This window comes from Notechis scutatus, chromosome 11, assembly GCF_049901735.1.
Source record: "Notechis scutatus isolate UNSWTSFEM ecotype Mainland chromosome 11, rNotScu1.2, whole genome shotgun sequence".
Taxonomy (NCBI): domain Eukaryota; kingdom Metazoa; phylum Chordata; class Lepidosauria; order Squamata; family Elapidae; genus Notechis; species Notechis scutatus.
Window position 1 is genome coordinate 12,613,998 of NC_142019.1, and position 128,854 is coordinate 12,742,851.

Below are 128,854 nucleotides of genomic sequence, written 5' to 3' on the forward strand. Positions count from 1 at the left end.
CACAAGAAGAGTTCTCCACTCCTCTACTCGTTGTAGAATACCTTATGCCACCAGACTTGAAGTTCTAGAACTAGAAAACCTTGAATTACGCCGTCTTCGGTCTGACTTAAGCATGGTATATAAAATCATACATTGCAATGTCCTACCTGTCAATGAATACTTCAGCTTCAACCATAACAACACAAGAGCACACAATAGATACAAACTCAAAGTAAACCGCACCAAACTTGATTGCAGGAAATACGACTTCAGCAATAGAGTGGTCAATGTCTGGAATACTCTACCCGACTCTGTAGTTTCTTCCCCAAACCCCAAAAACTTTAACCTTAGACTGTCTACTATTGACCTCACCCCTTTCCTAAGAGGTCTGTAGGGGGCGTGCATAAGCGCACCAATGTGCCTACCGTCCCTGTCCTATTGTTTCTCTTATTCTTCTTTTATTTTTCTTATATGTACCCATTTCATGTATTCACAACTATGTATACATTTATACTTATTATCTTGTAAACAATTGGCAAATCAAATAAATAAATAAATAAATAAAACTTCTTGCAGCCATTCAACCACAGTAGAAATCGGTGTCTTTCCATTTTTGTGCATGCAATAGTCTTGCTGCTATCAACATACATAATAACAAAGTTCCAAATTTTGAAAAAGCCGTGCTCTTTTGAAAGAAATTTGGAAGCCTGTCCTGTCACTAGGGAAGAGGAAGGAAATGTAGGGACCAGCACAAAGCAAATGTGCTAACATGCTGTATGAATTATGGAGGCTTTCACAGCTATTCGATTAAAGGTCACTCAGAATCTTTTTTTTAATGGACAGGTAGAATGTCCAGAAAAATGCAGTAACATGGAGAAGCTTGAGAATGAGAAGTTATGCGAGGCGTCTGTTGTCGTGGCACTGACGGATTTATTGCGAGAGCTTACGGTTTTTGTGTTTTTTTCCCCCGAAGACAGATTTATCACTCTTTAAGGCAAGAAAAATGGAAGCAGAGACGCCGGGGCACTGCTCCATCGAGAAGTTCCCCTCGGCTAAACAACTACGTGATAACAAAAGTGGTCAGATCCTTTAAGGCATAGTCCGTCACAGTTTGTGAAAGGGATGCCCCAGCGAGACATAAATATGTTTGAAACTCTCAGATGACGCCCAATCATTTCCTTTGATGAAAGATCTAGGGCAGATGGGTCCATCTGAAAGCATTCAAAACTTTCTCGGATTTGGCACATACGCCTTTTCATATGGGATGTTTCAAAACTAGATTTGGAAATATGCACTTCATGATTAGAGACATGAACACCTACAGCATCTATTGCAAGCGCTCAAGATTTCTCAGTGTCATTTCATTCTTTGACAATAGCGGGAAATGGTTAGATTGTACTTACCACTAATACAAGGGTCAAATCGTGCAATCTCCATCATAATCGCTATTGTATAAACCTACATGGATGGAAGCTGCCAAGGATGGGAAATGATGGCTCTCTGGCCAGACAGAACCATGGTGTAGACAAGGAAGAAACTTGGCTCTAACTTTCAAGGCTGAGAAGACAAGGATCGAATATATATTGATCTGAAAAGATGGGTGGAAAGGCCTTAGAATTTAATCCTAGGTTTGATAGTTATCTATAAGACCTTTTCTGTTTATTATTTTCTAGTATGGACCCCATAGGAGGCCGGGTGGCCTTGTTGGATTCTTGGAATCATTCAGTGATTGAGTTTACTCAGCCTGGTAAGTCATAATTTGCTAAGTAAAAGATTAAATATGCCACAGTTGTCAAGATTCACCTTTTGTAAAAATCAAAAACTAGATTTTGAAAAGCACCAAATGGCTAAATTCATATATCACAGTGGGTTAGGCTCATACCACACCCAAATAAACTACATTATGGTTTAGTATGCTATAAGATTTAATATGCTGGAGAAGACTCCTGCGAGTCCCTTGGACTGCAAGGTGATCAAATTGGTCAGTCCTAGAGGAGATCAACCCTGACTGCTCTTTAGAAGGCCAGATCCTGAAGATGAAACTCAAAGACTTTGGCCACCTAGTGAGAAGGAAGGACTCACTGGAGAAGAGCCTAACGCTGGGAAAGATTGAGGGCAAAAGAAGAAGAAGAGGACGGCAGAGAAGGAGGGGGCTGGATGGAGTCACTGAAACAGTAGGTGTGAGCTTAAATGGACTCCGGAAGATGGTAGAGGACAGGAAGGCCTGGAGAAATGTTGTCTATGGGGTTGTGATGGGTCAGACACGACTTCACAACTAACAACAATAACAAAATGCTATAAGAACCCAAACAATTTTAAACCATTCTTCAACTTTTGAAGCAGTTTGGATTCATCCATGTGTATCTCTAAATATCTCACCAGCCCACAGCTAGTCCTGCCTGCAACCTTCCAGCATTTTTCATAAATAAATACAGGCAGTCCTTGACTTACGACCACAATTGAGGCCTCAAAATTATGCTACTTACTAAGTGAGACAGTTGTTAAGGGAGCTTTCCCTATCTTACAATCTTTCTTGACACCATTGTTAAGTGAATCACCAAAGTGGTTAAGTGAGCAACCCGGCTGTTAAATGAATCTGGCTTCCCCACTGACTTTGCTTGTCAGAAGGTCACAAAAAGATCGCACGACCTTGGGACACTGTGACCATCATAAATATGAGTCAGTTGCTAAGTGTCCTAATTTTGATCACGTGACCCTGTGGGGATGCTGCAAGGGTCGTATGTGTGAAAAATGGTCATAAGTCACCTTTTAAAGTGCCATTGCAACTTTGGTCACTAAATGAACCGTTTTAAATTGAGGACTACCTGTAGCAGGGTTAAACCGACTACACTACCTTTCCAATACAGTTTGGGCCCAATTCTGCAGAGAGCACTCTGGGTTCATGTTTAGACCAGTGGTGGGATTCAAATTTTTTACTACCAGTTGTGTAGGCGTGGCTTGGTGGGCATGGCTTGGTGGGCGTGGCAGGGGAAGGATACTACAAAATCCCCATTCCCTCCCCACCCCACTAACCTGCTTTCCAGCTTCGTTCTCCTGTGCAGAGCAACCACCCAGCCAATCAGCTGGGACTCAGAAGGCAGAGAATAGATGGGGTTGGTGGGGCCAGTCAGAGGTGGGATTTCCAGTTCTCCAAACTACTCAAAATTTCCACTACCGGTTCTCCAGAACTGGTCAGAACCTGCTGAATACCACCTCTGGTTTAGATCCCAAGTAACTTTCCCAACACAAACATCCGTAGAAAAAAGAAGCAAGGAAAATAAAGTCATGGACAAAGACTTCATGCTGGAAAAATTTAAATCAAATACTCCAAGAGATTATGAAGATTTTTTAAAAAGAAAGGAAGGAAGGAAGGAAGGAAGGAAGGAAGGAAGGAAGGAAGGAAGGAAGAAAGAAAGAAAGAAAGAAAGAAAGAAAGAAAGAAAGAAAGAAAGAAAGAAAGAAAGAAAGAAAGAAAGAAAGAAAGAAAGAAAGAAAGAAAGAAAGAAAGAACACCCAGCTTGCTAACCTTTGGTTTTACATGGTCATTCCTGTTCATCTGAATAATCAGCATTTCTTTTGCATTGATGTAGAAAAACAATGTTGTGTTGGAATGCCCTGGTTTAAAACCAGGGGTGGGATTCTACAGGTTCGCACCTATTCACTAGAACCAGTTGTTAACATTCTAAGCAGTTCGGAGAACCGGTTGTTAGAAGAAATTACTGGGCTAATCCTGTAAGGAAGGCAGGAAGGAAAAATTCTGGTGTTGCTTACAGAAACTGCCTCTCCGTTAACCCTTATTACATTCTTGGCAGGACTAGACTTCCTGTCTCAGGAACTTCTCTGGAGTTTTTCCCCCCCTCCTTTGCTGGTACTTTGCTTGTCTGGAGTGACCATTCAAAGTTACAATGGCACTGAAGAAAGTGACTTATGACCATTTTTCACACTTACGACTGTTGCAGCATCCCCACAGTCATGAGAGGCCAGGCAAGGAGATGCATACCTTAATGTGAGTGATATTGAGTTGGCCATGCCCAGCCAGTCACATGACCACAAAGCCACACCCACCAACTAAGCCACGCCCACAGAACCGGTTGTTAAAAAATTTGAATCCCACCCCTGCTTAAAACCCAGTTAAGAATAATACAATGGACACATTTTTGCCCAATCAAAGTGCGATTCCTGACAAAGTTGTTGACCAGCATTGTTTAACTTATGTCAGCACTGAATCTTTACAAGCTAATAAATGAAGTGCTGAGGAAGAAATATGGCATGGAACATGGAAGTAGTTGCCCAGGTTATGTCATTTGGGAATTATGAGACGTTTTAGCCTGACATATCTGGAGAACATCAAATTGGAGAAAGCAAAGGCAGAAACATGTACTGAAGCAGAACTTGAAGAAGTCATATCAGAGTAAAGTCAACATCAGATTGCAAATTAAGTTACCGAAGATAACCCTGGCTATCAGGCATCCTTCCAAGAACTCTAAACTAGCCTACTGCCCTCAGAAGATAACCCTGGCTGCCAGGCCTCCACCCAAAACCTCTAAACTAGCCTACTTCCCTCAATTGTACTGGGCGATTTTGCCTTTTGCCAGCATTGGTTAATATCACCCCGTCAGCTGTTGTACACTGTGGGGAACATCATTCTGTCTTCTGTTTCAAGCAACAAAATGGTTTAGTTGGAGCTGAAATCTTGAAACCATGATAGAGTTTCAACTTGGAATTCTAGGAGCAGAAATGACCATCTTTTACTCACTCCATGTTTAAGCATCTTTTTTCTACAATGCTTCTCTCTAGGATTTCTAAAGCAAATTTCTTCTAGCAATAGTGTAATGTTTCAAGTTTGCCATTTCATCTATTTCCAGCTTCTTTCTATGGATTCATCAATGGTTACAGTCATGTGTATGCCACCTAGCTATCTAACTTTAGGCAGCTTACATTATTTAAAAAAACCGATAGCAACCGCAGATTCTTTATTCAATATATAAACACAAAGCCTTCCTTCATTCTTCAGATTAATTAACTGAGGTTTCTTTTATAGGAAGAAAGTCCTACAATTACCCTTTCAAATGAAAAGACCATCATTGTGATTGTAAAAAAAAAAAAAAAAACAGACTGATCTCCGACACCCAAAACTATATCCTAATTCCATCCAGATGGAAAGGACTGAAGAGCTACCTGAAAAGATGGAAGGAAATTTAAAACATGGGTGAGCCACTTTGTTCTTTCCTTCATTATGAGTCTTTTTTTTTTTACAGATAAGCGGGTTGTCTGAACCAAGTCTTTTATCATTTATTCAGCCAAGAATGGCTTACACTGATCAATTAATCAAGTGTGTATATGAATGGAATATCTGGATCCATAAATAGGTGTCTGGGAGAAGCTATGATGACATTAGGTGTATCGACATCACCGTATAAATGATGCAAATTTTATAGTTCACGTAAAGATGCCATGACACAGAGGTCCAAAGCACCGAAAAACAAAACAACGAACAATGGATGGAAAACTAAGGAGAGAAGCAACCTACAATTAAGGAGAAATTTCGTAATGGTGAGAACAATCAGCTAATGGAATAGCTTGCCTTCGCGAGTTGAAAGACTAGAGGCTTTCAAAAGAGACATTTGTCTGAAATGGTATAGGGTCTCCTGCTTGAGCAGGGGGTTGGACTAGAAAAGTGGTCACCAACCAGTGGGCCAGGGACCACTGGTGGTCCGTGAGAAAATTTTGGTGGTCCACAGAGAAATGTCACCCCAAAGCACCCCCCAAAGCAATTAATCCAGGCTGCGTAGGAACACACAAGGCTGCACCACCCACATGGCCCACGGGAACACAAGGCTTGCATCACTTGCATTGCGCACAACATGAGGTAGTTAGGGCAGGGGGGAAAGGGACGAGGGAAGGAACTTGCCCCACATGCCTCACCTGGCCACCGGGCTGCTTCTATGTGTTTCTTTCTTCTTCTGCTTTTGGCTGCACGCAAGGAAAACAGCAAAAGTCTTTCTTTCTCTCCCCCAAACTCCACCAGAAATGAATCTTTGGCACCCTGCAAGGCATCCTGCTCCAAGAGGCTGCAGCAGCGCGACAAGTCTCACAAAGACTCATTTCTGGCAGAGTTTGGGGGAGAGAAAGAAAGACTTTTGCTGCTTCTGCTGCTTTCCTTGCATGAAGCCAAAAGTCAGTCAGTCTGTCTGTCTGTCTGTCTGTCTCTGTCTCTCTCTCTCTCTCTCTCTCTCCTCCCCTCTGAGAACGGAGCTGGAGATGGTATCCTGCTATCCCAAATAAAGAATGATTGATCGGTAGGAAAATGGGGTGGGGAATTTTCCTGCAGACTTTTTGGGGGATTTTCCCAGGGTCTCTGGTCCGCAGGATTTAAAATTATGAGTTTGGTGGTCCCTGAGATTCAAAAGGTTGGCGACCCCTGGACTTGAAGACTTCCAAGGTGCCTTCCAAGTCTATTATTCTATGATCTAGATGTCATCTGACCTCCTGGCCATGCCTGAACCTTTTCATGTATACACATATATGCCAAGAAAGCATCCAAGCACCAAGTTCTGTTCCAGAAGGTGTGACACACAAGAAAACAGAACTATAGAAAAGAAGGGGAAGAGGAAACATGAGAAATTAATTCTAGGTTCTAACATTATTGTGAGCATTTTTAATTCTGGGAGAAAAATCAGCTTCTGTCCTTCCTTTGCCTGATAACAAAGTAATCTTTCAATGAGTTTAGAAAAGAGCAACAAAGATGATGAGGGGTCTGGATGCCAAACCTTAGGATGAAGAGCTAATTATGTGCGGCCCAATGAAGGGGAATCTTAGAGAAGACATGATAGCATCTTCAAATAACTACTAATTTATAGTAGGGGATCAATTTATTCTCCAAAGCAGGAGAAGAAGGGCAGGACAAGAAGCAGTGGGTACAAGCTTCTTCAAAGAGAGATCCAACATGGAAATAAGGAGAAACTTCCTGACACTGAGAACAATTAACCAATGGAACAGCTTGGCTCCTGGAGATGGGATGTCAACTAGTGCACCCAAAACAAGAACACACTCTCAGGAGCTTTGAATTCCCAAAAGTAAAACTTTATTTTGGTACTGAAAAATCAAAACCAGCTCTGGTTTTCCTGCACAAATGTTTGCTTACTTAAACAATAGTTTCCCTTTCTCCCCATCCCTGGGGGATTACATTGTCCAATTATGAAATGTCCTTTTGTTATGGGAACCGTCCATCTCTTTCTCAAAAGCATCTGCAGTGCTGACCTTGATAGTTGCCAGGCTCTCACGGTCTATGCACACATTCTCAGCATTCTATTTCACCCTTCCCTCCCCCCAGTTGAAAAGTGTTAAGGTTTGAAAGAGGCAAAGCAGTTCAATCTTGACAGTGGATGCTTCATCACTGGAGCTTTTCAAGAAAGGATTGGGCAGCTTTAATGGCTGCCTCTCTGCCGCCGGCAAGAAGAGCTTCTCCTGGATCAACCAGGGACTTTGCGGTATCCCTGGGATCTACAGGATGCGCTCTTCACTATCGCTGTCTCTTCGGGATGGTTTAGGTCCGTTTGGACCGTCCAGAGGCAAAGATATCGGCTGCGATCTCAGACCTCCGAGATTGCAAGCCATACCATCGCGACGTCAGCTCCGCCCCCCAAGGCCCTTCCAGCCCTTTTGTTGTTAGTTGTGAAGTCATGTCCAACCCATTGCAACCCCATGGACAATGTTCCTCTAGGTCTTTCTGTCCTCTACCATCTTCTGGAGTCCATTTAAGCTCACACCTACTGCTTCAGTGACTCCATCCAGCCATCTCATTCTCTGCCTTCCCCTTCTTCTTCTATTGCCCCCAATCTTCCCCAGCATTAGGCTCTTCTCCAGCGAGTCCTTCCTTCTCACTAGGTGGCCAAAGTCTTTGAGTTTCAGGATCTGGCCTTCTAAAGAGTAATCAGGGTTGATCTCCTGTATGATACTTTTCCAGAACAGCAGGAGCAACAGGTCCAACTGACTCCACAGTTTTGCCATTGGTGATCAAAGTCAGGGCCGTCCTCCTCTGTAGTCCACCATCTTCTTTCTGAAGGTCCTTCTTTCTGATTGTATGGAAGGAAGTCAGAATGTTGGGAGGAAATATGTGTGTACCTGGGTGGGTGGGTGTCTGTATATTATCCATGGCTTTGTTCTGTGTAGGACTGTTTAACCCACTGTTTCATAACTATCGTTCCTCTGGATAATTTGGATGGTAATGAGGACAATCCCTGTTTTCCAGCTGCCAAGACCAGATGTTTGTTTCCCACTGAGATTAAGTATTGAAGAGGAGCCTACATGTTAAATGGCATTCATAGTATGCTGGAACCACATTTGAAGAGCTGAGAAGGACAAGGGAATGCTTTGGGACCCAGTCATAATGTGCAAATTGCCCACAACCAGGGAGGGTTGTATGTCAATAAATAGTTTCCCTTCTGATGTCACTTTAATATAAAATGTGCAATGGCATGGGTGATTTTTGCCTTGTTTCACTTATTCCATTCCCACCCGCAACCGATTTAAAATTAAATGAACCGAAATTGCTGGGAAAGCTGAGAGCCAATTAGGGAGAAAGAAAATTAAAGATGTCCTGTCCCTTTTGTCAGAGAGGATGTTAAAAAGGGAAACTGGTGGTGGCGGGGAGTACACATCTGGATGTGTGAGTGTGAGTGTAAGGAAGGAAAACACAACTAAAAGAAAAATGCTTCTTAATTCTCAAAGGAAAGCATTTCCCCAGCCTTGAAGATGGTATCAATTCCATTGCTGACTGAGTTATAATCTTCACACAACAATCTGATCTTCTAGTCCAGCTAAATCTGTGCCACGCAAACACAATAACTGACTATCAGTTCTTAGCATATAGGTAGTCCTCAACACACTGTAACATAGAACACAGAACATCAGAGTTGGAAGGAACCTTGGAGGTCTTCTAGTCCAGCCCTCTGCTCAAGCAGGAGACACTGTACCATTTCAAACAAATGGCTGTCCAGTCCCCTCTTAAAAACCTCCAGTGATGAAGCACCCACAACTTCTGGAGGCAAGTCGTTCTACTGGTTAATTGTTCTCACTGTTGGGAAATTTCTCCTTAGTTAGTTCTAAGTTGCTTCTCTCCTTGATTAGTTTCCACCCATTGATTCTTGTCCTGCCCTCAGGTGCTTTGGAGAATAGCTTGACTCCTTCTTCTTTGTGGCAGCCCCTGAGATATTGGAACACTGCTATCATGTTATTCCAAGTCCTTCTTTTCATCAGACTAGACATACCCAGTTCCTGCAACCATTCTTCATGTGTATTAGCCTCCAGTCCCCTAATCACTTGTTGTCCCCTAATAATTTGTTGCTCTTCTCTGTACTCTTTCTAGAGTCTTAACTCTCTAGAGCAGGGGTTGGCAACCTTAAACACTCGAAGAGCCACAAAGGTCCTAGCCGGAAGCCCCCCATTTAATTCTGGAGCCAACTGGAAGTCCTGTTCCCCCACCATAGAGTCTCCTCCTAGCTCAGCATCCTTTTTCCTTTACCTGTTCTAACCAAAAGCCCTATCAATTGTGGAGCTGAAACCCACCCCTTGTCCTATAGTCTCCTCCTGGAGTGCCTTGTTCCCCCCAAACAGAAGCTCCTCTCAAAATTATGGTGCCAACTGGTGACAGGGAGCCACAACAGAGAGATGAAAGAGCCACATGTGGCTCCAGAGACACAGGTTGTTGACCCCTGCTCTAGAGTTTTAACTGACTGGTCATAAACTAAGGACTACCTTTATCAAATTTTGTTTGGCTTTTTCTATTTCATTTCTTCCAAACACTGTTTAGTAGCATCTCAAAACGCCCTTAAGAGTAGACAATCTGCCGTGAAGCTCTTCAGTAAATCCTTGTTGAAATGTGAGGTTAGCATCAGATTCAAACTCAGCTATCACCAGCTATATCTTTAGTTTAATTGCCAAAATAAAACCCAGCAATTCATGAGTGGCTGGGTAGAGAAAATCTCTTGATTCCCCTGTGGGTAAAGGTCCACAGCACAGCCCCACTCCCGGACTGAGGTTTCCACCGATGACATTGTTCAGAGACCTGGCTAAAATCCACAGTTAGTTAATTGTTAAGAGCAAAACCAAGTCAGCCAGATTGTGTGTCTTCAGGAAAGGATATCGGTGTCTAATCTCAGTGAAAACGGAACGCAGGAGTACTCAGAGCCTTGTTTGGGCTCAATGCCCTTATGTACAAGACTGAATAGGAGAACAATGTTTACATCCCCCACCTCCTGATGCCTTTTAGAGGCTGGAAGCTGTGCAGTCGCAAAGCATGAGTGGTTTTCAAAAGACTGCCATTCCTGGCTCTCAGTTACCAAGGTCTTGACTGGCAGGCACTGTTGGTTGTAAATATACCTCAGTTACAGGCAAGCAAGGGAGAGAAAAAAATGGACTTCTTTCTGATGCCGAGTAGGGATTTCTCAAATTCCTGAAAAGCAGCTGTGTTTGTCCAGTCGAGCAAATAAATAATATAACATAAAAGCTGTGGGTTGCCTTAAGCTTGAAGCAGAAGGCCAAGGAAAGGGCTGTGGCCATGCTGAAAGGAATAGATTTCTTGGAATAATAGGAGGCATGCACTTAATTTTGTTTCACTTATTCATCAAATTTGCATGCCGCCCAACTCCCCTATAAGGTGACTTATAGAGCAGGTTACAGGTGATCATATTAAAGGGTTGTTTTCTCCTTTTTGTTCTTTCAAAATAGTGAAGCCAGAATCACCCTGAAGGTGATTGAGAGCTCTGCATGGACATTGCTGGGCAACTAGATGGGCAGACAACCTGCAGGTGGATAGGCTGAAAGGTCTTCCTGAATCAAAGAAAGATCATCTGATCCAACTTTCTATTGCCCCAGTGAACAAGGAGAAAACTCTTGGACTTCATAGATAAATAGATCGATTGATAGATTGATAGATTGATAGATTGATAGATCGATAGAGATAGATAGATAGATAGATAGATAGATAGATAGATAGATAGATAGATAGATAGATGATAGATAGATAGATAGATAGATAGATAGATAGATAGATAGATAGATAGATAATACATGGATGGATGGATGGATGGATGGATGGATGGATGGATGGATGGGTGGGTGAATAAATAGACACATAGACAGATGATAGATAGAAATGGATAGATGATGATAGATAGATAGATAGATAGATAGATAGATAGATAGATAGATAGATAGATAATACATGGATGGATGGATGGATGGATGGATGGATGGGTGGGTGGATAAATAGACACATAGACAGATGATAGATAGAAATGGATAGATGATGATAGATAGATAGATAGATAGATAGATAGATAGATAGATAGATAGATAGATAGATAGATAGATAGAGATGGGTGGATGGGTGGATGGGTGGATGGGTGGATGGATGGATGGATGGATGGATGGATGGATGGATGGACAATGTCTGGAATACTCTACCTGTCTCTGTGGTTTCTTCCCCAAACCCCAAAAACTTTAACCTTAAATTACTATTGACCTCACCCCTTTCCTAAGAGGTCTGCAGGGGTTGTGCATAAGCACACAAATGTGCCTACTGTCCCTGTCCTATTGTTTCTTTTATTTTTCTTATATGTATCCATTTCATGTATTCATAACTATGTTTATACTTATACCTATTATCTTGTAAGCAATTGACAAATTGAAATAAATAAATAAAATAAAATAAATAGACAGACAGACAGATGATAGATAGAGATGGACAGATGAGAGATAGATAGATAGATAGATAGATAGATAGATAGATAGATAGATAGATAGATAGATAGATATGATAGAGATAAATATATGAGAAATGAGAGAATAAGCTAGATGGATAGAGATGATAGATGGATGGTTGGATGGGTGGGTGGGTGGGTGGATAGATAGATGGATAAATAGACAGAGATAGACAAATGATAGATAAATAAATAGAGATGGATAGATGATAGATAGATTAGATAGATTAGATAGATTAGATAGATTAGATAGATAGATAGATAGATAGATAGATAGATAGATAGATAGATAGATAGATAGATGATAGACAGACAGACAGATAGATGATTGATTGGTGGGTGGGTGGATGGATGGATAGATACAGAGAGGTAGAAACCAGTGGAGCTGCAGCCTCTGAAGGTGGTAAAATGCTGACCTGGGAGAACCTTCTCAATCTTCATGAAAGCAGAAAAAAGACTCTCCTATCCTGAATATGTAGGTCTGAGAAGGTCTCCCTCTATGGCAAGGATTTGCAATGTATCCCTGCATGGGATTCCAGAGCCATATTCCCAAAGTAGTGGGTGAGTCCAGGAGAATAAACACAATTTTGCTGACAGCTAGATTTAGAATGAATTCAAATGAAATTCAATTAACATGCGCACTTCCCGGGCGTCTCTTTCATATTATTTACTTTTGCAACATTACACATCAATTTGGTCGCAATGATGGCTGAAGATCATATTCAAATCTTTTAGAGCAGAATAGAATAACAGCAGAGTTGGAAGGGACCTTGGAGGTCTTCTAGTCCAACCCCCTAGTCCAACCTTGTACCACTTCAGACAAATGGTTATCCAATCTCTTCTTAAAAACTTCCAGTGTTGGAGCACCCTCAGGTTCTAGAAGCAAGTCGTTCCACTGATTAATTGTTCTCAATATCAGAAAACCTCTCCTTAGTTCCAGGTTGCTGATTATAAGCGATGCACTTTTTGCAAACTAGAAGTGGTACGCCTTGGTTCTAAGGACTGGATTTCATAATCAGAGATCCTAGCAACAAAGATCTGCTTGGGGTGCTTCTTCTGAGATTTTTGCCAGGGTTCCAAGTAACAGACCCATAGCAAACAAAACTCTGAGGCCAGTAGACTCCTCAAACAATAGTTTTATGGGCTATATCATATTGGCACAGTTCTGCTGGAAACCGACTCTGAAGGTTCCTGCAGTTTTCACCTAATTAAAAGTAAAAGTTTTTCCCCTTCCCCAAACAATCAGTCATGTAGTCCAATCAGGGTTCCGTCTGGTTGCCTGGTAACGTCACTCCTCCTCTCTCTGACCAGGTGTGAGAATGTCCTTGGTTCCCAGGCGAAAGTATTTTGTTTTGGCTACAAAACCCCAGCTATCTCTATTCCCCCCTTCCCTATCCTTCAGCTCCAGTGTGGCAACACTGAAGCTCCAAAATGGCTTCGGCCAGGTCAGAGTTGACAATCTTCTTCCAAAGAGTTTTTTTTTTTTTTTCCAGGATGGGATGGAGAAGAATGACATTCAGAGCTGCTGCTATTGCCACTGACCTGTCTGGGCCTTAAGGGACAAAGGAGAACTTTGCTGCACAGAGATGTAAAATTGGATGGAGGCCAGATTATCCATCCACGACTTCTAACCTTCTTTGGAGCTGATTCTGTTTCTCTTTCCTTCTATTGCCAAAAACACATTAATCTATTTCAAAAATTCTCCATGCACACCAGCAGTATCATGTCCACAGTTAACAGCTATCCAGCTGTAAGAGCTGAGATACACATGGAGAAAATATTTCCTTATTCACTGGAGAACAATAAATGCTATCCAGGAAATGACATAATAAATGTAACAACATTACTGTGAGCACAGGGATGGGAGTAAACTATTTAAAGCATTAATCAAAAAGACTGGATTCTGTTTATGTTTTTCTATGCATCCAATGGAAAGGCAATCCTCCCACCCTATAAATTTTAGATCCCTGAATATCTGTGTATGTGGAGTTAATCAAAGGTGACACCCTCATCTTCAAGAAAACTTGATGCGTTTATCATGTTGAATTGCAATGCGGTTTCCTTTTCCCTTTTTCTTTTGGTACATTGTACGAGGTTGGTCACTGTGGTATGTACACTATAGTTTATGGCCTAGCACAATATGTGAGGATCAGGAAAAATGACTTGCTGGGTAAAACCATGGGTAAAGCAATTCATGGCTTAGACGAATGGGTCTCCTTGCACGTTTTGCTAATTAACAAACTCAAATAAACAAGAACTGTCATATATTTCAAATCCCAGTCTCTGTAAAGCCGAAATGGCAGCCATTCTTGGCTTAGGCAACATAGCAATTTTGCTGCTGCAGTTGAACGTTGCATGGCATGGGGATAGGTTGATGGCATGGGGCAGGGCGGGGCTTCAAAAAATTTAACAACTGGTTCTCTGCCTGGTTGCTGGGTGGGTGTGGCCATGGTGGGCACGGCCTAGTTGGCTGCCTGCACTATGGTGGGTGGGGTTCACCCTCCCCACTCCAGAGGCTTTCCTCGAGCCTCCAGGGGGGCAAAAATGGCCTCCCCAGGCTCCGAAGGCCCTCTGGAGGCTGGGCCTGTTTCCAGCCTTCCAACTTCTGGAAGGCCAATTTCCCCCCTTCCCAGGCTCCGAAGGCTCTCTGGAGACCGGAAACTGACCTGTTCTGGAGCCTCAGAGGTCCATTTTTCACCCTCCCCGAGCCTCCGTGCAGTTATCTGGGATCCAAAATGGGCTGCATGGAGACTCCTGGGAGGGAAGGGCGGGGCCAGCCAGTCATTGCAACTACCGGCTCAGCGAACCAGTTGTAAAATTAACATCCAGTTCGCCCAAACCAGTGCAAACCGGTAGCAGCCTACCCCTGGCATGGGGATGATTTTTAACCATCCTTTTTTCCCCTCAGCAAACATATAAACCCAAATATCCTGGTATAACCACTCTAAGATAATATCTAAAACTTGTGGATTTATTTCCATCTTTTTCTTCGGCCCAAGACCCCAAACACCCAAACATGCTGAAGAAATGAATAAACGTTGTTCTGAATAAAAAACAGAACAACTGAATTGGAAGGGACCTTGGAGGTCTTCTAGTCCAACCCTCCCCCGCCTCAAGCACGAAACCCCATTCCAGATAAATCGTTGTCCAATCTCTTCTTAAAAACCTCCAGCGATGAAGCACCTAGAACATTGAAGGCAAGTCCTTCCACGGATTACACTGAGGGAACATATATCACTAAGAAAGTAGATACAGTATGAAAGAAGGAATACCAATGGCCTTTGAAGCAAATTTGGCTATACTTTGAGAAATCAGAGAAGATCTATTGCTAAAAGCAGGAGGATATTCTCCTCTTCTGAACAATTGTGGCTTAAAAGGGGTAATACTGGAGCATCCCATCAGTAGAAATAATAATAATAAAGAAAGAACACAGGAACAGGTGTGAAACAGTCTCTATTTCTCCTTGTAAATAAGGGATCTCCAATCTTGGCAACTTTAAGACTTGTGGACTTCAGCTCCTAGAATTCCTCAACCACCATGCTGGATGCAGAATTCTGGGAGCTGAAGCCCACAAGTCTTAAAGTTACCAAGTTTGGAGAGAAACCTGCTGTAAACAAAAGTATTACTCCATCTTTCTTCTGGAGAACAGATCATTGTGTCCAGCAAGTGTGAAAGCTTTCCTTTGAGATAAGACTTCAATCCTCAGCTAAAAAACAGGAGTGGTAGATGAAGAACCTTATGAGATTCTCAATGTCTTCTTGAGGTTTGGGGGACAATGCTCCCCAAATAGTAGCATCTGAAATGTATGGGTCAGCAGTTCTGAGGATGGACATAGGCTAATATCAATTGTTTCCTGCAAGTCTGCTTCTTCGCAGGAAGAAGTGTCAGTCCTAAATTAGATGGATCAATGATGTCTTTCAGCATTAAGCAGCTTCACCAGGCAGCACGATTTGTTATGCAATCTGTTTAAGTTTTGCATGGTTATTTTCACTTTAGTACTAGAGAACACAGCCAAAAAAACACATGCTTACAGCTATAATCAGGATTAGCTTTAAAACACATACATACATGCAAACACACACACACGTACAAACCCCAACAGAAAATTGAACTGTAGTCAAAATGCAGACACCATATGAATATTTGCCAATGGTATTAAACAAAAAAAAAGCAAAGTATGAAGTTTCTGGCAGGAGCAGAAAATGGACTGGCGTTTCTTTCTGGCAATACTTAAAAGATACCAATTCCTCACTTATGTTGTTGTTATTATTATTTATCCAAACAACACTGAACCATTGCTTTGTGCCTATCATCTGACGGTCTGGTTCTTCATTATACAAGGGAGGTTGCTCTCCAGAAATTCATCAGCCAAACTTAACATTCACTAGGAACATGCTGGAGGAAAAGAAAGGGAGTGAGGGGGTGAGGAAAGATGTAGTAATTGAATCCAGAACCTGAATTATTTGAAAAGAAAATATCTTCAGGAGGTAATTGATTGTTATATGGTGTAACATCCACAAATATTAAAAGAGGAAAAAGAAAATATGAATAAACTTTGTGTTGGTTAAGAAAACAGATCATTCTTGAGATAGTCCCCTTATGTGTATTGTATCTCAGCTTCACATTAACAAAAAAAAAAAAAAAAACAGTATAATCTTATGGCATATGTGGTCCTGTTTTCTCTCTCTCTGCATCCACTTTTTGTCATCACAATATAAAAAAGATGTTGAGACTCTGGAAAGAGTCCAGAAAAGTGAGACAAAAATTATTAGGGGACTGGAGGATAAAACATATGAAGAATGGTTGCAGGAATTGGGTATGTCTGATGAAATGAAGGACCGGGGTAACATGATAGCAGTGTTTTAATATTTGAGGAGCTGCCACAAAGAAGAGGGGGACAATCTGTTCTCCAAATCACCAGAAGAAAAGACAAGAAACAATGGATAGAAACTAATCAAGGAGAGAAGCAACCTAGAACTAAGGAGAAACTTCCTAACAGTGAAAATAATAAACCAGTGGAATGGCTTGCCTTCAGAAGTTATGGGTGCTCCAACATTGGAGGTTTTGAAGAAGAGCCTGGATAGCCATTTGTCTAAAATGGTATAGGGTCTCCTGCTTGAGCAGATAGTTGGACTAGAAGACTTCCAAGGTCCCTCCAACTCTGTTATTCTTTTATTCTCCAGATTATTCCAAAGCAGTTTGAAACTGTTCCACAATTGTTTTCACTGCTGCCAGTCTCAATATTGAGGGAACACATGGAGATGGCAATCTATCAGCTAGGTCCTCTTCACTTACTAACAGGAGAATATTATTGTCAGTCTGTGCTCCCTCTAAATCCCAAGAAAGAAATACTCAGACTCCATGGTGTAGAGCAAAGTTATCCTTTTACTGGGAAATAAAATGGAAACGACAGAGCCAATTCCGAAACTGAGAAATTGGCGGGTAGAACACATATACAAAGGAATAGAATTGCTCCCACCCCCCAAAGTTCAAATGATTCTTCCAATTAAAACTTCTGAATAGGATCATGTGGCCATCTCCAGGTGGTGATGAGGCTACTGTCAGTTGACCTTGACATATTTTGATAAAAGTTCGCAGTTGCGCAAAAAGGGACAGAAGCTAGCGAAGAAATGGAAAGTTAAAGAAAGGAATCCCCCCTCCCCTTGCTAACCCAGCAAAGGAATGCAAAACACCTCCTGCCTTCTTCCCCTCCAAGATTCCCCCCTCCCACCGTTTCATGACAGCCGAAAGAAGTAAATTGGCATAGCAGCAGAGATGCAATAGTTAGAAGACAGAATATACTTATTAGGAAGATATCTTGAGGCTGACAATTATGGAAAATATAATTTGCTCACTGCCCTACCCAACTGAGCTAATGCAGAAGACAACAAACATCTCCACCCCTATTCAATACAAAAAGGAAGAAAATAATAATTATAATAAATTGCCAGGGGCCCCTCACAATTCTATTTTGATCCATCTTGGGTGAGTTCATGTGCAGCTGGCATAAAAGAACACTTTCCTGGCTGTTGAAACTATTGTTTGTTTATGAATCTGTCATTCTGCTTCAATTTGAATGCCCATTGAAAGCTTTGAAGACAGAATTACATAACCTTGTTCCTTAACATATGAGATTCTGTTCCTGGCTTCCCCAAACCAACTGCTAGAACAATCAGGAAGGGATACTGAAGGGTAGCGGACCATTATTATTGAAGTGACAGAGTTGCAGTAGTGTGAAGAGGGATGATTAGTATTTGCCCCCCAAATAAGCAAAAATAAAAATATTGCCCAATAGTTAATGCATCAAATCTTCCTTCATCCTTTCAGGGAGCCCTCAATAGGCAACTCTAATGAAGAAGAAGAAAGAGTGACAATGGTGGGAAATCTGGTGCCAATTGCGATCGTACGTTGAGGATATTGAACTCGTGCAATGTCTTCAAGTAAAAGGGACCTTCAGTTGCTCAAAATTGCTTTCCGTTTCATGCATAGACTGTAGGCAGTCATCAAAGTGCCTTCTGTGACCAATGACAGAGAGGCATTCTCAGATCCTTCGAGCCATTTCTGCTTGTTGCTGATGTTCTTTGCTCCAGAGCTGAGTTTTGGCATTGCTGGGAAGGATAATTCCTCTTGTTGTTTCCTTTAACAATGTCTTTTACTGTGTGTGGATTGTTGTCTTTGTAGTTGTAGACAGCACTGACCACATGCACTTCAGTATGTCCAAGCTTTGCAATTTAAGCAATTCATATAAAAATTGGCACGGACAAGGAAGAACAATAGGCCACATTGTTTCCCTATTCGGTGGTTGCTGTAGATTATTTTCTAAATCTAATCTCTTTCCCGATGCCAACATATAGGCCAGAAGCAAAATTATCTAATCATTTGCATGGATTCCAGCCATGCCAACTTCCCCCTGGCTGGAGCCAAAAGAAATTCTTCTCCAGGTAGTAGATAGGCAAATGGTACCAGCAAATATTGTTGTTTGGTCCGTGAGTTTTCAGAAAATGTCATCACTTTTATTTATCATGCTCTTTATCCAGGAAAGGCAGTGACATTGAACTATCACGTTACATTTGCTGTTAAGTGGTCTGTGCCTTGAGGAATTACAGTCTAGCATTTGATAAAGGGGTGATGACAGAGGAAGGAGAAGGCACATTGGAAGTGTGGTTTGGGAGGTAATTCAGGTGCCCTCTCTGAATATTCCTATGCCTTCTGTCAATGAAGTCGCTATCAGCTCTCTCTACCTCTTGAAAGCTCATCTGGCCTGAAAGCCAACAGATTTGGAAGGTTAACTCTGTTGCCTTTTTGGGGGGTAGACTTTGAAAAAACACAACATTCCTTGTATAGACCATGATGGGAAGGTAAAAAAAAAAAAAAGAGGGAGAAATTTGATTCAGGTACACTCCACAAAAGTTCTCCCTTTAAACTTAGCTTAGTTCTAAGAGCCATAGGATCACCTCTAAAATACAGCAATTATGTTTTAAATATGTTCCTTGAGGAAATAGATCTGCTGCTTTTTCATAGAGAATACAATACAGGACAATCAAACAAAATGAAACGAAATGAAAACATATATTTCCACCCTCACAACAACAAAAAAAGTGTACGTACAAAAAAAAGAAAGAAAAAGTGGTCAGTTAAACTCTGTTGACTTTTAATGGACAATTATGCAATTTGGTATGTCAAGGGACTCTCCGAATTATAACTTTTAAAAGGATTTAAAAAAAAACAAATAAGGGGAAATTTTCTGACACTGAGGACAATCAACCCATGAAACAGAAGTGGCCTTCAGAAGTTGTGGGAGCTTCATCCCTGGAGGCTTTCAAGAAGAGACTGGACTGCCATCTGTCAGAAATGGTGTAGGGTCTCCTGCTTAGGTGGGTTGGACTAGATGACCTACAACATCTCTTCCAACTCTGTTAATCTGTACATATCTGTACTTTCTTTCTAAGGTAGTGGCCCCCAAACTTTTGGGCACTAGGGTCCAGCTCCGTGGAGAGAGGTTTTTCCATGGACCAGAGGGAGTATGGTTTCATATGATGCCTGCATCCCATGGAAGGGGCTTCACTTGTTGTGTGGCCTGGTTTGTGGCATGCTGTGGACCGATGCCGGTCCGTGAACCCAGGATTGGGGACACCTGTTCTAAGGTGTTACCACAGCAGCCTGGTTTCAGTTTGGCCCATGGACCCCTTTATAAATTAAGACACTCTTTGATGTCCTCAGTTACAATCACAGCCTGGTGATAACAACAGATGACATCAGAAGCAGGAGAACATGCCTAACTAATTTATTTTGCTTGACTTTATTCATTGTACAGGAAAGAGAGCAGAACTGATAGATCTTTCTAAGGCAACTTTTTTTTTTTAAGGACAAGAACTTTTAATAGGGAAAAAAGACAGTGCGGATAAATGAAGAGCAGCAGGATCTTTTTTTTTTTTTTTGTAAGTTTTATTTGAGTTTTCACAAAAAGAAAAGAAATACAAGTAAAACATCTTTTTTGAAAGCGGCATAATCCCGGGTTACATCTCTTCGTACAGACACAAATTCAAGTTCATGCTCATTTTTATATTCCATTCCATATCTTATTACTATTCTACATTTTCTACATAGCTTCTCCCCTCTTTTAACTTTCTTAATTTTATTTTATTTATTTCATCTCAATTCAAATCATTGTACTTATATTCTTTGTCTGTCCTGTTTCAACTGTCTACTATCTTTTCTCATTAAACAGAATTTCTCCTGTAATCACTGATTGGAGTATGACGCCTTTATATCATTCCCCTAAAATTATAACACTTAATATAATACATAACTTTCATTCGGATTCTGCTTGGCACATTCTAAAACTACACATTGTATTCTTAAAAAAAGAAAAAAAGATTATACATGTATAATATAATTAAAACAACAATCCGTTCCAATTCAATTCTATCATTAATATTAATATTCATTTAGATCTTAACATTTTGCACATTACTTTTCAAATAAATATCATACTTCTATGGGAACAATTATAAACTTTCCATAGTTAATTTCCCCCCCCTTCACTTATATTTTATAAAACATTGACTAATTAAAATGTTCCCATTCCTTCCTAATTCAATTTTCTCATTTATTTTATTTCATTTATTTTATTCACAAACATTTCCCCAAACCACACCAACTACTTTATCCCTTTTTTAATCATATGTTGTTTTCATTTTTCTAAAATTATTTCTATTACAAATATAACAATACAATCTTATGTACCTTCACACAATCCCTTTTTCAGTTAGATTTTCACCCATTATCTCTAAATAGGTCCTGTTTCTTTACATCTTGCCCCAAACCTTTATAACTTCTCTTCCTTTCCTTCTTCCCCCTCTTCTTCTCTCTCCCCTTTTTACCCCCCTGTCTCTCCACCTCCATTTCCCTCTTCTGTATTCCCCTTTTCTGTTGCTTTCCAACATTATATCCACTTTTCAAATTATTTTCCCCTTTTTTGGCTGTTTTTATAGGTCTTAAATTCTCCATTCTCTTTCCCCACTTTCCCCTTTCTTCCCCACATAGAGTTACTTGTTCATTAAAGATGGCTTCTTCTTTGTCCCAGTCTTCTTGTTTTGCAGTCTTTTCTTGTTGTTTCTCATAGTTGGAGATCTCCATTTCTAAGAATTGAAAAACGAAGCCAAAAGAGCCCTTCCCTTCTTGTGCCTCTTCCTTGTATTTTTTTAAGTTCCATTTTCAATTCATCCAGAAGTGATGCCACTGTAAAAAAATTTAAACAATCACCCAATTGATTTTAGTCATTCAAATATAATAACCAAAAATCCAAAAGTCACCAGACAGTCCAAATACACACAGCTATTTCTTTTTACACTTTCTCTTCCTGGGGTTACTATTTAGTTGCAAAATCTCAGTTAAAATGTATCTTTTAAAAGTCTTGTTGAAGTTTTACTTTAGATTCTTTTGAAGTCCAGGCAGTTTCCTCCCTCCAGATCCTGCCCTTATTCTTTTCCTCTCCCTTCCTGCTTATAAAGAAAAAAGTTTTTAGTGTCCAGAAATCTTTATTGTCCCTTTGGCATTTAGTTATATTTTCAGCTTAATTGCCTATTGATGCCAAAGCGGATTTTTCCAATTTCTTATTCCGATCTCTTAGTTGTCAATGTAAGGAAGGAGAGAGAAGAAAAGAAAACCTTTCCCTTTTCACTTTCTTTCGCTGCTTCCGACCTTCTTTGGGAGCAATGTTATCTTTTGTAAAATTTAAATTCCAGGGTACCTTAATTGTTGTTTTTTCAGCTTAACCCAGTCAGCCAAAACTTTCACTTCTTATCTTCCTCCTGCACTTTCTTTTCCGGTTGAGTTCTTCTTTGAGGCGGCCATTTCTGACCACCGCTCCTACTGCCTTCGGGAAAGGGAGTTTGGCCAGCTGAGGAGAAGAGATGCGGCTCTCCTCGACCCTGCTGGCAGTCTCCCCATTCTTCACCACCTCTACAGGGTGGCTTAGCCCCGAAGCCAGCTGGCTCGGGGCGCTCCAGCGGCGAGCCCAGGCAGAAACCGCGCACAATCGCGGATTCCTGTCTGTCGCCGAAGCCCTTCAAACCGGAAGTCCCCAGCAGCAGGATCTTTTGAGGACAACACTTTATTCCTCATTAATAAGCAAACAACAAATATTTACAGCGTGAGATTAAGATGGATGCTGCCACCAGGGGAAGATCAATCCAGAAGGAAGATGATCTTCCATATGGCTCTTTGCAGGGGTGGGCAGTTGCTGCCCAGTTGCTGGGTTGCTGTAGTCATGGTGGGCATGGCCTAGTTGGCCTCCTGCACCATGGCCTGGGGGAGTGTTTTTGACCTCCTCTGGCTCCTGAGGCTTTCCTCGAGCCTCTGGGAGGACGAAAATGGCCTCCCGGGCTCCAGAGGCTCTCTGGAAGCTGGAAGTGGGCCCATTTCTGGCCTTCCTGAACTTCCAGGAAGCCCGTTTTTCACCCTCCTCGTCTCTGCATGTGCTCTGCACTTACCTGCATCCAAAACTGTCCACGTGGGGACTCCTGGGACAGGTGAGGTGAGGTGGGCGGGGCCAGCCAGGAGTGGGATTTGAGGGTTCTCCGAACTGCACAGAATCCGAGCTAGGGTCTCTCCTGAACCCCTGAGAACCCCCAGCAGCCCACCCCACCCCCCGGCCCTTTGATCAGTTATGTCAGCAGAAACCACACTTGTCTCTTGATTGAGTTTGTGTTCCCCCTAGTCTTTGTTTCTGTTTGCATTGTTTTGCGGACTCAGCTCCAATTGTGGCTTCAAATGATTCACCCTTATGAGCAGACCTGGGGAGAATAAACGTTTGCGTATGCCCTGTGCAGATGTAGAGCAATTAAGTCCTATTGTTTACGCCACAATGCTTTCATCCATGTCCTGTTCATTTAATTGTGGCTTATATGATGATTAGATATAGGTGTAATTTCTGGGAAGCTGTCTGAAAACAGGAGGAGGCGTAAGGTCATACTGGCAGGGGGCTGAACCACAAGCAGGAATATGTCCATTTTACTCAGAGTTTGGAAAAAGATGCTGCTCCTTTAATCCTGCATCATCATTGGCTCAGTTCATTCAGTTCATGGTCAGTCATGCCTTGTTAAGGAAGTACAAGACACACATCATTGTTCCATGCATTTTCATGTTTCCTTCTAGACTGCAGGGGTCTTCAAACTTGGCAACTTTAAGAGGACTTCAACTCCCAGAATTCCTCCTCCAATCATGTTAGCTCAGGAATTCTGGGAGTTGAAGTCCACAAGTCTTAAAGTTGCTATGTTTGAAGACCCTTGCTCTAGAGCAACCATCTTCTGCTTTACTGCTGTATGTGGGCTCCTTGGTGCTCTCTGAGCTCGGTTGTTTTCCTGCAGATGTTTCATTACCCAACTAGGCAATCTCAAGCACGGGTAGTCCTTGATTTACAACTACAACTGAGCCCACAATTTATGTTGCCAAGTTAGACATTTGTTAAGTGAGCTTTGCCCCATTTTACAATTTTTCTTGCCATATTTGTTAAGTGAATCACTGCAGTTGTTAAGTTAGTAACACGGTTGTTAAGTGAATCTGGCTTCCCCGTTGAGTTGGCTTGTCAGAAGGTCACAAAAAGTGGACCACATGACCCTGGGATACTGCAGCCGTCATAGCTACGAGTCAGTTGCCAAGTGACTCAGTTTTGATCATGGGACCACGGGAAGGCTGCAATGGTCGTAAGTGTGAAAAATGGCCATAAATCACTTTTTTCAGTGCCGTTGTAAGTCACTAAGTGAACTGTTGCAAGTCGAGGACTACCTGTATTAATGATGTGATCTAGGTTAGGTTATAAAACATATGGGGGGAAAAAACCCACCAAGCTAAAAGAGCATCAAGGACCCCACTACTGTGCATGCAGAACGAACTCTCACCGAACCAGTAGTAACGCCGGTTGAATCCCACCCCTGATTCAGTCCCCATATTTTCTGTATTTAGAGAGGAAGGTCTCCATGATACTGAATTAATTTAGTTGGACACAAGTGGAATTGTCTAAGTATCATGTCACAAGTGGGCTGAAGCAGGATGATCATGACTTAATGCAATATATGAACCTGGCCAAGGCCATGGACAGGTTCAAAGAAAAATCCAACGCAGAAATAAGGAGAAATTTCCTGACCGTGAGAACAATTAACCAGTGGAATGGCTTGCCTCCAGAAGTTGTGAATGCTCCAACACTGGAAGTTTTTAAGAAGAGATTGGGCAAAACCCCTCTCAACTCTATCATACAGTTACTTGTTAAAGGTCTGTGGAGATTCTCAATCATCCAGGTCATGGTTGTCCCAAAGATGCTTTTTCAAGAGGCAACTGGACTTTCTGGGTTTTCTTTGAAGACGTTTTGCTTCTCATTCAAGGTGCTTCTTCAAAACCAGAAAGCTTCCGTTGCCTCTTGAAAAAGCACCTTTGGGACAGTTGCTGTTATATTTTGGTACGGAAGATGAGATGCAAAGAGTCTTTTTTAAAACTCCAGAAGTAAAGTGTTCATGATACCCTCACCAGTGGTGGTATTAAAATGGTTTTACCACCGGTTTGGTGGGTGTGGCTTGGTGGGCATGCTTTGCGCACGCACAGAGAGGCTTTCCTACTGATCTCCTGGACTCCTGCAACCCTCCCTGGGTCTTCAACGGCTGATGCGTGGCAATCCACTGTGCCACACGATGCAGCTGAGCTTCAAAAGCAGGAAATAAAGATCAGTATGGAGCCGGGGTGGGCAGGCGGGCTCAGAAGCTGATCATCGGAGTGAACTGGTTCGCTACCAGGTCATCTTTGGAGGTACCGGTTTGGCCGAACCAGGCTGAACCAGTAGAATCCCAACCCAGACTCTCACCCATTTTTCTCCCTGCTTCTTATATCAGTGTGATTCTGTTTCTCTCCCCCCCCCACCCCCCGAAGTCAATACTAAACTAATTTATTGAGATTTGAGATTAACCCATGTACTGGCCTGCCTTTAAGGGACACCATCAGCCTATTAGATGGTCTATATACTTTAGTTAGGAAGTGTCCCCTCTCTGTGTGAGGGGACCAAGGTAACGTCTAAGTCAGGGTGTCCAACCTTGGCAACTTTAAGACTTGTGGACTTCAACTCCCAGAATTCCTCAGCCAGCAAAGCTGGCTGAGGAATTCTGGGAGTTGAAGTCCACAAGTCTTTAAAGTTGCCAAGGTTGGACACCCCTGGTCTAAGTGAAGGCAAGGGGATATTTCCAAGTTGAACCTTTTCCCATTAATCCTTTCCTAAATGAGCTGTTTTCACGCCTTCTGTAGTGACACAGAACTTAATCCACCCCACAACCCCCGAACATTGGGAAAGACTTTAATCCTCTTAAGTTGACAAAGCTTTTTCTTTTAACCTCACACCTCTCTCACTTCCTATGACCCAAGCCTCCCGTTTTCCCCCTTTCTTTTTTTCTTCTCTTCACAACTAAACCATGGGAGGTTAAAAAAAAAAAAAAGGGTCCAAGCAGAAAAACTGCCAAGGATGAACTGTACATCTGAAAAGTAGAAACCTTTCAGACATACTGGCTGTGCTCATACCATACACTAAGCTGTTAGTTAGAACATAGAACATAGAACATAGAATAATAGGGTTGGAAGCAGGGGTGGGATTCCATTTTTTTTAACAACTGGTTCTGTGGGTGTGGCTTAGTTGGTGGGCGTGGCTTGGTGGTCATGTGACTGGGTGGATGTGGCCAACTCAATATCACTCACATCGAGGCACCATCGCCTTGAAGCAGGACCAATTAAGGCATATAAAATATGGACATTATAGAAATCTAGGTCATAAGTTAGAACAAACCTACAGGTCAAATTTACTTCTGTATTTTGTCTGCTGCAAAATTAAGGAACTTATATTTTAAGGAAGTAAAGCTCTGCTTCTCTTGCAACTAAGGATGGGAATGGAAAATTACTGTTGGTGTAAGATAACAGAATAAGCAAGAAAAACATATCCTCTTTTTGTGTTCCTGCCGTAACACAGGATATTGCATTTATCTGTCCTAAGATGCGTGTATAATCAGTTGACCGTAATTTGTGAAAGTGTTAAAGGTAAACGCCCAGACCTATGATGAGGTCATTCTGGGTATAAAGAAACCACCCCAGATGCAGCTGGGTGTTCAGAATCTGTCATGCTAATGCTCTGAACCTTTTCCGTGGTCTTGAGTCCTGTCTCTGACATATGACTTGCTGCTACAGCCTCACCTGGCCTCTCATGACTGTGGGGATGCTGCAACAGTCGTAAGTGTGAAAAATGGTCATAAGTCACTTTTTCAGTGCCATTGTACCTTTGAATGGTCACTCCACACAAGCAAAGTACCAGCAAAGGAGGGGGAAAAAAACTCCAGAGAGGTTCCTGAGACAGGAAGTCTAGTCCTGCCAAGAATGTAATAAGGGTTAATGGAGAGGCAGTTTCTGTAAGCAACACCAGAATGTTTCCTTCCTGCCTTCCTTACAGGATTAGGCCAGTAATTTCTTCTAACAACCAGTTCTCCGAACTGTTTAGAATGTTAACAACCGGTTCCAGCAAATAGGTGCAAACTGGTAGAATCCCACCCCTGGTTGGAAGGGACCTTGGAGGTCTTCTAGGCCAACCCCTTGCTTGAGCAGGAGATCCTACACCATTCTGGACAGATGGCTGTCTAGTTTTTTCCTTGAAATGTGCAGTGATGAAGCACCCACAACTTCTGGAGGCAAGCCGTTCCACAGATCAATTTCTCCTTACTTCTAGGTTGGTGCTGTCTTTAATGATCTTCCACCGGTTATTTCTTGTCCTGTCCTCAGATGCTCTGGAGACTAAGTTGACCTTCTCTTCTTTGTGACAGCCCCTTATGTACTATGGTTTGCTGAATAAATCCCACCTGACTCAATTCAGACAACACGCCAGTCAAAATACCATGTCACAGCTTCATAAAGAGCAGATGGTGCAAATTTTCTCATGGACCTTCACAACTCGTTGGGATTTCCACAGTCTAGTCCAAATACTGTTTCCTCTGTACAATCACACAGATCTCATTTTGGGAGGAATATCACTGTTGTCTCTACTGTTGTCATCCTAATAAAGGAGAATGTTTGTAGCTCTGGCTTAAAATTAGGGGTCTTTGGTTGCTTTTTTGCAGACATTTTGTTACCCAAACTAAGTAACATCATCAGTGCTAATAAGATGTGGAGTGTGTGGGGAGGAAGAGGAGGAGACTGTGAAGTCCTTGGTGCTCCTTGAGCATGGTTGCTTCCTTGCAGATAGGACCCCAACTAGTTAACATCATCAATACTAGTAAGGAGCGGGGTTAGTTCTCATTTTATATTTGAGTGGCTTGCTTGTTTCAAGTTCCTTGACTGGGATATTGTTTGCTGTTATTATTCCGCTGCACAGATGAGAATCCTTGAGCCTTTCTTTTCACCAAGTTGAACTAAAAAATGCCATATTGCAGCTAGCAGTTGGAATACTGACTGGGAATTGAAGTGAATTTAATGAAATCCAATTTCAATTAAGTGAAATTGTACTGATGTCTGTTAAAATGAATTGTACTGTATAAAGTATCATGCATATTTCAGGAGAAGCATTGCTTACCCAAAAATTATTTACTTTGATGTTAACGTTTAATGTTAATGCTTAATGTTTTGATATTTTTAATTGCCTATATATCGTTCATACTGTTGTACGGTGTCATATCATTTATGATATTGTAAGCCACTTGGAGTCACTTGATAGTGAGATGGGTAGCATAGAAATGTAATCAATAAAATAAATCAATTTAAAAAAATCCTCAGGTATTTGTGTCATGAAGGGGGTTGAGGTATCAGTTATCAACATCACCTGTGATCATTTAGCACCAGTTTACATCAGTAGACACAGATGTTCAGGACAAGCCAAGACGTCATCCTGTGCACCATGAAATCACATAAACAATACAGATTGTATAAAGAACATGACGTGCATCTCTTGGAGGATAATATCACGTGTCTTCCTTCGGTTGACCCTGCAAAGGTCCAAATTAGCAGAAACCAAGCTGTCCTACTTTTTCTGAATGTCCTGTTCCAGGTTGCAGGATGTGGAGGTCACACATTTGAGTATTCCTACTCTACTACTAAATACAAAGCTTAGTAGTAGTACTAAATCTACTAAATACAAAGCTTAGCCCATGCAAAATGATCTTGCAAAAAAATTTCTAATTGACACATAACCTGGCTGGGCATAGTACACTAAGCTAAACTGCAGCTTTAAAGTGAGCCTGTTTAAAGTGTAGTGGTGAAGGCATCAGGCTAGAAACCAGGAGAGCATAGATTCTAATTCTGCCTTGGGCACAAAGACAGGTGGTCTTGGCCAGCCATTGTCTTTCAGCCCTAGGAAGGAGGTAATGGCAAACCCCTTCTGAAAAACCAAGGCAAAACTGAAGGAAAGGAAAGGAAAGGAAAGGAAAGGAAAGGAAGGGAAGGGAAGGGAAGGGAAGGGAAGGGAAGGAAGGGAAGGAAGGAAGGAAGGAAGGAAGGAAGGAAGGAAGGAAGGAAGGAAGGAAGGAAGGAAGGAAGGAAGGAAAGGGAAGGCAGGCAGGCAGGCAGGCAGGAAGGGGAGGGGAGAGAGGAAGGAAGGAAGGAAGGAAGGAAGGAAGGAAGGAAGGAAGGAAGGAAGGCAGGCAGGCAGGAAGGGAGGGAAGGCAGGCAGGCAGGCAGGCAGGAAGGGAGGGAGGGAAGAAGGAAGGAAGGAAGGAAGGAAGGAAGGAAGGAAGGAAGGAAGGAAGGAAGGAAGGAAGGAAGGAAGGAGTGCAGCTACCTAGCTGTTAGCTCAGTGCAGAGTATGAACTTTGTCAGTTAGATTAATTCAATAAATTATCATTCAATTAATTGTGTATTGGGGCATCTATGAGTTTAGAAAACAAGCTATTCCATAATATAGTTTGTTTAGTTTTGGCTTCCAATATTTTGGTAAACCTAGCTTTTACTGTTCAACAGCATGACATAAAATGAGATGTGAAAATCCAGTTTTAAATGACTTGGACACCAAGCTCTTCTGTTAGGGCAGATGGGGTGTTTTGTAACACCAATGAACCCCATCCCATCATTTCCTAAAACCCATCTCTCATCCATGCAGAGATACTCACACAGACACACACACACACACACACAAATAACATATGTCAAATAAAATGGACACTGGGAATTAAAAATGTCGTTTTTCCAGCTGCTTTCTGGAATAATACAGATCCTCTAAACTGTATCATATGGTCTTTCTGAACATACAGATTAGCTCTAATTCTCCACAGTCTTACAGACTAACACATGCAGCAAGAACAGATGTTTAACAGTAAACCACTGGCAGAAAACAGGGTTTGTGCCTATTTGTTTGGCAAGAGGAAAAACCTCCTGCTTAAATGCACAAGCAAAAAATAGTTCAACCGGTTCCTTCGCAACTGATCCATGTTTCATTTCATGGCTGTTGCTCAATTGAGACCAGCCGTTGAGCTGGGCTGGTTTGTATCACCTGATGGTTCTCTTTCCCATAGGGGATTCTTTTTGTTGTTGTTGTTGGGGGGGTTTGTTGCTGCTGGAGCCAGTGGAGAATTTGAGACTACAAAGGTAACTCATTTGTTGAGGTATAGAAGCCAAAGCAATTCTTGGCGTCAATATCAAAAATTAATTCATTCACGCTGGTGTGAATACCTGTGGTTTTTGCATACTCAGATACAAAAATCTATGCCACCAAATAAAAACTGAATGCACTAATTATCACATTAAACAAGAGGAAAACCTTCTATGCACCAATTCCACCCGCACTTTCTACAATTTTGTAAACAACAAACTAAAAGACTCAAGGTCCATCCCACCCCTGAAAGGACCTAATGGCAAAGACTGTAATGATGACACCATCAAAGCAAACCTCTTTAACATATTCTTTGGCTCAGTATTTGTAAACAGCAATGGATCAAGCCCAGTACTTCCTAGTCGAACCACAGACAACTACAATGATCTAATACATATGGATTTTATAGAAGACATTGTTGAAAAAGCACTACGCAATCTAAAACCATCCCTATCTATTGGACCGGACAGAATATGTGCCTACTTCTTAAAAAAGCTATCCACTGCCATAGCCGAACCTCTAAGCATAATCTTTGAAAAATCTTTCAGAACCAGCTCCTTGCCTAACCTATGGTCATAAGCCACGGTCATCCCCATCTTCAAAAAGGGAGACCCCAGCCTAGTTGAAAATTACAGACCAATCTCTTTATGCTGCGTCACCTGTAAAGTAATGGAATCAATTATTAACCAATCTATTATCCTCCACTTAGAGACAAACAAACTACTCTCTAATAAACAATTTGGTTTCAGAAAAATACTATTCTGTAATCTGCAACTCTTACACTGCAAAAACATATGGACTACACAACTCGATCAGGGCAAAACAATAGACGCAATCTACATAGACTTCTGTAAAGCCTTTGATTCAATGGTACACGACAATACTACTAAAGCTAAAATCTTATGGTATCTCTGGACACCTGAATAACTGGATAGAAGCATTCCTGTCAAACAGACAACAAATGGTCAAAATTGGGAGCGTCCCATATCATGTATCTGATATTAACACAATTGAAAAAGTCCAGAAATATTTCACAAGAAGAGTTCTCCACTCTTCTACTCATTGCAGAATACCTTATGCCACAAGACTTGAAACTCTAGACCTAGAAAACCTAGAACTACACCGCCTCTGGTCCGATCTAAATATAGTATATAAAATCATACATTGCAATGTCCTACCTGCAAATGAATACTTCAGCTTTAATCATAATACAAGAGCAAACAATAGATACAAACTCAAGGTTAACTGCACCAAACTTGACTGCAGAAAATATGACTTCAGCAACAGAGTGGTCAATGTCTGGAATACTCTACCTGACTCTGTGGTTTCTTCCCCAAACCCCAAAAACTTTAACCTTAGTCTGACTACTATTTTCCTCACCCGCTTCCTAGGAGGCCTGTAGGGGGCGTGCATAAGCACACCAATCCTGCCTACCATCCCTGTCCTATTGTTTTTTTAATTTTTCTTATTAGTATCTATCTCATGTATTCAAAACTATATTTATTCTTATACCTGTATCTTGTAAGCGATTGACAAATCAAATAAATACTAAATACTAAAATTTGTCGGGGAAGTTTAAAAAAAATCAGTTTCATTGGCATAAGCCCAGAATTGCAAATCATTCTACCAACCTTTATGTAAGGTATGTTCACATTTAAGCTTCTTTTTGTGTTTAATTGAACATGATTCTTTTACGAACCCAGGAACCGAAGTATAAACAAGTATTGCCACAGAGAAAGCAGCTAAGGTACAATGCCTTATAAAATACAGAACAGATATAGAATCACAGGGTTAGAAGAACCTTGGAGGTCTTCAACTCCATGCTCAAGCAAAAGATCCTATACCAATTTGGAGAAATAGCTGTCCAGCCTCTTCTTGAAAGCCTCCAATAATGGAATACTCACAACTTCTGGAGACAAGCTGTTCCACTGATTAACTGTTCTCACGATAAGAGATTTCTCTTTAATTCTAGTTTGAATCTCTCTTTGATAAGTTTCCTTCTGTTATTTCTTGCCCTACCCTCAGATGCTTTGGACAATAGGTCAACCCCTTTTCTCTGTGACAGTTCCTCAAATATTAGTAGACTGCTATTGTGTCAGCCCTAATCCTTATTATTATTATTATTTGTTAGACTAGATATACCCAGTTTCTGCAACCGTTCATGGTGTTTTATCCTCCAATCTCCTGTTCATCTTTATTGCTCTTCTCCGAATCTTTTCTATAGTCTCAACATCTTTTTTGTGTCAAGGTGACCAGTATTCCAAGCGTGGACTTACTGGTTACCAGAGGAAAGATGGGAAGGGGAGGGGAGGAGGGGAGGGGGGCAGGGGAGGGGAGGAGAGGAGAGAAGAGAGAAGAGAGAAGAGAGAAGAGAAGAGAAGAGAAGAGAAGAGAAGAGAAGAGAAGAGAAGAGAAGAGATTCTGAATCATTTATGGACAGGTAAGATATAAATTGGCAACTTTTTTTCTACAGAAGAAAATCAGATTATTCTTCCACAATCAAAATTCACCTCAAGGGGAGAAGGTTTCTTCAGAGCAATTGGGAAGTCTTCCATAATTTCCAATCAGGACAAATTATCTGAGGTATAAAAGATTGAGATCTTAGAAAACGTATTTTGAGTTTTCCACATTTTACCAAGAAACCTCAGCCAATTTTCAAAATAATCTGAAGGAAATTCTCGCTGCTCTGCTAGACTCAAGGCTGGCTAGGGTGTGCTCCATTCTACTCCAAAGATGTTTCTTAGACTGCTATGACTTCATCCCAATTCTTTGACAAAACCCAGATTATGTTTTCTCGACTTTGCTTTCCCAGATAGGTTTAAAAAAAAAAAAGAATTAGCATGCAAATTGAATATTGCAGGCTAGATTTTGCATAACGTCCGTTATTAGAAACAGCTCTTCATGTCAGCTGCAGCCTCACATGATTTTTCTCAGCCAGATGTGGGAGACATCTCCCTGGTATGTGGAAAAGCCAAGGCCATCGTGGAACAAGCTTTTTCCTGCACAGAGAAAACCCCGGGGCAGCAATACAGAAGGAACCACTGAACCAGTAATTCCATGGGGCAGGGAGCCAGCTCTCTCTGCCCAGGTCCTGAAGAGATCCGATGCCAATGCTTAGCTGGTAAACATCATTTCTAAGTGTCAATTTACACTCTTCAGCAGATGTTTCTGTTTTGGAGAGTAATGGAAATTTTATGGACCATTTTCTCCTCTTCCTACCTCTTCTTCAGGACCAAGCATCAGATGCTCAGTAAGACAAAGTAGTTTATGGCCAAGCTTGCCAAAATGGAGGTTCTGCCCATGGAAAAACTGAAAACGCCAGAGAAAACCTCTTGAAAGTGATGTAAGAGTTAACCAGGAAATATTGCAGGTCTTGGTCCTTCGTTCCCCAATTAAAGTTGTGGATTATAGATGCTTTTCAAGAGCTTCAGTCAAGCAAATCTAAGGAGCTATAATCTATGAAGTTAGATTATAGATTATACTAGCTCGATACCCATGCTTCGCTATGAAACTATGTGGTCAGGCTTAGATTTTGGGGAGGAAAATAAGGGGGGGAAATTCTGCCTCTGCCTACCAGCATCCATCGATATTTATCTGGCTAGTGTCCTGTTTGAAAAGTGAAACAGTATTTGTTGTGTGAGCAAAAAGGAGACAGCACGGAGCTTGGGTGTGGCTTAGCTCAACTGTTCTGTACTAAAGCTACTTGGTGCTGTGAAAGTAAAACCAAAACTGAAACTCCTCTCCTCTGCTTATGTTTTGCATTTGGAACAGATTTCTTTTCAGGTGGGGAAGGCGCAGTGGTGGGATTCAAATTTTTCTGCTAACTGGTTCTGTGGGCATGGCTTGGTGGGCGTGGCAGGGAAAGGATACTGTAAAATCTCCAGTCAGAGGTGGTATTTGCTGGTTCTCTGAACTACTCAAAATTTCTGCTACCAGTTCTCCAGAACTGGTCAGAACCTGATGAATGCCACCTCTGGGAAGGGGAGTAGAACTCCTTAGCATCAGAGCATGTAAATAATAATAATAATATATGAAATACTAATGCTGTGATGGTCATTTCAAAAAACCTTTCTTAGTGAGCCCCTAGAAATCAAGAGGAACATATGTGCCAAATTTCAAGTTTGTAGGCTTTATGGTTCTGGAGATTTTGTGATGATGCATGAGTGGTATTTCACTTTTATATATATATAGATTATGTTTATAAAGAATAAAATTAAAAAAAATAAAGAAAGAGAGGGAGGGAGGGAAGAAGGAAGGAAAGAAGGAAAGAAAGCAACAATAAAAAGAAATAGAAAGAAATAGCATTCTTTGCAGCAAATATAAGTGCAATTTAAAATTGTATTTGAAGTTTAAAAAAAAAACCTCACTTTTTTATATCATCCAGGGTTTTCTTTTTAAATAATCAAAATCAAAACAAACCATAAATCCATTTTCCCCTCCTGCTTAATTGCAGGCAAGAAATTTTCATCTTATTCCTCTTGCAGAAAAGAAACTTGTTTCAACGACCAAGCCGACGTTTGATTGTTGTCATTGTTTTTTTCAATGTTTTTGTTTTTTAATCTGTGCTTCTTCCACAAAATCAACTGAAGAGGAGAAGGGAATCTGTGCCGATGGAAACGCTCCATGAAGCTGAAATGGTTCTTTGTCTACTCTATTGTTTTATAACACAGGTAGCCCTCGACTTACAACAATTCATTTAGCGACTGTTCAAAGTTACAACGACACTGAAAAAAGTGACTTTGGACCATTGTTCAGAGTTACGACCTTTGCCGCATTCCTCATGATCATGAGATCAAAATTCACATGCGGTTCACATTCATGACCATTGCGGTGTCCCAAGGTCATATGATCCCCTTTTGCGACCTTCACATAAGAACAGGGTTAGTAATTTATCAAGTGCAATGATTCACTTAACAACTGGGTCAAGGAAGGGTGTAAAATGGGGCAAAACTCAGCTTAACAAATGTCTCACTTAACAGCAGAAATTTTGGGCTCAATTGGGTCGTAAGTCGAGGACTACCTGTATAGTGATCAGATTATTTGGCAAGAATAGATAAGGGTCTATAGAGAGTCGTCCAGGTCATGGTTGTCCTTCAAAGAAAAACAAGAAAGTCCAGTTGCCTCCTGAAAAATCACCTTCGGGACAGATTTTATAGGGGTTTGATCAGTGGTGGGATTCAATTTTTTTTACTATCAGTTCTGTGGGCGTGGCTTGGTGGGCGTGGCAGGGGAAGGATATACTGCAAAATCTCCATTTCCCCCCCACCCTACTAACCTGCTTTCCAGCTCCGTTCTCCTGTATAGGACAACCAAAGAAGACCAAAGCTGGGACCCAATGGGAGGCAGAGAATAGATAGGGGCGGGGCCAGTCAGAGGTGGGATTTGCTGGTTCTCCAAATTACTCAAAATTTCCGCGACCGGTTCTCCAGAACTGGTCAGAACCTGCTGGATACCTCTGGGTTTGATTTTCATGTGTTTGTGTTTGAACTGAATTTGACACCATTTAATTTGGGAGAAGGGCTCCTGTTAATGGGCTCCATATCCCGGTTACTGACTGCTGGTCAAGGCCGCTACACACATACCATAATATACTTTGATCACACATCATGTGAATCTGGATGCTGTAGCTCAGGGGTGTCAAACTCAAGATCCGGGGGCTGGATCCAGCCTGCAGGGTGCTTAGATTTGGCACCCGGGGCCTCCTTGGAAACAGCAAATGACTGGCCTGTGGTGCCTCTGCCAGCGAAAACTCTGTTTTTGCTGGCAGAGGGCTGCAGGAGGCCGTCGCAGCCGAAAATGGAGCTCAGGAACATTGTTTTCACTGGAAGCACTCGGGCCACCACAGGTGCCCCTGACACGAGTGATGTTGGGCTGGCCACGCCCACCCTGGCCACGCCCACCCTGCCCCCCTGAGGTCAAACGCAACCCTGATGCGGCCCTCAATGAAATTGAGTTTGACACCCCTGTTGTAGCTGCAGAGCCCTGGTTCATGGCTAAGCCATTCACAGAGTGAAGCCATTCACTGTGAAATCTGGGTCAATGGAGGTTCCTGATGAAGGCAAAGAAACTCCCTCCATAAACGTGGGGTGGTTTCTGCTACATTAAGGATCGAGGAAGTGGGGCAGAAAACGTATGAACAACAGCAGCAGAAAATGCAAAGCAGAGCCTCTCCCACTATTCATCAATGGAGACTGTGTGGAAAGAGTTCATAGTTTTAAATTTCTAGGAACTCATATTTCTGACAATCTTACTTAGTCGGTCCACACTATGGCCACTGCAAAGAAGGCCCAACAGTGCCTGCACTTTCTGAGGTTGCTGAAAAAGAGTGGTTTGGATGAGAAGTTGCTGGTTACTTTTTACCAGTCTACCATCGAGATCATTTTGTCATACTGTGTAACGGTGTGGTATGCTGGATGCTCTGCAGTGGATAAGAAGATGCTCCAGAGCGTTATAAACACAGCACAAAAAATCATCGGTTGCTCTCTTTCTTCTCTGGAAGAGATTGCGAAGACCAGACTCCTCTCTAGAGCACTAAAAATCTCCACAGACCGTTCTCATCCTGGACATTCATATTTTGATCTGTTACCATCAGGGAGGCGTTATAGGTGTCTTAAAATGAAGACTAATAGACTGAGAAACAGTTTCTTTTCCAAGGCAATAATTGTCTTGAATCAAACAGTGTGATTGTGATTTAATCCTATTATTATTATAATTATTTTAATTTTTAAAACTTGTAGTGTGATTGTGATGTGGTGTTTGGGGCACTGTGCTGGAGTAGCTTTCAAATTTCATTGTATTCGTGGAATGCAATGACAACAAAGGTATTTATTCTATTCTATTATCAGTAGGGGGTATACTCTTATATTATGAACCACCATTTAACATTAAACAGAAATCTTGAAGGACAGGAGTTGGATAAAAGTCTAGAGCAGAAATTGAGAAAAACTTCCATTAACTTTTCTTGCCCCTTTATTGATGATCTGGGAAAAATAAATAGCTTTACAAATAGCATTACCCCCTTAGTTACATAAGCAATCCTGTGCTGGTCCTCCTTGAAAAAAAATCTTCAAACTCTCTCAAGCAAAGCTAGAGGATCCAAAATGCAGAAGAAGAAGAGAAAAAAAGTGAAAATTAAGATGGGTGCATTCTCCAAGTGAAGTCATGTGTGAGAAGGTCTGGGGGGGGTGTTAATTATTTCAAGAATTGTATTCCCCCCTACTTAGCCTCTTGCTGCCAGGATTCAGTTTGTCAGGTTAACATCAGGAGTAGCAGTTGTGAAGACAAATGCTACTGTCCTTCAGGTATGTAAAGCTCTGCCGCCTAGATCAGGTTTCATATGCTTCAAATTCACTTTTGCTTTTCTTAAAAAGAAAATCAACAACTAGAAATAAAGTCTCAGCTGTGTTTCCCGGACCTTGAGTTAGTCATTCTTTGCTACTCAGACAATGGCTCAAGGTTGCTATCTTGCATTAATGTATACTCCATTCTGTTCAGAAGAAGACTTGGTTCAAGAATTGCAATTTCCAATAGCTTACACAAGAGAAAACACATGTCCACTTCACACACAAGCAACAACTGAGCTTGTAGGAATGTTAGAAAAGGTTATGCAACTGTGTAGCAAATAATGCCAAAATTCCACTGCTTGTACTTAAGTTATGCCTCAGTAACTTGCACAGCTAGTTAATAAGGCAAGGATCTGTCAATCAAAACTTGTTGATCTCTAAAAGAAAATGGTCATTGCCAGGATACAAAAATCTTATTCCATAGATATTAGCAAAGACTTTTCTGTATTTCTGTATCTCCATCCATCAATCTACTATTTACTCAGATGCTAACAGACAAGGATACAATCTCTTTCTCTGAAAGTATGCTCTGTTTAATTCAGTAGATTATTTATTGTGTGATCATTTATACCCTGGTTAAGTCAACAGACTTCAGGAAACTTACATTAAAATTGTGAAAACCTTCCTTTTTAGGAAACATATTGCTCTGTCGCCAGTAAAGAGACCCGCAGACTGGAGTTGAATTCAGCTCTTTAATAATAACAGTAACTTCAACTGCAGTCGAACCGCAGCAGCCCTTTTTATAGCAGCTGCTCCATGGCTCGCAACCAATGACATTTAGTTAAACTTCCCGCTGCTATTTGCGGCCAATCAGGTACTAACGTTACTAACCAATTGTATAGTTGCTTCTGTTAACCAATAGGAACCTCGCCCTAGAAGTCTCTATTTAAATACACTACACATATCAACTTGGATTTCATGTTTTTCTGAATTGCTCTTTTGTATATTCCAATAGAGCTACGGTATATTGCTGCTTTAAGTTTGCCAGACATTTTCATAACACTCTATCATTGTTATTGTAGATTTAATTTAACTCTGTGCGAGATTCCTAGGAATCTTTCCCAATTTTGATAAATCTGCTGGTTCAAAATAAAATCATGATGAAAACAATGCGTGAGAACTATCCACAGATCTTAAACAGAATGGATTCTGAATTGTTTTTAAACTGCTTTATTTTTTTTGATATAAATATTAGATAAAAGAGGGAATCTTTTTTTGTTTAATGACAGGATTATAAAGTACAGATATCAACAATGAAAACAGAGCAAGTACATAATTTTAAAGTGTTCTGGCATGTAATGAAAAAATCTTGGAGATTATGAAAATAAGCTGCTTTAACATGCGAGTGCTCCTTTTCTCATGCAGTGACAAGGTTGACTTTGGGAGCCTCTATTTATATTTTAGATTAATTAGCCAAATTAATATCTATGTGATTGGGGTAGTCCGTCTCTGATAAAACTATAGTTGAAATGGTTATACTGTTAGAGCACACCCCTCCTCTGTCTTTTTATTGTTGTATTTGAAATGTAGCTTTTAATTGTTTTTAGTGATAGAAGATTATGATTTTTACTTGGGTTTTAACTATGTATGGCACCCAGAGTCACAAGTAAGTGAGATGGGTAGCCATGTAAATTGAATGAATAAATAAATAAAATAAATAAACTGTAAAGAATAGTCACCATTCAGAGTTTGGATAGAACAGTAAAATGTGTAGAAGAGCACACAGAACTGGTGGGCAGAGTTAAGTACATCATCAGCTCAGTCACTATATGGCCATAAACAGTCCAACCCTTTTTGAATTTCTTTGACCCTTATCTGATGCCAATTTAGCATTGAACATTAGTTGACTAGATTCTTGTGTATAGACTTGAGCAATAAAGCTTCTATCCTACAACTTCAGGTACAATACTGATCATCCGCGCCTGACAAAATGTAACCAAAATTAAACATAGAAAATGCTTCTTTCCTCTTTGTTCCATCTTGGAAAAAGAAGGGAAGAGTGAAGTTATACACCTGAGGATTGGTGGGCCGTTCAGGTGCATGCGCACCAACGTGCACCACCGTCCTATCTATTGTTTCTCTTATTCTTTTTATTTTTTCATTATATGTACCCATTTCATGTATTCACAACTATGTATACATTTATACTTATTATCTTGTAAACAATTAGCAAATCAAATAAATAAATAAATAAATAAATAAAATAAATAAACTTGCCTGCCTACACCAATTTCTACTGTCCAGATGTGCTGGGACTGCATGACCAGAATGCCTACCCTTGCTTCATAATAAGGTTGAATTAAACTTTAACTTCATGTGCAAATACAGTCTCGCCATCTTTCTGTTCAGTCATACTTGGGAGCTTTGGCAATGGCAGGAGACCAATGTGGTATTAATGTTTTTAGGAGAGTGGGAGCTAACACATCTTTATCCTTGAATGCTTGATGTAAATGCATATTAATAATAGCTAGCAAAACATACTCCATCCATCCACATCTCCATTTTGAATCTATCTTTGGACTGCAAGGGTGAAACAGCCTAATGTTAGAATTACCAAGTTGGGTATTGAATTACCAATTACCAATACTGTGGAATTACCAAGTTGGGTATTGAAACATCTGCAGAGCTCAGAAAGCATGAAGACTCCAAAGAATATAGAATAATAGGATTGGAAGGGACCTTGGAGGTCTTCTATGCCAATCCCCTGCCCATGGCAGGAATTCCTATACCATCCTGGATAAATGGCTGTCTGCTTTATTTTATTTTTATTTATTTGATTTATAAATCGCTTAGAAGATGACAGGTATAAGTATAAACATAGTTATGAATACACGGATACATATAAGAGAAATAAAAAAAATAAAAGAAACAATAGGACAGGGACGGTAGGCACATTGGTGCGCTTATGCATGCCCCCTACAGACCTCTTAGGAAAGGGGTGAGGTCAATGGTAGACAGTCTAAGGTTAAAGTTTTGGGGGTTTGGGGAAGAAACCACAGAGTCAGGTAGAGTATTCCAGACATTGACCACTCTATTGCTGAAGTCGTATTTCCTGCAATCAAGTTTGGTGCGATTAACCTTGAGTTTGTATCTATTGTTTGCTCTTGTATTGTTGTGGTTGAAGCTGAAGTATTCATTGACAGGTAGGACATTGCAATGTATGATTTTATGTAGTATACTTAGATCGGACCGAAGGCAGCATAGTTCTAGGTTTTCTAGGTCTAGAATTTCAAGTCTGGTGGCATAAGGGATTCTGCAACGAGTAGAGGAGTGGAGAACTCTTCTTGTGAAATATTTCTGGACTTTCTCCACTGTGTTAATATCAAATACGTAATGTGGGTTCCAGACTGATGAGCTGTATTTGAGTATTGGTCTAGCAAATGTTTTGTATGCCCTGGTTAGTAGTGTGATATTACCAGAGAAAAAGCTACGTAGGATTCGGTTAACAACTTTCTTCTTGAAAACCTCCAGCAATGGAGTAGTCACACCTTTTGAAAGCAAGCTGTTCCACTAATTAATTGTTCTCACTGTCAGGAAATTTCTCCTTACTTCAATCTCTTTTTGCATATATTCTCTTCTAATTTTTGATTTCCCGACTTTGGTAACCTCTTACTTGATGAAAACTTGGGAAAAGTCAAAGGCGCCCAGAATTTTCTTTGACATTTGGACTAATTAATAAAGCCAACAATGCAATTTGCGTTTAATTTGCAAAGTCCCTCTACCCATGTTCAGCTGGCATGGAAATTAGAAACTAGCAGCGTACTTTCTCCTTAAGTATATCCTGTCGTGTGAAAAGATGCCAGCTCTCTGTTTGTACTTAGGATGTTGTAATGGAAAGGAAATATGGACGTGATCAACTCACATGTGGTTTGTTGTAGACCAGCTTCTCCCAGCTGATGTTGTAGACCAGCTTGTCCCAGCCTGGCACATTCTCAGGATGTTGAGATTTACCAAGTTACATGGCTTTTATCAAGACCTTACTGGCTGGGAACCCTGTAAGTTGCAGTCCCAACGCATCTGTAGGGTGCCAGTTTGAGGAAGACTGTGGTAAACAGATAAAATAAAACCAGGCTTACTGTTTGGAATGGATTTAAGCCTCCATCAAACAAAAACCAGAACCCTACCCAGAACTGAGCTTCAAAGAGCTGGTTTGGGAAAAGTTGGTCAGGTCCTTTGAGGAAGAACAGTGAAGAACAAATCCATAGCACAGATGGCCAAGGAGGCCATCTTCCACATTTTGCTACCCAAAACATCTTTCAGGAATAAAAGAAAGTCTCTCAATTGAATCCTTAGTAACTCTTGTATCTGCCCTGCAATACATATTTTTGCAAGACAAAACCACAATCCCTCTTCATTAGCATTAGGCAAAAAAAGAAAATTCTTTTCTTAAATTATGACTGCTGAAATAAATTAGCTCTCAAACAGCAACCCATATAGCATTTTGTGTACTTTGTCCAGAGACAAACACAGCTGGCTTTTCGGGGAAAGCTGCCACTTGCTTTAAACTTTCAAAATGAATGTTTTAGAGAATTTGTATTAATACTGTGCTGAAATAAATCCTCCAGCGTCTGGCAAAGTTTCTTCCACGACAAAAGATGCTTCTGTTTTTCTCTCATATTCGCCAGATGCTTTCAAGTCTGCATTGGTAATACCATAATTCTGAGCTTAATTTTTGCAAGATAATGGGCGATGTGATTACCCTTGGGTTTCTTATTTGGAGGGAAACAATCATGGAGAAATTCCCTAGCAGTGCCTGCCTTTGAGACTTCATTGGAAGCACAGGAGGGAGACTGTAGGCCAGGAGTGTCAAACTCAAGGCCCGGGGGCTGGATCCATCCTGCTTAGATCTGGCCCACGGGGCCACCCTGGAAACAGTGAAGGACTGGCCCGTGGTGCTTCTGTCAGCAATAACGGAGCTCGTGAGGGCCACATGTGTCCCCCCAGCTCCATTTTTGCTGGCAGAGGGCTACAGGAGGCCGTCGCTGCTGGAAATAAAGCTCACGAGGGCCGCGCATGCCCCCTGAGCTCTGTTTTCACTGGCAGAGGGTTGCAGGTGTCAACTGGTAAAACATTCCTATGCTGGTTTCCAAGTTGCATAAGAAAGAGGAGGGGGGACCTTGAAGGAGCATACGGCAAATGAACTCAGAAGCACATTTCAAGCTTATTTCACAAAGATTGTGACTGAGGCAACTGGGTATTCTGGGAATGAAAATCTTCTATTGGAGAGCGTGATTGATGACATGAACATGTTCCGTTGGATAATCTGAATTATGATACACCCAGAGGGGTGGGGGGAACAGGGTCATAGGTGATTGTAAATTATGTATCTCAGAGTCGGCTTCATACAGATCATGCCAGTATGTCGCTCCTAATAAATCCTTTTCAGGTTTTTTGAAGTTTGTCTCAAGGCTCATGATTTAATTAAGGCAATCGTCTTAATTCTGACAGCAGGAGGCCATCGCAGCTGAAAATAGAGGCCGGGAACCCATTTTCACTGGCAGAGTGCTCAGGCCACCACAGGCGCCCCCGACATGAGTGATGTCGAGCTGGCCATGCTCCCTGGCCATGCCCCCCAAGGTCAAACACAATCCTGATGCAGCCCTCAATGAAATCAAGTTTGAACCCTTGCTGTAGATCGGGGTGGGGAATGATGGCCCATTTATGACTCATGGATTTCAACAATGGCTGGCTCAGGAATTCTGGGAGTTGAAGCCCACAAATTATAAAAAGGGCCATCGTTCTTCACCCCTGCTGTAGATGGAAGGAAAGAAGATTGTGCAATGAAAAGCACTAACAGAAACCTTCCTTTTAGCTCACCCTATAACTAAAAGAAAGACCACAATTGCATGCCATACGTGAGAATTTCACCAAAATGTTTTCAGGGACATTTGCAGGCTAATAACTTCACAAGAACAGACTGACTGTTAGATTGCTCTTAAAATCAACGTTGTTGTAACTGATTGTTTGTTTTATGGTTTTGTTTCAGGACAGATTGTTTTACTGTAGACAGATTGTTTTACTGTTTACTTGACTTATTTGATTCTTTATTTTAATAAGTAATGTTGCATTGCCTTGGTTCAGTGGTGGGATTCAATTTTTTTTACTACTGGTTCTGTGTGCGTGGCTTGGTGGGCATGACAGGGGAAGGATACTGTAAAATCTCCAGTCAGAGGTGGCACTTGCTGGTTCTCCGAACTACTCAAAATTTCTGCTACCAGTTCTCCAGAACTGGCCAGAACCTGTTGGATACCACCTCTGCCTTGGTTGGATACTACTTGGAGTCCTTCAGAAGTAAGAGTCATGCAAACATCATACAGTTCAGGAATCAGAGAGGTAGAGTAGTTGGGTCATGTAGGACCCATCCAACTTTTCCTTCTCAACAGAAATCCAAATCAAAGCATCCATCGCCAATGACTGACAGCTAGTTTGGAGTAGTAGTAAAGGCACAAGGCTAGAAACCAGGAGATCATGAGTTTCAATGCCACTTTTCACTCATGAAGTGACTTTGAGCCAGTCATCCTTTCTCAACCCTAAGAAGAAGCAATAGTAAGTCACTTCTAAAAATGTTGCTAAGAAAAATACAGGGACTTGCATTTCATGAAGGGAAACCTCATAAACTTTCTGGGTGTTTGGCTCAAGCATCTATTTGCTATTATTATTAGGATTTATTTCTTTTTTTGTAGGAGTGAACCAGTGTCTACTTTCCTGTAACTCTTAAGTATCAAATTCTTGGACGCTAGTTAAAAGGATCTTGGCTTTCTTTTGTATGACATTCTGTAATATACTTCATATTTATGAACATGTTCCCTCAGCTTTTACTTCTCAAAGCTAAATATTCTCAATATTTCTCTGTAAATATTTCCCAGGATTTCTCTCTTCATATAATTTTCCCCCCTAGTTCCCTGATCATTCTTCTAGTTCTCTTCTGCATCTCTTTCATATTGTCTTGAAACCTTCTTGAACTGTGGTGCCCAGAACTGAACTCAACAGTGTGTGTGTGTAATGATGCAGAATAAAAGAATAAAATTACTTTGTAATTTGGAAATATTTTGCTGATGTTGCCTAAAATCACATTTGATAGAGATCCGTTTTCTCAGCTAACTTTTGTATTTATGTTTGGCTTAATATATCCTCCTCCTTTCTCATAATGAAAGCATGACCGTTCATCCAAGCTTCACATTTCTAGCACTATTTTGTCTCTTTTTTATTTTCTGAAAAATATCTTTCTTAAATGTCACCTTCATTGTAGGTTGGTGAGAACAATTCATCAGTGGAACAGCTTGCCTCCAGAAGTTGTAAAAAGTTGTAAAAAGCTCCATTACTGGAGGTTTTTAAGAAGAGCTTGGACAACCATTTGTCTGAAATGGTATAGGATCTCCTGTTTGAGCAGAGGACTGGACTAAAAGACTTCCAATTATTCTGCATTCTGTACCTCTTGCAAATATATGGCATTACCAAACGGCTAGCTTTCCGTGCCCTCATAGTAATTTAAATCATATTCCATGAACTCAACTTTATTTGAAAAGCTAAAGTAGTTCTCCATCAATCATAATGGAGATTTTTTATTTTTTTAAAAAAGCAAAAAACGGAATACATTTTCAACATAGTCTACAGTCTACCAGCTATATTAGTGCAGCATGAACAGCTCCAGTTCAACCGCGGTAAGGATTTTATGTCATTTTAATATTCTTTCATCATCCAGTAGAAAGGACAATGTTGTAGTTCACTGGCAGCCTGTGCAGATGGCAGCAGAAGCGGACAGTGGGGAAGAACAGGGACCAGTCCGGGAGTCTGGAGATGCAGACATGGGGCCAGGGCCATCTGGGAGTTGTGTGCTGACTCCAGAGCCTCCAGAATCTGGCAGCAGCGAGGCAGAGGAGCAAGGGGAGCCTGTTCCTAGTGCACGTGTGCGCAGAGCCGCCAGAAGGCAAGAGCAGCTGAGACAAAAGGGGTGACTTGGGAGTATGTCTTGGAGGTGATTGCCCCTCCCCTAAGGTATAAAGAAGGTGCAGAGGTAGGAAAGCCTTTGCAGGAAGCAACGTCTTTCACTCTGATTGGTTTGGACTCTGAAAGCTCCATGGTGAATTTGTTCTCCTTTTGGTTTGGAAAGACTGATTGGGACTTTAGCCATTGGTAACACTTCAAGTAAGATAAGGTGCATTCTTATCAAATGTCTCTCGAAGAACTTGGGCAGACATCCCTGGGACTAATTATAACCAGTTAAAACTCATTCCAGGCTGTGAATGACGATAATTCACAGCCATTGAACTAAAATAAAAGAGTTTTGGATTTTATGTGTGTTTGTTGGTGTCTCAGGAAGCCTTGGTCAGAACACACAAAAGGAAAGCCAGATTTGCATTAAATGTGCATATGTAAAATTTAGATTTTTTTCATCTCATCAAAATGGAAAGATCTGTAAAAAGGTGACCTGCCCGCCAGGTGCACAGTTTACTATTCAGGTGCTGATGAACTCACAATGTGTAACCTGAAAGCTTCTTCTGTTTCCTCTTGTTATAAAACATTGTCCTCGTAGAATAACAGTTAATATTACTATAAACAACTGTACATGAAGAGTCTGCATTTTTCTCCATTTCAGATATTCTCTGTAAGCTGAAAGTTAGGCTCTGCATCAGTTCTGAAGGGGTTAGTTGTCGAATGCTTGAGAATTGTTGCTCCTATTTATGCTTCCTGGACCATGCATGGTCCATCTCAAGATTGAAATCCTGCAGGCCAGCATGGAAAACAGCTGTTCACTTATCATCTACCCAGTTAATCCTGGGAATGATCCAAGCTACTTTTTTTTTTTTTTGGTGACCTGACCATTTGTGATCCTTCTACCAGATTTTTAATCTACCTCATTCTGTCTGGATGAAATTGAACAGAATTCGGTGTGATACTGGAAAAAGTGCAGCTCTGCCCTGTATCAGTGGGGATGGAAAGATTCCCCTTGTTGTGACTGTGGTGTCTGATATGCAAACTATTGAACATATTGTGCAAGATTGCCCAGGACATCCGTTCTCTAGTTCCCTAGAACAGGGGTCAGCAACCTGTGGCTCTGGAGCTGCATGTGGCTCTTTCATACCTCTGCTGCGGCTCCCTGTTACCTGTCGGCTCCACAGTTGATAGGGCTTTCAGTTAGGACAGGATGCGTGCTAGGTGGAGGCTCCATGGTGGGAGAACTGGATTTTTGGTGAGCAGAGAAAAAAGGACGCCATGGGGAACTGTCATAGAGTCTGGTTGGCTCCAGAACTGAATGGGGGGCTTCCAGTTAGGACCTTTGTGATTCTTTGAGTATTTAAGATTGCCGACCCCTACCCTAGAAGATCTGAATGAAGCAATGCCAGAGATGATTGCCTGGACAGCTGAATTGGACAGCCAGTTATGAGGCTACTGGTATATCCCCATAGAGGTTCTGTATATAATTATGTGGATTGTGCATATATTTGTATTTCTTTTTTAACATGTTTTCATCATATGCTGAATAATAAATAATAATATTTATGCTCAGCAATAGTTGAAATGGCAGCTATTACCACATAGATCTCTACTACGCCATTGCTACACAAGTCTATATCCATCAAATTTAATTTTGTGCAGCATATAGCCACTTTAGTCAGATGCAAAATGTTCCAACACAGCTGGTTCTCTGGAATTTGTCAGTCTAAATGAAATCAAGGCACTCAAGAAGATGCAGAATGAGTTCCTTTTGCACAGATTCATTTGTTTAAACAAAGACCTATAAACAAAAAACTTGGAAGAGACGTCTACAAACAGGCAGTCCAATCGGGCAAAACTCAGTCCATAAAGCATTTATCAACTGTTACCCATCAGGGACTAAGATTTTTCTTATTGCCAAAGGTTGCAACAATGTGTAAATGTACATTCATGTGTCCCCAAACACCTACTAGGCTTCAATGTATGTCCAGCATGCCGTATAACTCTTGAAATTAAAAACAATTAAAAACAAAACAGGATAAAATACTTTCCAACACACAAAACTGATTTATCCAAAACCAGTCTACTGTCTCACCAACTATAGTATCTTCACTTCTAACTGGTAGTAGCTTCTCTAGAATTTCCATCTAAAGTTTTTCTTAGCTTTACTTGACCCTTTGCTTAAACCATTTGTCCGGAATGGTTTAGGTTGGAGGCTGTGAGTTGGATCCCAGGTAGAGGCTAATATTTGCTCCTGCTTGAGCAGGGGTTTGGACTGGAAGACCTTCAAGGTCTCTTCCAACTCTGTTATTCTGTATTCTGTAGTATTGAAGGCAAACTCTGTCTGCAACCTGGAGTTTCATCCTGACGGGCCTTAAGATTAACTCAGCCTTCCATCCTTCCAAAGTTAGTAAAATGAGGACCCAGACTGTTAGGGGAAATATGCAAGTAATGCTTCTGCATTATAAACCACCCAGAGAATACTGTACAGCACTATGAGGTGGTGGTGGTGGTGGTCGTTGTCATCATCATCATCATCATCATCATCATCATCATCATCATCCATTGTCTACCCACTGCCAGATGAAGGCCTCTTCCGCATGTTTCTAACCTATATGGTCCTGACTTTCTTTTGCTGATTGGGCCTGCAGTAGTTGCTGATGCATCTTATTTTGGGTCTCTTTTTCTATTAAGTGGGATCCATTCTATGATTGCCTTGGTCCACCTGCCATCAGTTCTTCTTGCTATGTGACCAGCTCACTGCCATTTCCACTTTTTTACTCTTTTGATGATATTGTATACTTTGGTTTGTTCTCTAATCCAATGTACAGGTCTTTCTATCTTGTCTTGTAATGCCGAGCATGTAGCTTTCCACGGCTTTTTGTGCCACGCCTAGCTTTTGATATAAGCCTAAGTAGCAACAGCACTTAGACATATAGGCCACTTCACAGTACTTTACAGACCTCTCTAAGTGGTTTACAGCAGGGATCCCCAACCTTTTCGCGCCGCGCCCGGTTCCGACATCAGCTGGGCGCGCGCCCGGCATCGCGTCAACTGGCGCCGCCATCTTTTATGACGAAAAGGCGCTTCGGTGGCGTCACGGAGCGCTGTTTCATAAAAGATGCGGCGCCAGCGTTCTGGTGAGCTTTTTCGGGTAGAAATGGCTTTCTACCCGGAAAAGCTCACCAGCTGGCGCCCGCCATCTTTTATGACGAAACAGCGCCCGGTAAGCTTTCTACCCGGAAAAGCTCACCAGAAGCGCTTTTTACCAAAAAGATGGCGGCGCCCAGCAACCAGCGGCCCGGTAAGGGTTGTTCCGCCGCCGGCACGTCCGCGGACCGGCGGTTGGGGACCCCTGGTTTACAGAATCAGCCTATTTGCCCCCAACAATCTGAGTCCTCATTTTACCCACTGTGGAAGGATGGGAGGCTGAGTCAACCTTGAACCTCGAACTGCCTTCAAGCTGTTGAACTGCTGGCAGCCAGCAGTCAGCTGAAGTAGCCTGCAGTACTGCATTCTAACCATCATGGCTCTTAAATGCTATTGTCATCACTACTCAAGCTATGCTTTCTGATCAATACAAAGGATCTAGTGGTATTATAAAAATCCTACCAGTACTATTCAAATGCAAGGATCCAGGATGCTAGAAGACTGAGAACTAACTTATTAGCTGATGAGAGATATATACAAGATCACCATATTGCCAGTTTAGAAATAAATAATGTCAGATGCTCCCAACCTGAGCAATCTTGACATGTGCAGAGTTCAGTTTTTTTAGTCCTCATGCGCAGCTATGATAAGTGTAGAAGTTGAAGTCCACACTTCTGGTTGGGTGCACATGTTAGACGCAGCTTTTGAAGCAGAATACTGTGTTGATAAATTTCTACTATGGCCTGGCATTTTCCTCATCTGATCATTGTTATCCTTGAAACATTTCTCTATCCTGGTTTGTTTTGCAAAGGGAACTCATTTTCCCATTGCTGATGCTTTGAAGCAGTGAAGTGAGGATGGGTGAAGTTTGAAGTTTATCTTATCACAGAATAATTGTTCATTCTTCCAGCTGCTGTCCTGGAACAGTCTTGGTCCTGGTTCTTTGGGGGAAAATCCAAAGAATTTGCAATGTTGCAATGTCGTTGTGAAATGCACAACTTGCATCATTTTGGAAGCGAATTGTGCTCTTAGGAGTGTTTTCTTTCAACCATAAAATATTGCTCATGCCTTCAAAGATAGCTTAAGCTTGCTGTAGGTTTTGTATTTCAAGAAATAAAATCTTATTTGGAATTCATTTTTTGGACCTCAATTTAATGGTCCATTTGGGGAAAAAGGATGCTTGGTCAAAAGTCCATTCCAACTGATTTTGCATAATTGGTGCTAACTATATAGATGACACTCATTATCCAGTCTGCTTTGGAAACAATGGGAGTGGAGTCTGAAGGATAATGTCCATTGCATTTGAAGTCGATTGTAGGGACATCCAGAGAAGTAAAATTTTACTGTTTCCTCCTACCATCTTTCAGCTTTGTTGGAACAAACATATCATCTTTCCTTGGACAACTATCTCATGTGAAAAGGGTTGGTCAAGTGGAGGAGGAGGAGGAGGAGGAGGAGGAGGAGGAGATGAAGATGATGAAGAAGAAGAATCCATGTTAGATCACCAACATTTTTACTATCCCTCCCCATTTGACCAGGATCAGCTGAAACTAGTGCAGTTCAGACAAAGATGCTGGGATGAGCAGAGGGTTGAAATTCCTTTTCAAAACCCTCCTTAATGCAGGACCCTCTCCATTCCAAATCTAGAAAAGACCCTCATAGGAACATAAGGGGGAGAAGAGTCATAATCACTGGAGATTTGGAAAATGTTGGCACCAATGCTTGGGTTAGACAATGAAAAGAGAGATTTGTTCGAAATGGAAGAGGGCCAGAGCAAGGACTAGACACGAAAAGGCTCCTGGATCAGTTTTTAAACTACGCTTTTGGCGTTATCTTGGATGCAGCTGCAACTGGGGGCTAACTCCACTTTCTAATGCAAAAAAAGAAATGGTTGAGCTTGAGTGAGTTAAGTTGAAGTAAATTCTCCTCCCCTGATACAGTCATGGTGAACCATAACACTTTCGTTTTCTCACAACCCGACACCTTTTCTCTTTTGTGTTGATTTCCTCTTACAAATCCTGGTGCCTGAAATATCTCCATGGTTTTCTACTGTACAAGGGAAACCCCAATTTCATACTCATTCTTCCTGACTCATAATTTCAAATTGCAATGTCCTTCCTTTCCCAGGACACAAAAAACTTCCATGGAACTCATCATTCCTGTTTGCTAACGAAAGAGCAGGAGATAGCAAAGCCTTGGCTGAATCACTGAGTCCTCCTTTATTGGAATCATTGAATCGTTACAGGAAGTAGATGACATCATTTCTTTCCTCTGTCTTTGGCATTTACTCTCTGTTATTATCTATTTTTTCTGTTTGCTTTGGGCTAAGGTTTTCTTTTTTTTCTACAGTGATGAAAATAACAGGAAATTAAATAGAAATACATTTCTATTATTATCACAATGTAAATATCAAATTCCAAATGGTGTGTAACACCTGTGGAGCTCTTTCTTCCAATGTGGCCAGGAGTCCTTCTCACAGTGCATGTTGTGGTTAGCCAGCAGCAGGTGTGGACGGCTGAGGAGAACGAGGACTCAGATGAGGGGCCAGGACCATTAGGGAGTGGACTGCTGCCTTCACAGATTGTGGGGGCTGGCAGCAGTAATGAGGAGGTTCCCGAGGAGCCTGTGCTAAGTGTGTGTGCACAAAGGATTGCTTGGAGGAAAGAACAGTTACAACAGCATGGGCGACTCAGGAGTAAGGCTGCAAGGTAATGACCCCTCCTTCAAAGAAGATAAAAGCCAGCTGTGAAATGAACATACTTTGCAGAAGGCAAAGATGTTTTGAAACTCCAGCATTGTGGATGTTCTAGTATCCTGAGTTTGTATTGGAAAATTCTTATTTTGCAAATTATTTCTTGTCTGTTTTCTTTTGGCAAGTCTTGTACAGTTTGGTAACGCTTGCGCTTATCGTAGCTAATTATTTTGTGAAAGCATTCCAAGGTTTCTGTTCCTTTTGGATTGTGTTTGATTTGTTGGAAATTTGTTGGATCAGAACAATCCAAGAGGGAACGGTCACAATCATCACACAACCATTGTGGCATTTCCCCCATGGTCACGTGATCAAAATTCAGATGCTTGGCAACTAGTTCATATTTATGATGGTTGCAGTGTCCTGGGGTCATGCAATGATCTTCTGACACGCGAAGTCAAATGTGGACACCAGATTCCCGTAACAACCGGGTTGCTAACTTAACAACTGCAGCGATTTGCTTAACAACGGTGGCAAGGAAGGTTGTAAGGTGGGGAAAGCTCGCTTAACACCTTTAGAATCTATAGAATAACAGAATTGGAAGGGACCTTGGAGGTCTTCTAGTCCAACCCCCTGCTTAGGCAGGACACCCTACACCTCTTCAGACAAATGGCTATCCAATCTCTTCTTAAAAACTTCCAGTGTTGGAGCATTTATAACTATCTCTCTTAGCAACATAATTTTAGGGCTCAATTGTGGTTGTAAGTCAAGGACTACCTATATTTATTCATGAAAAATGCTGAGAAAACTAGCTGTGGGCTAGTGAGATGTTTAGAGATACACATGGGTGAATCCAAACTGCTTCAAAAGTTGGGAGAATGGTTTTAATTTGCTTGGTTTTTTTTTTTTAGCATGCTAAACCATAATATAGTTTATTTGGGTTTGGCATGATAAATGATTCATTTAACTGTGGTGAGAAAGGTCATAAAATGTGGCAAAACTCACAATTGTCTCAGTTAGCAACAGAAATTTTGGGCTCAATTGTGGTCATAAGTTAAGGACCACCTGTACTGGGTAGGGGTGGGAGAGGAGAGGAAAAATTAAACTGGTAGGCACTTTAGCAAAATGGCCTGCTTGCATGTTGCTTTTATTTATTTTATTTGTTTGTCAACCAAGAATAAATATGAACATAACATATAAACATATAAGTATAAATGGGTATAAGTATATACATAATAAATGAGTATGAATAAATGGATAAAAGGGAACAGTAGGACAGGGACGGTAGGCATGCTGGTGCGCTTATGCACGCCCCCTTACAGACCTCTTAGGAATGGGGTGAGGTCTTACAGTAGACAGTTTGAGGTTAAAGTTTTGGGGGTTTGAGGATGTAACAAGAGTCAGGTAGTGAGTTCCAGGCGTTGACCCCTCTGTTGCTGAAGTTGTATTTTCTGCAATCGAGTTTGGAGCAGTTTACTTTGAGTTTGTATCTATTTGCCCGTGCGTTATTGTGGTTGAAACTGAAGTAGTCACTGATAGGTAGGACGTTGTAGCAGACGATTTTGTGTACTAAGCTTAGATCAGACTGTGGTGTGGTAAATCCAACCTGTTAAGAGTTTCTAAAGTGCATCTTTCCCGTCTTTTGATGCGACACCCAGAAATCCTGGGTTCCCCTCACTGCCTTTTCTTGCAGTGGTCACAAGCCCTCCCAAAGACACAGCATTGCATCATCCGGGAAGACAGCAAAAACCCAGATGCCACTTAGGCCAATCACAAACCCTTCTTTATCGTCCTTCCCCCGCAAAAGGTTACCCCCCTAGAATTTTGCAGACTAAATGGAAAGGATGCATAATACTCAAAATTAAAAGGGCAAGAACAGGCGAGGCATTGAGACCGCACATTGCTTCAAATGAGCAGGCTGTTGGGGTGTTGGGGAAGGGTGGGGAGGGGGGAGGACAAATTAAGTCTGCCAAACAAAAGAGATGTACTGCTTCCTAAGAAGGCACTCTGTATTCAAGAGCCATCTATGGGATGTCATAATTGGGCACGGGTTAGTCATGTCTAAATGATAGCTCTCTCGACTTACGCTCGCTGTCTACGGGTACCGAAACTCATTGTCAGCAAAGAACCAGAGTGACCAGGGGCTCACTTTACAAAAGGCAGCCCTGTCTTGCCCAAGACTAGTTTACAAAAATAAACAATAGGGTTGCCTATCAACAGCGAACATCTGGGCTACAAATAAGCTGAACGTCAAATGGTCAGAGCCTTCCTCCCTTTTATAAGATTCATCCCGGTTCTACTTATTTTACAGACTGGATTCATGCATTTCCATGAAATCGGTTTGAATGCTTTGATTGTAGCTTAGCACATTGTGTGAGTTCAAGTTCAGTGGTTATATCATATGGAACCCGTGGGTGAAACTCGAGTCTTTTTTTCCTTTTTCATTCCTTTTTCTTTCATCTGTCTTTCTGTCTCTTTTTACTATTTGCCTTCCTTCTTTCTCTTTGTCTGTCTGTCTTTCCTTTCTTTCTTATTCCTTTTTCTTTCCCTCCCCTCCCCTTTCTTTTTTTCTTCCTTTCTTTACTTTTCCTTTCATGTCTGTCTCTTTTTCACTTTTCCTTCCTTTTCTTTTTCTTCCTTTTCTTTTCATTCTTCCCTTTTCTTTCTTTTTCTTCTCTCTCTTTCTCTCTCCTTTTCTGCTCCTTCTTTCTCATAGGATCGAAAGAGAGGAATAGCCACCTCTCCATCCATAGGCATGAAGCTGCTTCACACAATTAATGGACTCAAGGACCATGCCAGGATCAGTTGGCATGTCATTCTCCAAAAAGCCACTTGAAGAGAACGTGCTCAGGAGCAAAATGAGTACCTCGAGTCTCTGCAAGCCTTGTTTGCTCCTTCAAATCTACTTTTTTAAAAAAAGTAGACAAAAAACATTCCTTTTCTGCCTCCCCCTGCTTCAGGGGGCAATGAGAACCCCAAGCTCGCCACCGACATAGAGGCCTGCTTGCAGCAGTCATCTTAGTGTTCCCAGTCCTTGCAAAGGACCCTGAGAGATGGTCATTACTCAGGCAGGTAATTATTGCAAAGTATGGGTCATCACATTTAATTAAAATGCTGACTGGTGATTTATTTTCTTCCAGAAACTTATCATCTGGTGCTAACCACTCAGCCCAGAAAAGGGGAGGAATGTCGAGAATGAGGAAATTGCTTTAGAGGAAATAAGGCAGGAGAATTAAATTACATGGACCACTTCTAATGCATTGTACTCATTCCCAGTCGGTGAAGAGGGACAATGTACCCACAGTGCCTCATGCATCCCGCAAAGATTGGGAAAATGAGGAAAACCTCAGCCATTATGTGTTCCGGACTGCAGGAGAGTCCCTGTGGATTCCTGGAGTTGCCTCATCGCCGTGCAAAACGGCAGTTGGGAGAGATTGAACCAATTGCAAAAGGAACCAAACTAATCCAATCCATTTCATGTATGTAATGTTTTGTGCATATCTAAGACCTGAAAGTGGACCGGCGGTTCAAATCCCTAGCACCGCGTAACTGAGTGAGCTCCTGTTACTTGTCCCAGCTTCTGCCAACCTAGCAGTTCGAAAGTATGTAAAAAATGCAAGTAGGAAAACAGGGACCACTTTGGTGGGAAGATAACAGCGTTCTGTGCACCTTCGGCGTTCAGTCATGCTGGCCACATGACCACGGAGACGTCTTCAGACAGCGCTGGCTCTTCGGCTTTGTAGTGGAAATGAGCACCGCCCCCTAGAGCTGGAAACGACTAGCATGTATGTGCAAGGGGAAGCTTTACCTTTAAGACATGCAAAAATGAATGTACAGACACGGGTTCAAATGTGGGAATTTCAAATAGTCACAATTCTAATGTGCTTTGACACGGAGCTTCTGCAAAATATACTCAAAAATACTCGAAAACGAATAATAGAGTTGGAAGGGAAACCTTGGAGGTCTTCTAGTCCAACCCCCCAGGTTCAGGCAGAAAACCCTATACCAGGGCTGTTAAACTCCAGGCCCATGGGCCGGATGCATCATGCACTGGCCATGCCCATATCCAGTTTAGCGAAAGGGGAAAAAGTCCTAATATGTCATGTGATGCTGCTGTGACAGCATGAGTTTGACACCCCTGCCCTATACCATTTCAGACAAATCTGAATCTTTTTTAAATACTTCCAGTGTTGGAGAATGCACAAGTTTTGGAGGCAAGTTGTTCCACTGGTTAATTGTTCTATCAGGAAATTTCTTCTTAGTTCCAGGTTGCCTCTCTCCTTGATTAATTTCCACCCACTGCTTCTTGTCCATCATACCACTTTGTACATCATGTGGCTAAGGGTTATATAAAATCATGCATGGAAAATGTGGATTCAGAGAGTATGCCCCTTACACAGTTAAAGCCCTAAGTACTGATAGTAATTCAGGACCAGAAAGTGATTTATTTTTACCATACAGAATTGAACTACAGTTACAAGGCTAATTGCTTCTGGTTGACCAGAGCAATCTTTTTCAACCCAGTGCTGAACATGACCAACTTTTAACTTGATCCAGCAACATTTTAATGTTACTATTTCTTAGTTACCTAATTTGTTAGACACTATTTATTTCAAACAACCCTCTGCGAGTTCCTGAAGAACAAAAAAGAGGTACATTTAGTCGTCGTCCCCTAACGGTTATCACAGGCCCTACCCGAAAATGCAAGTTTTTCACCCCATTCCCCTAGTAAGGATTTTCTCTGAAGATTCAGCATGAATTTTACAACTCGGGATACAATCATCTCATCCAACATTTGCTCCTGGAGCGATAAAAGCTGTCACAGTAGTATCTCAAATGCCTTCGCCATTAGAAGTGAAGCAGGTCAAATACAACAAGAAAGAGGCAGTTTTCGCTAGGATTACAGACATAAAACTCAACCAGCATCTCCTCTGTAATTATTAGGTCTTCTGTCAAGTTCCCCAGTTTTTATACACAGTGGACACAGTGGATGACTTGAAATGAATTCTCCCATGTGCAATTTGGCCAGTCCGTTTTGATCGGTGCGGTCTCAGATGGCAATCAGCTTGAAAACCAATTGCTTATACAGTTTGTATCGATGACAGTTCTTCGTTTTTCAATCTCGCAACAAAGCCAGGGAAATCTCCTTTCTTGGCCCATGGGGCTTGATAACGCTTTGCTCCAGCCAAAGATTTCGGGAACAAGGTGCCCAGCCACCTACATCACCTTTCAAGCGTCCCCTTTAATTAGACCAGGAGAAAGGCATTTTAAACAATGTCACTATGGATTCATTCCTCGTGTTAACCTCTGTCATAAAGCAGAGCAGGGCAATCCATAAAAAAACAAGGAAGTTCCCTTTTAAGTTCATTGGTTACACGCACTGCTTTCGAACAAAGTTCTCATGGTCCGTAACGATTAAAAAGAACAAAAATCAAGGCTGTAAGAGCCATAGTTGTGGGCCGGTAGTCACCCATTTATGGTGAGGGGGCGATCAACCAAAATATAGACATACAAAATATGTTGTATGTCCTCAACATACAACAGTTTGTTTAGCGACCAAAGTTAGAATGGCATTGAAAAAGGACCGTTTTTTTCACTGTTGCAGCAGCCTCATGGTAGTCACATGATCAAAATTCATACACTGGGCAACTGACTCATATTTATGACGATTGCAGTGTCTCGGGGTCGTTTTGCAACCTTCTGACAAGCAAAGCCAACGGGGAAGAAAGACTCACTTAAAAACCATGTTACCAACTTAACAACTCCAGTGATTCACTTAACAAACGTGGCAAAGAGAGGTGGTAAAATGGAGCAAAATTCATCGTAAGTCACCTCTTGGAGGCTAGGCATGGACACAGAAAAGGTAGGCCTCGATTTACGACCACAATTGAGCCCAAAATTTCTGTTGCTAAGCAAGACACTTACTTTTTTCCCCTTTTATGACCTTTCTTGCCACAATTGTTAAGTGAATCACTGCAATTGTTAAGTTAATAAAACGGTTATTAAATCAATCTGGCATCTCCATTGACTTTGCTGGTCAGAAGGTTGCCCAAAGGTATGAGTGTAGAAAAAATGGTCATAAGTCACTTTTCTTCAATGTCGCTGTAACCTTGAGAGGTTACTAAATAATCTGTTGTAAATCAAGAACTACCTATAGTTTGTGGAGAAAACTACTAGCTATGGAATTGCTTAGGAGTCTAAAACTACTTGATGGCACACAATCAATCAGTAAGTGTATAGGAAAAAAAGCCTTCAAAGGATCAGGAGACTCTGTTAAAATTAATTGAGTGTAAAAACATTTGTTTAGCCCTTCAAAATAATCAAAGTTTAATCATGAAGAAACTAGCTCTTGATCACAAAACTTTTTACCATAGAAAATATGTCGATTTCAGACTTGTTTAAAAACGTATTAAAGGGAAATGAAATTGGGGGGAAAATATAATGACGCCGTTATTTGATATGTTATCAAGTATTGGGAGATAAAATAGATCAGCCTTCATAGTACATCAAATGATCAATAATATTCCTGATATAAATTGGCTGTTAAAAAGTATGCTGTTATACCCAGTGCCTGGACAATACTAGTCATTGCAATGTATTTCACTGACAACAAACAATAAGTATGAGAAAAACTGAGCGACAACATTTAAAGATCCCTGCAGAACCAGATAAATAATCCCATTGTGCTAGACTATTTTCTTCTTCTTTGAGGCTTGCTTGTGGATGACTCTGCAACACATACTCACCTAAGCAACCTTGCTCCCTCACCGAAGATAAAATTTTAATAATTTCCCACGAAAACCCAGTTCTGCATTCCCTCCAAAAACCCTGTTATTTGCACATTTTTATTATGGTCAATTTAAGCTGAACTTAAAATTCCTTTTTATAAATGTTTTTGTTAAATGTGTTTGCATAGTGCAAATCACTGTTTCCATATAATTGTGAACACAGCATTCCTGTCTTCAGGAGAAAGAATAGTTAAAGAGGTTGATTGAGGACTGATTGTATGAATTACTTCAGCCACAGAAATCGTTTACTTTGTGCCAGTTGCATATCTCACTCTAATCTAATATACAAGGTGTATTGTTGCAGGAAGAAACTTGAGGAGGGGGAGTTATAGACACTGCCCTGGGTTATAAACCTACTGTCATTAAAATCTTGTGCACCTTTGGCTGGTGGCCTACTTGGCATCTCAAGTTATCTCCCTCTATGTCAGGGGTCTTCAAACTTTAAGACTTGTGGACTTCAACTCTCAGAATTCCTCCTCCAGTCATGTTAGCTCAAGAATTCTGCGAGTTGAAGTCCACCAGTCTTAAACTTACCAAGTTTGAAGACCCTTGCTCTATGTTGTGTTGTAATTGTTGTCTGTAGACAAAAAAACCAGAGTGTGAAGCTGGCAAACACTGTGAGGAGTCAATTGAAATGATAGATGAAGGGCTGAGTTGAAATCCACAAGTCTTAAAGCTGTCAAGTTTGAAGACCCTTGGCCAAGAGAGAGAACAGAATTCCAGATCCTTCTCTGTGTATATTGGGGTGAAAAAGAATTATAACTGGAAATATGTTTTTTCTGTAAGCAATGACTAAGCAGGAAAAGAATCTTGTGTTTGTAGTAGACAGCAGAGTGTAAACATCTAACGCAATTCACAGCTGCTATAAAATGGCAAAATAAATGTTGGGGACTATTTGGAAATAAACTGATAACAAAGCTATCAATATTGTTAAGTCTTTTGTAAAAAAAAAATCAGTGAGATAGCTACATTCTGCCAGCATCTCCTGGGAAATACTGTAAAAACAGAAACGGGGAATCTTGGATGGGCAAAAAATGGAAGCAATTATTTTATGACAAGAGGTAATACTACTACTCACACTTTCTTAATTTAGGGGGGAAAGCCAAATCACTTAGCTCAGTGATCCCCAACCTTTTTATGCCGCGCCCGGTATCGGCATCAGCTGGGCGCCGTGGCCCGGTACCGGCATCAGCTGGGCGCCGCCATCTTTTTGATGAAAAAGTGCTTCCGGTGAGCTTTCTACCCGAAAAGCTCACCGGAAGCACTTTTTCATCAAAAAGATGGAAGCGCCAGCAAACCAGCGCCCGGTAGGACTTGTTCCACGGACGGTACCGTCCGCGGACCGGTGGTTGGGGACCCCTGACTTAGCTGACAGAAATGCATAAAATTATGCACTGTGGGGGAGAAAATACCATCAAAACAGTAAGAAATACATAATGATACTTTTAAAAGATTCCCCAACATTGATCGATCTTGAAAAGCTAAACCCTTGTTAGTCCAGGCTTGTATTTTTATGGTATTTCTATTTTTATAGTATTTTATTTTTATAGCATTTCTATAAGAGATCACCAGGAAGGCTCAGAACTAGACTGAGAAGTTTTTGAGGAAAATAATTCCTCAAAGGAAGCAACTAATCAGTGCTCCACTGTTGCCAAGAAAACTTCACGACTGTTCCCATATTCTTGACCAAGAGTTCAATCTTAGTCTTCCGAAAATGATGATTAATACTCTCTCTCTCTCTGTGTGTGTGTGTGTGTGTGTGTGTGTGTGTATGTATGTATATATATGTATATGTTTTCGTAGATTTTCACGGGTACAGGTATGTAGGTCTAGGTGTGTTCGGGTCTTTTCCCGTGTAAGATTATCTTGGCGACGTTTCGCCGAGGTCCCACTCGCCATCCTCAGGCTGAGGATGGCGAGTGGGACTGCGCCGAAACGTTGCCAAGATACTCTTAATCTTACATGGGAAAAGACCTGAACACACCTAGACCTACATGTATGTATGTATATATGTGTGTGTGTGTGTGTGTGTGTGTGTGTGTGTATCTCTCTCTATATATATATTCTTAAGTTTTCATGGGTATTTATATGTATGGTATTCAGCTTTGTTCGGGTATTTTCCCACGTCATTATAGCTGTGCTTTTAAAGTTGTAGTGACGTTTCGGCAGAATCTCATCTGCCCTCATCAGGTTTCTGTACTGTGTTCGTCAGACGAACACAAGCCTGATGATGGCAGATGAGATTCTGCCGAAACGTCGCTATAATTTTAAAAGCACAACTATAATGACGTGGGAAAATACCCGAACAAAGCTGAATACCATACACACACACATACATACATACATATACATACACACACACACACACATTCAGACTCGGGTATTGCAAACAAACCCAAGAAAAATGTAAGTTTAAAATACTGGAATGTTTGATATCAAATTCAAGTCATCTTTGCTTTAAGGATTATAAGCTCCCCAACAGTTGAACAAAGTTTCTGTATCTGCAGACGTAGAATACATCCCCCCTCCTAAAAGTTTAATTACACCAAAAAGCAGGAAAGTATTCATGCCTCTTTAGAAAACTCATTATCAGAAAACAAACCAATTTCTACATAACGGAAGCTAAATATATTTATGAGAGGAAATGTGCCATTACTTGGATAAAATGTTCATTAGGAGGTTGCAGATCTACCGTTTCTGTAAACAACAATATATGCATTTGGCTGAAAAAGAAACATAGGAAATACTATACAAAAACTATTCATGGCCTGGTATTAGTAAATCAGTAAGAATTGTGTAAATAGTAGAGCAGCTGACATATTGACTGTCAGGGTACTGGTGTTATCTCTCTCTTTTTTAAAGACTGTAGGGAAAGTAGGGAATGATTTTTAAAATTAGTCATTTTTTCTGTAAGCTTTTTCAGCTGAAGTAGTGAGGAAGAGAGTTCCAGATAGAAAGCAAAAAGATAAGAGACTTGGAAGCAAGTAAAGAAGGATGAAATCTTTGGCAGCATATTAAGGCTGGCCAAGAGAAGAGTCCCTGATCTGAACCAGCAACTTTCTCCCACAGTTTATTCCAAAATGTCTCTAGAGCAGTTGCTACATAAAAAATGGAGCTTCACATGCCTTTTTGTGTGTGTGTGTGTGTGTGTGTCTGTGAGGAATTTCAATGTTTATAGTCTCTTTTAAACTAAAATCTGAATTGATTCAGGTACCATCTGAACATGATTCCCTTACGTACTAAGAGTAATTCATGTGCAGCAACCATACCATGCCATAGTTCCCGAACTCTTCAAATCTACATCATGGTTTGATAGTGGCAGTCAGGGTCTGATATAGCAATAGCACTTTAGACTTATATACCGCTTAACAGTGCTTTTACAGCCCTCTCTAAGCAGTTTACAAATGTTAGCATAATGCCCCCAACAATCTGGGTCCTCATTTTACTGACCTTGGAAGGATGGAAGGTTGAGTCAACCTTGAGCCAGTTAAGATAGAACTGCTGGCAGTTGGCAGAGTTAGCGTTAGCCTGCAATACTGCGTTCTAACCACTGCTCCACCACGGCTTGGTTGTTGTCCTGTCCTCTTCTCTGACAGTGTGATCATAATTGTTGTCCAGCCCCCTTAACAATGACATTTTTGTTGCTATAATTACATAGTACAAATTTGATACTGATTCATTTTTCACAGGACATGTATATTTTACCTTCCGTACCAAAGTACCTTGATTTGCCCACTGGCAATCTCGGTGAGTGAACCGTGATCACTGTGCCATGGGAACAAAATAAGCTTAATAAAATCAGTTGTGATGTCTTTGTCCAATGTTGTTTTCGAAAAATATGCAACCACTGCATCCAATCTATAATCTTGAAAGAAAAGTCCACATTGGGACCGTGAGTTTTAAGTAGTTTCATAATTACAGCAACGTCAGGACACTATTTTAATTAGAAAGCTTTTAGTAAATGATGGTTCATGATTTAAATCGAGTAGTTGAACTCACTTATCATACTGGCAATTTAAACCACTAATTTAAATCCATTTATTCCATTTCTGTATTCAGTTGCTCAAGGTATCAGAACACAAGTGCTTTCCAGATCTGACAGTGTCACAATTTTGATAGAGGTGAAATATCAGCTTGGAAGTAGATGATCATACTTGCTGAATCGGTGTTCAATAAATAATAAAATTAAATCATAAATCCAAAATAGTCATTTGCTAAAAGACAGGCACTGAGATGGCACTCCTCCATCTTTACAATACAAAATCTTCATGTTTAAAGAATGAATTTGGGGGGGCAGAAGGGAGGGAGGGAGGGAGAAAGAGAGAGAGGACCAAATTTAAAAGAATTGGTAAAATTATTTTAATTCAAAATGATCCAACTGAAAGCCGTATATTACAAAAGGAAAAACAAAATATATTATGAAGTTGCTAACATGGAGAGAGCTGTGTGGAAGACGGAACAGGAGACAAAAATAGTATGTTATCCTTCCCACAGTGACAGTTGCAATTTCGACCTGATCAAACCAGTCTGAGATCTCAAATTCTCTTGGTTCGCTGTAGCAACCTGACAAGCATGCGAAGAAGACACCACAGAGGAAGCCTCCATCTCAAGTCCTACAGGACTGAAATGAACAGAAGCTTGCTGGAGCAGAAAATATGACCCATTTTCTTCAAGAGAACTTTCAAAGCTTCAGGCAGACCACTGATTCCCTGATAAATAAGATTAGTACATTAGGAAGTAGCCTCGGGAATCTGATCTCCTTACACTCTTTCTTCCCCTTCTATTCTTAGCAGTAACCAAAGCTTAGTATTATGTCTATACAACCGCTGAGCGTGGTTCATTAGCAAGCCAAGGTTCACCTCTTAACTAGAATCTGAAATAAGGTTGGAAGCCTGTTTTGCATTAGTATAATAAGGCCTTAATGGGGGAAGGAATTGGGAATTTTCTGGGAAGTATATGTTTTTGTGAGTGTCCTCTTATTTGCAAGCCACAATGTGTTGGGACTGAAGTTATTCCCACATGGGTGTTGTATAAAGTATCGGATATTAACAAATATTTGGCTACTGTCTTTTCATGCTGTGCTCAGAAGGACAAAGTTTTTCATTGCATGAGTAATGAGTTAAGCAAAAAGAGAGAGAGAGAGAACAAATTACAATCCAAACAGAAGCCTTTGGAGCAAACAAATACTAATATTGTAAATAGATTAGAAATATGATAATTAAATAATCTAGAAAAACACACTCTGCTGTACATCTATAAACATAAATATTTACAAAAAAAACTCTAGCTATTTTCAAAAGAATGAGGTTTGTGGTTTCCTAATGATCATCAGCTTGTCCATTTCTTTGGTGTGCTTGCCAATCTCTTTTTTTTTATTCATTAAGAGTTGACAAACATACAAGAGATAACAGGCCTAGCACGGATGCTTATATTATTATTATTTTTCATATTTTAAGCCCAAATATTTAACAGAAAATTCTCATAATTTTCTTCTTATAAATTATTATACACCTCTTCAAATTGTCAGTCTAATAAAGTTGGATCAAATAAAATTAAAATCTGCTTTTTTATAACCTTTCATCCAGTTGAGTTTTCACAGAGGTATGTGTGTATGTGGTACATTCTGTCTTCTCAGCCTCAAATCAGCGCAGTACGTAGGCTGTGGAATTCCCTGAACATTAAAACTAAAGAGGGAGGGCAACTAACCAGTTATTTCATAACTCAAGTGCTTAATTTTCTTTACAACTGGGACCCAAAGTTCAACCTTCCCTCTTTGCCTTAAACTTTCCAACACAGCTTCGCAGACAGGAAGGCATGCAGGGTGGCGCTTAGTACTTTTAGAACGACAACTCAATATGCACTTCATAAAAATGAACTAAGTATTAAAATATGGGGAGAAACCCCCCAAAAAACCCTCAAAACAAATAAATTAAAAAAGGCGTTACATATTCCATTAAATAGCTTTTTGTTAACAGCATGGCGTTTATACATTTTCCGAAAGTCACAGCAGCAGCAAGACAGAATTAAAAGTCATCTTATAATGGATCTCAGCATCCGTAAAGAGAACTCTAGATCATGGAGAATGTGATAGATCAAGCACACTGAGCCAGACCTGCAAATTTGTTGTGCCAGTTCACAACTTCCTTCCTTCTGGATTCAACCTGGATTGAAAGTACCTTAAAAAAATTGTTAGAGATTGACCATGGAAGGGTTTAAATAGAAGACTTGGAACTTAGCAATACTATTTGCCGATGTGAAGACGGGTATTTTATTGCCTGCAGCATTGCATGTACATCTGGTATATCAAATGCATGCTTGACTTGGCTATGGCACCTTAAAAGGAAAAAATAAATTAATAGGCCATTTCAAGCAATTGTTGCATTTTTCTTCTAAAAAAAAACTGATGTAGGGAAAGTGCTATTAGCCTGTTACCTTATGTACTGAGCCATCAACTTCTTGCTTGCTTATGTAAAGCCAAGGCTAAATTAGGAGCAACAAAATCCCTTCATTATCACTGTTTCTTAAAAATCCACTAAAAGCAAGAAGAGAGATCCTTACCTAAAGGGATAGTATGCTGCTCTTATGAGCTACGGATTACCTGGCAAAACTGATATATGAGGTGCGAGGTATGCCTGAAAACTTCGAAACACTCAAGCATAAGAACCAGTAGTGTTTCTGCAACAGAATCCAAGCTAAATCTGATCTAAAATCCGAACGCTCCAAGCTTCAAGATCAATGGATGTTGATAAGGGACCATCAGAATCCTATTTCTGTAATGATCTCAACTCCCGTAAAATAAGAGACGCATCTAAAATATTCACAGTAGCTGATATTTAGAACTAAGCTGTAATCAAGGATTAGTTTCAAGCTACCAACACACTGTCTTTAGAAATATCAAGGAATTACCTTCCAAGCAGGGTGAATACGGTCTTTAGAAAGGGCAAAGCCGTGATGTTAACTGTGTACTGAATATGATCAATCACCTGAGGTTCAACATACCTATGAAAAGTGAGTTATATGCACAGAATTCACATTCTGCCTATGAACTCAGTTTTACGGACCTTTCTGTTGATAGTACAGAGATCTGTGCATGCATAATTCACATTTGCAGGTATTTTGAATTGCGAATGGTTTTCACATGGCCTGAATAAGTTAAGGAGAAATTTGCAACGGCCTAAGGCTCTGTTTAGTGTCAAACCAGCTGGAAGCATGTCAGGTCAGAGGAAACAAATTATGGACCACATTTTAAAAAAATAAAAATAAAAAACAAATCGCTAGCTTGGATTTTGTTCTAAGAAAACCATAAATTAGCCTGTGGTATGAAAAAACAAAAATAACAGCTGAGTTGTGGGCTACGGTATTTGAAATCGGATGTCGTTGAAATGAAGGTGGCGATAACAAATAAATTTTAAAAACCCTTATAAAGCAGCAATTCCAATAGTAACAAACATCACATTGAGGTCAGGATAGGAATGTGTGAAACTCACATGTGTGATACAGGAAATAAAAATAAGACAGATAGATATATTGCACTTGAGGCACTATATGGAAACAGGATATGTCTACTTTGAAGTTAAATTTGTTTTCAGTCAATGCTTTTATGGATGCCCAGGTACGTGAGCAGTGTAAAACCTAATTAAAAACAGCAGTCCATTCATACTGGAATCAAAGGAAGGGTAAGAAGTTTGGACATCTTGAAGTACAATAATTATGCAAAAGATCTAAGTTGAATTTAAAAAAAAGAATGAAGGTGGCAATGTTTTCAGAGAGCCGTTATGTCTACAACAAACTTAGAACACTCTACTTACATGCCTGAGCCATGATTTTGAAGAAAAAATAAATAAATAACCCCCCGTGGGCAGAAAATTACCTTGGTGTGGAATCCGATCAATTGTCAGCACTAATTAAGCGTAAAATAGGTGCCATATTGGCCTTTTGTATGTATGTGTGTGCCGGAATAGTGCTAGGGGGCTTAGTCCTCCAATCAGGGTTACTACAGAAGGATCTGCCTATCGGATTCTCTACCAATAAGAGAAATACAATCGCAATACCTGGCGTTCTTAAGTCTGACCCTTATTTGGTTTAGAATTCATTCAGCACTTCGCAAATATTACACATGCTATATAAGGGATGGGGAAGACTTCCTTTCGAACAAGCAACGTCCCTTCTTCATTCTTAAAAGCGATGCTTATAAAATGTTCCCCACCCTGCAAAATAAAACCCAATCCCCTGTTTGTAACGTCATATAGAAAGCTTGAATCTTGTAAACTTGGACCAAGAATTCAACTAAAATAAAATAAAAATTAAGACCTCCTAGCATTTGGTATAAAACAGGCCCTTCCACCTGCCCCCCCCCGCAAGGAAATTGTATACCTGCTTTCTGACTTCTTGGGAAAAACAAAAAAACAAAAAAAAATCAGAAATTGCATAGGATATACGTTGTGCAAGATGACCAGCCTTTGAAAGGTATCTGGAATACAAACTAATCCTGCTTATTGTCCAACTCTTGCAAACTGTCAGATATCATCAAATTTGTGTTTTAAGTAGTCTTTCATGACCTTGGCAATCGGTAGTTCGTCAAGGAGTCTGAGGTTTTGAAGGCCTATACACTGGCGGATTTTAATTCGACAGAGATCTTGCAAGTTCCGAGGCTGCCCTAAAAAAAGAGACAAAAGTGTTAATAAAGTCATTACCAGGCCATGAATTGTTTGTGTGTTTTTTTAAAAAGGAATTAATTGGAAAAAAACAGTCAGGAAGAAGCCAAACTGTACAGCTGTGCCAAAACTGTAAAACAGAACTAGTTTTTTTCCATTCTGGCAGGAAACATTTCACTTTTTAGTTAAAACTATCTAAGCGGTAAACGCCAATGAGTTCGATCCTAGCACTATAACCTAAGAATCCTTTGTGTGGGACACCAGGGAACGAGCCTGAGAAGTCCTTAAAAAAAAGTTAGGGACTGTACACAACCAAGGTGTACATGCCAGAACTGCACAAAAAGCAAACTCACCCTAACTGCAAAGCAAGATGAAAGCAGTCAAAACAAATTCCTCTGGTCATTCTCCATTATAAATACATGCTTTTAACGGAAATATATGGACACGTACTTTACATGAACAAAAACCGAAGTTTGCCACTCCCAGATAACTGTTATAAATGTGCAATGCGGAGAAACAAATGTACGCTGGCTTTTAGTAACACACCCAAACAAATGTTAGAACTTAAAGCATGTATTGCTTAAGGTAGTTTCCTTGCCTGTTTTTGGAACCCAAAAGCACAGAAGGAGCACTTGGAAGAAAATGGCAGGGTAGAGAGGAAAGGCATCTGCCCTTAACACTAAATTCCTCAAGGGTGATTATTAAATGTCCTGACATTTCCTCCTGATAATCTGAACAGCATTTCCCGAGAATGTGCTAATAATGGACATTTCCAGTGTTAAGCACCAGTTGCCACATCTATTGCCCCTTGGTGTCTAGAGCACTTACTCATTCTTGGATGCATCTGAATGGACAAGTGGGAAGGATTATAGACCACACCAGTGAATTTTCTTATAGCAAAATGTAAAATGTTATTAGCAATTTGGGAAAGGCCAAGAAAATAAAGAAAGCGACGAATTAAGCACTGCCTAATGACGAAGAGGTAATGTGGAAAGCTTCGGCTAAATCTGGAAAGAACCGAGCTGGATTAAAGTAGATTAGGTAAAACAATTAAAAGGCTTCCAAAGCTGACACCTTCCATCCAGAAATACAATGGTGTCAGAGTCGTAGGAATCCTGAGCTGACTTGCTCCCAGACACATTTCTGAAGCGCATGTTTAAGGAATGCTTTCATTAGTAAACTTTATCCCCTAATTTAAAAAAAAAGAAGAAGAAGAAAAGCATGGTCAGTGCTTATCTACCACTATTTGGGTACAATGGAAAAGGCCATTTGAGCTACATTAAGCCAGCCCTTCTCTCAACAAAGGCAATTTTATGTACTTATAGCTATCCTGTGCAAAGCAATCTTATTTTTTCAAAGAACTAAAATGTGGGAGGTATTTTAGAGGGTCCCTGTCATGGATTGTTAGGTGAGCTTTCAACTTTTTTGTTGATAGGATGGAGAAAAGAGGAACACGGTAAGCTGCAGAGATCCATTTTCGTAAGTGGCCCTGTTGAACAACTGTATAAAGTTGGAAATTGAGGCAGCAGCATAAGCATTAACATGAAAACTGCAACTACTTAGTACCGTCCTCCAGACAATGCCAGAACAGGGCACTGGAGTTCAGAAATTTAATCAATATTAATTATCAGCTATTTTTTTTAAAAAAGGAATTTTAAAAGCAACTTATTAGAATTTATTAGGCAGCTAATAGTGAAGATTGTTTTCACAACTATTAAGAAATTTACTGGCACATATAAGTTTTTATATATTCAATTAAGTGATTTATTTGCCACCAAAATCCTAATGGATATATATATTTTTACATAAGGCTGCAAACTAATGTGATATTGAGAATACAGCAATAGAGGATTTTTAAAAACATTTTTTGCGAAAGTTATCTTTCTTGAATTTATTTCAAATATGAAATTCACAATATATAAAACATGAACTATAAAGGGGTTATTATAAAAATAACATAAATGCTATCTGAACGTGGAATGGAAGGCAAAATTTAGATGGTGCAGTTTAAATTTTGTTATTGATTTCAATGTCTGTGTTATATGCAGTGAAAATTTATACTTCAGTTTGATTTGTTATTCAGTCAGTTATTAATTATTAATATTTGCATTAAACATAATCGTAGAAAAATGAGATTTTGAAGGTTGAGGCAGGTGAAATTATTAGGCAGTTTGAACTAAAAGATAATGACACATACAGTGATATTAGTAAAACATAACAAATGAGAAAAAAAATAATTTTAGAGAAGAACAAAAATTAAAACTGAATAGTCCAGTTTTAAAAGTTTGCCTAGAATAAGAAAAAAAAAATAACCTAGAGTTAGGAGCAATGATAAGAGTAAAGATGAAAGATCGGAAGAGACTGAATATAATTCTGACATAGAGTAAGTTACAGGATTTTCAACCTACATCACACAATTAGCCGATAGACAAGGATCAAAATTACAAAATGTATGATATCCATGAGGGCTACACTGGTTTAAATTAATAGATTTAAGATATGAAAATATGATATGCCCAACCAGTATTGTAAAACATTCCTATACACAGTCAAATAATTGTGACAAACTTTTCTTAATGGATGATAAAAAGATAAAATCTGATAAAAAAAAAAGAACTATAATAAATTGCTCAAAATCCATTTTGTTGCTCTCTTCTACTTCAAAGAGAAAAAGAAACAAGCTTAGTAGAAAATTACATTAAAATTCTGAAAGGCTACATGTGGATATTCAGCACAAATGTATAAACGTTATGAAATGTGACTATACCAAAAAATATATTAAGTAATTGGCGAACATAATATACAGTACACTAAATCTGCAAGAATTTCTATAAATGGCTATTTATCTTTGGATCAAGCATGAAACCAGATATCTTTAGTTTCCTTCGCTATTTGTGTTTTTGTGAGACCAGTAATAATAGGCTTTGTAGAACATTAATAAAAATGTTGCTAAATACAAGAGGTTGACAGCAGTGCTACATAATAGAAAAAATAAATTTTGATTTATTGACAAAAGATTGAAATACTGTGCAGATATTTTTGAACATAAATATTTAATTCTTCCAAATCCGGATGGGTAAGAGTCAAGATCACAACAAAAACAGAACAAAGCTAAATTAAATCAGAGCAAAGTAGCAACCATAAATTGCAGAACTAAGATGTGAGCAACACTCTTAAATTCCCTTTATGCTTCCACTACCAAAAAGGAAGCGTCTACCAAGAAATTAAATATCCTTTTGTTTGTTTATTTGTTTCTATTAATTATTCTCTGCTTGGAATTATCTCCCTTCGTAGATTTGTAGCAAATAAAATCAGTTCCCTGGTTGATCCTTGCTCTCTGCAGTATGAAGCATGCCCACTTTGCAGAAACATTTTAACTGAAGCCTATATGAACCCCTGCACAAGACATATAAGGAAGCTATGCTCACCAAAGTACTTATTTCAGGTGCCAACTGGTCCATAATTGGGAAAGCTCAGATTCCTTACTTAACCTCAAAGCTAAGTCATTTTCTCCTAAATCAGCGTCTTTTACAGGACTTCTTAAGGTTTAACAAGGATGAAAGGAACAGGAGAAATGGTTATGTGCCTACCTCCAACTTTCTCGGACAAAGCGATATTAAAAATGTAATACTAAAATATAATGGATTGGATTAGTATTTCTAGAATGTGCATTGGATGATTAAATTCACAACTTCAGCAATGCTGGAAACTCATACATACATACATACATACATACATACATATATACATACACACACACACACACACACACACACACACATATATATATATATATATATATATATATATATATATATATGATGTATTTATGTATATATGTATATATATGTATATATATGTATATATGTATTTGTTTTCGTAGATTTTCACGGGTACAGGTATGTAGGTCTAAGTGTGTTTGGGTCTTTTCACACTTAATCTTACACAGGAAAAGACCCGAACACACCTAGACCTACATATACATATACATATATCTATATATATAAAAATACAAACATCTATATGTATGTTTTATGCTAAAATACTAGTACACCGTTTCTTAATTCTGTTCAAAAAATTTAAATGGTATAAATGCATCCACAGGTCAACCTTCAGTATGACTGTTTGTGATTTTATGTGGAATTTAACAGTTCAGCAAAATTCTAGACCAACAAAGGGAGGGGGGAATCTGAAGCTGCTAATTTCAGCATATATAGATTTTCTTTTACCAAAATATTGCCCAAATTAATTCTAACCTGTTAATTACAAAAGCAAAAACAAGAAACAAAAAACTCACAATGATAAATAAATGAAACAAAAAAAAAAAACCTTTAATATTTGTACTGGTGTTGTTTTCTTCATATCTAGCAATCTGCAAACTACTGGTGAGTTCTAGTATACAGTACTGGATTTCTCTCCCTCCTCCCTGGCTCCCAAAACATCAACTTTTACTTGTTTCTTCATGTTTACATAACCAAAACCCTGCAACATGGCATAACATTGGGTTTTTCTTACAGGATGGCAACCAAATAAATTGAAAATCTAGGACCCAATCATCTGAACCTCTTCTTCTGCCCTCTTAGGCATCTCATAACCTAATTTCAAAAGGTAAATTGCCTATTAAGGAGATAATAGGAATTAAGAGTACCAAAGAAAAATATTTATATTTTCCACATTCTCATAATTGTACTTATTTTCTTTCCTTGATTTGGACTGTTCCTTTATAAATCCACTATTATTTTAATTGTACAAAATTAACCATTAAAAATTATATCTCTAATTGCCATATTAGTTGGGAAAATTGCCCGTTGTGGCTTTTCAATATAATAAAGCTTTTTTATTAGAAAATCAACCTATTCCCGGGCACATTACTTCAGCAAGGAAAGCCAGGTATTTAACTTTCAAAAACATATCAAAGCCTCATTGAAAATGTTTTAAAATCATAAACAACTGCAGTACGTTTGCTCTCTGTTTATAAGAATTATATTAATTAAGATAATTTTCCACTTATCTTTCTTAGACTGGATATTCAGATAGCCACAAAGTTAGGCAGAACAAAAAGTTTTGGAGCTTCGAAGGGACCAGAGTGCAATTGTAACTGCTTTCAGGAGCATCAGCAGCATTTTTTTAAAAAAATATGAATATAATGATATGTTACATCTAAGATTGTTTTCTTCCATGTAAAAGATGCTCCTTTTCTGTTTATGTTGCTTTTTGATTTATTTTAAAGAGCAGTTAATTTATTATGCTATTTTGGTTTTTCACAATTGTCAACAGAGGGAAAAGGCACCGTTGCAAACAACCAGAAATGCAAACATTTAGATTGGAATGATGTTTCAGTACTCCTAAACACTCATAGAATTCGTCCTAAATTGTTAAAATTCAATATTGAAAAACAGAATAACTATTTAAAAACCCTCAGGCACCTACTGTACATTGGTCTATATTCCTATTTCCCTTTTCCTGTGCACAAATATTAAAATAAAGATGGAAAAAAATAGGATTTCTTTGTATTTTTTAAAGCAGCACCGCTATGATACAGTGATAGTACTGACGTGCCGTACTGGCAATACTCGTTGAATATTTGTGAATAACTTGATTCCAACTATGCTATCTCTCTAACTTATTCCACAAAAGTTCTACCGGAACCTGGAGAAATTCTGATGGCATTTCAAGTAGTTTGTGCCTTTTCTCTCCAGAAAATGCAGTTACCACTGGGTGTGTGTGTGTTTGTGTGTTCTTTAAAGGTCTAGAAAAACCCCTCGATCATCTAGAAAGCTCAAGATGGTGAAGCAAACAAAACATGAGTGGATTGGAGCTGATGGATGATGAAAAAGTAATAAGGCCAAGGATGAGATACATCAAATAAAAGAATGAATGGGTTTATGCTTGCCAATCAACGTTACAGATAGAAAGGCGATGTATCATAAATAGTATGTGATGTGTATCAGATGATAGAAAGGTGATGTATCAAAAATATATATATTTTTCTCTCTCTTTTTTGCTATAGAAGAGAGAATCACATGAATATATGTATTTAGAAATCCCCTCCCTCTGTAATACATGTTTTTGCTCTGGGGTACATATATTGCTTGTTTTCCAGAGTATTGTCTATTTTCTTTCCATAAGATAGAAAGGATATTCCCCTGCCTGTTTTACATTTTGGAGAAAGTGAAAACTATTCCCTTCAAACAAACAAAAACAGACTTCAGGGAGGAATGTATTGTTTAGACAGCAGGAACTGCTGGGGAGGGGAGGATATGCCTCCCATTTAATTTTGGGAACAAATTACCTTTCCTTGATGACTAGAAACCCCCTGCTTACAATTATGGCAGTTGCATGCATTTTAAAATACCGCCGAGGACCCCAAAAGATTAAAACTGCCTGCCGTATACAGGGCACATTGGCACATGTCTAGGTAACACTTTTTGATAGGTGTCTAAGAGTTCAACTTCAAACCCAGTTTCGGTAATTTGCAGCTGAATATGACTGATTAGAATTGGATCCAACTTCCTGTTATATAAAACAAGCCTCTTTACTGCCAAACCCTTTTGATTTCACTTCAATGCTAACCTAAGAAAACTGCAGCTAAGCCGTGTTCTTTGCACTGTGTTCAAGTCCACTGCTCCGTTTACAATTTGTTGTACACCTGATATTTTTACTTTTATATGTTTGCCATACCCAAAGGCTGCCAGAATTTTTTAGCCCCCTGAAACAGGGCACCCCAGAGGAGGAGGAAAGGCAATGGGATTGTCAGGGGATAAACACACAAAAGCATTACGGCAATATCAAAGAAGCCAGCTGAACAAAAACCCTAGTTATATTCTTGAGGCTAACATGCATGCTTTGAAAATGTGCCTGCAATACGATAGTTGGGGAGTTTGCTTTGACTAACCGTCACCCACCCAACATACTACATGCCATTCTGAAAGCTTAGCTTCCAATTTCCATGCCCAAGAGAAGCTAAGATGTCACTTTTCTGAAAACGTCTGATCCATCTCCAACATATATAAAAGCCGGTCCCACTCATAAAATATGATTTATTTTAAAACTGAGATTTGAATATCGGCTAACAAGTAGCCCAGGCTGTTCAGAGATTCTGCAATTGGAAAAAAAAAACCCACCTGTAACAGATTCAGAACTGAAGTTTGAACAATATAATCATCCCACACTAGAATTACAAAGCAGGATAAATTCACAAACTTTGACTGAAGAACGGGATTCTAAAATGTAACCTTAAGCTACTGAATATTTCGCATTAAAGGAAATTGCCTTAAAGCTAGAGGTAAATCTAGCAACTGACTACAGAATTATATTTTATAATGGTCTCGGTTTCAAACCATTGAAATTATGCTGAAATAAAACCTGTAGAATGATTTAAAGCACATTTCCCAAAGATATGAATTTTGATTTTAAGAAATAGATCTCATTTTATAATAACAAAATCTTAGAATAATTGGAGGATTTCTGTTTTGTTTTGTTATTATAAAAAGAGATCTTTTTCTTAAAATCAAAATTCATGTCTTTGGGAAATGTGTTGTTTCTTACAATCATTCTACAGGTTGTATTTCAGCATAATTTATTTATATTATCATTGTGATTCATATATATATATATATATATATATATATATATATATATATATATATATATATATATATATATATATATATATATATATATTATACTTTATGTTATTAACTTTTCGGGTATTTTCCCACGTCATTATAGTTGTGCTTTTAAAGTTGTAGCAACGTTTCGGCAGAATCTCATCTGCCATCATCAGGCTTCTGTATTGTGTTCGTCTGTGAGTCAGACTTTTACAGTTGTTTACAGTTTTATATATATTTACAGTTTTTACATACATACATACATACATACATACACACACACACACACATATATCCTGATGTTAAGTCTTAACCCCAACGTAAATAGTCAGAGCTAAGAAATCTCTCAAAGTGGCATTTGTTAAAGCAGCTCTTAGTTTGATGTCCTAAGATGATGATGGAAGAAATGGAAGAATCCCAAAATAATTGTCTATCTATACCCATATTGAGTCTATATGTGATAAGACTTCAGTACACCTCAGAAAGTTAAGAAAAGGATGCAGTTTCTATTCTGCTCAAATTTCCCAGATTGGTCATACAGATATCGAATCTGTTCATAAATAATAAAGATAATCTATGAGGGGAATGGGTAATTAAGAAGTTTATAGATATATGTATTTTGTGTGTGTGTGTGTGTGTGTGTGTGTGTGTATAGATGGATAGATATAAACAGACAAACAGACAAATGTGTGTATAAATATATATCAATTGCTTCACCAGTATTCAACTTTTGAATATGGAAAGCACATATTAAAAGCTCAGTTGAAAATGCACTAATGGAGGAGTGCCTGTAGAAGTAGAGCAGGCTGAGACCGAGGGAAGGGTCAAATGCATCGTAAGTCTGGAATCCCATCATGTCCACAAGAGATCTAAGTCTAGCCCACCTTGAATTCTATTGACCCTTATCTATTACCAATTTGCTTGGACCTTTAGTAGTTCAGATTCTTGTAGAGATTTCTAGCATACAATAAACCTATATTCATTTGAACTTCTTGGACTCCTGTGCTTGACAATACCATTATCCAAATATTTGCGGAAAAGACATTCATCTCTACAGCAGTTTGAATGTTTGAAGCTAAGATAATCGTGCAGCTCATAAATGGGGGTTCAGTATTAAATTTATGATCCATCACAGATTGCAAAAAAAAAAAGACTGAATAATCAATTTTAGCTGTGGCCAAGTATATATTTAATGCTGCTTTTCATTTAGAAATGTTATTAGAAACATTTGACTGTTTTAATCTTTTCATAAAACTAGAGTTTTGCCATCGTTGGGTTAACTCCATTCATTCTGGAAAATATCTTTAAAACTATTTTTTTTAGTTTTAAACTAAACTAAGAAAGCTGCATTGAAAAAGAATGTAATTTTTAAGATTAAAGAAGTCCAAGAAAGTGATCAAAGAAAATAAGTGTTATCTCAAAAAGCTCCTCTTTATTAGGTTTTAACAAAAAAAGCTTCAAGTGGTAGCCCATTTTATAGATTAGTTTTTGCTCTAGCCAGACTTAACACTACGTTATTGATAATTTTAGGAACTAGATAGAACAGGAAAGAGAATAGTTTATTAAATACAGGTAGTCCTTGACTTACAACAGTTCACTTAGTGACCATTCAAAGTTACAAGGGCACTGAAAAAAGTGACTTATGACCATTTTTCACACTTATGGCCGTTGCAGCATCCCCCATGGTCACGTGATTTATATTGGGATGCTTGACAACAGACTCACATTTATGACGGTTTGCAGAGTTATCCCCAGAGTCATATGATGCCCTTTTGCGATCTCCTGAGAAGCAAAGTCAACAGGGAAACCAGATTAACTTAAGAACCAGGTATCTAATTTAAGAACTGCAGTGATTCACTTAACAAAGGAGGTGAGAAAACTCGTAAAATGGGGCAAAACTCACTGAACAAATTTCTCACTTAACTATAGAAATGTTGGGCTCAGTTGTGGTCATAAGTTGAGACTACCTGTAATTCTTTGTTGGGGGATTCTCAGGAAACTACAAGAGCAGTTGAAGGCGGTGCAAAGTGCAAAGAGTGTAGTAGTGGGATAAAATTACAAGGTAAACCAATTAAGCAAGCAAGATTCAAATTCAAGGAGTCAGCTGAACAGAATAGGAAAGATGTGAGCTTTTAATAGTGCCAACTTTAGGAATTTAAGGAAATAGAAGTATGGGGTTGTGTTCTAATTATTGAAAAAAATAATAGCCAGAAGTGCACACATCATTAATCTGTTCGATACAGCAGAATAAGCGATGTAGATATTGGGCGCAGAAAGAGGGAAAAGAAACAGAGATGGGAATTATGACAATACAGAAGACGCTGCATAATAAGCAAAACTAAGCACAAAGTATTAAAAAATTGCAACAGAGAACTAAAAAACTTCAGGAATACTGATAAAATATTACTAATATTTAAGTATGAAATATGTGCTGTGTTTTACTGAAATGAACTTTTTAAAGTGAGAACAGTAAACCAGTGAAACGACTTGCCTCCAGAAGCTGTGGGTGCTCCATCACTGGAGGTTTTAAGAAGAGACTGGACAGCCATTTGTCTGGAATGGTATAGGCCAGGGGTGTCCAACCTTGGCAACTTTAAGACTTGTGGACTTCAACTCCCAGAATTCCTCAGCCAGCAAAGCTGGCTGAGGAATTCTGGGAGTTGAAGTCCACAAGTCTTAAAGTTGCCAAGGTTGGACACCCTTGGTATAGGCCCTGTAGGTGTCCTGGTTGAGCAGTGGGTTGGACTAGAAGACCTCCAAGGTCCCTTCCAACTCTATTATTCTGTTAATTGTAGTATGTTTTAAGATATTATTTTATATGCAGAATGCACCCACCAATGAAATTGATTTTCCTGCTCTAAATATATCTTCCATGACTTTCATATCTACTCCAGAAGATGGAATAGCAAAGTTAGGGCATATACATCAGAAGATGGAGGAAAAGAAGAGCGAAATTAAATCTTCTTGCATGAGTACAGATTCACATCTCACATTGGCTATATTCATAATATTCAACTTAATATCAGCCATTGGATTCAACAATATAAAGTTAAATTTATAATCCAGAAGTACTGATTTCATTAAATTAAGGAATCTGAATACATGTAGATTTTTGACACCAGAAATCAACCACTTTTTAAAAATAGGTTTATATGTGCAAAAATAGGTTTATACGTGCAGCAAAAAAAACCCACAAAACCCCCAAACCTGATACAAAACACAGAATGGTGCTGAATATGAAACCAGTAAATTCTGGAGAAATAGGAAGAAAATCTGCAGAAAAAAGATTTTGAGAAAATTTAGCCACAGAACAGAAAGTATACAGTCTAAAATGTGTTACCAATCACATGCAATATTTTGGGGTGTGTGTGTGAGAATACTGCATATAGCCCCAAAATTATTTCCTTCCAAATCCCAAAGACTAATATAGCCAGAAAAATGCATTGCTTAGTTGAAAACAAAGGAGAAAAATGCTTCAAGTTTCTAAATTAAAAGTGAATGCGTGGTTTCAATAAACCACAAGAAGATCTTTCCAATCTGGCATTTTCCAGATTTGCTGAATAAAATTCCTAGAACTTTCAATCGGCACAAATGGAAACATGCTGCTTTTCTTCCCAAAACCTTTCTTAGCTCAAATGCTACATTCAAACATGCATTCCCTGGAGCAAAGTTGCACTTTCAAGGGCAATCTTGCATGCATATACGACAATCTGTTTTCTCATATTTAAAAAAAAAATGCAAAATGATTTGGAACTTTAATAGTATTAATAGCAACTAGGTACATGTGGTGCTGACCAGGTATTCTACAATTATAATTTTTTTACACATGGTTTCATTCTTCTATATTTTTAACAGCAGAAAACTTTAGCAAAAAGCTCTATGAGAAGCTGATTAAAATAATTTTAAACTACTAAACACAGGGAGAGAGTGAATAATTATACGTTAACCCTAACTAAAAAGTAGCAAAAGTTGGCTTCTTTGTGCATAAAAGAGGTGAGCTACATTGTTCCTTTCTTACACGACACAAGGAGGTTTATTTATATTTATCAACAAACTGCGATTCATTGTAAAAGTCAAGGTTAGGGAAGAAATGAGAAAATGAAGTCTATTCAGGAGAAACCAGGGCTGCAAAAGCAATTTGCCTGATTTTATATTTGGGCTAGCAAGATTTTTGTCTCTGAAATCAATTCACCTAAATTATCATGTGAATACTGATTATTTGGATAGAATGTTCTCTTACTGAACAAAACATTGAACAAAAGCTATTTGTAACATTTTTTTCTGAAGTAATCTAATTTGGCCATATTCAACCAAGTCTGGAAATATGGGACAAACTGGGTTTTGTTATGCCTGACATGTTCTTCGGCAAGGCAGAAGGATGGCATCGTTGCACCATGTATGCGACCACAGGGTGACTGGAAGGGTATGATATCTGGTTGCGGTAGGTCTGGCCCTGCAATGTTTCTCCTACGTTCCGTTTTATTATCCTTCCAATGGGATAAATCATTTCGAAATATTAAAAGACAGAAACCATGAATAAAGAGGAGTCTGAGCCTGCTGGAAAGAAAGTCCATTTGGTGAAACTTTCTCAGAAGATGTCAAGTCATAAAATATTTCTATGGTCATTTTAGAGTTGCCAACAGAAAGGGAGGGGGAAAGGAGTTTGAAACAGCAGTGCAGCAGCTTGGAAATTGAAAGTGCATTCCATACATAGTTTTTCAGAGATACCGTGTTTCTCATATAATAAGGCCGGGTCTTATTTTTTTTTTGAGCCCCCCAAAAATGGCTAGGCCGTCTTTTTGGGGGTGACTTAATTCCCCCCCTTGCATCTTTCGGGCGGGCGGCGACGGCTTGGATGTTGACCTCGGCGTTGGTGGGGCACTTCGTATCAAGGTCAACGCAGGCAGCACCCTATCCCGGTGTGCAACAAAAGTACTTCCTAATGGCAAGCCCCCCCACCATTCCCCCCATTTCGCATGTTTTAATATAGGCCTTAATTTGGGGGAGGGGCTTAATTTCATTTCATGCCTATAAAACATGCTGGGACTTCCTATTGGGGGAGGCCGTATTGTTGGAGAAACAGGGTAGTAACTAGGTGACTGAAGTTTCTGCCAAGCAAAAATCTAACGAGAACATGATTGATGACTCTTGGATATGGATGTATCTCATTGGAGAATATAAATTATGATACACCCAGGGGTGGGGGAAAACCAGGGTCAAAGATGACAATGAATTATGTGTCTCAGAGTCAGCTACACCCAGGCAGTGCCGGACATGTTAACTCCCAATAAATACTTTTGAAGTTTTGGAAGTTTGGCTCGAGACTCATGGGGTAAATTGGGGTAACTGCTGGAAACCTGACAAAAGATAAAGGCTTTAAACCACTGAGCCACCGCGCTTCACCTATTATTGGCAGCACAATAATAATGGATAATTATTTATCGCTTCCTCATATAAGTTTGGAATACTTTTAATGTATATGTTAAGAGGGGAACCCAAAGAGGGATTGAAAACAGGATTATTTTAAACATTAAGGGAAATTCGCTTGTCTGATTGCTGGCTCATTGTATTATTATCAAGATTGAATGGCTTTATTGCCTTCTTGCTTCTATTGCTTTTCAATTTGCCAATGAAAAGGGTCGGAGAGGGGTGGAATGGGTAGGGAGGAAATGGGATGCAAAGACTTAGTTCATAGACCATGAAAGCCTGCAAAATGCCAAGGTCACTACTGAAGGTGCTCAATGGAGAAATGGACTGTTTCCATAACAAAAAGAAGTTTTGCAACAACCACCCAAGGAGTGGGAGAAAGGGAATCTATTGTTTAACTAAGCAAGCTTTCACGCGGGAAAACCAGAGCTTGTTTTGCTTCTTCAGTTCTGAGATGGTGTATTCAATAAAGTTTTACTTTTGGGGATTCCTTTTGTTGGGTTTGCTAGTCAGACTGTTGACCATTATCATCTGTAATTAAAACTCACTCATCAAATGTCTCGCTTAGCAACAGAAATCTTGGCCTCCATTGTGTTGTAAGTTGAAGACTACTTAAAACTGCCACCACCCCTCTACCAATCTACTGCAAATTTTGATAAAAGATTTCCGCTATACATACTTGTTACTTCCTGTAAGAAATCCAAACAAGGCCGGCTACTTCCAGATATACTTATTGAAACTGCCAACGGAGTCTGTCCTTCATAGTTCCTTGTGTTGGTATCCGCGCCATAATTGTACAACATCTGCGCACAAAGTACGTCATCCCTAAGAGCAGACAAGTGCAACGGTGTTTGTCCGTCTTCTAAGCGCCCCAAGTTCGTGTCTGCTCCTCTCTGAAGGAACATCCGGCAATAAGTGTGATTGCTTTTGATCACGGCGTAGCGTAACAGAAAGCCATTTTGAATGTCAATGTTGGCGTTGTGATCTAGGAGGATTTTGACACAGCTGGACCGTTCGCGGATGATGGCAAGCTGAAGTGGCGTAGTGCCTTTGTCGCTCAGGGGATCGACTTCAGCCTTGAACTCCAGCAAGAGTCGGACAAAGGAGTCTCTTCCATAATGAGCCGCCACATGCAGGGGAGTCCAACCGTCGTTGCTCTTCGCGTTAATAATATTGACACGGTAGTCTGATTCTAGCATTAGGCGTGCAATCCGGGCTCGGCCGTGCATAGCTGCATAATGTAGAGCAGTGAAGCCGCCAATCAGGTCTTTCACTGTAGGATCCGCTGAAGTTTTTAAAAAGTGCAAGAAGTTAATTATCGTAAAAAGCACGCAAAACAGCAATTTAAAATAGAACTTTTTCCACCCCACGTGGTGAATCTATAAATTCAGCTTTCCCAGCAGACATGAAATCTCACAAATGGATTGTGAATTCAATCCTAGGTAGAGGCAGATATTTCTCTCTCTGGGCACACTGAGAATGTATCTGCTGAAAAAAACTCCACATTGGCGACAGGAAGGGCATCCGGCCAGTAAACACTCAGCTCCATTCAGTTGCCCAAACTCCACCCTGCAAGGGATTATGGGGTCATTAAAAGAGGATGATGATACCTATTTAACAAAAACCCCAATTCTTCATTAGGTATTACAAAAGACTTGTAAAATTATTGCCATCCATTATTGTTATTTTTTTATAGACTTCTTTCCAATTGATAAAAAAGGTTTGTGACTTAACTTTGGGACTTAACAGTGATTAAGCAATATTGTGCATATTGGAAGTTGCTTTATAGGCACCAAGCATATAATATTTTAAACTTTAACATTTCAATACTGAAAAATGCAAAATTTCAAAAACAAGGCATGCATCTGAATTATGGGCTGAATTTAAAATATTTTCATGCAATGTTCCATATAAAAGGAAGTGCAGAAGACCCATTTATTGGGAAGAATTTGAAAGCAAAAGAGAATTCAATAAAATTTGGATCTGGTTTGTGACAAATGAATTGAATATTTACTATACCTATTGTCTCCAATACAGGTAGTCCTCACCTGATGAACACAATTGAGCCCCAAATTTCTGTTAAGTGAATTTTGCCCCGTTTTACAACCTTTCTTGTCCCACCTGTTAAATAGATCACTGTAGTTGTTAAGGTAGTGACATAGTTGTTAAATGAATTCGGTTTCCCCATTGGCTTCGCTTGTCCAAAGGTCAAAAGAGGGGATCACATGATCACAAAAGGGGCATTGCAACCATCATAAATATGAGTCAGTTACCAAGCACCTGAATTTTGATCGTGTGACTATGAGGATGCTGCAACAGTTGTAAGTTTGAAGAACGGTCATAAGCGACTTTTTTCAGTGTCGTTGTAACTTTGAACAGTCTCTAACTGAAATGTAGTAAGTGATGTGGAGACAATTCAAAATTACAATGGCACTGAAAAAAGTCACTTATAATTAAGATCACTGCAGGTGGGGACTGTAGCCAAGAAATTAAAAGATGCTTGCTCCTGGGGAGGAAAGCTATGGCAAATCTGGACAGCATACTCAAAAGCAGAGACATCACCCTGCCAACAAAAGTGTATATAGTCAAGGCTATGGTTCTCCCAGTTGCAACATACGGCTGTGAAAGTTGGACCATAAGAAAGGCTGAGCGCCTTTGAACTCTGGTGCTGGAGAAGACTCCTGCGAATCCCTTGGACTGCAAGGTGATCCAACTGGTCAGTCCTAGAGGAGATGAACCCTGACTGCTCTTGAGAAGGCCAGATCCTGAAGATGAAACTCAAAGACTATGGCTGCCTCATGAGAAGGAAGGACTCGCTGGAGAAGAGCCTAACGCTGGGAAAGATTGAGGGCAATAGAAGAAGAAGGGGAAGGCAGAGAATGAGGTGGCTGGATGGAGTCACTGAAGCAGTAGGCGTGAGCTTAAATGGACTCCAGAAGATGGTAGAGGACAGGAAGGCCTGGAGGAACATTGTCCATGGGGTTGCGATGGGTCGGACACAACTTCGCAACTAACAACGAAGTTGTGTGGACTACCTGCAATCAAATCTCCAAACCCAACCACCACCAGGTGTTTCTCAAGATCCCTCTACCTACCTATCCTAATCCCTTCAGCTCTAACGTTTCATCCTCGGTTCCGTGTTTTGTTTTCCCTTATGCTTCTTGGTCTTAAAGAAAAGCATCTGTAGCAACATCTGCAGGCTCAAGATGCAGATGTATTGTGGTCTGGCAAGATGAGCTTGTTTTAGGGGGTTAATACTGTGTAAGGTAAAGAAAGCCTTCTGTCATCTATGCAGTTGCAAAGCATGTAAGCTATATGTTAGTTTAGATCATCTCGATAAAATCTGTCTTCTATAAAATGAAAATAACCTTAGCTTTACCGTTTCACAAAATGTTGAGCTTTGCAAGAATGTAAACATCTAATTTTGAGAAGGGGAAGCAGGATAGGGCAAAATGTCAACATTTCAAAAGGAATAGCTAAGTATTCTTTCTCCCACAGAAATCAGGATTCATGAAATATTTTAAAAATTACCAGATGTATAGATCTAATATCATCCTGTCACATGCAATGACTAACATTGTTTTTTGTTCATGGGCAAATTACATGGTGCCTGGCACTCAATTCTTCCCACTTCTGCTCATGTTATTTGAATATAAAAAGTGATACAAACCTTGGCAAGGGGAGTATATGAACATAATCATGCAATATTACAGAAATCTCAACCATGAATACTGTTTTAGATGGAAAGACAAGATATAATTAAACATAAATAAGCAAACTGTTTGACTGAACATTTTATTAGAAATATCTATTTCAGCAAGTGGTTAAAGTTGCTTTCCAGATAGTGACAAGACAATTAAATATTAAAATCACAACCCTTATTTTATAGATAAAGAAAATAACTTGCATTAACAATTTTTGTACAGGCTAATGGTGAATTGTTTAAAAGCTTTCTCTGTTTAAATAAACTAGCTTTAACTTGTATTAAACATCTCCCTGTGACACCAGTGAATGTCAGTATCTTCAGTGCTTTTCTTGGCATTTTTCATAGATAAAAAGAACCTCTGTAGTTAAATTTAATATAACTTAGTTGTAAAATCTAAAATCTATTTATTTTAAGTGTAATTCAAAGAGAGTAGAGAATAAAAGAAGACCAAGAGGAAAGCTTGACTGATCAGGTAGGATCTAGGTGAGGTTGGTCCCTGAAAATCTCTTACCCAAATTTATAGACAAGAACAAAAAAAATCCTCCAGAAGAGAATCGCAAAGGTGCTTTTTCAAGAGGCAACTGGGCTTTCTAGTTTTTATTTGAAGACGTTTGGATGAGAAGCAAAATGTTTTCAAAGAAAAACCAGAAAGTCCAGCTGCCTCTTGAAAAAGCACCTCTGGGATTCTCATTGGGACAACCATGATCTGGATGACTGAGAATCTCCAAAAGACATTTACAGAAGAGAATATATGTAGCTCAGGTTGAACTGTAGAGTCCTTGGTGCTCTCCTCATGTTACAAGTTACCTAGTTGGGTAATAACACATCATCTGCAAACTAACAACCAAACAAACGCACAACCCCCCTCCCAATGATCCTGGCATGATGTAACATCCCTATCACAAAACCCATCACAAGACTCTCACTGATGACTCACACTTGGCCCCTCACAAGACCCTCACTTGACACACCCACAACTGAAGCCCTTATAAACAGAAGAACACCGATACTGACATCCCCTAAACTCTGCTGAAGATGTTACCTAGCCTGGTAACGAAATGTTCGAAAACTGACCCACAAGCTTGGAGAACAAACCTTCACCCTCATCCTACACCCGAGCTAGAGATATTCACGCTATTGCAAATTAACAACCAAGTTCAGAGAGCTCCAAGGATTCCACAGTTTAGAAATCCTCAAAGGAGCTAAAGGATAACTGAGTCTGGAAAATGAAATTATCCTAATTACACTTAGTGAGGGGAAATTGTTTTATGCAAATAATTTATGTAAAAATCAGAGGGAAAAGAGAAGCAACCTCATTTCATGAGAGACAAGAGTGAATGAAAAGATTCAATAGATGTACTTGATCCCATATAAAATGAATTCTATGCAAATTCTAATCTAGACAGACCTCACATGGATCCTTAGTTCACACAGGACAATGTCGAGCTTCTTTGGTACAGGTAGTCCTCAACCTACAACAGTTCACTTAATGACCATTCAAAGTTACAATGGCACTGAAAAAAGTGACTTATGACCATTTTTCAAACGGCCGTTGCAGCATCCCCCCTGGTCACGTGATTGACATTCAGATGTTTGACAACTGATTCATATTTACGACAGTTGCAGTGTCCCGGGGTCATATGATCCCCTTTTGTGACTTTCTGGCAACCAGAATTCTGAAAAGCTAAGAAATGTAACAAATATTCCTGAATCGTCTCAATTTGGGACAATGCATCAGTTAAGCTTGGCCAACTCTACAGTACTATTGTGGCAAATTCTGAACCAAAAAGCAGAGGATATCACGGATATCAGAGAGCATCGGAAATCATTTCCACAGGTATAGAAACCAGCTATTCACTAAAAAAATATCAGATATGAAAAAGGATAATTTGGGAGAGGACTATACTATACTACAGCTTAGCATAGTATAGAGCAGGGGTCCCCAACCGCCGGGCCGCGGACGGTGACCGGCACGCATGGAACAAGCCTTACCGGGCCGCTGGTTGCTGGGCGCCGCCATCTTTTTTGGAAAGCTCACCGGAAGCGCTGTTTCGTCATAAAAGATGGCGGCGCCAAGCGCTCGGTGAGCTTTTCCGGGTAGAAAGCCATTTCTACCCGAAAAAGCTCACCAGAAGCTGGCGCCGCCATCTTTTATGACGAAGCTGCGCTCCGTGACGTCACCGAGCGCCTTTTCGTCATAAAAGATGGCGGCGCCCAGTTGACGCCGTACCGGGCCTCGGCGCCCAGCTGATGTCGGAACCGGGCCGCGGTCGCAAAGGTTGGGGATCCCTGGTATAGAGGACTATACTGTATGATAGCTTCATATGTATTTGGAAATATTACACTGCCATCTTCTGGTCATATTCCATTTGATAATGATTGTTAAAAATTACACTCTACCCAAAGATCTTTTGAGTCTAGGTGACATTGATGGACTATATATTATCTGGTTATATCATGGAAATAATTTGCAACTGCCTTCTTTTTAAATCTACAGTGTTTATAACCAGCATTCCTCAGAGTAATCCTTCCAAATAAAAACCAGGTCCAATTACATTAGCTTTTCAAGATCAGCCAAAATTGTTGCCACATAAATCAAGAAGGATTTAATTTTATATACGTGTAGCACAAAGTTCTGTTAATAAAACCCGAGTGAAATACTGGCATTTATCAATAAGCAATTTCTGTACATGTAGAGCCCTGATTCTCTGTGGAAATATTACACAGTATTTGTCCAGAATTGTATTGGGTATCTTGCTCGGACAGGGGCTGGACTAGAAGACCTCCAAGGTCCCTTCCAAATCTGTTATTCTGTATTTCACTAAACAGATCTCTTTTTTTATCCCCAGTTGCATACCAGCTGCCTCTTCATCCATAAATTTTATAAATGGATTATTTATAAAATTTAAGGGAAAGATGCAGTTATTAAAGATCAGAAACTCTATTTCTTATACCTTCAGAACACTTTATTTTCATTTTTAACAAATACAACTTAAAGCAAAGAGAAATAGATATTTCTATATTGGGAAATCATTGAGAAATCTAAAGCTAAATGCTATTGCCAGAACAGTGACAATTCCATATGGCCATTAATTTAGCAGGACTGAATTATGAAGCTAAATTATTCCATGAACTTCCCTTTATTTTCTTCTGCTATTACAAATGCATTCATGTGTTTTTGCTAGAGGTGGTTAGTATTCTACACCCAAGAATGATTTTATATGTCAGAACATCTATGTTTAGTTTGCAATATAGAGTAAGATGTTATCTATCTGCTAGAACCAATCCATGCAGAATTATGTTATGGAATGAATTACTTTTTCTTTTGTACAATGCTCAAAACACACAACAAACGAGTGCCATCTTGTGGTCGAATCTGAAGTCACATAGCTTGTCTGCTGGTTTGTTTGTTTTTTCCCTTTCCACACCCTATTAGAGATCTAAAAATGTAGAAATTAAATTGTATCTAGATCACGTTGTTGGGCAAACAGCAAAAAAGAAAATTCTGTTTTTAAAAAAGGAAGCCCAGGTATTGACAGAGAAGGTCTGAAATGTTTAATCATCAACCAAGCAACTGTTTGGTCAACTAACCTCCATGTTCAAGAAAGACACGAACGCATCTTTCCTTCCCTCTTGCTGCTGAAAAATGGAGCAAGGTCCAGCCATTAGCATCTCGGCCATTGGGAGAGTAGCCCTGCTCCAACATTTTGCGCACCGTATGGACATCCCCAGCAGCCACCGCGGCCTGAATCTGCAACTCTTCCTGTAGTTCAGGGTTCCTCCGGCAATGGTGATGTAACATCCTCGCAGAATCTGCTTCCTTTTAAAGAAGGGTCATGAAGCCACAGCAGTCACCTTCAATAAAAATACATTTATCCAATGAAATCGATAAAAAATGAAACATGTGTTGTGCATGGGAGAGGGAGGCGCTCATCCTGACTATCAACTACAGCAGGGGTGTCAAACTCGCATCGTCACGGCATCGTCATGTGACATAACAGGACTTTTTTCCTTGGGGGGCGTGGCCAGCACATGATGCATCTGGCCCGCGGGCCAGGAGTTTGACAGTCCTGAACTACAGCAATGCTTCTAAATCTTGGTCACCTTAAGACCTGTGAACTTCAGCTCCCAGAATTCCCCAGCCAGCCATTCTCTTAAGTCCACAGGTCTTAAAGTGGCCACGGTTGAGAAACACTGAACTACTACATCAGCTATATACAAAATAAAGACAAAATAAAACATCTGGTCAACAGGAACAATCCACCCCCAAGGAATTAAGGAAAAGGTGTTTTTCTCCTTCCTATATGTTACAGGTAGTCCTCAACTTACATCAATTAACTTAGTGACCAATCGAAGTTACACCAGCACTGAAATGACTTATGACCATTTTTCACACTTACAGCTATTGCAAAAACCCCAGGGTCACGTGATCAAAATTCAGACACCTGGCAACAGAGTCATATTTATGATGGTTGTGGTGTTGTGAGTTTTGTGATCCCTTTTGCAGCCTTCTGACAAACAAAGTCAATGGGGAAGCCAGATCCACTTAACAACCAGGTTACTAACTTAACAATTACAGTGAGTCACTTAACAACTGTGGCAAGAAAGGTTGTGAGATGAGGCACAACTCACTTAACAAATGTCTCGTTTAGCAACATAAATTTTGGGCTCAATTGCGGTCGTAAGTCGAGGACTACCTGTAATTGTAAATGCAATTGCAAATTGCAATGAATTTTGACTGACTAACCAATAACTGATCATCTCCAATTAAAGCCTGTGAGAATTGTAAGAACATATTAATAACAGTTCTTCCAAGCTCTTCCATCTTGCAAACACAAGCAGAAGAGGGAAAGAGGGAGGGTCTTCTATTTAAATGGAGCAAGAAATAGAAAAATGGCATTTTGCAAGGATTATGCTGATAAAGAATATATACGTTCAAGTCAGTGTGAATTCCTAGTGACTATCTGGATTAGTCCCTGAGGTTTTTCTTGGCAAGAATTTTGGAAGCAGCTTCTTCCTATGGCTGAGAGAGGGGATTGGCCCAAAGTCACTCAGGTGGGCGACTAACAGGGGGAATCAGAACTTCTGGTCTTCCGTGTTTTAGTCAAGTGCCTTAACCATTATACCAAAGTGTCACTGGGTTTATATTTACAAACTGTATCTGGGTTTTTAAAAATGTTTTTAAATATAGATGATTAATGCCCATTTTTAAAATAGTGACAATTACAGCATGTCTGTGTCCTTTATCTTAAATCATTTTACTTTTCCACGAAAACTATTCTTGGAAAGAAGCAAATAATTAAAAAAAAATCCACCAGTTTTATAATGTTTCTCTCAAATATTGGACTTTTACTCATAAAATTATCTTTGGAGGGAGCACTGGAAAAACTGTTCCCGGATGACCTCACTGATAATTCCTTACTAAGATGCAGGTAACATTTTCCACAAAGAATGAGTAAGGTCCTCTATTACGAAATACCTTATAGGCAAAAGTCAGTTTTTGTACGTTGTGTTTTCCGTCTTCATTGTACATTACTTTGTCTGCAGGCATAATACAGCAAGCAAATGGTTTCTCCTTGAAATGAAGAAGGTGTCTGTTAGATCAAAGCAAGCAAGAAGCAAGAAACATTAATCTAATCTCAGATATTGTGCGGATTGCAAGAAAAAGTAGAATTGTGGATGTGTGGCAGAAAAAGCAGGCAGAATACTCAAAAAAAAAGCAAATAAATAAGCACAGATCTGTGTTTATAAACAAGCAAACAGTAAAGGCCTAAGGAACCCTGCCATCTGCAAAAAAGATATTTAAACAAGGAGCCTCTCATAATATACCATGGAAATATACCCAAACTTCACTCAAGACTTTTTTTGGGGCAGGAAAAATACTCCTACCACTTATATTGTACATTTTGAATTGTTATTTAATTGGAAAAGATTATGCAATGGCAATGTCATCCCTAGATTTAAATAAGTTTATATATCCAAAGGACAAGATTATAATGAATGTAGGGCTGCCAAGAACATTATCTTCTTTCTTATTATTCCTCACTTGAAGGCTTACTCCTTCTGTGATACTGCTTCAATCAACATAGTGAAATTTACAATTACAGTTTACTTAGTATATAATAATATAATAAAAATATCATATTAATACATTATATTTTTCAGAATGAAAGTTTGTTTTATCTTTTTTTAAAAAATCTTCCATTCCATTGCAGGCCTGTGCAAAATGTTTGGTCCACGGGTCATCCTGACTCCAGAACAATCCATTCCTAACAACAATGTTCCAGAAGAGGTCCAGAGAACTTCACAGAGTGTTCTTCTGTTCCATAAATGGGCTGACTTCAAAAGACTTGGAAACTCTATACCGAGTTGTCCTCTTTCAGAGTTCAACTGAAACATTTTTATGACAGAACATTTCACACCACTCTCAGTCTATTACTTTCTTTCTCTGGATGCTTATTTCTCTCAAGAAGCACCAAGGATTTCCACTCATTTCTCCTAATGCTTTCGATGTTTTGTTACAGAGATGAATGGCCATTGCTTTGCTTCCCGTTTTCAGCAAGGGAAATGGCCATCTATGGGGTGCATTTATGGGTATTCAGGTTTTTCTGTATCATACTAAGATTTAAGGAAGCTGTATCTCACAGGAAATTGTCCATCTAACTGAATGAGAGGTTCATACAGTACATTAAGCTATGATTCATTTTATAATTTTTCAGTGAATGAGTCACTAATGGACAATTCCCAAATCACAATGTGCCACAAACCATAGTTTATTAATCATAATACTTGAGTTGGCACAACAAAAGAAACCAAATACATTTTATAATGGTTTTTAAATGCCTCTGGATTTAGCTACTTTGCTTGATTGTTGCAGCTTGCCATGGTTTCGGTTAAGAATCTTTCCCTACCTTGAGTTTTAGAAGGATAAACAAACTATGCATTAGCAAAGCATGCGCATACTGTGTTTTAGCACTTTCAATATTTTTGCAGGATTTATTGTTCCCTGTTTATTGAATAAAATGTGGATTATTGAATTAAATTGGTGATTACCAAATGTTGCAAAGAAAAAATTGATCAGTGTGAATATAACAACAGCAGGACAATCAGTTTTGCAACATTCTGCTGTCTAAAACCAGTCACAATAAGAATGTGAGGGACATGTGGTCAAGACAAATCAGATTTGGGGGAGTCCAAACACTTTATTTAAAAAGTAGCATTGCTTCATAATTTCTCTTAACTAAAAGCTAAATTTTCAAAAGCAAATTTAATCTCCCTGCAATAGTCGCAGCTGAAAGCAAGATAGGAAATTAATAAAGATACTAAAACGCAATGCTTTGTGTTGCTATGCGCTATAAAAGTCAGTCATGCTACTGCATTCATGAAGTGGCATAATGAAAACAGCTAGTAAATAGAAGTGAAAGATTTCTTTCCTAGACCCAAATCATAATGGTCTAGTTTGCAGAACGTGCTAAGCCAAAAATAAACGAACCACATTCCATGTTGCACACCATAGAAATAGTTGCTGTTCACCAACTGTAAAATGGGTATAAATGCCCACTTCAGTACAGCACAGAAGTAATGAATGGCTTACCATGTGTAAAGTAGTATACAGGTGCTATTGTACGTATATATAAATTAAGACCTTCATTCTAGTTTATAGCTTATCATTTAGAAGCACATGCACACAATGAAATCTGTAGAAGGATGAGATTTGCCCTCTTCTACAAGCTACTTGGAAGGTAAAATGTTCTTATATAATGAATGCTGTTGCCAAAGTATCACAAAATATCTGAACTTGCTCTCAAAATCAACATAAATGATTGTAATGTAACCATTTTTAAATGCAAACATTTGACCCAGAGATTGCAGTTTGAACAAGCAAAAACACTCATATAAAGGTCATAAAGGCTTTAAATAACAAAAGCAATATAAACATTTAAATGTATTTGATCACTCGTCTGTAAATGTTAACCATTTTTAAAAGCTCATCACATTTTGAAAACCTAAAAACTAACTTCACCTTAGGAATACCACCAAGGCTAAAATATTCCACCCTTTGCTGTTTACCCTGCAAATTGTTTCTCTGTGACATATTTTCAAATTCTTGTAATCACAAGCAGCCCCTGAAATCATACTGAGCCTCACTGAACAAAAACAGCATCTGACTCTTTCCCTGCAAAACTATCAACGGGGACCAGTACACGTTGAACTGTTTGCTACTGTAAATAGACTTAAAAGAGAACATTTAATTCTAAGGACTTGAAAGAGAAAGTTTACTTTAAACTTCCAATATGTATCCCATCTTAGTAAGCAAAGAGTCTACATCAGGGGTGGGCAACTATGGCCCTTTTATGAATTATGGACTTCAACTCCCAGAATTCCTGAGCAAGCCATGCTAGCTCAGGAATTTTGGGAGTTGAAGTCCACAAGTCATAAAAGGGCCATAGTTGCCCACCTCTGGTCTACATGCTATATTCTGATGACATTCTTGCTTTTAGACACTATGTGAAATCTTCAATAAAAGACCTCTAAGTTGCATGTGACATGGTTACCATGGTCATCTTTAGGATCCTAGAAAACATAGTTCAATCTGCATTAGAAAACAGTGGAACCCTTTTCTGTGTCTGTACAAAGGGAAAGAGAAGTAAAAGACTGGATCAATTGGGGTATAAATCTTGTGTGTTTCTTAGTTTATTAATCCAGACTGGGCCAGTGTATCTGATTCAAAGGAATTGATTCTCAAAAGAGATAGAAACCAGACCATTGCAATATGCTATACACACACGTATCATCATCTCCATTTAATGACCCCATAATAGAGTGGAGTCTGGGGTGGAGTCTGGGCAACTGAATGTTTACTGGACGGATGCCCTTCCTGTCGCCAATACAGAGTTTTATTCAGCAGATATATTCTCATCATGCCCAGAGAGAGAAACATCTGCCTGTACCTAGGATCGAACTCACAGCCTCCTGATTGCGAGGTGAGCGCTCTACCTCCAGGCCACTGCACCATTCATACTATATGCATGTATAATCAAGTTTAAACAGCTGCCTTCACTAAGCAGATAATACAGTTTGCTAAGGTAACTAAGCTATCCTGACAATCCAATGTCTATGCTTCCCAATGTACAAATGACACACGTCTTGTTTGTAACTTTCAACAGAATAGAAGTCATACAAAACATCAACCATTACTAGTAATAATCTTACCGACTAATGTAAAATGTTTTCAAAAAGTAAAATTTTAGATCAGTTACCTGGATACTGGGTTCTTCTATTACATTTTTGCTTCTTGATTTTTATTTTGCATTCAGAGTTTCCTAATCTCTTATGTAGCAGCATGAGCCTGGAAAACAAGCAGAGAAGATTTATGATAGATACAGAAGCCTTTCCTCAGTCCTCTCAACTTTTATTACATTTTCCCTTATCACCCAAAAAGGAGCACAGACCAGTTTACATTATCAGCCTCAGATCCCCAATATTATTCTGTTCAGACAGCAAGCCTGTGATATAATTTATGACGAAAGATGATGGGGTTGACCTTGAAACTTCAGAAACTGTTGTGAATGAATGGAAATTTAAATCTAGTCCTTCCCTCTCCCATTAGTTGACTATTGTGACTCAAGTTATTTTTAATGACTTGTGGAATCTTCTTGCCTTACACATTTACTCCAACCTATAAAATGTGATTTACAAATAGCAAAGGCTGGATTCATGGGCTTTGCTAAGTTAAACCAAACCACATTGTGGCTCAGTGTGATGCACAAATATACTATATAATTGTATTAAAGTCTAATTTACTGTTGTATTAAAGTCTAAAAATTGGATCCTTTTTCATACATTTTAAGGAAGGTCATCGCTCTGCTTTAAACGTAGATGATCAGCAACCTTCATCTCCCAATTCTCTGCACTGTGATGAATAAAGCACTCTTACATAAATCATGGAAAAGCTCTTTTTAAATCTAGCTCAGATTTGGTAGCAATTAGCTACACCTTCTATTGCCTCTCCAATGCAGCCTTCAGAGAAGATTCAATACAAGCGTTTCCTGTCCTTCTCCATCTTATAAGTACAGTATTTCTTCCTTAGCCATTTCTTTTGTTATCGATATTGTTACCCTTTCAGAATAAGAGATGGCCCCTTTTTCCACCCTCTAAGGAGTTTTAACAGATTAACAGAGTTGGAAGGGACCTTGTAGTTCATCTAGTCCAACCCCTCACCCAAGCAGGAGACCCTACACCATTTCTGACAGATGGCAGTCCAGTCGCTTCTTGGAAGCTTCCAGTGATGAAGCTCCCACAATTTCTGAAGGCAATTTCTGCTCCATTGGTTGATTTCTCTCATTGTCAGAAAATTTCTCCTTATTTCCAGGTTGAACCTCTCCTTGTTCATCCATTATTCCTTGTCTGGCCTAATCCTCCTCACCTGCAACCCAAATCTTGGGGATGTCAACATAACATGTACTCTCCCTTTTTCATATAATCTTTCTCTCTCCCAGCTCAAGCCATTCTTCCCTTTATAGATCTGAGGTAGAGGTGAACTATGAAAAACTCACCATGATTTAACTATGCTTTTCAATAATTTCTCAATTTTGGGATCACTAGTCCCCAACTCTCACTGTTAATCTCTTAATATTAAACCTGAAGTTATCCAATGAACCTGAGAAAGTTTCATATCAGTTAAAAGGAAATATTCCACACAGAGTGTCACCAATAGATGAAATTTGCTATCACAAGATAAAGTGATTCCTGCCAACTTGAACTGCTACAGAAATAGACAAGTATGTGGAAGTTAAAGATATCCATGAATTGTTATATATTACCTTCAGCATCACAGCTAGTGTGTTTTTGAATCACTGTTGCCAGGAAACACAAGTACTGTAGGAGAAAGCAACTTAACTCATATTCTGATAGAGGGTTTGACAAAGGATCTGACTGGCCATAGTGCTGGATCAAATGGATCTTTGATTTGATTCAGCATAGTTCTTTTTTAATCTATTCTATTATGTTCCCAACCTTCCAGGATGAGTTTTCATTAATTGTTCCCCATTTAACTCTCATGATTCCTTCTTCTGTATATTTTTAAAGAATAAGCTCTGCCTGTTGCATTCCTCCAAGCAACAGAAATTAAGTGGACGTCCTTCACACATTCCCTCTCCACACATTATCAGAAGAAAAAGAAATCTACAACTGCCATTTTAAATTTGCCAACCAGTGAATATATCCTGTTGAACTAAATGGAACGTACTTTTGAGTAAAGGAAACATGTACAGAATGAGAACTAAATCTTTTTTTTTTTTTACTTTTTTGAGGTCAAAAGGAAAGCATTTGTTTTTATAATTGTTGAGAAAACACATTAATTGTCCTGAGGTATAACTTAGAAAATTACTTCAAAGAACACTGCAGCATTTTAATAGCCACACTTCACCAGAATACTTGCACAATATTATTTTTAATGGGCCACAAAACCTTAATAAATGCTACAGTTCATACAAGAGACATAACAGTCAATTCCAAACCAAGCAATTGCATTTCCATAAGATATTAGGTATGATTAATTTAACCCTTGAAGGGTTTCAAATATGTATGTGTTTACCATATTATATAGACTTGATTAGTTTATAATTTAAAGTATTATGCAAATCCATACAAATTAATAAATTAATTCAGTAAACAGGATTAATTTAGGAGGTGCTAAACAGGATTAATTCCGAAGAAAGGCGCTAAGCAAATGAACGTTGGTCAAACCATACCTAAAATATAGCATCCAGTACTGGCATAGAATTTTAGGAATGACATTGATAAACTGAGAGTGTTAGGAATGGAGCAACTGAAATGAAGACTGAATGATTGGAGTCAATGGCTATGTGTAATGTGGAGACCTGATACAAGATAGCTGTCCTCAAATGTATGAAGGATTATGTAGAAAATTGGGCAGGATTGTTGCAGTTGTTCCTGATGACAAAACACAATGGACTTAAATTTTAAAAAAAGACTTCAGTTGGGCATTCGGATAAATTTCTGATAAGAGCTCCAAAACAATAGAACACACTGTCACAGGAAGTATTTGAATAGAGACAGGATGGTTGCCAGGGATGCTACAGCACGGTTTTGGTATCCATGATATTGGATATACATGATATCCAACATTTATTTATTTATTTATTTATTTATTTGATTTGCCAATTGTTTACAAGATAATAAGTATAAATGTATACATAGTTGTGAATACATGAAATGGTTACATATAAGAAAAATAAAAGAATAGGAGAAACAATAGGACAGGGACGGTAGGCACGTTGGTGCGCTTATGCACGCCCCTACAGACCTCTTAGGAAAGGGGTGAGGTCAATAGTAGACAGTCTAAGGTTAAAGTTTTTGGGGTTTGGGGAAGAAACTACAGAGTCGGGTAGAGTATTCCAGACATTGACCACTCTATTGCTGAAGTCGTATTTCCTGCAATCAAGTTTGGTGCGGTTTACTTTGAGTTTGTATCTATTGTGTGCTCTTGTGTTGTTATGGTTGAAGCTGAAGTATTCATTGACAGGTAGGACATTGCAATGTATGATTTTGTATACCATGCTTAAGTCAGACCGAAGACGGCGTAATTCAAGGTTTTCTAGTTCTAGAATTTCAAGTCTGGTGGCATAAGGTATTCTACAGCGAGTAGAGGAGTGGAGAACTCTTCTTGTGAAATATTTCTGGACTTTCTCAATTGTGCTAATATCAGATACGTAGTGTGGATTCCAGACTGATGAACTGTATTCGAGTATTGGTCTAGCAAATGTTTTGTATGCTCTGGTTAGTAGTGTGATATTACCAGAGAAAAAGCTACGTAGGATTAGGTTAACAACTCTTAATGCCTTTTTGGCTATGTAGTTGCAGTGTGCTCTAGCACTTAGATCATTAGAGGTGAGTATTCCAAGGTCCTTTACAGAGCTTGGGTCATCAACAAGATCTTGACTATTCAGCTTGTATTTTATTTTCTGATTTTTTTGCCAATATGTAAGACAGAGCATTTATTTGTTGAGATTTGAAGTTGCCATTTGTTTGACCATTCGGATACATAGTCAAGATCTTTTTGTAGGGTAGCAGTATTGTCTGTGGTATTGAACAGCTTTACATCATCAGCGAAGAGAACGCAATTGCTCTTAATATGATCACAGAGGTCGTTTATGTAGAGTATGAAGAGAGTTGGTCCTAGAACACTGCCTTGGGGAACACCACTATTGACAGGTACTGGATTTGATAGGACGTTCCCGATTTTGACCATTTGTTGTCTGTTTGACAGGAATGCTTCTATCCAGTTATTCAGTTGTCCAGAGATACCATAGGATTTTATTTTTAGGAGTAGTTTGTCGTGTACCACTGAATCAAAGGCTTTACAGAAGTCTATGTAGATTGCGTCTATTGTTTTGCCCTGGTCGAGTTGTGTCGTCCATATGTTTTTACAGTGTAAGAGTTGCAGATTACAGGATAGTTTTTCCTGAAACCAAATTGTTTATTGGAGAGTAGGTTATTTGTCTCTAAGTGAAGGATGATGGATTGGTTAATAATTGATTCCATGACTTTACAGGTGACGCAGCATAAGGAGATTGGCCTGTAGTTTTCAACTAGGCTTGGGTCTCCCTTTTTGAAGATGGGGATGACTGTGGCTTGTGACCATAGGTTGGGCAAGGAGCTGGTTCTGAAAGATTTTTCAAAGATTATGCTTAGAGGTTTGGCTATGGGAGAGGATAGCTTTCTTAAGAAGTAGGCACATATTCCATCCGGTCCAATAGATAGAGATGGTTTTAGGTTGCGTATTGCTTTTTCAACATTGTCTTCTGTGAAATCGATATGTATTAGATCATTGTTGTTATCTGTGGTACGGCTAGGAAATACTGGGCATGATCCATTGCTGTTTACAAATACTGAGCCGAAGAATGTGTTAAAGATGTTGGCTTTAATGGTGTCGTCGTTGCAGTCTTTACCATCAGGTCCTATCAAGGGAGGGATGGACCTTGAGTCTTTTAGTTTGTTGTTTACAAAATTGTAAAAAGCGCGGTGGAATTGGTGCTTAGAAGGTTTTCCTCTTGTTTAATGTGATAATTGGTGCATTCGGTCTTTATCTGGTGGCATAGATTTTTGTATCGGTTTTTGAAATTGGCAACGTGACCAGATTTGTTTTTCCGCCAGAGTGATCTCTTTTTGGATTGAAGTTTCCTTATTGATATGGGTAATCTGCTTTTTGTTTTGTTTTGGGAGTTGTTGTTGGTACATATAGTTTGATGACTCTTTTGACTTCAAGTAAAAATATGTTATAATGGTCTTCAACAGTATTGCATCCAGTGAATAGAGATTGCCAATCAAGGGATGAGAGATCGTTGTCTATAAGATCATAGTTGCCTTTTTGAAGTTACAATAGGGGATTACATCATTGTGGTGATTTTTGTGTGGATGTATGTTGAGACAAAAGTCGATCATATTGTGGTCACTACTGGAAAAGGGTTCTTTAGATTGTATTCCGTAGATTAGGTTCAAACTGTTGCAGAAGATGAGATCGAGGCAGTTGTTTAGTCTAGTGTTGTTGGTTACTAGTTGTTCCAGTCCCAGATTTGTAATAGCATTGTAGAAGGTTGTGTGTATGATTTCAGTTGTACAATCATTTAGGGTCCAGTTAATATGAGGTAGATTGAAATCACCAAGAAGGATAAAGGGTATGGGCAGGATGCAGCCCATGTTAGTAATGTATTTAGCTTGTTTACATGTTCGATGTCATAATCAGGTGCTCTGTAACATAGTAAGAATCGAAATAGAACATATTTTCTATTTTCTAGAAATAGAACATATTTCTACTCTTTATATTCTAATATTTTATAAACCCATGAGAGGAAAAATAAGTTTATTTTTCTTCTTCAATTCAATCTTGGGTCTTATCTTAAGAAACTGTCTGGACAAATCCCTACTGTTTTCTTGACAAGGTTTTTCAGGAGTGGTTTGCTATTGCCGCCTTCCTAGGACTGAGAGAAAGTGACTGGTCCAAAATCACCTAGCTGGCTTTGTGCTTAAGGAGGGACTACAATTCAGGATCTCCTGGTCTTTAACCCAATGCCTTAACCACTACATCAAAACATAAAATTTAGACTACAAATTGCCCTTTTTCAGTTTCAAAGGGCAAACTCTCAGTTCAAAATGAGCTTTCTAGTCTTAGTGGAAATGCTCTCTACTGTCTCAAGCATTCTAGAATCATTGAAAGCCCAAAACACATCTGTTTTGAGTTCAATCTGGAAATATTTAAAACTCAACATACCTGGAAGTTAAAAACAGCATTTCTAACTTGAAACCAGTGTACTGAGGTTGAAGTGGATCAAATTCACAATGTTCTGCACAAGACTATAAATATCTTTTACTGGGATGTACCCAGGTGAAAACTGCCTGCGCACAGTTATCAGTTCTAATATAAGTGCTGGTTTTACCATGGGTGTTTTTGGAGGGAGGGAGAATGGTGTGCTAAACAAGGTGGCTGCCTGAGCATGCCAGACATGAACATGTTCAGTAGCTCTGCCCTCCTTCCAAGGCACTCAATCCTTAGCTTTACCCGGATTCACTCAATTAACCCGGTGCCCTAGATTCCCATAGCAGGCTGAAACAGACTCCTAAACCTGAGTCCACACAATGCACGAGGCTCCAGATCTATCCATTGGTTGACTCTGTTGCTGTGTCTCAAAGGTCTGTTTTTTTTCCCGCTTCAGTTTTTCTTCCCAGTTTTGAAGAAGCTTCTTGGATGAGAAGTGAAACGTTTTTCAAACAAGACACCAAGGAAATTCAGGTGCTTTTTTGGGAGTAGGAAAAAGAAAAACACCTTTAGGACAATGTCTATGGCAAATCTCCATCATCCATGGTTATGGTTGTCCCAAAGAATCTTTTTCAAAAGGCAACTGGACTTTCTTTGTTTTTTCTTTGAAGACGTTTCGCTTGTCATGCAAAAAGCTTCTTCAGCTCTGAAGAGCTCTGAAGATTCCAGTTGCCGCTTGAAAAAGCACCTTTGAGACAACCATGATCTGAAAGGCTGAGAATCTCCATAGACACGTGACCATGGGGATGCTGCAACGGTCATAAGCATGAGAAATGGTCATAAGTTACATATTTCAGTGCTGTTGAAACTTCGAATGATCACTAAGCAAACCATGGTAAGTTGAGGACTACCTGTGCTGGGTTCTCACATTTACATGACTCTGAAAAACACCTTTGGGACAACCATGACCTGGAGGATGGAGAATCTCCATAGACCCTCCATTGCTGGGTCCATTGGACAATGCTGAACAGTCCCGGCCATCACACATTCCGATCCTTCACCCTAGAGAAAAGCTGCAAAGCGAGCCTGGTGCTCATCCCAGCCTGGACCACTGTCTCCTGGCTAGCTCACCCCAACTCAGTCCAGGTTCTCCAACTTGGGGCACCCCCCCCCCCAGAATGGCCAACTCCCCCATCTCAGCCCTCCTTTGCCATGCTTCATGGTCCCAGCAACCCCCGGACAGAGAAAACGGGGTGCCCAGGGGCAGATCTCCCCAAACCTGGAGAGAAGAGGTTGGGGCAGGGGGTTGGACTAGAAGACCTCCAAGGTCCCTTCCAGCCCTATGGGATTCTATGCTTGCTCCTGTTCGTTCCACCAACGTAATTTGGGGGGAAGAGGGGGGTATTTCGGTGCCCCAGGCTCCCCAAGTTGGGTTGATGCCAGTCCCTTGATCAGGAGCGACTCCCCATCCCAGAGACCCCCTCCCAGGCCACGGCAGCGTCTGGGGAATGAGGGGGCGCCCCGGGGGAGTCGCCCCCTTCCCCGAGCCGCTGTGGCTGCCCCCCTTCCCCCCCCTCTTGTTGCTCTGGGGGCGGGGCCCCACTAAGCCCCTCCCTCCTCGCCGGCCGTTACCTGTCTGTCTTTCTGTCTCTTTCTCTCTCTTTTCGCTTCAGGGCCCAGCCCGACCCAGCCGCAGGGCTCCCCCGGGCGCTTCCCTTCCCGGCTGCCGGGGAAGCAAGGGGACGTTGGGGGGGAAAATGGGCTGCCCGGTGCGTCGGGCAGAGCAAAGCGGGTCGTCCACCGAAGGAAGGCAGCCAGGAAGAAGAGCCCCTTTGCCCTGACTGACTGACTGACTGACTGATGGAGTAGGAGCCACCTCCGCTCCTTACTCCGGGGGTCACCGGGCCTGGGCTGACCCCGGCGCGCGGCCAATCAGCGGGCGCGCTCGCCGCAAGGCATCCGCCCACCGCCGCTTCTGATTGGACGTCGCGACAGGGAGGGAGGGAGGGAGGGGTGGGGAGTCGAAAGGCCACGCCTCTCCCCGCCTCCCTCCTGGCGTTTCCTTCTCCTCCTCCTCTACTTGTTCTTGGCGTCTCTTTCTCCTCGTCTCTCCCGAAAGGATACAAGTCCTCCGCCCGCCCAACCTCCCTCACTACAGACACTTCCGGCCCCGTCTCGGCAACTTTTGCTTCTCTTTGGGTTTCTCCGGGGAAAGAGAAAGGAACCTTGACCATAGAGTCGCGGGTGGGCAAGAACGACGCCGATCCACTTCCTCCCCCTCCCCACACGCCGCTGCCCGAGAACACGGTTTTCCTGCCTTCTGCCGGAAGTTGTAAAGCTTTAACTCTATGGTCCTACCGGAAGTCGCGGCAGCCCGGCTGGGAGAGCCTGGATGATAACGGGCTGTGGGGGGGGGGGCGGACGTTTTGTAGCCGCGGAGGAGGAGAAGGGCTTGATCCTCCTCAGAGAAACGTTGCCGTCTGGTCGGAAGGCCGAGAAGATTGGGAGTCTGGGGTGTTGCATAGGATTGGGGTGTGTGTATGGGGAGGGGGTCCTTGCTCCAATATAAGAATCGGTATTGAGGGCGGGACATCATCATCATCATCATTATTATTACTATTATTACTATTTATTACTATTACTACTATGCTACCGTGTTTCTCATATAATAAGGCCGGGTCTTTTTTTTTTTTTTTTTTTTTTGAGCCCCGAAAAATGGCTAGGCCGTTTTTTTGGGGTGACTTAATTCCCCCCCCCTTGCATCTTTGGGTGGGCGGGCAGCAACGGCTTGGATGTTGACCTCGGCGTTGGTGGGGCACTTCATATCGGGGTCAACGCAGGCAGCACCATTTCCGGGTGTGCAACAAAAGTACTTCCTAACGGCAAGCCCCCCCCTCCATTCCCCCCCATTTCGCATGTTTTAATATAGGCCTTAATTTGGGGGGAGGGGCTTAATTTCATTTCATGCCTATAAAACATGCTGGGACTTCCTATTGGGGGAGGCCGTATTGTTGGAGAAACAGGGTACTTATTACCACTAATTATTCTTATTAATTATAATTATTGCAAACCATATTTTTTGCAAAGCAGAGAAGAATGGAAAGGAAAGATTTCCCCGGAGAGAAGAGCTGTTTATATCTCTGTTAACTATGCCTGACATTTACGTATGATACACAGGTCATCCTTAACTTACAACAATTCATTTAGTGACCATTCAAAGTTCCAGCGGCACAGAAAAAAAAGTGACTTAGGACCGTTTTCCACACTTACGACCATTGCAGCATGGTCACATGATCAAAATTTAGTTGCTTGGCAACCGATTCATATTTATGATGGTTGCAGGGTCATGTGATCCGCTTTTGCAAACAGAAAGTCCGTGAGGAAGCCAGATTCACTTAACAACCGGGTTCCTAGCTTATTGACTGCTGTGATTCACTTAACAATGCTGGCCAGAAAGGTCGTATAATGGGGCAAAACTCACTTAACAAACGTCTCGCTTAACAACAGAAATGTTGGGCTCAATTGTTGTAAGTTGACTGTACACAGGTACTGTAACATTGACTGTACTCAATGTTCTATGGAGCTTCTTAGACATCCAGGTCATGGTTGTTCCACGGCTGCTTTTTTCTCAAGAGGCAACTGGACTTTATCTGTTTTTCTTTTTGAAGATGCTTTGCTTCTCATCCAAGAAGCTTCTTTTTAAGTACCTGAGGCAGGACTAAAACTCACAGGCTCCCAATGCATGGGCCTTGTGCCTTAACCGCTGCACCAAGCTGCCATCTGCTGGAACCAAGAGAAAAAAATCCTAAAGTGCAACTCCTGCTAATTACATTGATGCACCTTGCATTGGAAATTTACCTAGCAACAATACAGAAGTGGTTTATAATTGCCGCCTTTTAGAATGCTTAACTTCCAAGGCTAAGTTAAGTTACTGGGAGCTGCTCTAAATGAAGTAAATTGTTTCCTCTAGACTAATTCCTATATGCAGCATGAGTATTTATTTCATTTTATTTGGGAAGTGTATATTGCTGCCTACTTGCACATGGCAACTCAAGGCAGTTTACAGGAATATAAAAACCTCATATAAAAAACAATAAAAGATTTCAGAAATAGAGAAGTACAAAAAACAGTTGAAGAGAGAGAGGAATAGTTTTCAAATAGAAGATTTTTAAGGGGTAAGGGTAGTTGTTTGGGAGATCCTGGGCAGAATTAGGATGACCACATGTGACAGAAAAAAATCCCAAAGTACTTTAGAGAATTCAGATACTCGCTTTTAGTATAACTAGCTTAGCATATGGCATCTACACAAGTCTTGCAATCACTGATAGTATAATTAGTGATTAAATGTTAGTGCTTAAATTATTAGACTGCAATTAGGTAAAGCCAGATTCTGGCCTAGAGTCAGCCAAGAAAGTTCTTTTAGTAAAATGGGGTAGTACAAATATATAAGGTTTCAAAAGAAAATAGAGAAATAAAAAAAAGGCTAAATGAGAGAAGAATTGCCTCTCTCAGGCTACTTCAAGAGGGTTGCTGCTGTGAGAATGAAAAAAGACAGGCCTCCACGGAAACTGCCTTGACTGAGGAAATAGTGGAATCTAAATCTAATAAAATAATAATTAGTAACCGTGTTTTAATAGTACCTGGTGCTGAAAACTTGAATTGTTCTGACTTTCACTAAGAATCACTACCGATCTCACATTCTTGTCGTTTTTTTTAGGTTCAATGGAACTGGAATCTTTACAAAGTTACATCTTATATGAGAGTCAGTTCCTGGAAGGGGGGGAAACAATTCAACTCCTGCTGATTTGAATATATAAAGAAGCCCTGGATATATAAAAATTGCTGATAATGGAGACTTACTTTCACTTCCTTCAAAAAATGTATAATGATATAATTGCTGGTGCTTTGTTCGCCCAAGATAGTTACAATTGTGCAGCTCTTCTAAACCCATCGGCTTTTTCATCAGCAAAAAATTGTGAATTATGTGCCTGTCATTTTTTTTCTAAGTTGGATGCTGAGATCTCTTCCGGTCTAGACCCAATAAACAAAGGACATGATATTTCTAAAAACCTTAGCCATCTGAAGTGCCATGCACGGGAAATTATTCTGCTTCAGTTAACCTTGATCGAGATGGTGCTTGCCAAACTGCAGCTGCAAGGGGTGGCTACTGAAATAAAATCCAAATACATTGAGATCCTGAGAATCCTGGAAGAATCGAATATTGTCTCTGAATTGGTCAGTTTCCCAAAGGTTGTGTTTTTCTTAAATGCCTTTGTTAAGATGTCTTGTAGGTACAACTTCCTTCTGTTTCCCTTTCTCCTAGATTCATCTGTTACGTAGTTCAGATAAACAGCTCTCTCACATGGCTTCTAAAAATTTGGCTTCCCTTGTGCATTTCCAGCTAACAGAAGAGGTAAGTCAGAAACTGAGCTTTGTAGTTACTGTTTAGCCAAATGTATCTGCTTTGTGGTTTTGTTTTTACTTCAAATACACATGTAATAATAGCTTATGTTGGAAGAAATATCCTTCTGGGTTCAGTTCCAAGTGGAGAAAAAGACACTGGAAACATGGGGGCTGTTTAATGGTGGACAGGATCATATACCTTGGAGTTCTTGGGTGAAGAAAAGGGAAGGAGAGTCCCTGGGTTTTATACCCTCTCTGGCTTTGAACTTCCTGGGGCACAGGAAGAGTAACCTGATTGGTTGCTATCAGAGGTCATAGCTAGCTTTGTAGGTTGTCTGTGTGCTAAATTTGGTTGAAATTTGGTGGGTGGTGCAATGAAGGACAATTCAATGGCTCTGCCTGAAGGAGGTAGATCTTTGTTATGTAGAATAGACCGCCCTAGGCCTTAATGGCCATTAATAAATGTAGGGGAGCTGAGTTTCTGCCTGAGTTTCTGCTTCTCTTTTAGGGAAAATATTCTGACTTTTTAGTATATCCTAAAATATTTCATTTTTCTAGGAGAGGGGTAGGTTTTAACTTCTAACAGTAACTGTTCAGGATTTTGTACAATGAGCAACGTAGTACAGAACTTAAGCTAACGTAATCTTTAATGTTATAAATCCCTACCAACAAAAATACTAATTACATCTCGTGCACTCTTAGTGCAGCCTGTTTTGTTCTCCTAGTAAAAGAAGAGGTAAACTTATACCTGGTGGTGCCATCTGTTACCCCCTTCTAATTAGGTTGCTTTTACCCATTGGGCTGGCCAGACATATGTCTCTGCCTCCTTCATTGGGCCATGTCCTTTTCTCCCAAATGTTGCACTTAGAAAAGATCGCCAGATTTTTTAAAAAAATGTAAAATGTAAACACTATAAATAAATGACAAAGCATATTCTTTAAAAAGACATTCATCATATTTAATACCGAAGGAAATATTTCTTCCACTGAACTATACGTTTTGTGGCTATATATTATAAATGTTTTTAATGATGCATCTAATTCACTATTTTTTTAATGGAGTTAATGGAGCTAGCTTATCTTAAAAATGAATAGATTATTTCCAGGTTTTTCTCTATCTGATATGATATTTCAAGAGAATTTTACCGTATCTTCTTGTTTTTGTCGGAGAATAAAACATGTTTTTCTCCAAAAACAACCAGGAACAGCTCTGTCAAAGCAGGAAAGTGGGGGAAGTTTTTTCCAGTGTATTTAAATTGCAATTATTTGGTTATAGTTCAGTTCCTTTTAAATTCCTGATTGTTTTTTCCTAATCGTGCAATTTTTTAATGCCATGTTTGTGTTTGATTGTTTACAAGCATGAGCTATATAGAACTAGAGCCCCTGTTTAGAACCCCTGGAATGAAACAGTTAAAAATGTTGATAGATAAAATAAAAAGAAGTGCAAGTATATTTCATTAGTAATGTTTTCACCATTAGTAGCTCGTCTCAATTCTGTAGCCTCATAAATGACTGGTTTTTTTTCCACTATCTCACAGGATACATTATTAGTCCACGCGTATATTTTTTAGTTATTTGTGGCATATAGTTGGTTTAAAAGATGGGGAGTGGAGATACGATTGAATGTTCCTTACATATATCATTAAAATATGAAAATTAAATAAATAAATAAATAAATAAATAGGAAGATGGTTGCTAGGCTGGCCTTTTTTTTTTTTTTTAGACTTGCTGCTTTTCTATGCCAAGAAAATAGTTGGTGCTGACACTCTGTATACATTCTGCATTTTGAGGCAGATTTTTTTCCATGTGCAACTGCACCTCATTAGTTTCCTCCTGCTAACTGGTGTCATAATGCAGTACTAAAATAATCAGATAGAGGGCTTAATAGGACCAGAGAAATCACATTTTGGATATTCTGCTGTTCAAATTGCATGCAGATTTTCCCACAGATCTAGTATATGTATTAGAACTACTGTTCGCAATAACTTATCATCTGTTTTCCAAAACTGAGGGGTTTTTTAGCATGAATTTGACTGAATTCAAGTAATGGTAGTGCCTGTTGGAAGTTAAAACCCACCCCTCTCCTAGGAAAATGAATTATTTTAGGATATACTAAAAAGACAGAATATTTCCCCTAAAAAGAAAAGTAGAAACTCAGAGAGACAGAAACTCAGTCCCCCACCTTTGCTAATGGACCATTACTCTGGCCTGGGCCAGTCTATTTTACATAACAAAAATGTACTCCAGGTAGAGCCATAATAGGAATTGCCCAAAGCCCTTTCATTACATCATCATCCAGCAAGGCTCAACCAAGCCTGGGACTCAGGACACCCTACAGAGTTGCCCCTGCATGGCCCCATGGAAGTCTGACAACCAATCAGAAAACAAGCTCAAATTCAAATGCCAACAGAGGGCATAAAACCCAGGGTTTCTCAGTATCTTGCCCCCCCCCCTTTTTTTTTCTTCTTCTTTTCCTTCACCCAACATCTTGAAGTATGTGGCCATCCTTTTCACTTTGGAGCTCCAAGGCATGTGGTCCTGTCCACCATTAAACCATCTTTCCAAGCAGTCACTATGTTTCTAGTGTCTTTCTTCCCCACTTGGAACTGAACCCAGAAGGATATTCTTCCAACACGCCCAACCCAAATCCATAACTTTTCCACCCCACTGTACTTTTAAAATTGCCACGAAGGTATTTTACAACAGTATGAAAATGTGGGAAGTTTTAAAATTAGAACAAATAATCCGTTCAATTGATTGAGGAGAATCAAAGGGGGGGTTAGAGTGAGCTTTAAAGTTAACCTTTATAGAAGTGATTGAAAAATAGGTACGTGGAAAAATTCTTTGACATTAAACTTTAAAGCCTGGACTACGGAATATGAAAGTATGGAATTTAACCAAAGGTCTCTATAAAGTGAGACCATTTGTGTTCTCAGATAGATTCTTGAATGTTCTTCAACGATGCCTCAGCATGAGCAGGAATTGGCAGCCCAGCATTTTGACTGCAGTGCTTAGAAAATATTACTTAACATTTCTTCTAAGCTTGCTTAACGGCATAAAGGGAAAAACATGCACTTGTGTTCTGGGCAACTGTAATTAAATATAGGTAGTCCTTGACTTACCACCATTCATTTAATGGTATAACGCCACTGAAAAAAGAGGACATGACTATTTTTACTTTACTTTACTTCATTGTCATTGCACCTCGTACAACAAAATCAAACACCATCTTTAGTGCAAATCATGACCATGAAAATAAACACAAACACACATCCTTCACCCTCCACACATTGAACCGAAAACCACAACATCGCCCCAACACTGCATTATACAGCAGAATTCAAAAGAGCTACTGCCCTGGGATAGAAGCTGTTTTTTGAGCCTATTTGTCCTTGTTTTTATTATTCTGTACCGTCTGCCAGATGGTAATAGTTCAAAAAAAGGGTGCCCAGGATGAGATGGATCTTTGAGAATGTTTTGAACTTTCTGAAGGCAGCGGGAGCTATAAAGCTCTTCCAAAGAGGAGAGAGGGCAACCCATGATCTTCTAGACAATGATATTAACCCTCTGGAGTGCTTTCCTATCTGTCCCTGTGCAATTGGCAAGCCATACACAGGTGCAGTATGTTTTTTTTTAAACAAATTTTATTGATTTTCAAAAACAAACACAAACAAACAAAACATAAAACATGAAAACATAAAACATCTTTTTTGAAAGCAGCTTGATCCCGGGTTACATCTCTTCGTACAGACACAAATTCAAATTCATGCTCATTTTATATACCATTCCATATCTTATTGCCATTCTACATTTTCTATATAGCTTCTCCCCTCTTTTAACTTTCTTAGTTTTATTTTATTTATCTCATCTCAGTTCAGATCATTATACTTATATTCTTTGTCCTATTTCCAGCTGTCTATTATCTTTTTTCATTAAACAAAATTTCTCCTGTAATCACTGATTGGAGTATGACGCCTTTATCTCTTTCCCCTAAATTTATAACACTTAGTATAATACATAACTTCCATTTGGATTCTGCTTAGTACATTCTAAAGTTACACACTATATTTTAAAAAGAGAAAAAATTATAAATATAATAATTAAAACAACAATCCATACCAATTCAAATCTATCATTAATATTAATATTCATTTAAATCTTAAACATTTTACACATTACTTTTCAAATAAGTATCATACTTCTATGGGAACACTTATAAACTTTCCATAATTATTTCCCCCCCCACTTCACTTGTATTTTAAAACATTGTGTCATTAAAATTTTCCCATTCCTTCCTAATTCAATTCTCTCATTTATTTCATTTCCTTTCTTTTGTTTACAAAAGTTTCACTGAATTACACTGAATATTTCATCCCACTTTTTAATCACATATTGTTTCCAATTTTCTAACATTATTTCTAATACAAATATAACAATACAATCTTATGTACCTTTGCAGAATCACTTTTTCAGTTAAGTTTTTACCTATTAGCTCTAAATAAGTCCTGTTTCTTTACATCTTGCTCCACACCTTTGAAGTTTCTCTTCCCTTCCTTCCTCCCTTGCTTCTTCTCTCTGCCCTTTTTACCCCCTTGTCTCTCCACCTCCATTTCTGTATTCCCCCTTTCTGTTGCTTTCTAACATTATATCCACTTTTCACCTTATTTTTCCCTTTTTTGTTTGTTGTTTTTTAGATCTTAAAGTCTCCATTTTCTTTTCCTCCTTTCCCCTTTCTTCCCCAAGTAAAGTTACTTGTTCGTTAAAGATGGCTTCTTCTTTGTCCCAATCCTCTTGTTGTGCAGTTCTTTCTTGTAGTTTCTCGTAGGTACAGATCGCCATTTCTAAGAATTGAAAAAGAGAGCCAAGAGAGCCCTTCCCTTCTTGTTCCTCTTCTTTGTATTTTTAAAATTCCATTTTCAGTTCATCCACAAATGATGCCATTGTAAAAAAAAATTTTTTTCAAACAACCACCCAAGTGTTTTTAGTCATTCAAATATAATTTTCAAAAGTCCAAAAGTCACCAAGCAATCCAGATACACACAAGCTGTTTCTTTTGACACCTTCTTCTTTTTTCACTTTCTCTTCCTGGGGTTACTGTTTAGTTACAAAATTTCAGTTAAAATGTATCTTTTAGAAGCCTTGTTAGGATTTAAACAGATTCTTTTAAATTCTAGGCAGTCTCCTCCTTCCGAATCCTGCTCTTATTCTTTTCCTCTCCCTTCCCACTTACAACAAGAAAAAAAGGTTTTTTTTTTAATGTTCAGAAATCCTTATTATCCCCTTGACATTTAATTATCCAGTTTAATTACCTGTTGATGCCAAAGCGGGTTTTTCCGATTTCTCATTCATTTCTGTTCGCTGTCAACGTTAGGAAGGAGAGTGAAAAAAAAACTTTCCCTTTTCACTTTCATTCGCTGCTTCCGAATCTTCCTTGGGAGCGATGTATCTTTTTAAAAAATTTAAATTCCAGGATACCTTAGTTGTTGCTTCTTATCCCGGTCAGCCAAAACTTTCACTTCTTAACTTCCTCCTGCACTTTCTTTTCCGGCTGAGTGCTTCTTTGAGGCGGCCATTTCTGACCGCCGCTCTTACCGCCTTCGGAAAAGGGAGTTTAGCCAGCTGAGGAGGAGAGGTGCAGCTCCCCTCGACCCTACCAGGTCTCCCCTGTCTTCACCACCTCTACGGAGTGGCTTAGCCCCGAAGCCGGCTGGCTCGGGGCACTCCAGCGGCGAGCGCAGGCAGAAACCGTGCACGATCATGGATTCCTGCCTGCCACCGAAGCGCTGCAAACCGGAACTCTCAGAGGTACAGTATGTTAAAATGCTCTCTATGGTGCAGCGGTAGAAGGTCACCAGCAGTTTTTTTTTCCACACTTACAACTGTTGAAGCATCCTCATGGTCCCGTGATCAAAATTCAGATGCTTGGCAACTGACTCATAGTTATGATGATTGCTGTGTCCCGGGCGTCATGTTGATTCCCTTTTGCGACTTTCTGACAAACAAAGTCAATGGGGAAGCCAGATTCACTTAACAACCGTGGGGCTAACTTTATTGCGGAGATTCACTTAACACCTGTGGCAGGAAAGGTCATCAAAGGGGGCAAAAATTCATTGAACAACTTGCCTTGCTTAGCAACAAAAATGTTGAGCTCCATTGCTTCCGGTTTTGCGCGGCTTCGGTAGCGGCAGGAATTCGCGTCTCTGCGATCCCTGCCGCGCTCGCCGCCAAGGTGCCCCCGATCTAAATAGGTCTGGGGGCTATGGCTGCCTTGTAGAGGCAGCCGAAGAGAGAGGGGATCCGGACAGAGGTTTGGGGGTAACGCAGACCCCCTTTCCAGCCGGAATAACCCCTTTTTCCTGAGGTGGTGGAGCGGCGGTCAGTAATGGCCGCCTCAAAGAAGCCTGCAGCCGGGTAAGATTTGTGCTGGAGGAAGAGGGAAGAGCTGTGGAAGTTGCTTCTGACTGGGATAAAGTTAAGAGAGAGAGTTCCTGTAACCTCGAAGGCTGCTAAGGATACTTTGTTTCTAGAAAGAGATACAAGCGGCGAACATTTCAAAAGAGAAAGTTTTTTCTTTTTTTGCCTTTCACTCTCCTTCCTAACGTGACAGCAATGGAACCATAAGAGAAATCAGGGAATCTGTTCTGGAGGTAAATGAATATTGAAGGAGCAAGGATTTCTGAATATTCAAAGGGGAAAAAAAAAGAATAATTTTTTTTTGGCTGTGAGTGGGAAGGGAGAGGAAAAAAAAAAATTGGAGCAACCTGAAAATAAGGAGAAGACTGCCTAAAACTTTAAAGAGCTAATTTTAAAGAGTTATTAAACAGCAATAAGACTTCCTAAAGATATACTTTAAAGAGAACTTTGTGATCAAACTTTATCCCAAAAAGAGAAAGTGAAAAAAGAGAAAGTATTAAAAAGAATCAGCTGATTGGACTGTTTGATGACTTTGGATTTTATGAGAATTATCTCAGACTAAAAGCACTCGGGTGGTTGTTTTGAAAAAAAAAATTCTCTGTACAATGGCATCAGTTGTGGATGAACTAGAACTTATACACCAAAAATATGAAAGAGAAAAGCAAGAAGGGAAAGATGTCTTTGGCACTCTTTTTCAGTTTATAGAAATGGCGGTCTGTGCTTATGTAAAATCGTATGAGCAGGATAAAGAAGAAGCCATTTTTGAAGAACAAGTGACTTTGGTTGGGGAAGAAAAGAAGGAGGAGAAAAAGGAGAAGAAGACTTTAAGACCTGGGAAAACAATCCAAAAAGAGAAGAATAAGGTGAAAAGGGGATATCGTGTTAGGAAACAACAGAAAGGGGGAAAACAGAATAAAAGGGAGGTGGAGAGACAAGGGGGTAAAGAGGATAAGGAGAAGAAGAAGCAAGGGAGAAAGGAAGGGATGAGAAGCTTTAATGGTGGGGAGCAAGATGCAAAAAAACAAAAGTTTTTTAGAGATAATGGATAGATTTTATTGGAAAAGGGATTCTAGAAGGGTACATAAGATTGCATTTTTATATTTGTATTTAGAAATAATTATAGAAGACTGGAAATAATATGCAATTTAAAATGTGATAAAATATTTAGTATAATTCAGTGAAATTTTTGTTAAGAGAGGGGAGTACTTTAATGAAATAATGATTTAAGATCGGTGATGGGGGGGGAATAATTTTGGAAAGTATAAGAAGTGTTCCCATAAAGGTATGATAATTAATTGAAATGGGTAAAATGTCTAAAGATATAAATGATTGTTAATACCAATGATTAGGCCATGTTATACTAGTGAAACTATTCGTGAAATGAGAGGTTTGAAGAAGGAGGGGAACATGTAATGTAATAATGATTTATAATATGTGATGTGTGGGGCGGAATTAATATGGCAAATAGGAGCTCCCATAGAAATATGTGACCTAATTGATAAGAAATGTGCTAGATGTTTAAGATATGAATGAATATTAATATTAATGAATAGATTTGTATTGGTTTTGATGATATTGTATAATGTCAGAATGTACCAGACAGAATCCCAACGTAAGTTATGTACTTTAAATCAAGTATTATAAATATAGGGGAAAGAGACATAGGTGTCATACCCCAATCAGTGTACAGGAGAAGGTTTTTCTTTTTTTTCTTTTAAGAAGAAAGATAAACAGATAGTTGGAAATAGAACAGACAAAGAATAATAAATATTATGATTTGAATTGAGAGGAGATAAATAAAATAAAATTGAGAAAATTTAAAAGAAAGGAGAAGCTATATAGAAAAATGAAAATGTAATAAGATATGGAATGGTATGTAAAATGAATATGAATTTGAATGTGTGTCTGTACCAAGAGTTTTGACCTGGGATTAAGCATCTTTCAGAAAAGAGATCTTTTATGTTTTTATGTCTTGTATTTTTGTATGTTTTGTATGTTTTTAAAAATTAATAAAAATTTGTTCAAAAAATAATAATGTTGAGCTCCATTGTGGTTGTAAGTCAAAAACTACCCTCACTGCTCATATTTCCATGTGAGCAGGTTGGAGGGGATGCTAGTTTCCAGTTTTTCAGAAGGATGGAAAGAAAGATAGAGATTTCACCCATCCTGCTAACAATGCTATTTTAACTAAATCACCTTTGGCGGGATTTGCACAATGTACTAGATGGTAAGCTGTAATTACAAAAACTGCTTACCATACGAAGCCAAAGGTCAACCTTATAGGTTAATGAGACATGTGAACCTAACTGTGTGCTGTCAGTTTCTAGTAAAACCATCCTACACCATTTCGCATAGGGGTCTCCAACCTCAACCAAAGCTGGCTGAGGAATTCTGGGAGTTGAAGTCCACAAGTCTTAAAGTGGCCAAGGTTGGAGACCCCTGATTTAGCCTACTGTTTGACTCAGCCTTTCATCCTTCCGAGGTCAGTCAAATGAGGAGCCAGATTGTTGGGGGCAAGATGCTGACTCTGTAAACCACTTAGAGAGGGCTGTAACCAGGGGTGGGATTCTACTGGTTCAGACCAGTTCTATAGAACTGGTTGTTACGATTCTGCACATTTCGGAGAACTGGCAAATCGCACCACTGGCCTGAGAGCAGAGTTGAACCTTCCTTAGGACTGAAGCTTCTATTTTTGAACCTTTTGAAATAGTTGCCTTTTTCATGCTTCTCCCTTGTTTTGATATTTGGAGAAGGGTTAAAGGTTATCCTTCAGACAGATATCCAAGAAGTCATCATTTGTTCAGTGTAACTCAGAGTAACGTGCATTCTCTCTTTTTCCCCAGAATTCATTAAATAGTGCCTGGCTTACTTTTTGTTTAGAGACTTTATCAGGATTTCCCAGTAATACTTCAATAGCGGAATGCCTCTGGACTTTGGCCAAAATAATAAAAGAAATTTTGAATGATGACAACACTTGCAAAGAAGGTACTGTTTCAATTGGCTTTACGTTGCAAGTAGCTAATAGAAAATCAATGTACAGTTACTCTTCGTGAAACTATTGATATGTTCATATTGTTATGGATATATTGCTTGCCTTGTAAATTTTCATGGAAGAAATAGGTTTTTAATGAGAAAAAGTTCTAATTTTGACTAATAATTTAGTTAAGGCCTCTCTATCATATTTAAGCCCTGGTTGATGCTGGTGTTGTTGTTGTTATAGGTAACCTGAAAAACCTTCTTACTCCACTTAACAACGTGCTGGAAAACTTCTACAGTTCCATCCTTTCTTGTTATTCATCTGCTCACAATGTTCCACTATCTGCAAAATCAACAAATAACTTGAATAGCTTTCTAGATCTCTTTGAGCTGCTTGTAGCCTCCAGGATTCAGGTGCCACTCAACCTCGGATGCCAAAGGGTATTGTTTTTGAACTGCTGCAATATCGGCTGCCTTGCCTCATCTCCAGTTCGTGGTTTCATCAAGAAAAAATCGATCGCGTTGCTTAAAAACTGCATACTTCACAAAGCCGCTGAAGACCTGATCAAGACAAAGGTGCTTCCTTCCTCTTCCCACGACCCTCATTTGGACAAGGATCGATTAGCATTGGCTGATACCGTGCTACATTTTGTGAATTCTGATTGGCTGGGCAGGTTGTGTGTTAGTGGAAACGCCCGCCATTTTGATGGTAGCCCAATTGAACCTCAAGAACCTGCGAAGAGTAACTTGGATGTAGTGATCTTCAGATCCTTAAGCTTGCTTCTGCTTAAAGCGTTAGAGACGAAGATCCAGGATTCTGCCTGCAAAAAAAGTGAATCACAAGGTAATTTTGCTTTCACGGCAAAATACTTTGTGATCATTTTGTGAAAACAAGGGGGTTGCCACTGTATTTTTGAATTTTTTCTTTCTTTCTGAAATGATAGCTGTTTAAGGGAATAGAAGTTAAGACTCGGTTGGGTGCAAGGGAAAAATAATTTGTTAGGTGAAGTCTTCATATCCACCAATTTATCTCTCCTTTATTTGTTGAACTACTTCTCCTTCCAGTATGCTGAAGAGGATTTAATACCTACTTATAAGTTATACATTCTTCGAGAAATAATTTTCCCAGTCAGATCTGTGGATTTATCATAGTAATTCAAAAGCTATCCAGAAACTTTTGTTCCATAACTTAACCTACAAGCTTTAGCTACCAGGTTATGGATTAATGAAAGCTTTAAAGTTGATTGCCTTTCACTGCCTAGAGAATCTAAGCAACGACAGAAAACCAAGTAATAAAATAAGAAAATATTTAAAGATGGTGTTTTCTTTTAACAGCGTATAATAGACTTAGAGGATCATATCGTAAAGGTGTACAGAAAGAACTGACTGCAGAATGGGTGTGCAAATTTTGGTTTTGCAGACACTGGAGAAATAAATTACTTTTAAGAGAAGATGCCGGTGGTTTATTCATTTGGCATTTTAGTAAAACGTTGCTTCAGAATATTCCCATCGTGGCATTGAGGTGTCTATAGCAAAGTTACATTGTACAAGATGTGGGAGGATTGTGTTTAACTTGAGCAGGTGTTGTAATCCAAAGGCTCTCCAGAGAATGAAGATGTTCAGTGTGATGTGTCATTTGAAATTCAGTTTGATTGTGTCTCTAACTTCATTAAGAAGTTCCACTCCCAGAAGTCTCAATATACAGTCCATAAAAAATTATTGGGCTCAGCTAAAGTGAAGAGGTTTTAATAGAGTGGATAATTATATGTACACAGGATCAGTTTTCTGGATTATGGAAGCTGTAGGCGTGAATATTTTTAATCTGTTGCATGAGCAGAAAGTTTTTGCCACGTTGAATTTGAAAGTGGATCCTTTTTCCCGCAAGCCCAAACATAGCATCATTTCACTTAAGTCCTTAAGTCAGTACCCATAGCGTTTGCTGGTATTTAAAAAAGGGATTTGAAGGTTTTAGATTTAAAAGATGTTGACAAGCAAGATATTGTCACTCTTGGTCACCTGTAGGTTTCGGAAATGACTTCCTTACAAAATGGAATTTTTACTATTGTTTTTCCTTTTCATTCCCTTTAAAACGATTCATTAGAACAGGTAGTGCTAAAAAAATTGTTGTTCCTCAAAATATTGTAATTTTTTGTCAAGAGCAAATATATTTGTATATGATTTTGGCCTGCCATTGATTTTTTTTCCTTCTCCTTCATTTTAGCTCATTTGGAGAGAGTTATGGATCTACTCATAACAGTCTTAAAAAGCCACCTGAAACCTTCTGCCAGTATCTGCTTATTTGAACACCCTTGCATGTGGATTTCACTGTTTATAGAACAAGATGATGAGATGGTAGAAGCTGTAAAATCATTACTGGCAATTTATTTAAACTTGGAAAGGTTAGTGTCCTTTTTTCCAGAAGCCATCAACTTGTATTTGCTAAAAATTATCAATCGTCATAAATATCTTGAAAGTGAACACACAGTTCAGGCAACAGTGTTCAAATTGAAACACTCATTCATTCCGTTTCATTTTGCTTCCAGCGTATCACTCCTTCTAAGACAAAATTGTTCCCAATTCCTTCAGTTCCTGGGACAAATCTAGCAAGCTTACTTCTCCCTCTCAAATATGATCGTATATGAATAATGTTCGCATTTAGAATCAGGCATTATCTAGAGTTTCTTTTCCATATACAAGAATTTGACAAGCATTACAAAGAAGCAGTACAGGATTCTTCCGTATCATAAATGTGATAAGCAAATATGCACCTCTTCTTTAAATAAGACCATAGAAACCTCGACAGGGAGTTCAGTAAAGTAATCTCCTGGTCCATTAATTACTCTCAATGAAACAGAGAGAATTGTATTCTTAAATTTTGACATAGTTCTTCAGCTTTGTCGTGAATTCAGTTCATTTCCCTTTCTGAAGGGAAGAGGCAAGAGTGTTTAGGATGTAGGTTCCAAACATGTGCTTTGAACCGAATACCAGTTGTTGTTTTTTAATCAGAGATTTCCATTATTTATATAATATGTGATCTTTTCAGGGTTTTTCCAACGTAGAACTAAGGAGACATTTCCCCCCAGTGAGAACAATTAATTAGTGGAATGGCTTACCTCCGGAAGTTGTGAATGCTCCAAAATTGGAAGTTTTCAAAAAGAGACTGGATAGCCATTTGTCCAGAAAAATATAGTGTCTACTGATTGAGCAGAGAGTTGGACTAGAAGATCTCTGAGGTTCCTTCCAACCCTATTATTCTGTGTTCAAGGTATCTTGGAAGTCCTATAATCCATTGCCATTCTGTTTATGCCAGTTGTCTGAAACATCTTACTTGCCCCTAGTTACTTTATACTGGCTCATGTTTGGATTTCCTTATGCAGGATATGGAAGATCATTGCATACAGAGTGCTATTCAAAAATTTTACCTGAAGAAAACCTGGATAAAGCATAGTTTGTCCCCCCTAAACTAAGCTTTTTCTCCCTTTACTTTATTTCAGTTATACACTACAAAATATCATTCTCCAATGGTTTGTTATTTCACAAATGGAAGCAAATATTTGTTGTTTATTTAAGTATATTTAAACCATACTTGGTGTCCACATGAAGACTCACAGAATGATCAAGTTCTCCTAATTAGTAATTACTACTTACTGATGCCTTTCTTTTCCATTTCATAAGTTAATATCAAATTACAGTTGATGGAGGTGAAAACAAGCTAGCTTTCTTTCTTCACTTGTCCACTTTGTTCAATTTTATTCCTTTAATGTGCATTGAATTAGAGCACACAGTGGGAGAGAATGCTTGAGCACCATGATCATTGTAATAGTCCGATTTACTTGGCCAAAAATAATAAATGTAAATTCAGCTCTATCGTTAAGAGTTCTTGATAAAACGATAATTTAATCTTCTATGTTCTTGCTTATTTTTTAGGTTCTGCCATGATGCTAATTTTACCCTCTGCCATTTAGATGATGGAACCCAGGACAATCGGACACACCAGAGTGGCTATAATCCCCACTGCATCTTCTTATGTCTGTTAGGGAGTGTTGCATTTGATGCCACGGTTCTTCTGGATTTCTTGATTTCATCAGAAACCTGCTTCTTGGAATACTTTGTACAATATTTAAAACTTCTTGTGGAAGATTGGCCCCAATTCATCCAAGTTTCCAAGTGCTTTAAGTTCGCCGTTGGCAAAGATCTCAGAATTTGGGAAGAGAACTTGCCTTGCCGGCAGAAAGAGGTCCCCAACTCTGATCTCACTGGGCAGAGCACTGCATATGATACACAGGCCTGTACAGAGGCCCTTTTGCCTTCCTCCCTGAATTTGTCTACCCTCCATCAAAGAGACAGTCAAGCCATGCAGCCCAACAAGTCCGATTTTGCAACAGCATCTAGCGATGCACATTTATCGGGGGCTTTTCAGAAGCTGGTTGATTATGATAGCTCAGAAGATTCTGATGTGGAATGCGTAAGAGAAGAATGTTTGACAGACACAAGACAAGAAGCTTTGAACCATCGAGCCTGTACAAATAAAGCAGTTCTTGATGAGAATGCAAATTCCTCCAAGCAAGAAGTGCTACCTTTCATTGAGCAAGATTTGAATATTTCATCAGACTCCTGCAGCAAACTATCCCCCATAGAATTTAAATTAGCAGATGAAACTTTCCAGAAAGCAACTGCATGTTTCCAACAATTGCAAATGTCAGTTTCTAGGCTACATGCAAAAAGTCTCTTCCCATACAATCCAAATGCACTCTTGAAGCTCTTGAATCAAGTTCATATAATTAGTAAAGATCACCGAGCTACTTCAGACTAATCAGATTCAGACATGATATTCTTCCGATTAAAATCGAATTCGATTTTGGGAATCGCCCCCTTCCCCCCTTCTTCTCCTCCTTCCCCTCCCTCGGAGGCCCCGAGTCAGGAGTTGCTACCGCCGGCGCGGCTCTGCGTGGCTCCAGTCCCGCGTTGCCTCAGGAAGGAAAGGCAAAAAGGAAGAGCGCGGCGGCGCTTTGCAATGGCAGCAGCGGCTCCTGGTTTTGCCTTTCCCTTCCCAGCAACGCGGTGTGAGCGTGGGCGGACGGGCGGTGCGGCGGTGGGCGGGCGGGCGGTGCGAGCGGTGCAAGCGGAGGCCGGGCGGTGCGAGCGGCGGGCGGGTGGCCGGTGCGAGCGGCGGGCGGGCAGTGCGGCGGTGGGTGGGCAGGAGGGCGGTGCGAAAGGAGCTGGGCAGCGATTTCTTGGCGCGCGGTGGGGGTCTCTTTTGGCCGGCCCGATTTTTTTCAGAGGGGAATATCATGCCTGCAGATTGTAAAGAAATATAGTTCTCCAAGTTAAACCCATATATTCGTCAGCATTTGAAAGGAGGTTCCATAAACTTAATATGCACTGAAATATGTGGCCCCCGTTCTTTGGGATTGAAGTATATGTTGTTTATGAATTGTCTGCTTGGTTACAAAACACTGTAGCTTCAAATCCTTTGATATGTTTAACTCCAAAAGGAGGTTACAATCTTGTCTGTGCCATGTGTGAATTTTCCCTGAAAGTTTTTTTTTTTAAGGCAGTAAATTCTGAATTTTATTTTTGGCACCTTGCTCTGTCTGAGATAATTTTGATATGAAGGATACATGTCCTCAGAAAGAATTAGTTGCTGCTTTTAAAAAGAGGATAGGATAGCTCTGTGTTCCCATATTGAGGAAAGGAGAGTGTGTCATAATTAAATAATTTAAAGTTTTATGAAGTGGGAAAGCACGGCTAAAGGGGAAAAGATTCAATTTGTACAGTTTTTTCTTCAAAAATGGGTCATAAAAGCATGCAGCCTCTTATCAGCATATGCTCTAATATTATACTGCTTATGATATAAATCAAACAACTTAAGAACAAGCGCTGGTGGTGCGGTGGGTAGGATGCAGTTTTGCAAGCAAACTCTGCCCACTGCCAGGAGTTCGATCCTGACTGGCTTAAGGTTGACTCAGCCTTCCCTCCTTCCGAGGTTGGTAAAAATGAGGAGCCAGATTGAAGTGGCTTGTTTCAGTTCTAAGAGCACTTTGTTCCACAAGGATGCTTTTGCTGTAGAGAAAGCCAAAGCGGGCATTTGCGTTACCAAATAGTTGTTGGACCTGTCCAAGGTGCCTTATTGATGCATAAATGAGGGCATGAGATGGGATGGACTGTATGGGAGTCGATGGTGCTGGCAGCAGCATAAATGCATATGATTTCATATAATGTGAAAGCTTGAATGGTTTCAGTAAAGCTGTTTCATATTGAAGGTAATGTAAGATCTCTCCACTTTATTTTATGCTGCCATATTCTGGGCCAGCCAGTATATCTTTCTTTGAATCCACATCATTCCTACTAAGTGCTTAGTTTCTTCCCGTACTGGACAAATCCTTTTACTTTAATGTTTTAAATGTGTTGGTTCAAATGTGTTAATTCAACATTCAATTCATAATGTTGCCATTTGTTTTGTTGTCTTAAAACTTATGTAGAATGGTTTCCTGGAATTGGGTATGTCTAGTTTAATGAAAAGGAAGGATTAGGAATGACATGATAGCAGTGCTCCAATATCTAAGGGTCTGCCACAAAAAAAGATTTGAAAAGAAGGACCAGGGGTGCCATGATAGAAGTGTTCCAATATCTATGGGACTACCATAAGGAAGAGGGGGTCAACCTATTTTCCAAAGCACCCAAAGGCAGGACAAGAAGCAACTGTTGGAAACTAATCAAGGAGAGAACCAGAATGAAGGAGAAATTTCCTGATAGTGATAACAATCAACCAGTGGAATGGCTTGCCTCCAGAAGTTGTGGATGATCCATCATTGGAGGCTTTCAAAAAGAGATTGGACAGCCATTTGTCTGAAATAGTATAGGATTTCTTGCAGGGGCTTGGACTAGAAGAACTTCGAGGTCCCTTCCAACTTTATTATTCTGTTATTCTGTCTTTACATTGCATGTTTTGTTATAAACTTCAGCATTGCAAATTTTATGCCATTAATTTAATTTGTTAAGAAAACTCCATTTTGAAGGCTATTGTGAGACATCTTGCATGATGGTTTTTTGTCTTTTTTTGAATGAAGAATCCAGTTGATTTTAATAAAATCGAAAATACTTTCTGGGGCTACTGTTTTAATTTTAATATCTAAACCCAAATAGGCATTAGTAGTATTATTGAAAATGTCAAAGACTTTAGAGTAGAAGACCCCTTCTACAATTCCTTATAATTCTATGATTTTGTGATTCATTCATTCCTTATCAAGATTCTTATAAGGATCTGGGCTTTCTAACACTACAAATAAAGACTATTTTTAATAGAAAACCTTATTAATTTAAGGCTAGATAATACTAGAATGATTTCAGCACCATCTCTGTTACGTGGTATTGCAAAACTGACTACATAGTTTTCAAGTTGTGAAATCAATCTGTCCTTTAATTCAATGTTCATGTGTTCAAGTATAAAGTCTTTCTGGCATCAAATCTGTTTCATTAGAGACATTGCTGTTTTTTTTAAAACAAGGGCCATTCATTTTACATCTTAAAAACAGTGGCTTGTTGATACACCCTGCATGGTTACTTAATAGGCTTTTTTCTGTAAAAAGGAAACTTCGAAATCAATTAACATTAGCCAAAAACAGTGTTGGATATACTGCTCCATCTAGGTTAATGACTGCAATATCTAAAATTCCCCCCATAATGTGTAAAACATTGCTGTGTTTGTTTCCAAGATGTATAATAACCCTATAGCAAATATTACAGATACTACAATGATACTATAATGACTACTACGTCTGATTTACTTTGGCCATGTCATGCATGCAAATTCATTGGAGAAGGCAATGATGCTAGGAATGATTAATGGAACAAGAAGAAGGGACGAGCAAAAGAACACACTGGCTTGATAACATTGAAGCTGATCTAAAGATGAACCTCCAACAACTGGAAGAAGTTGTGCTTGACAGGGTGGGATGGAGAGCACTTGTCTATAAAGTCGCCAAGAGTCAGACCCGACTAAATGGTTAAAATAACAATGATAGGTGAGAACCAGAGGTGGTATTCAGCAGGTTCTGACCAGTTCTGGAGAACCAATAGCAAAAATTTTGAGAAGTTCGGAGAACCAGCAAATCTCGCCTCTGACTGGCCCTGCCCCCATCTATTCTCTGCCTCCCGAGTCCCAGCTGATCGGCTGGGTCTCCTTTTGTTGCCTTGCCCAGGAGAACAGAGCTGGAAAGCAGGTTAGTGGGGTGGGGAGGGAATGGGGATTTTACAGAATCCTTCCCCTGCCACGCCCACCAAGTCACACCACACCCACCAAGCTACACCCACAAAACCAGTAATAAATTTTTTTTGAATCCCACCATGGTGAGAACTAGTGATAGGGCATCACAGATGAGATTTAAGGCTGTTAATCTAATTATACAGAAATGTACCTTCTCACTCAAAACATGAATTGACTTGTTGCAACCTTTTAAACCAGTTAGGAAATCATTAACCTCTTAAACAGAGCACTTAGTGGCCATGTGGGAAAGAGATAAAGATTATTCTTCCTTTCTACAAAGTGATGGATGTCAACTCTCACTGTCATATCCTCTTTTCAGTTTTTTTTTTTACCCGCCTCCTCAAAAAACACCCTTATTGCATGATGTCAAATCTCTCAATCTCTCCAGCTAAATTTGATTAGCAATAGCTGTCCCAAATTGTAGGAAACGGATGGATTACTTTTTCTGCTCCTTTCTCTGTTTTCTGCCTCTGATTTTACTTCCCACCTGGTCTGATGAAGGGTTCTACAGAATTTAAAAGCTTACTTATTATTTTGTGATAATGTAATTGATTCTATTTTTCTCTCTCTCCAAATGGATTCAATTTTTTTCAGTCTCTGTAATTCAGAATTATTTAAGTGAAGAAAACACAAGGGCGTTGACGTTACACAATCCTGACTTGGCTCTCTGAACTTTGGAATGCATGTTGACTACTTTCTGTGTGTTCCAATTGAAAGCAAAATCTCTCGGGCAACTTTCTTTTTTCAAAGATTCTGTTTTGTTTCCTTCCTTGCCTGCCATTATCTTGAGTAAATTGTTTATTTGCCCTGAGTAAAATGTTTATTTTTACCTAGCAACCGGGTATATATGAGTTGGAAACCTGCAACAGAATACCAAGGGATTGGATTCTACCGGTTTGCATCTATTTGCTAGAACCGGTTCTTAACTTTCTAAGCAGTTCGGAGAACCAGTTGTTAGAAGACATTACTGGCCTAATCCTGTAAGGAAGGCAGGAAGGAAACATTCTGGTGTTGCTTACAGAAACTGCCTCTCCATTAACCCTCATTACATTCTTGGCAGGACGAGACTTCCTGCCTCCGGAGCTTCTCTGGAGTTTTTTTCTCTCTCCTTTGCTGGTGCTTTGCTTGTGTGGAGCCCAAAATTCACACATGTGTAGCCATTTCACTTGGAAACCTGACAGATTGACTTTCTTAAAGGGGAAGGGTTGTTTTAAGCTTTTTACACTGCTCTTGGAAGGAAATACTCCCCTGTTGGCGTTAGCACTTTGAAGAAATAATGGAATAATGAAGCAGAGCTGCCGGAAAGAAGCTTTTAATGACAAGGAACCAAGATGAGTGACATTCAGCAAGACTTCTTGGCTAGCTAGAAAGATTGACATTCAAATGTGAGTTTACATACCCTTTCTGAGTTTTGATCTAAAACTGGTTTTTGGTGAAGTTTAATTCTGTGCTTGATGATATTTAATCCTGTGTTTATTGATGGGATAATTTTCCCTATTCAGCTTTGTTTGGAAGGAAAAACGTTAATCTCTCTTCCTGAAAAGAAACTGGGTTGAGAAATCTGGCTAGTTCCTGTGTCTATTTGTTCTGATAATTGGTTTAACAAGCAACAGCTACTGTTGTGATTTAATTATTTGTATTGCGTCTGAATTTTTTTCTGCCTCATGTTTTCTTTTTCTATCTGGGGTGGGGTGGGGGTCTTCCTTCACTGCTTTAGTGGTATCTGGCACTGTCCTTTTGGGGTGTACTTCCAAGAGGAAGGATGCAAGCTTGGCACTGATTTTTTACTGCCTTTCTGGGGGGCATGTGATCTTTCCTTAAATCTGGATGATTTCCTCAGGATATTTTGTGAGGTGAGTGAGACCAGCTGGTGTCTTTAAGTGTTGCAAATGGATCTAAGGATTGCTTCTCCTGGGTATGCTCTTTCTTATCATTGCATTTTGCCAATTTAATTCCTCCAGGTGCTCTAGCACCCTGCCTGATTTGTAACTCCAGCTTGCAGGTATTTTTAACCTAATGATTGGTATTTAGGGCAGCTTTTTGCAAGCAAAGCTTTTTGTATTTTTGTACAGGTAATCCTTGACTTACAACAGTTCATTTAGTGACCATTCAAAGTTACAATTGCACTGAAAAAGTGACTTCTGACCATTTTTCACACTTACGACCATTGCAGCATCCCCACAGTCACGAGAGGCCAGGCAAAGAGAAGTGCCCCTGGATGGGAGTGATGTTGAATTGGCCACGCCCAGCCATTCACATGACCACCAAGCCACGTCCAGTCAGTCACATGACCACCAAGCCATGCCCACCAACTAAGCCATGCCCACAGAACCAGTTGCTAAAAATTTGATTCCCACCCCTGACTTCAACCTCAAACTGTCTACCATGGACCTCACTCCATTCCTAAGAGTCCTTAAAGAGGGTTTGCATTAGCACACCAGCATGCCTACCGTTCCTGGCTTACTATCCCCAATTTATCTGTATTTACTCCCTTTGTTCTTGTTTACGTTCAGACTTGTTATCTTCTACATGTTTGTCAAGCAAATAAAATATATAAATAAAACTCCTAATTCTAACTTTGAGGATTGGCTAATCATTAGTCTTGACTCTGTTGGATGAGATGGACAAACACCACAGTCAAAAGCAACTTAGGTTTCAAAAGCTGGACTTTATCAAATCCAACAAGGGCATGTATGTTTCTACATAATGGTTATATGCATGTGATAGAAACATCAGGAGGATACTTACTGATGCAAGAAAGGGTGAAAACATTTCATGAGCTTAAATCATGAAGGCAGAAGAAAATGAAAAAAAAAAAAAGGTGGAAGCCACAAGAACACAACCACATTAAATGGCTATCACAAGATGGATATATCACTGAGAACCAGTTTGGTCTAGAAGTTAAGGAACCAGGTTAGAAAGCAGGAGATTTTGAGTTCTAGTCTTGCCTTAGCCCTGAAAGCCAGCTAGATGACTTTGGGCCAGTTATTCTCTTCCAACCCATCTCACGGAGGTGTTGTTGTGGGAAAAATAGGAGGAAGAAGGCATGTTGGATATGTTGGCATGTTGACTTATTTGTAAAAAAATAGGTGGGATATACATTAATTAAAACATGTAAAATATCCACAAAGAGGCCATGAAAAGAATGGAGAGATGCTATTTCATGAGTACTGTGTTTGATACCATTGTTTATTTTGATATTCGACACGCACATCACTTTCCAATTCAAACTACCAGAAACCAGCTCATTTTGCCATGTATCATTTCAGGCTGTGGTTTTCTGTACCTCAGGAGGACCAGATGTTTTGGGGTTTTCATTTTCCTAAAAACATTCTGCAACTTAACACAACACAATCAAAGGCTTTTTTTTCATTTATTTATTTTTAGTGCCTTTGACATAGGGCTGACTCCTGCCAACTGCCTAGACAAGTCTCTGCAGTTTTCTTGGCAAGATTTTGGAAGTGGTTTGATATTGCTTCCTTTTTAGGACAGAGGGAGAGAACTTGGAACGATCCAAGTTGACCTAGTTGGCTTTGTGCCTAACAAGGGACTAGAACTCACAACTACGGCACAAATGGGCTCTTCACTGTATAATCAATTATAATTCTGCAAACCCTTTGATTCAGTGGTACATGACAAACTACTGTTAAAACTAAACTCTTACGGCATTTCCGGATCCCTTCATAAGTGGATTACTGCATTCCTGTCAAACTGGCAACAAATAGTAAAAATAGGGAGCACTATATCAAACCCTGCTCCAGTTAACAGCGGTGTCCCCCAAGGCAGCGTTCTAGGACCCACACTCTTTATACTCTATATAAGTGACCTTTGCAATCACCTTATAAGCAACTGTGTCCTCTTTGCGGATGATGTAAAACTATTCAACACCACAGACAATGCTACTGCTCTTCAAAGTGACCTTGATTATGTGTCTGAATGGTTAAACAATTGGCAACTCCAAATCTCAACCAACAAATGCTCTGTCCTACACATTGGTAAAAAAAATAAATCAGTACACCAAATACAAACTAGGTGGATATGACCTCATTGATGACCCTCACCCTGTCAAGGACCTTGGAGTTCTCATATCAAATGACCTAAGCGCCAGAGCTCACTGTAACAGCATTGCCAAAAAGGCATTAAGAGTTGTAAATCTAATCTTTTACGCAGCTTCTCCTCTGGAAATATTGAATTTCTAACTAGGGCATGCAAAACCTGTGCTAGACCAATACTCGAATACAGCTCATCTGTCTGGAATCCACACTGTATATCAGACGTTAATACAATTGACCGAGTCCAGAAGTATTTCACGAGAAGAGTACTACACTCCTCTGCTCGCAACAGAATACCCTATATCAGGGGTCCCCAACCACCGGTCTGCGGACCGGTACCGGTCCGCGGAACAAGTCCTACCGGGCCGCTGGTTGCTGGGCGCCGCCATCTTTTTGATGAAAAAGTGCTTCTGGTGAGCTTTTCCGGGTAGAAAGCTCACGGAAGCACTTTTTCATCAAAAAAGATGGCGGCACCCAGCTGATGCCGGTACCGGGCCGCAGCATAAAAAAGGTTGGGGATCACTGCCCTATATCACCAGACTTGAAATTTCGGACTTGGACAACCTTGAGCTATGCTGCCTATGGTTGGACTTGAGCGTAGTACACAAAATTATCTGCTACAATGTCCTACAAGTCAATCACTACTTCAGCTTCAACCGCAATGATACAAGAGCACACAACAGATACAAACTCAATGTTAACCGCTCCAAACTTGATTGCAGAAAGTACGACTTCAGCAAGAGAGCGGTCAATGCCTGGAATGCACTACCTGACTCTGTAGTTACATCCTCAAACCCCCACTCCTTTAACCTCAAACTATCCACTATTGACCTCACCCCATTCCTAAGAGATCTGTAAGGGACGTGCATAAGTGCACCATCATGCCTCCCATCCCTGTCCTATTGTCCCCATTTAATCGTACCTATTTTCTGTATTCTTACTCATGTTTATACTTATACCTATTATTTTGTAAGTGATTGACAAATCCAATAAATAAATAAAAATAAAAATAAGAATGTCAAGAAGAATATGTGCCTCACTGTATAATCATTGTATATTGATTTCTTTTTGACATTCTTTAATTTTCCTCAATTATCCCGAGTACCTCGGCACTAATGTATCTTATTCCTTGATCTTTTCTAAAACCAGCTTGAATATCTGGCATCTCTCTTTTCAACTGGGATTCTAATCTGCATTGGAGAAACCTAAGCATTTTGCTAGCATGAGAAAAAGAAGATTGCAGAGTAGTTTACACTATTGAGTCTTCTTTCTTTGACTTTGGCATATAGTCTAATCTCTTCCAACCAACTGGCCACTGTATCATTCTTCAGATTTACTGGTATAGTTTGGTTAGAACCTCTATTGCTTTGTGACCATTACATTGCTTCCTCTGGAGGGTAAGGAAGGTAGGTGATACTGATGGCGACAGGCAAGATCTGTTAACAAAGTGAAGTGGGTAAAAACATATTTAAAGTCCATGACAAGCAGAACATATGTGGAAGAGGCTTAGATAGGCCTTCCCCCAAATTCACATGAGTATAAGAAAAGGGAAAGAAAATCTGCACAAAGCAGAACCTTTTGGCTTAAAAATAAACCTGAAAAGGAACCAGGTTAGGTTTAACAAATTCACCAAAGGAAGAATTTATTTTATATCTGGAGAAGAACTAGATGTAATAGACTACTATATACCTTGGCCAATGGATCTCTATGGAAGTTGATAGAATAAAGGAAATTGGAACGGTATTAAATGTGGTTGGCAAGCATTCAGCAAGCTAAGCATAATTTTCAAGAACAACCTCCCCCTGTGCCTGAGGAGAAAAGTTTTTGATCAGTGTGTGTTACCTGTTCTAATATATGCCAGTGAAACATGGACACTAGCCGCACAATCGATACAAAAGCTATGAGTGTCACAAAGAGCCATGGAAAGGTTCATGCTTGGCATTATAAGACAAGACAGAAAGACCCCATACATTGGATTAGAGAACAAACAAAAGGATAGGATATCATCAAGAGAGTAAAAAAATTGAAACGGAAACGGGCCAGTCACATAGCAGGAAGTACTGAGAGCAGGTGGATCAAGGCAGTCATAGAATGGATCTCACTTGATCAAACGTCCACAAAAGAGATCCAAAACAAGATGGATCGATGACATCAGCAAGTATCGTGGGCCCAATTGGCAGAAGAAAGCTCAGGACCATATTGGTTGGAAACAGGCGGAAGAGCACTTCATCCTCCAGTGGATAAACAATGGCTAAAATGATGAGAATGAGGATGAGGATGAGGATGATGATGATGATGATGATAAAAGGAGGAAGAGGTACAGATAACAGATAACAGATAATCAGAGTTGAAAGGGACCTTGTAGGTCATCTAGTCCAACCCCCCCCCCCGCCCAAGCGGGAGACCCTATACTATTTCTGACAAATGGCAGTCCAATCTCTTCTTGAAAGTCTCAAGCTACAGCACAACTAATTTGCAAAACTCTGTTATTAAAGCCACTAATCATAAAAGTTGTAGCCTGCTTGTGAAGTTTGATTCCTAGTTTGATATAATTAGTCTGTCTAATTCCTGTAGTCTTCCAACTTGCTACTGTAATAATTGGCATGCTGATCTAATTTCATTTTCTACTACTAGACTTTCTTATAAGTAGGGAATATTTTCTACATACTGCTTCTTTGATCTTCTTTGAATAATTTATCATGTGCTCCTTGGCATTCTTTAACATACCAGATTGAAGTTCAAAGATCTTTATTAAGACTTTCTATGTCTCTTTCTATCTGCGGGGTCATTACAGGTGCCTTTGTAATACTATGTCTTGCCGCTTCTAATGGTTCCCTGAAATTCTTCGTTAAATTCCTGAGTTCTTTGCCCTTCTGGGTTTTAACTTTACTTCTTTCCTTGGTGATTATCGTTTGTTCTGACATCCTCTTTGCTCCCTTTTGTTTCTTGGTCTTCAGTACTCTCTATTCAAATGTATCCTTAATAATCTCTTTGCTTTCATTCCACAGTTCCTTGAGTTTCCTACCAATGAGTTTTCTGGAGTTCAAGTGATTCCTGGTGTTCCTCTTGAAAATGAGATCACATTGTAGATCTTGTAGATGTCTGAGATGACATTGTAGAAATTGATTGACTTGGAATCTTCACACGAACCCTTCATTAACTCTTCCAATGTCTGCTCTAATTAGCTGTTCTACCTGCTTCTACCAAGAAGATAAATCAGTTTAATTTCTGGATATTCCATCTAATGATGTCCGTTTATATAAGCAATGCCTTGGTTGTCTGAAAACTGTTTTAGCCATGACGATATTGAATCAACAGAAACTGATCAGT

The 128,854-nt window shown here is 39.7% G+C and overlaps 2 protein-coding genes across 6 annotated transcripts; one reads left to right on the top strand and one right to left on the bottom strand.

The window, feature by feature from the left end:
- Positions 1-62,075: 62,075 nt before the first annotated feature.
- On the bottom strand, positions 62,076-100,364 carry ASB7 (ankyrin repeat and SOCS box containing 7). Of its 3 annotated transcripts, none has more exons than XM_087972798.1 (6): positions 100,047-100,364; positions 92,398-92,486; positions 88,617-88,712; positions 86,729-86,957; positions 80,111-80,716; positions 62,076-66,396 (listed from the first exon to the last, which is right to left on the bottom strand). In XM_087972798.1, exons 3-6 carry the CDS (start codon positions 88,686-88,688, stop codon positions 66,257-66,259), a joined length of 1,047 nt encoding a protein of 348 aa, XP_087828924.1. In that variant the 5' UTR covers positions 88,689-88,712; positions 92,398-92,486; positions 100,047-100,364; the 3' UTR covers positions 62,076-66,256. The 3 variants fall into 3 exon arrangements, with proteins under 3 accessions (XP_087828924.1, XP_026528854.1, XP_026528856.1); XM_026673069.2 differs by having other exon boundaries at positions 86,729-86,992; positions 88,617-88,731; positions 100,047-100,360; XM_026673071.2 differs by lacking the exon at positions 88,617-88,712 and having other exon boundaries at positions 86,729-86,992; positions 100,047-100,361.
- A 98-nt stretch (positions 100,365-100,462) lies between these two features.
- On the top strand, positions 100,463-118,037 carry LINS1 (lines homolog 1). 3 transcript variants are annotated; one of them, XM_026673074.2, is made up of 7 exons: positions 100,463-100,658; positions 103,132-103,649; positions 103,738-103,827; positions 113,074-113,215; positions 113,451-114,050; positions 115,428-115,605; positions 117,134-118,037. In XM_026673074.2, the coding sequence occupies exons 2-7, from the start codon at positions 103,263-103,265 to the stop codon at positions 118,017-118,019; spliced, it is 2,283 nt and encodes a 760-aa protein (XP_026528859.2). In that variant the 5' UTR covers positions 100,463-100,658; positions 103,132-103,262; the 3' UTR covers positions 118,020-118,037. The 3 variants fall into 3 exon arrangements, with proteins under 3 accessions (XP_026528859.2, XP_026528858.2, XP_087828923.1); XM_087972797.1 differs by lacking the exon at positions 100,463-100,658 and adding an exon at positions 100,836-100,946; XM_026673073.2 differs by lacking the exon at positions 100,463-100,658 and having other exon boundaries at positions 100,835-103,649.
- Positions 118,038-128,854: the final 10,817 nt, after the last annotated feature.

Excerpts from the sequence above, each read along its gene's own strand:
- ASB7 (XM_087972798.1), bottom strand. The coding sequence starts at position 88,688 with ATGCCTGCAGACAAAGTAATGTACAATGAAGACGGAAAACACAACGTA. Across the intron at positions 86,958-88,616 it reads AACTGACTTTTGCCTATAAG|GAAGCAGATTCTGCGAGGAT; the intron begins GTATTTCGTAAT and ends CTTCTTTAAAAG. Across the intron at positions 66,397-80,110 it reads TTTCTTACAGGAAGTAACAA|GGCAGCCTCGGAACTTGCAA; the intron begins GTATGTATAGCG and ends CTCTTTTTTTAG.
- LINS1 (XM_026673074.2), top strand. The coding sequence starts at position 103,263 with ATGGAGACTTACTTTCACTTCCTTCAAAAAATGTATAATGATATAATT. Across the intron at positions 113,216-113,450 it reads TGACAACACTTGCAAAGAAG|GTAACCTGAAAAACCTTCTT; the intron begins GTACTGTTTCAA and ends TTGTTGTTATAG. Across the intron at positions 114,051-115,427 it reads CAAAAAAAGTGAATCACAAG|CTCATTTGGAGAGAGTTATG; the intron begins GTAATTTTGCTT and ends CCTTCATTTTAG.